This window comes from Tiliqua scincoides, chromosome 5 (genome assembly GCF_035046505.1).
Source record: "Tiliqua scincoides isolate rTilSci1 chromosome 5, rTilSci1.hap2, whole genome shotgun sequence".
NCBI classification, from domain to species: Eukaryota; Metazoa; Chordata; class Lepidosauria; order Squamata; family Scincidae; genus Tiliqua; species Tiliqua scincoides.
In genome coordinates, this window is record NC_089825.1 from 97,264,006 (window position 1) to 97,381,535 (window position 117,530).

Below are 117,530 nucleotides of genomic sequence, written 5' to 3' on the forward strand. Positions count from 1 at the left end.
CTACTTTGGGGTGAGTTGTAATCTTGCTGGGTGTGGCTGCAATCCTTTCCACACTTTCCTGGGAGTAAGCCCCATTGACTCAAATGGGGCTTACTTCTGAATAGACCTACATAGGCTTGGGGTCTGTGTCAGCTTAACCAAGGATCCTCGCCTTTCTCTTTTTCCTCCCCCTTCAAAAAAGAAAAAAAGCCACTCTTGTTGGCTTTGTCTCCAAAAATTGATTCAAAATAAAAATCCCCATTCCTTTTTAGCCATTCCCCTTTTCCCTCCTGCCTCCTTTTGGGGGCGGGCGGGGGTACTCTGTTGGCTGCTATTGTAAGACAAAAGGCATAATCCTAGCTAGGTCTACTCAGAAGTAAGTCCTATTGTGTTCAATATTGGGTTAGGATTCCAGTCAAACAGTCTGTAGGTCTCAGTTTGCACCAGTTTGCAATTAGCAGATGCACACAAAACAAAGTCTTCCCCTCCCCCAGCAAATTTATCACTTCCCCCCTCCCTTTCCAAAACCCTCCAGGTGTGCTGCTAACAAACTCAGGGCACAATCCTAACCAGGTCTACTCAGAAGTAAGTCCTATTTTGTTCAATGGGGCTTACTCTCAGGTAAGTGTGGTTAGGATTGCAGCCTCAGAGTGATGGCAGTTTCTAGTGTATAATTATATACACTAATTATAATTATCTAGTGTATAATTATAACACCTTCATCCCCATTTTGGGGGTAACTGAGGTGAGGTGTTGTAATGGGGAGCCATGGCCAATGGCTACAAGGATCAGCGAGCCAGAAAAGTTCAAGAACCACTGCTTTAGGGATCAGTTTGGCTTCCACTGCACTTGCTTTTGCCCTGCTTACAGCTGTGGTGCTTGGAACATTTATCAAACATCTGGACACACCCATTGTCAGAACCGACAATCAGGAACTCACCTACCTCCTGCTCATCTCCTGCTTGCTCTGTTTCCTTCGCCCCTTGATGTTTATTGGAAGACCAAGCAAGATGACTTGCCTCCTTCGACAAGTTGTTTTTGGCAATGCCTTTTCTTTGGCGCTTGCCTATATTTTGGCCAAAACCATCACTGTGGTTCTGGCATTCATGGCCACCAACCCAGGAAATAGGATGAGAAAGTGGCTGGGCAAAAGATTATCAATGTACATTATCCTCAGATTTTCTGTTATTCAGATTGGCCTATGTGCAGTCTGGGTTTGTATCTCTCCACCATTTCCTGACTTTGACAGGTTTTCACTGTCTGAGCAGATCATACTGGAATGTAATGAGGGTTCAGGTACCATGTTTGTACTACTATGTAGTCCTGGGCTACGTAGGCTTTCAGGCCAGTGTCAGCCTCACTGTTGCCTTTTTGGCTAGGAAACTTCCTGACACTTTCAATGAAGCCAAGTTTATCACCTTCAGCGTGTTGGACTTTTGCAGTGTCTGGGTCTTGTTTGTTCCAACCTATCTGAGCACCAAGGGCAAATACATAGTGACTGTGGAGATCTTCTCCATTTTGGCCTCCACTGCTGGGTTGCTAGTTTTCATTTTTGCCCCTAAAATGTACATTATTGTTCTGAAAGCAAACGTGAACACCAGGGACCACTTACTTAAGAAAAAGTACTCCATGCAATGACTTTTTCAGTGATATTTTTTGTTCTAAATGCAAGTATTACTAAAAACTAAAATTGTGTGGTGGGGGAGCAGGCTGCAGCGCTGCCCCTCCATGTCTGTTATCCAGGGCATTTGCACCCATTGCCCCCCTAGGTACTCCACAGGTTGTGACCCACCATTCAAGATACACTGTTTAATTCACATTTGGACATATAACTTATGGATAGTCACTATGTAAGTATAAATATTTGGACATTTGGAAGCCTTACCTAGAGATTTATGCATAGATTGCTTATTAATATATTTTGAAAACTTTATGTATTCTATTCATATTATGTATTTTTTTCCCTTTTTTCTCCATTGGTAGGTTTTTTTAAAATTATTATTTCCTTTTATTCCTTTTATTATTATTTCCTTTATATTTTTTTATTCACTAATAAACCTTCTGGAAGTTCCCTGATTCACTTCTGGAAGGCAGAGAACAGCACAGGTGATGCGCTCATGAAGTGGCAGCAATGGGAACAAAAGGGGAAGGTTAAGAAAGGACAGCAAGCAAGCAAAGGTGGGGGTGAAGGAAGACAGGGAATGGTGCCCAGTAGTGATATGAAAGGGGAGAAAGAGGAAACATATTCCAGCAACAGTGGGCATTGGCCGTTGTCCACCTCATCTCAGTTTCTCTAGGACATAGTCATGTGGTGCTCTTGTGTGTGGCCTGTGAAGTGTCATACATGGGTCACTTAGGGCTGCATGTTGACTAAAGCAGGAGCGGTGGTGACTCAGAGGATTGAGATCACTATAGTGCTTCTTTCATTCCTCCAAAGCACATGATCAGGACTATGTTCACTCAAAATAAACCGTTTGGTGGAATTCAATACTGTCAACTTCCCCCAATCAATTTCGTGCACCATTGACCCTCTGAGGAGATGACAGTGATTTTGGTATCTTTTAATCAGGGATGGGAACTTGAGGCAGGTGACTCAAGTCTGAGTAGTGATAATGTGTGTTTTTTGCTGACTTGTGCAGACTCAAGTCACATGTATGGAAGACTTGGGAAAACACTTGAGTCGGGTGCTTCGGACTTGTGAGTCGCCATGGGTTTGGGTGACTTGGGTCACCCACAAATGACTGGGGTTGTACTGCTTCTGTCTCACCCCAAAATCCTCTTGCATTGATCTGAAAGTCAGGCTTTGCATGGGCGAGCAGCAGTACCAGCAGCAGGGTATGTTATGTTCAGAGACAGGGGCTAAGAGGGTGGAGTGAAATGGTTAACTAACTTTCAAGGTCTAGTGATACAGAACTTATAACAACTCTTGCAAAAGTATCAATTTTTGCTGACTGGGTAGTCCATGTGAGGGTCCTGCACATGTACAGAACATTGGGGAGGGAGGCTCTTCTTATCCCCCGAACCATCCATGGGGCGGAGGATCTGTCTCTGGGAGAGGGAGGGGGAAAGGAGGAGCCATTTTTCAACATAGGGGCATGGGTTTTGCAAGGAGGAGGGACTGGTGAAGGCAAGGGGAAACCAGGGGGAGGTGGTTCCTGGAGCAACAGAAAAGCAGCCACCCTTGTCTTGTGTGGTCATTGCATTGCTCACTCCCACCCAGCAACAGTCTCCTCCTTCCTTGCCAAACTGGGATGCATCCTCCCTACCTCCCTGTAGGACTACCCATGCCTGTGATGTGAAGGGGGATGGGTTTTGTCACAGTTGGGGTGGGATCGTACGGAAGGAACCAATTGGCACGTTCTGCACTGCTACCTTCACAGCATGGCTTTTGTTTACTGGGATGGGCAGAGTCAGCAGGGGAGTGTTTAAAGAGAACTCTGAAACTCACATACAGCCTGGCAGCAGCCCCGTTTTTTTCCACGGAGTCGTGGCTGGCTTTTTAAAGGGAAAAACATGAGACTAGAGTCTTTTCAAGTTGCAAAACCACTCTGGGCAACCTGGAAGTTCTGCTTGTTAGGACTTGTTTTTGAGTCGAGTCTCAGGGGTGGAGACTTGCAACTCAACTTGAGTCAAGCCATGGCGGACTTGCTCATCCCTGCTTTTTATACACAATGAGTTTTCTTCACCAGTTGCACAATAGAGTGAGTGTCAGGGGAAACCAAAGACTTTGGAGAGGTTATTATGTCCCTCATAATCATAGTAAATACTATGATTTTGTCTTCTCCATGTGGAAAGCTCAGGGATGCCCAGAAGCCATTTCCAATGTCATAAACAGAATGAAACACACTTGCAAAACATGGCAAAGATTTCATAAGTCATACAGTTTCCTATAAATGCTCTTTGCACCACTGAAATATGCTATGATTCAGTACACTCAGCCTATCGGTCTTGTTTAGTGCAATATGATGTATGCTTCTAGTTACCACCACTGTGGGGTTTGACTTGCAATGCCTTAAGATGCTGTTCTTGCTACTGCTGCTGCTGTTCCTGCCTCAGGCCATCAGCAAGACCTTGCAAGGACCCTGCAGAGCAACAACTCACAGATATACAGATGATTATTTCAAGCCGGGAGACCTTGTGATTGGTGCAATAGCATCTTTGCGCACAGGAATATATCCAGAAGAAACCTTCAAGAACTTACCTTTGGGCATCAGTGATCATTTTTTTCAGTAAGTATATATCACATGTAGGTTGAACAAAGTGCAATCACCTGAATTCCGAGGTGTATTAACCCAGCATAGATGTCAAGTAATTTGTTAAGGAATAATATATTCACTCCCATGTGAATCACAGCCAAACAGGCAAACTATTACAGATAGTCTGTGCAACCATGGAACACAGGCATGTTGAGACTGTGGTGTCTTACAAAACGTTTAGTGGTGTCACCATATGCCCATTTTATAGATTAGCTTGTGTTTGCAACAATACAAAAGAGCTTTCTAGCCCACAATGTTTGTCATGTGTAAAGGGAATCAGGGCTGTTTTCATCTGAATCCTGTGATTTACCATCACCACCAACACTACCTTATTTCTTCACCAAAGCATCCCAAAATGTCCTTGTGGGCAGCATGAAAGGGATCAGTGGCAGAGATAGCCTGAAGATCTGAGGCTGCCAGTTCAAAATAGCCGGAAGTACCCGAGAACTGACGACACGCTGATATACTGATGAGCTGAGCCTCGGTGGCAGAGAGGAGTTGCCGTCAAGTGGAGCATGGGAGGCGAAGGGCCAGAGAGAGACCAGACTGGGAAGGAATCCAGCTGGAACGAGGAGTTTTATGAAAGACTAGAACTATTCAATTGTAAAAATCCCTACAGGGGCTTAGAACAGCCTGCCTATGTAAACCGCCTTGGATTAAAGTATGAGGACCAAAGAAAGTCGGTATATAAATACCTGTATAAATAAATAAATAAATAAATAAAATAGCTTGGGGTGCTTCAGGTCTTCCTGAGTCAGGATGGCTTGTTGAGGCTGTAGTGAGTTGTATAGGATGGACAGACCTTTCTGTTTCTGTTCCATTAGAACTTAACTTTCCCTTTCATTTATATTCTGTCTTCCACTTTAAAAAAAAGAGTGCATCAGGATGGCTTGGTGAACCTGCAGTGGGTTGTATAGGATGGACATAACTTTCTGTTTCTGTTCAGTGAGAACATAACTTTCCCCTTTGATTTCTATCCTGTCTTCCAATAAACGAACAAATAAAAGCCCACCACAGATTTCGTTAGCAAAGTCTGCATATTTTTCTGCAAGGAATCTATACTCATGTCTGTAACTCATTAAATCTGGGGAGCAAAAGAGGTTCTGGGAAATTCAGCAAAAGGGGAATCTGGTAGGCTTCATAGTTGTGGACTGTGTACACTGTGAAGCAATATGATAAGATACTTAATGGTGAATTTCACATACAGTGGTCACATCTCAATCCCTATGAGACTATCAAACTCTTTCATATTTGAAGTCCATGGAGATGTGTAAGCTTGGCTTCCATTACCCAACAAATAATCCATGTCAATCAGGAATGAGCAACAGAAGATGTTCCTAGTAGGTTTTCACCAATGATGTGGTGTAATACATTTTTGTTATACAAGTCATCAGACAGAAGTAATCTAAGTAAAAAGGTCTTCAACCCACTAGAGAAGAGGGAGGGCGTTTCTTTATTCCAAAGAGGAATTCAAAGAGCAAAGACATGCCACAAAGTATTGTCTTCAATTTATTGTTAAGTGTGTAGCTCACTTTTCCTGGAGATTTTCTACAAGGGGAATGTGATCAAGTGAAAGCAGCATGAGACAAGGATGGCAACGTTTTGGCAATAGTTAAGGAGCAAGCTGTTCCAATTTCCACTACTGTTCATCATTTTCCAGCAACCCACCCCAAACCACAGGATGTTCAGCAAGTGTTCTAAATGTAGAAAAAGACATCAAAATCTACTACTTTCATTGTAGGCCAGTGATAAAGAACTTCCAGCATTCCTTGGCCTTTGCATTTGCAGTTGATGAGATTAACAAGGATTCAGCCCTTCTGCCCAACATGACCCTGGGGTTCCAGATCTATGACAACTTCTTCCATCCAAGATTAAATTATGATATCGCCATGTCCCTCCTGTCTGCGCACAAAGAAAGCTTCCCCAATTTTAGGTGTGGAAGGCAACCCAAGATGCCAGCCATAGTTGGAGGGCTTCGCTCTGATGCGGCCATCCAGTTAGCCACCATGTTAAGTCTTTACAAATTCCCACAGGTAGGACTGTGTACAAAGTCAGCTTCCAAATTAACCCAGAGAATGTTTATCCTGCCTTTCAGTGCCTAGTCTCAACCATGTTAGCAAATCTCAGCGTGTTTGAGGGTTCCTGCCAGTAGTTTTGAGAGAATGATAAATCTTGCTTCTAGCACAAAACAAGAAGTTCACTATGTTCTTTCCTGGAAATGATGTGCATCTGGTTCTCCCGTCAAAATCCATGGAAACAAAACCCACTGGAGCTTTGCTCCACCAGATCCAGAGCCTTTGTGTAGGGCTCACCACCCAACATGGAGGCTCTTGATTCTCCACTGACCTTTGGGAGAATCAAGTAGCCCCATTGTGCTTTACCTGGGGGAAGGGCGTGAAAGTCCCCTTCTCCCGAGGATCCGGCGGTGGCTGCCTGAAGTGCACTGGATGCGGTGGCAGCCATTTTTGGCACCACTGCAGCCCTGTGCTCTGGGCATCTCAGGATTGGGCTGTGTATCAGTTGGGTGGTTTAGCCAGAATTGGGCTGTCAGGAGATTTTGAATTGCAGCCTTAACTGAACTCCCCCATCTGCAATATGAGGATGATAATATAGTCGATGATTACAATATTGCTTCAATACTGGTGATATGATACATCTGATGTACTTGGAATTCCTAGAAATCTTTTGTTTGTTATTTTTATCTTTTATCTTATTTTTACTTTTGATCTTTCGTCATTATATTCAGGCTGATACAGGTGGATTCCTTGAATGCACATCAGTATTTTGTCTATCCCAGAATTCTGACTGCCACAATGTCAGTGAGTCTTGCTGTCTTTTGTAAATCCATATTATGGAATCGCCCTCGGTCTGCAAGTATTCCAATCTTTTTCATAGCTCTAACCACATTGTTTTGTTCCTGTTCAGCTCAGTTATGCCTCTGTTCATCAAGGGCTGAGCGACAAAAGTAAGTTCCCTTTTTTCTACCAAATGGTGCCCAATGAAGCTTCTCAGTACGAAGGGATTGTCAAGTTGCTCAAACATTTCCGGTGGACGTGGATTGGTCTTGTCGCTTCCGATGATGACAGCGGGGAAGAGTTTGTACGCAGACTGGAACCCCTGCTCAGCAGCAGTGGCATCTGTGTTGCCTTCACAAAGAAGGCACCATTAGCCACACGTTCCTCGGGTCAAACTTCAAACATGATAACTTCAAAGGGAAATATCCTGATAGCTCTTGGTATGATGAAAGTCAATGTGTTGGTTGCATATGGGGACACTTACTCCTTGCAAAACTTACAAATACTGCTATACAGTTATGAGGTTTTTCTTAAGAAACACTATGCAAACAAACCCATAGAGAAGGTTTGGATCACAACAGCGCTGTGGGACATCACTTCAAAGATTTTTTGGGATGACTGGAATGTCAAATACTTCCACGGCTCCTTGTCTGTGTCAATCCACAAAAACAAAGTGCCAGGATTTCGACACTTTCTCCAGTCATATAATCCTTTTGAGCATCGAAACAGTTTCTTTATGCAACAATTATGGAAAATTGCATTTAGGTGTAAAAATCCCAAATCTCAGCACTGCATAGGAGGGGCAAAGCTGGAGAGTCTCCCCGGGACTGTGTTTGAAATGAGCATGTCTGGCCAGAGCTACGGTATCTACAATGGAGTCTATGCCTTGGCACATGCCTTACATGCCATTCACTCACAAGCACGGGCAGCTATGCCACGAACAGCAAGACTGGATCTTCAGACAATGCAGCCATGGAAGGTAATGTCAGAAGTTTACCGCCCAATCCTATCTTGCCAGTGGCAGGTCTCTACACTTTTCACAGTCTTCTGTTTTTGCAAAATGGCTGTCACTGGTGCATATAGCATTCTGTCAGCCATTTTCAGAGGACTCCCGAGCACTTTCTGAACACTGCTGAAAGTGCTCCAACCCTACTGAGGGACCCCACCATGCCTGCTGGAGAAAGTAAGGCAGACATGGGGGGAGGAAGATGAATCTGAGTGGGAAGACTTGTGAAAGCTAGTGCAGGCCCAAGGAGATTCATTGGGGAGTGAGAGGCTTGCAGTGGAGTAAGGGAAAATAATTCCACTTCCCCTTCAAAGCCTCCTAATCCGTTCTTCTCTGCTGGATTCAGAACACACCGTTTCGTGCGGCTGCATCGGTGGACATGGGACAATAGGGTTGGGCTCTTATCTCAATATATGTGCTGAACCTAAGGCATACACATGGAGATAGCATTTTGTTCTGTTCCACGTATGATTTTGTAAGTGCATATGGAAAAAATTGTACACCAATAAATTGATGACAATGTTATGTGTGACTTTTTTTTCTGTGTGTTGCGGAAGCACAAAACTCAGTCAGGATTCCGTTTGATTTTGTGTGTGCAAGAATCTTGTATGTTGGTTTCTCCCCATGCAGAATAACTTAGCAAGGAAAGCATGCAACCCTGGTACACTGAATATAGGAAGCTCTCTTTATCTGGCAATCTTTCCATGCCTTCCAGTTCTTTGTCATCTTTTTCCAGTCCTGACGTTTTGCCTTCCTTTCTAGCTTCACCCATTTCTGAGTAAAGTCCATTTCAACAACAGTGCTGGAGAAGAGGTGTTTTTTAATGAACATATGGAATTGTCCAGTGGATATGACATTCTTAACTTGATCAGTTTCCCAAATAAGTCTTTCATTCAACCAAGAGTTGGAAGGATTAATGCTCAATGTTCTTCAAACCAACAACTGATTATTAAGAACGATGACATCACATGGCCTAGAAGATTCAACCAGGTATGTATACCATATTTTAGATGGTTTGTTCATCTCTTTCCAGCAAACTACCAAACTAAACCCATATGTTATTATTTAAGATAGACTATTTCAGAGAGACACATTTCAAGCACTGGTGACTTGGGTTTTTTTAACGGAGCATTACTATATCAGCAAGTTTCCGATGAGGAATGCACCCTGACAAGGTAATGTCAGGGTAGTCAAGGTACCATGTACAACAGAGGGTCCACACAACCAGATGTTGCCAAATCCACCAATATTGGTTGGTAGTGGTGTTGGAATGATTTGGTTGAAAGACTTGTTCTGTTTCTGAGCCTGGCAGTCATCTACAAATGGAAGCATCTCCCAGATGCCTCTGCAGAGTTTACGAGGGGTTTCCTGTTTCCCACTGGGGAGAGTGAAGAAAACAGTCTTCATTCACAGTTGGTATTCTCTGATCCTCTCTGACATCATATCCCTGGGTCTATGACAATCGTATATCGAAGTTGCAATAGCTTGTAATATTTCTTAAGATATTTTCATCACTGATCTGTACTTGGATGTCAAGAGAAGTAATTGTTAATGGAAAGGTGAATGGGATTTTCGTTGTGAATACCATATATGAATCATGCTTGGACAGCAATGGTGCTGAGGTTTTTTTTCCTTGATTAAACTATGGAAAACATTTCTTAAGTCCCTATCCTAACTGGTCTTTGCAATGTCATAAAGGCATGTCTGACAGCATACGTGCATTTTTGACACTGCAGACCATGTGATGCCAGTGGCCATTTTGGTGACACCACCAGAAATGATGGCAGCGGCCCTGGCATGTTGCCACAGAGGGTGGCCTGCACTGAAGCAGGTAAGCTGTCGTGAAAGGCAGGCGATGGAATGGGTGGGGGGCAGAAAAGGGTGAGGATGGGAATGGAGGAGTTTCTTGATGGGGAGGGCAAAGCTGGATCACAGTGGCACCAGCATGCACCAGGATCTTATCCCTCTTCCATCCCCTCTCCCTTTTCCTCCTCGGTTCTGCACCAGCTAAATGTCATAAAAGACTGGGGTAAAAGAGACTGTTTGGGGTAAAAGAGACTTACCTGAAGGTAAGGGAACAAAAGTTATTATACCTTCAGGTGACCTCCAGAACTGCCCCCTCTGCGGGATGCAGCATGTGCTCCATTGCACAGCCACACTGGTGGTGGGGGGCTTAGTTAGGTTTGTGCTGTTAGTATCTTAGGTTCAGATATTTGCCAATTTTGGGGGACACACACACATAGATTAAAATATAGACATTCAGGGCAGGCTGTCTAGAAATGAATCAATTAAAAAGTACAATAAATATCATCCCCTTATATTTTTTTTTTCAGACTTTGCCTGAGTCTCTGTGCACTGAGAGATGCCACCCTGGATACAGCAGAAAAGCTAAAGAGGGAAAACCGTTTTGCTGCTTTGACTGTTCGCAATGCCCAGAAGGGACTATTTCAAACCAAACAGGTAGGTGATGCAGCCAGAGATTTTCATCAATAAGCCAGAATCCTGGTTACACTCAGTAAGTCTAGATTCAGGTCATGCTACGTTTGCTTAGGATGATACCAAGAGAAGCATCAAGCCCACAAATCTTTGAGTTAAATATTTCTCTTCCTTCCCCCATGCCCTTCTCTCTTCGGGACCAAACAAACCGCTACCTAGCACCTGCTGAGAACCCCCTTGAAACACCTTCCCTTGGGAAAGTGCTTTTCAGATCAATCCTATCCAGGACTGAGCCTCTGTGTGAAAATGGTTTTCAAGAGTGCAAATGAGTTGTAAAATGGACTTCAGTGCAGCATGCAGCATGCTCCACTGAAGTCCATTTTGAGCATGCTGCCACAATTGGCGGCAGGGCAGGAGGCCCACTGCCAGACCAGGAAGGGTGAGTTCGACAGTGATGGGGACAGAATGGGGCATGCGGGGAGAAGGATGAAGGAGTTGCCAGAGGGGGCAGAGGGCAGAGATGGAGGCAGACTGGGGGAGGGATTGGCAGTACTCATATGCGCCCATACCTAGTCCCTTTCCATCACCATTACACACATGGACTTATACCTGCAAAATAGCAGGTGTAGACTTGAGGAGTCCCATGGCAGTGGTGGAGACTTTCCCAAGGGTACATGAGTTCACTTACCACAAGAAGAGCTCTCCAACAGCCCCCCCTCCCCGATGCAGCACATTCTGTCTTGGTACAGCTGTATTGGAGTGGGGGGTGGATAATTCAGAAGGGCAAGTGGATAGGTAATCTTGGTCATTGGCTCCACTTTTGCACCTTCTGTGTCCTACAGGCAATCAAATACCGTCTTGTCTCATAATAATTATCAAATGGCAATTTCTTTGGGGTGGGCAACAAATCAATGGTAGGACAATCCTGCTAGAGCATCATAAACGCTCAGTGGACTGTGTTTGACCATTAAGGTTACAGATTGTATAGACATGTCAATAAGAAAACTGCTCTCTTTCAGATGCATCGCTGTGTGATGTGTGCCCAGCAGATGAGTATCCAGACAAGAACAACTACCAATGTATCCCTAAAGTTATATCTTTCCTAGCTGCTGATGAACTTTTAGGGGTCAGTTTGGCATCCACTGCACTTGCTTTTGCCCTGCTCACAGCCCTGGTGTTTGGAACTTTTGTCAAGTATCGAGACACTCCCATCGTCAGAGCCAACAACCGAGATTTCACCTACCTCCTGCTCATCTCCCTCTTGCTCTGCTTCCTTTGCTCCTTGATGTTCACTGGAAGACCCAACAGGATGACCTGCCTCCTTCAACAAGTTGCTTTTGGAAATGCCTTTTCTCTTGCACTGTCTTGTGTTTTGGCCAAAACATTCACTGTGGTTCTGGCATTCACAGCCACAAATCCAGGGAACAAGATGAGGAAATGGGTGGGGAAAAGGCTGTCAAACTGTGTTATCCTTTCTTGCTCTCTGATTCAAATTGGCATCTGTGCCAGCTGGCTAAGCACTTCTCCCCCATTTCCTGATCTTGATATGTTCTCACAACCAGAGCAGATCATAGTGAAATGCAATGAGGGCTCAAGTTCCATGTTTTACACTGTCTTGGGCTACATGGGCTTTCAGGCCATTGTCAGCTTCACTGTGGCCTTCTTAGCCAGAAAGCTCCCTGACACTTTCAATGAGGCCAAGTTCATCACCTTCAGCATGCTGGTCTTTTGCAGTGTTTGGGTCACCTTTGTTCCATCCTATCTGAGCACCACAGGCAAGTACATGGTGGCCGTGGAGATCTTCTCCATTTTGGCTTCTAGTGCTGGATTATTGGTTTGTATTTTTGCCCCTAAAATGTATATCATTTTGCTGAAGCCAAAGGTGAACACCAGGGAACAGTTCTTTAAGAAAAAGGGTTCTGTGCGGTAACTTCTTGTTCAGTGATATGCATTTCTTTGCATCTGATTGCAAAGGATTTCTAAGGAGTCAATAATATGATGTTCTGTCTTTGTAGAGCTCAGTGATTTCATTGTGAAAATAAAAGAGATACCTAAGAGTAAATCATTTTGAAAAATAAATCAGGTGATAGCATTGACATTTTATCCACACTGATGTAACTGTGTGTGTTTAAGCCCATTCTATTGGGCCTGTAAGCTGGTAGAATGAATGTTCAACCGGTATAGACCACAGTGGCAAACCTCCCCTGCCCTACACCCTGGGGCAAAGGTCCACGATGGCGCCCCCTGCAGAATGTAGCCAACCCCTGCACGCAAATCTGCTTCCCCGCTTACCTGGAGTGCACAATGCCTTGCGCAACTCCAGGACGTGTCGAGAAAGCCTCCTGAAGTTTCCCTGATGCTCTAAACTGTACTTCCAGCATTTGCCACATCAAGTAAATGCGAGGTCTGCCACTGGTAGACCGCCTTATGGCATTAGTGAAATGCACTCCAGCAGCACCCAAATAAATTGCTTTGCCTTATAGATGGACTGCACCTGCTTTGGGGGACACAAATTCTTCTTTCTAAATCCTCTCCTAGGAATCAATTATGATCCAGATTGGGTTGCGAATGTCATGTCTCTACTTATTCACTATGATGTGATGGGGGACCTTAGAGGAGGCCTGCAGGAAGCATTGCAGAAAGACACTGGGAACCATACAATGGTCCATGGGTTTTGCTCATGCTGGATGCTGTTCCTTTTTGCTGCAACTAGAAAGTGAATCCTGAGGCTTATTTATCCTTTGTCACAGGATTCTTCAGGTATCCCCTATCCCTGCAGAATGTAATTGCTGATATCCTTCTGATGAGGCAGCTGTAGGATCCTTTGAAAGCCTATTTCACAACCTTCTCTCTGATCATGGAAAATGGTAGAGTTTGGGTTGTCCATTGTTGGGAAGACAGTACTGGAATGTTTGAGTGGTCCATAATCTGGTCAAGGAGATAGAAATGGGTAGTGGAAGGGGTTTGTGTGCTATAGTGTTGCTTCAAGCATCAGGCCCCCTCCCCCCAACTTACTCGATACTATGACTCAGTACTGTGAGGGCCAGCTGCTGGCAGAACTTGCATCGTGCCAGCAGCAGCTGCTGACAGCATGTGCTGTCAGGCTACCAGTGGGGAGGCTGGAGGGACTTCCTATGTGCTGGCAGTTGGCCAAAGATCTACCAGTTAAGGTAGGCTGACAGGGGAGGGGGCAGGACAGAACAGGGGAGGGCTGGGCAGAATGGTGTGATGACAGGGACAGGAAGGAGGGTGAAGTGGGCACAAGAAGGTGCTGAGTTTGGCAGTAGTTCAAGTTGATGCATGGCAGCTGCTGGCACTTACCCCAGGGCAAGGAAACAAATGTTCCCTTACCCCATGGAGACATCAATACATGTCACTCCCCAGCAGGATACAGTGGAAGCTGTGTTGGCACCTCTGCATTGCCACAGGATTAGGCTCCCCCCCTCCCCAGTCCACTACTGGTTCATTAGTCTCCATTTTTGTGTTCCTCCAAAACCACAAACATCACCACCCAGCAAAGAAGTTTCCCAAAAGCTGTTATTGTGTTAATGGTTCTCAGGGATGAGGCTGAAGAACAGGGCTGTATTCACAACAAACACAGGCATAGCTACATACTGCTAGACTTACATCACAGTCCTTTGCATATCTAGTCAGAAGTAAATCACATTAGGTCAATGGAACTTACTTCTAGGTAAGTGTGTCTAGGATTGCAGCACAATGAAGTTAATTTATTGGGATGAGTTTACAGGATGCAGCACCTGACCCATTGGTGCAGTTGCATGCAGGGGGGGAGACTTATATTAGATCAGGCGGTAAATTTTGTTTTATAAATTTATTCCTATACTCCCACTGGCACTGGCCATTGGTGTGCCATTCTAGCCATTGGTGTGCCTTTTTTTCAAAACTTCTTAGATCCACCTCCAGTTGTTTCAGATTCTCCTGATAGAAAATCAGTGAACAGTGTTGCAATTGGGAGGCTGTGGTGTTCTGAGAGACCAATGCACAGCAACATGGGTCTTCCAGCATCCCCTCTGTGGTTCTCTCAGCTCCATTAAATGTTCTGGTGGTAGGAACTCAGGAATCTCATCACCTGTGTGATGGTGTTCTCTGCAAAAGACAGAGAGATAACTGGAGCAACAACATCCAGCTCTAAGAGGGCTCTTTTCTATCCATTTATTTGTATCCATGGATTAGCTCAGTTCTCTTGTATTAAGTTCAAATAAAATCATTTCAGAATAATGTACAGATAACATTACACAACTCCGAAGCTAGGATGCATAAATCTGTGTGGGAAGGATGTTGAAATTGCAAGTGTTCCTTCATATTTAGTGGATATGTCTCAAAGCAGATTTTTTTTTTTTTTTTTGGGGGGGGGGAAATGTTGGCATGATTGTTCTTGGAATATAAGATTCTAAACACTCCACATTTTCTCTCATTCAGATTGTCATATAGTTATGTGCTATATGAACCATCATTCGAATCTTTAACAAAACTAAGATTCTTGTAGGTCAGTGGTTCTCAAACTGGTGGGTCATGACCCACCAGTTCATGTAACGCTTCCCCTGTCCCTTTAAAGCATGGGGGAAGGGGGGAGGCAGTGAGGCAATCCCCAGGATCACTTAGCTAAGGGGTGTGTGATAGGGGGGCTTTACTTACTTTTAACTTACTATTTACTTACTTACACTTACTATTAACTAGGTAGGGCAGCTAGAGTCTGCAGGAAGTGTGGGGAGCCCTTTGCAGCCCTTCACAAGGCTCCCCAAGGCTTGGAATGTTCAGTAAAAGTGGGTGCAAAGTACCTCCTGCAAAATGTTCCTAGCTTTGGGGAGCCCTACAGAGGGCTGCGCTGGGATCCCCGCACCTCCTGCATCCTTCTGCAGTCCTACCTAGTTAAAAGTAAGTGAAAAGCACCCTCTTGTCCCCCCCCCAAGTGAAGCGATCCTGGGAATTGCATCGCTGCCCTAGCCCCTCCCCTGCAAACACTAACTGAGGGAGTAAAGTTCCCTCAAAGTTTGAGAAACGCTGTTGTAGGTAATAAATATACTAGATCCTCCCACTTTAAAATCTTGAGTTCTTAAAAACGGAAGAACTGAAGAAATATCCTAACTGGACTATGCATGGCACCGTTTCTAATTGCCTGATCTCCTTTTATGAACTTTTAAAAGAGATAATTTGACATTATAAGGTAATTTTGCTTTATATGAAAACATGTCGATTATAAAAAAGTCTTAATATTGACTTATTGTTTTCTCTATAATACAGTGCATTGCATAACTATAGTTTCATGTACTGAAACAAAGATTGTCAGTACCGATGCTGTGATGAGAGAGAGAGAAAGGGAACTGGAAGCTGAAACAATTCCTAATGGTTCTTTATAGGAGAGGAAGTGGATAACTCTGGGAAAGCACTGATCTCGTTCTTGGTTGCTATATTGATCATTAGGGCATTTCTCACAATGATCCATATCTAGAAGAAAAATAAAGCAGAATTGGAAAAGTTAACAATAAATGAATTATATGGGAAAACCAAATGTATTTATAATCTCTACCAAATGGAAGTGATGGAACAATAATTTTGCAGGGGGGAAAAAGAAGAGAAATATTATAATATAGATGCAACATTTTTTTTCCCCTTTTAAAGATTTTGCTCATGAATTTTGGGATTCATTGCTGCTAGCAGTGTGGAATTTTAACTTTGTGCTCAAGAGTTGTCTGTACTGGCAGACTGGAAGGAATGGGGACCCCCCCTAGATACTTTTCATAGGACTTGCTTCTTCGAGAGGATGAGAGGAAATCAGATCCCCATCAAAAGGTGGATTCACAGGAATTTATTAAGAAGAATATTATTATTAAGAATATTTTTATTCCACTTTTCAAGAAAAAAGTTCAAGTGGTTTAGAGAGAAAATCAATAACTAAGGGCCCAATCCTGTTCAACTTTCCAGCTCCGGTGTAGTCACAATGCAGCCCTGTGGTAATGGAACACATGTTCCCATACCTTGAGAAAGCCCCAGTGACTGCCCCTCCACCATAGGATTCAGTGCATACCCCACTGGTACAACTGCACCACCAGCACTGGAAAATTGGGTACAATTGGGCCCTAAATGGCTAAACTAATCAAACCATTAGTCTGGAATGGTTTCAGAAGCAGAAACCATGGTTCAGAAATGCCATGAAACTCTTCCAGAAACTGCTGGAAGAGCTTGGCTATTCTTACTACCAGTTACCCCTTTCTGACTGGCGGAAAGTGTGTTCTGCTTCTGCAACACTAGTGCCACTTGTGCTAGTGGCCCATAAGACTGATGTATTCACAATCCTATCTTGCGCTAGAACAGGCAGGCCAGGAGGCCTGCACTGTATCCAGCACAAGTTAGGGGCCCAAAGTGGCTCAGCCAGAGGTAAGGGAAAACTCCTCCCTTTACCCCCAGGTAAGCCATCACAGCCCCAATGGGTCTTCTTGCTTGCGCTACCTATGGAAGTGGTATAAATCAGAGGAGAGTGGAGTGGCTTGCAGCCTCTCCACACTGTTCAGGGAAAGGGGGTTGGGATCCAGCATAACTGCTGGATCCCAGCCCCACCTCCCACTCCCCGCCTGCCCACCCCTGGGACTGCCCTCTGCCTGCCCTTCCCCTACCTGGAACACCTCCCTCCCACCTCCTCCCTGCCCACCCCAGACCCTTGTGTTGGCCAAGCTTGGTCAACTCAACCCTCCCTGTCAGAGTCGGTGCGGAGGTTAGATACAGCTTCCACGGGCCAGTGTGCGTCCCTGTGCCAGCCCAGCCAACTTTAGAGGAGGCACAAATGTGCTTTATGGCACACTTAGGATTGCACCCTAAGTCATGTAGAAACTCTGCTAACTGGGCACCTTTTAAAGTGGTGTATTATATTTATAATATTTAGCAGGAGGAGAGTAACTGTCCTCTTTATCCGAGCATGGTGTCTTTTACAGTGGCTGCTGCTGGTGTCTCTTCTACACACTTTTTAGATTGTGAACCTTTGGGGACATTTACTGATTTATTTTGCTATGTAAACTTTTTTATGAACGACTTTTTGTTGAAAAATGTTATATTAATAATATTAACAACTATAATACAAATCTATTCAATCACTGCTTACCTGCCATGGTTGTGTCTCCTTCAAATCCAGACTGCCTCTTCTTCTGAACTTTCTGTACTGAGACCTATACGAGTACGTTTTCTCTAATGCATGTGCTACCATGTGAACTGCATTGTAGGTGCTATAGCTTGGGCCAGACATGCTCATTTCAAACACAGCTCCTGGGAGCAAATCCAACCGTTTCTCACCTCCACAGTTGCTTTCACTCTTCAAGGGGACAAGGTCAGAATAAAGAGCTCTGCACTGAAAGACTTTCCTGTTGAACTCCCGCATGAAACCATGATTATGGGAAGGCCAAAGATAAAAGTCCTGAAGATAATCCCGGAATTCTGGCACATCACTTGTGTGGCTTGTGAAAGAGAGAGCACCATGGAAGGGTTTCAGTAACCAGAGACCTCAAGAATCCACTGCAGTGAAATCCCACTGGACAGTCATGATCCAGACTTTTCCTATAAGAACCATTTGTCCAGCTTTGTGACTGAAATCCAGCCATACCGTTAAAGCCAAGAGGACATGGGAATCTCCATATACAACCACCACATTGCCTTTGCTCTGACAGAAAGTACTATTCACACTGACTATTTGATTCCACAAGTCTACATAAGGATCAGATATTGTTGTCACCATTGTTTGCATGAAAGCAACACAAAGGTCATGCTCAGTGAGCAATGCCGTAAGAGTCTGCACAAACTTTTCTCCATTGTCATCATCCGGGGCAATCAGGCCAATGCACTTCCATGTGAAATGCTGGAGTAAGTAGATGATTCCTTGATATTGTGAGGCTGCACTTGGGACCATGCCATACAAGAAAGGGAATTGGGATTTACAACTGAGGTGTGGCACCATAACTGAGCTCCATGGAAACAAATGGCAAACAAGAGGAATTATTCTGGAATTCTCATATTTGGGCCTCCCAGAAACTGTTAGCCATCTCCTATCTGGAGATTCTTCCGACTAAACTTAAAGAGACACTGAAGATCTGTTATGAGGTGTCTCATCTCATTGAATTGTATCCTAAAGAGTGCACACTGATATAATATAGAATTTTGCCCCTTTGCACAAACACATGAAGAAGAAACTGTGTAACTACACAACAATGAGGAGCTGACAGTGCCATGTGTGGCACTGTGTGCAACACATGCATAATACAAAAACCAAATAAGGATTCCTTTGGCAAGTCTGTGTGCAAGACCTTTGCACAATCTCTTCCTTGTTTGCAAGTCACCTTATTTAAACTGAAAGACAATGTGTGTGTGTGTGTGTGGGGGGGAATCTTATTTTTTTTATTTATTTTTGTCTAAAGTGCATCCATGCTTTTCCAAGTGAATCAAGTCATATGCTCTGCAGAGGGAGGATTTAACATTTTCCTGCCCCATGATTTTACTAGTATAAATCTGACCCCTTGCATTCGGCTATTTGCCGCGTAAGGGAGAATTTACAATTGACTGTTCTCTAATAGGAACAGCAGTTTAGTGGACAGAATGATTGAAACAGGGGCAAAAAGAATTAAGAAAATGGTTCCCGAACCCCAACATTGCTGCCTTGTTCCAGTTGCTCTCATTTCTGTCCCCAGGGAATACACATTGTAAAGTTTGGATTATAACTGGGCCAAGTTCATTGAACCAATGACAATTAAGGAACTCTGTAAACACTGTAGTGGATCCAAGCTCCAGACCCTCCAGCATCAGTCTTGGAATAGATGTCATGGTACTCTATATTCTCTCATTGAGTGTGTGCCCCCCCCCCCCACTCAAGGTTGTAGATGATTCCAAATTTGCTCTGTAATGGGACTGAGGAAGCAGAGTTGCCAGATAGTATTTGGAATCAGCTTTGGGATCCATGCCCAAATGTTGGGCATGAATGTTGGATTCAGGCAACATCCTCAAGCCAGGCAGCCTCTTACAGTCAATTTCGGGTTCCCCATTATTCTTTGTTTGCATTGCAGTGTGCACACCAAATACCTGCGCCTACACTCTACAGCTGCCAGTTAGGACCAACCTGTCTAATAGTGCCACACCCTAAGAACAGTCTGGGGTGGGCAAAATAAGAAAGGCGGTATGTAAATACCTGTATAAATAAAATAAATAAAATCACTTTTCACCAGAATCCAATCAGATGAAAAGGAGTCATTTCCACCTGGTTCCATATGGTGACAAGGAAACCTCTCACAATTCTGCCACATGGTCGATTGACAGGCTCAAGGCACAGTGCAGAGGTCTAGTCAAGATAGCTGATGGCCTGGGTCTACGCATTCCAGTGCAAAGACTCAGTGGAATACCAGAACTCTGACCTTGCTTTGTGTGAGAAAGTAACTGAGCAAAGACATGTTGGCCTTTAAGATGGCAGAAGAAAGTTAGTAGGTGAGGGTGGGGGTTTCTAGAATTTTTCTTGAAAAAGGAACGAGCTTAGGGCCCAATCCTATCCAACCTGAGCATCAGTGCTGGGCTCCTGCTCTGGTACTGGGTGTCATAAACATGTCGTAAGACACATCCACGGTACCCGGAGAGGAGGGACCACCGGTACAGGGCCGGCACCAGTCAGCGCTGAGCCTCAACGCTGCATGGAGGGCTGGCCCACACTCCTGCTATGCTGGGCAGTGGCAGGTATTTTTGGGGTGGGAGGGAATAAATGGCCCAGGAGGGGGGTAGGACTGACGGAGCTCTGCTTCTCTGTATCCAGCCTCCATGTCGGGCTGCCCAACACAGAGGCTTTCAAGTCTGCGCCAGCAAAATAGTCAGTTTGGAAAATGATTCTGTAATTATTCAGACAACAATCCAACAACAGTTGATTTTAAAATGTGCTTAATTTTCCAATCAGTGGTAACCTTTGTGTGTCATCATAGAAGAATGTTTGAAAATAAAAGTGGAGTGAGATTGCCATTCAAAGGATCACTTCCTCCGGGAAAAGGATACCTTCTCAAGGAGGAATTTCCCGTGGAGAAAGGGAAACTTTGGCTGCAGGCCACATCATTTTAGATATATCCATGGAGATACGGCTTGTCAAAGTTGTGCCACAGACATAGCAGAAACAAATCAAATATGAGGAAATAGAAAAAATAGAGCTAGAAATCGAGAATAATTTCCCAGAAACGCTCATGAAAAAATTTGTACATTTTCACCTTTTAAAAAATTCAATCACTATGAGGTAAGTAAAACTGTATTAAAAATAAATAAAAAGATATGCCAAGATAACACTAACATTCACCCAGAGCATTCATAAAAGTCTGGAAACTTATGTCCTTTCTATAGCCATTCTCTCCCAGTGTTCCTACCTGTGGTATCTTGTAGATGCTGACAAGGTTTAATATTTGGATGGAGTTTTCAGTGTCAAGTCCCCCAACAATGGCCAATACTTTTCTATTCCTTGTATCACAGTTGTAATTGGTGTTAATAATACCTCCTATGGTGAGCAACTGTAGTGTGCCAGAATAGGTCATCCTTTGTATACAGAAGTTGTCAATTATGCAAAAACCCAGAGTGATATTGGGTAAAAGTTCAGGATTATTGTTGATCTCAATAAAGGCAAACTCAAAGGCCAGGATGTGCTGGAAGTTCTTTGGTAAGATCCTGCAATGTGAATCGCATGGAAAGTTCTAAGATTTCATCTGAAATGTAAACCCATCTGCTTAGAGAGCGGGAAAAATGTGAGACTTGCTTTAAGAGCTGCTTCTTAACACAACAGGAAGAGATAACAAGAATGAAGAGCTTCCGTTTCCCAGAAACTTGCCAGTGATGTTCTCAAGTTCCTAATCCCAAATCTTGAGTCAAGTCTCAAGTTTGTACCCTCATGTTGAGATTCAAGTCCTTGCTCCAAATTCTTGAGTCAAGTCTTGAGGGGTAAGTTATATAACTATTCTCTATACATGCAAATCTATATAACAGTACATGTGTGCTGGTGGATGCATTTGCACCGTATACATTTTTATCCAAATATATCTGAAGGCCAAATCAAAAATAATCTGCATTGCTCACAGAACCAATAAATACTTACCGCATACTGGATATTTCAAGGTCCGCAGGTAACTCCTGAAAGGTTTGTAAGTCAAAGGAGACAAAACGCAGGGAAAAAATACCACCAATAAAATCATCCCCAATCCCAACATATTCACGGAGCAGAAAGTCTGTTTTTGATGCACAGTTAGGTGTCAGAGTTCTTTGGACGGTGTAAGGTGCTTCCCCGGGTGTCACCCCGGGCCTGCTGTGGGGCTTATGTGCCAACTTCAGTCTGCATTGCGCATCTTGTTATGAGGTGATGCTGTTTAAGGCTTATAGCCTGGTATTGCTCTTTGGGGCTGTCCGCCCTAGCGAGGTATTATCCGTTTCTAAAGTCACCCCCGGGGACAGGGCCTTGCGATGGGGCGATTGTCAGTTGGGTGTTAACCATGTTTCTCTGTTTTTAAGGTGTTCTAAGACCGACCAGTGAGGTAAGGGCCAGTGGGTCCACCTGAAAAGAGGTGCCGATGTGGATATCTGCCCGGTTCAGGCGGTTGTGGACTACCGCCACGTGGCGCCCTGGGGGGACGGGCCATTTTTTCAGCATCAGAATCCCTCCCCCCTGACAGTGTATCAGTTCAGGGAGGTTTTTAATGTAGCTTTGCAAAGGTTTGGAATGGCAGCCGAGCAGTTCGGCCTGCATTCCTTTAGAATCGGTGCCGCATTGACGGCAGCCAGGTTGGGCTTCCGTGCCGGAGCTATCCAGAGGATCGGGCAATGGCACTTGGGCGCCTTTAAATATTATGTTCGCTGAGGCCTGCCGGTTTGCCGGGCCTGAGTTTGTCAGGTTCCCCCAATGGTTGGGGGGGCATGTTGACTGGCATCACCAGCCTTGGTGTTAATATGGAGGGAGGGGTTGGAGTCCCTGGTTGTGTTGCCTAATGGCATCTTGTTGCGTTCCAGTGTTAGTGGCTTATGTTAATTTTTCTGTTGCAGGTCTTTGTTGGTCGACTCCTATGAGGGTCCTGATCTGCGGTCACTCAATTATCTTTTGGGCCCGGAAGAGGGCGATGGCCGGCAGCTTCGGCTCCCAGTTGGAACTGGGAGGCCTGGCCAGTGTCACCTGGGCTGCCAGAAGGGGCATGCGCTGGGAACAGTTCATGCCATTGCGGCTTAATTATCTGGCATGGCATCCCCATCCCAAGGTAATCATGGTACACTTAGGGGAGCATGACCTGGGCCAGAGGACTTCAATGTCGTTGAGGCTCCAGGCCCGCAGGGAGTTCTCATTGCTTAGAAGTTGGTTCCCGGGGATTGCTATCCTTCGTTCCAATCTCCTCCCCCGGCGTGTTTGGCGCAGGGCGCGGAGCGTCCAGAGAATAGATGTCACCAGGAAAAGAGTGAACGCTTACCTGGGGAGGGTAGTAGTTGAGCAGGGCGGGGCAGTGATCCAACACCCTGCTATTGGGTTCAGGCAGCCTGCCCTGTTCCACAGCAATGGGGTGCACCTGTCACCAGTCGGCAATGACTTGTTTTTATCCAACCTGCAGCAGGGCTTGAAGGATTTCATCCTTGTGGGGAGCGGGGAGGACAAGCGCATGGCTGTGCTCCCCTGTGGCAGGATACATGCGGAGCTGGGTAGGTAGGTATCTGGCTCAGTGTCCATCCAAGGCAGCAGGGGGAGGGGTGATTCTGAACCGCTCCCATGATGCCTGACCGGCTCCAGGAGGCAGGCAGGCAAGCCTCTTGCCTGAACTGTCAGGCCAGTGAGGCTCTGTCTACTGGTCTGAAGTCCGGCTGCCTTCCCCCCTTTGGGGGTGGCGTTGAAAGGCCTAGGCTGTCTATTGACAGCTGGGGCCTCGAGCCAGGCGGTACGCCCAATGGGATTGCAGGGGGAGGTAGACGGTTAGGACCGTTTCCCCCATATTGCCCTGCACGCTTATATGTTATTGTTATTGCCCCGCTGCAGTAAAGACTTAATAAAGTGGCCCATTATCATCCAAGCTGAAGTCTGGTCAATTTATTTGTGGGTATGGGGGTAAAGGGACAATTAAAAATGTGATATGCTGTGATGCAGCATTCATACTATATGGAAACATATATAGAGAAATGCAAAACAACCATCATCTTAGAATCCAATTTAATTACTTCTTTTCTCTGTTAGCAGCTGCTTGGAGTTGAGATCTGGTTTTAGAACAATTACATAGCATTTAGGGAGAAAAATACAAATCAGGAGGCCAGTGTTGGAGGCCAAGATGGCAAAGACCTCCACGGCCACCACATCTTTCCCTTTGGTGCTCAGGTAAGCAGGAATGAAGGAGATCCACACACTGCAGAAGACCAGCATGCTGAAGGTGATGAATTTGGCTTCATTGAAAGTATCTGGCAGTTTTCGGGCAAGGAAAGCGACTGTGAAGCTGGTGAGGGCCAGAAAACCAACATAGCCCAGGACAGAATAGAGCATGATGATCGACCCTTCATTACACTCCACTATGATGTGCTCAGTCTGGGAGTGCATGTCAACATCTGGAAAAGGAGGAGAGGTGGACAGCCATACAGTGCAGATCCCCACTTGAATGAGGGAACAGGAAAGGACAATCGAGTGGGCCACCTTTTTCCCCAGCCATTTCCTCATCCTGTTCCCTGGCTGGGTGGCCATGAAGGCCAGGACCACAGTGATGGTTTTTGCCAGAACAGAAGAAACAGCCACAGAGAAAATGATGCCAAAAGCCGATTGTCGGAGAAGGCAGGACACCTTGCTAGGTTTTCCGAGGAAGAGCAGGGAGGAAAGGTAGCAAAGCAGGATGGAGGTGAGAAGAATGCAGGTGAGGTTTTGATTGTTGGCTTTGACAATGGGAGTGTTCCAGTTCTTTAAAAAGATCAGTATCACCATAACTGTTATTGCTGTGAAGGAAAAAGCAATAGAAACCAAACCAATTCCTAAGGGTTCCTCGTAGTTTAGGAAGACTGTCTGTTTGGGGATACATTGATTTTGGTTCTTGTTTGGGTACTGGTCTTCTGGGCATTTGACACAATGAGCTGCATCTGAAAAGGACAAAGAGAGTGTCAGTAGCTGTATGAATCTAGAAGAATGATGGAAGTTTGAAAGCAAACATTGGATAAGAATTCCTCATTTTCCTGGTGAACAATGCTTAGTATCAGAGGAATGACAAAATGCAGCAAGTGACAGGCACCAGTGGAGTTAAGTGCACTAAACTGTTTAATGGACTGCCTCTGAAGTCTTTCATGAATCCTCCCATGTTAAAGTTGTAACCAGTTTCCCTTTAAGAATCCATGCATCATGATTTAAGTGTTTGGAGAAGAACAGACCATGCCTAGGAATATATTATGGTGTTAGGGTGGACAAATATTTGCAAATATTTCCTGGAAATTCAGGACACTGTCAATCACCTGTCTGGTTAGATATCATGTCATCTGGACACAAAGTACAATCATAGCAACAGATTGCTTTCCCTTCTCGAACCGTCTTGCTGTGTCCGACACGGCAGCTCTCAACACAGGTTGAACCAGGCGGATTCTAAGAAGAAAGAATGGGAAGAAACACTGAAGCAAACATTAGATGCCAACCACCACGACCATCCTTCTCTTTCAGTGCACTTCAGCTGATCAAGAACAGGAGATCAACTTGATCCTGACCAGCAACAGTGAACTCCCCTGTTGCCAGTGACCTGCTATAGACTCCTGTGGTATTTGACTTCAGGGAGAGTCGGTAGAGAGATTTGTTTTTCCTACTGGGATTCAAACCAGTTCAGAGCACAGTCCAAAGAAGTAGGAAATGCACCAGGATTTGGTTTTAATCCCAAAGTGCCTTTCTGCTAGCAGAAAACTCAGCGTGCTTTTATTTCATCAGGGAATTGGCAATTGCACTGGCATTCCTGGCCCCTGTGCTGCCCGGGGCCAGGATCACAGAATGTTGCCCCTTCCCCACCGGTTGCCACCCCTTACCATCGCATTCAGGCCGCACGTGGTCTCCTCTGGCCCTCTGGAAGTCTTATAAGGGCTTTTAAACATAATGACTTTTAGCTATCTAAAAGTCAAACCCCAGCTATCCATCTATTTATAAGGGCTTTTAAACATAATGACTTTTAGCTATGTAAAAGTCAAACCCCAGCTATCTATTTGATATTTTTCTCAATATAGGTCAGGAGTCGGCAGCCTACGCATGCGGCTCTTTCAGCTGTCTGCTGTGGCTCCTCCGGGTGAAAGTGGCAAAGGGGGTAACAGAAGGCCCGCATTGGTTTCCCCGCATTGGTTTCCCTTTTCAATTTTGCCTGCTCTGCAGGCTTAAGCTCCCTGCTTTTTCCTTCCCCAACTCTCCAGCAAGATGTCCTCCTCCTCAGCCATTGCGAACCCTTGCAGCCCGCCTTTCCCTGAGCAGGTCCCCACTCAGTGCAAGGAGAGGCTTTTCCTCCACAGCAGAGGAGACATCCTGTGTGTCTACTCAGTAGTAAGCCCCATTACGGCGGATGAAGCTTACTTCCAGGAAAGGGTGCCTGGGATGGCAGTCTTGGAGCCTGCTCCTATGCGTGTCTACTCAGTTGTAAGCCCCATTACAGCAGATGAAGCTTACTCCCAGGAAAGGGAGCCTGGGATGGCGGCCTTGGAGCCTGCTTATGGCCAAGCGCAAGGGCGGGTGAGTGGGAGCCCGCGCAGGTCTTTTTGAGAGTAAGCCCCGATGTAGTCCCTGGGTACTCCAAGGAAGGTGTGGAGGGCTGTAGCCTCAGCCTCCTCTTGTGCAGGTCTATTCACAAGTGAGCCCCACTGTAGTCAGTGGGGCTTCCTCCCAGGAAGGTGTGGAGAGCTGCAGCCTCAGCCCCCCTCCTATGCAGGTCTACTCACAAGTAGTCAGTGAGGCTTCCTCCCAGGAAAGTGTGGAGAGGACTGCAACCTGAGAGCTCCAACCAACTTGTCTGCTCAGAAGTCCCATTGTAGCCAATGGGGCTTACTCCCAGGATAGTGTGGAGAGGATTGCAGCCTGAGTGAGGGAGGGCAGGCAAGCAGGCAGGCAGGGCAGAAGCAGACCTGCCCCCCCTTCTTCTCTTCCCCACCTCTGGAGTCTATGTCCTTTTTTCCTTCCAGCAGAGTGCCTCTGGAAGGTGGAGGGAGTTCTTTTGTATCTATCTAAGAAAAGCAGGTGTCATAACCACCACATGTATTGAAATCCTGGAAGATCTGGTGAGGAGGTAGATGTGGTGTCAGCAGTGGCCCCTTTAAGGGTAAGGCCTGGGCATCCAGCAGAGTGTGCTGCACAGCTGCAGCCACTTGAAGGCAATAGGGCCCTCAGGGATATAACAGGCACCTGAGGAAGGGGGTGTGGGTTGTAGAAGGAGTGCAGGTTGGAGGTAGGAGAGGAGAATGACTGACTTGGCTTATTGACTTTGACTGACTTACTTTGGAATCTGATCTTGGACTGTGACTTTGCTTATTGACTTTGGACTCTGCCTGGGTACTCTGACTGACTTTGTGACTAATGGACTACTGGAGACACTGGAGTTTGAAGTGTGGCTGCTGAGCCCAAGACCTGCTGATGACCCAGGGTCTGCTGTAGTGGTGGGAGGCTGCTGGCAGGAGAGAGGACCTCTGCAGGTTGAACAGGCGAGCTACCCTGGAGGTGGGGTCCAGCAGGACTGCAGGGCAGAACCAGGGTCATTTGTTGGGGGGAAGAAGGGGAGCTAATTTGCTTAAAGTGGGCATAATTCTCCAGGCAGAGAATGGAATTGGAATCAGGCAAAACACCATAGAGGACCAGGCATCTGAAAACACAGGACAAGAATGTATGGCAAAACTAACTAAAAGCTACAGGAGGGGGCTACATTATAAAAATGGGACCTATTAGAGCATAAAGGTGAAAAAAAACCTATATGCAGTATTATCTTCATTTTAGATGTCAAAAGGGTTTTGTGGCTCCTGAGGTTTTTTTCCCTCCGGAAAAAGGGGCCAAATGGCTCTTCTAGTGCTTAAGGTTGCTGACCCCTGATATAGGTATATTGATTTACCACCTTTTCCTCAATATAGATATTTGAATAATCAGCATGATAGGCTACTTGCCTTGCAAATATGTTTAAAATGATTTTATTCTGTGTCTGTAGAGGACAGGAATGACCCAGTAGAAGTTTAGGATAAAGTGGATGAGGATATTTACTATAGGCATGTGTACTAATGGTGTAGTCATAGCAATCCTACAAACCCTGGATAATACCGATCTGTGACTCTAAGGCTGCAGTCTTATTCAGTGTTTCTCAAACTGTTGTTCAGGACCCATTCGGTGAGTCGCGAACCAATTTTGGATGGGTCCCCATTCATTTCAATGTGCATTTTATTTTTAATATATGAGACTTTATGCTACCATGGTATGTATGTTGTGGAAATGTTTCAGATCTGTACTTTTAACAGGCTACTATGTTTAAGAGGCTTTTAACAGTGATAGTCAATGGGTCTTACTCAAGGTAAGTGTGGATAGATTTACAGCTTCTGGGATGTTTGGGGACAATATAACAGTTAAAATTCATTTGGATATTAACTTTAGGTATATGTACAAATGGTTTGTTTCAGCATTCCTACAAGACTTGTACAATACCAACTGTGACTGTAAGGCTGCAATCCTATATACACTTTCCTGGCAGTAAGCCCAATTCAAACTAGTGAGACTTATTTCTGAGTAGTCAGGTATATGATTGCACTGCAGGAGTAAAATCCTTTGGTCGCCCTGCACTGCTAGGACTCACATTCCGGCATTGCAGGACACTTTCTGGCTGCCACAAATTGAGACTCAAGTAAGTTGTTGGCAGGGTTGGGTATTGGGCAGAGAGGAGGAGTAATAGGGCACTTCAGGGGAGGAACAGGGGTCAGTCAGGGAGGGGAGGGGTTGATCTGGTGGGAGTCATGCATGTCGAAACCTATCCCCTAGTTTTCAAGCTTCCCCACCCTCTGGCTCTCCTCGGGTTTATACCAGTTATAGAGCTGGCATAGGTACAAGGAGACCCCCACGCTGTCAGGGGGCCTATACTGAGGTCAGGGGAAAGTATGCTCCTTTACATCTCAAATGCCTCTCAATCCTGCCCCCACCATAGCATGCAGTGCATGCCTCCAGGAATGCTCTCATGTTCAGGAATGTTCCCAAGCAAATGAAGAGGTGACCTTGCTGAAGGATTTTAGCCCTACCTGCTGAAATCTGCTATTCCACACAATGGCCTCATCATGGATGGTAAACCCTTGACTTGGAGAAATCTTTCCAGCTCGGTTCTTAAGGAAGGATTGATTGGGGAAAGTGACCCAGTTGATGACATCAAGCCCAGAAGACAGTTCCTGATTGGCAAACCAGACTTCATGGCCAGCACCATTGTTAAAGTGGACATTCTTCAAAAAAGAGTGCATCTAGATTGGACAAAAATAGAAAACAGCTGATAGCTTCCATGTATATTGTGCACTGTATTACCAAACCCCTGGTCAGAAAAGACACCTGTAATCCTGAGATGTACAAGTTAAAATAACTTTTTCATTTATTAAAAACTATTAGAATAGGCTTGGCAGATCTTCCTCTCCTCTCAGCTCACCATCTTATCCAACATTTCCATATCTATGGGCCCAATCCAAACTTTGCAGCACTGATGCAACTAAGCCATTGGGGCATGCTCTGCATCCTGCAGTGTGGGGGTGTTCACAGAGGCCTTGTCAAGGTCAGGGAACAATTGTTCCTTCACTTGGGGCTACGGTGCAGCTCATTGGTGCTGGAAACGTGCCTGCTTACACTTGAGGAGCCTCTCCTTGCTTCTGCTTTCTTGGATTGAAAGAGAGCCGCCTCACATGTAAGCAGGCGGGTCAGCTGTGGTACTTTTCCAAGGGCTACAAAGGGGCGGTTCTGTCTCACCTGCGGCTTGAATCACACGTTCCTATATTCCGCTTTTCTTACATTTTGGAACTTAAGGCTTCAACCCTATGCGGTTTCCGAGGAGTCAACCCCATTGAACACAATGGACTTACATCAGAGTAGACATGCATAGGCTTGGGCTATAAAGCAATGTGCATGTGATATCCAAGAGGTCTGTCATCAAACTTCTGCAAGTTTCAGATCTGCTTAGCTTTAGCAATGTGCCCCCCCCATGTGCCTGGGAACAACACCACCTGTTCAATGCACAGCAAGTTTACATAAAAGTGATTTCCACTGTGCTCCAATTATCTTCCTAGTAAGTGTGCTTGGGATTGCATCATACATAACCGTTTCAATACAGTGAGGAATATACCTGCCAGGGTTCAATGTTCAAAGGTTTGCCTGCGTCTCTGTTCAGCATTGTTTTTGGCCTGGACGCATATATGGCATTTAAAGCATGTGCTACAGCATAGAGACCATTGTAAATACGGTAGCTCACATCACTCATCTCCATCTCAAATACAGTCTGAGGCAGACTCTCCAGTTTCTCCGCTCCTGTACAGTGTTTACAAGTTTTAATTTTCACATCACCGCAACACCTGAATGCCAATTTGTAAAAAAAGCAGAGAAATCGTGCAAGTGACTTTTTAGGCTTTAGAGTCTGAATGAAGTCCTGGAATCCTGGCACGGCCTTCATGGAGGTTGTGAAAGACAGAGTCCCATGGAATGTTTTTGCACAGAAGCCCTTAGTGTTAGCAATGCTGACAAAATCCCACTGAGGTGACGTGATCCAAACCTTCCCTATAAGACGTCTATGTTTAAATTCAGCTACGTATAAAATGGTTGCCAGTGGTTCCAGAGTTTGAGCGTCCCCGTCAACAATAACAACATTGGCAGTAGTGGATGAAAGTGTGGAGCGTATCCTGAGTATGTTTTGCAATATTGCATTTTGAGTGGGATCCCAATTAAGATCCTTGACAATGCCAGTCCTTTCTAAGAATGCAACACAAATGCTGTTCCGGGCCAGCAATGGGGTCAGCCTCTGCAGGAAGCCTTCTCCGCTATCATCCTCTGAAACAATGAGACCAATCCATGTCCATTGGAAATGCAGCAGTAGCTGGACTATGCCGGTGTGCAGAGTACCTTCCCTTATTGTCATCCAGTATAGAGAAGGGAAATTATTGTTTGTGACTGGTTTCTCATATGTACCATAAGTAATCTAATGGGGGAAAACATGACTCAGAACATCTTAGAAAATTAACCACCGTTTTCCAAACCAAAGTATTTATTACAATCCAGAATTTTGCTTATCAATGAGATGCTAAGTATACTGAACAATGTATTTTTAAATACATTCCCATCAATAAATTATAGTAAGTCTGCAATTGTATGCACACTTTCCTGGGAGGAAGCCCCATAGGCAGTGGCTTAGCTAAGGGGGTGCAGGGGGTAGCAGTTGCATCGGGCATCAAGCTGGGACAACAAGCTGAGGGACAACAAGCTGAGCTTGACACTAGTGACCAAAATTGTGAAAATATTGGTATGCATGAATAATAGCATCATGTTATATATCATTGGAAAGGTAATTTAATGCAGAATGCGATGAAACAAAACGGCATTGGAATATCTGTATTCTATCAAAAGTTGTGGCCAATTAACCAGAAAATAAAAACAACTTTGACCCGAGGTAGCAAATAGATGCTAGGGTGTCAGGATTTGTGTGGGGGCAAGGTGGTTGTCGTCCGTGGAGCTTTGTTCTCTGCCTCCCAGGCCTTCCCAGCAAGGGAGAGGAGGCCTAACGAAGGGTGGAGGGGAGTGCCTCTGGAGCCTCAGCTGGGTGACCAAAGGGAGGGGGTCACAGCACCCTTCTCCTCCTCGCTGTCTCTTGAGGGTGGTGTTCACCAGTGGGGCAGCAGGATCTGCTCTACACCTTGCCCTCCTCACCCTCATCACAGGCCTCCGTTATGAAGCCCTCTCTGCTCCACCCTTCCTCCCTCACCCTCCTCCCACTTCCTTACCGGGGCCTGGCACTCTGGTCCCTGCCTCCCTTCTTTCCCTTGAGTTTGGTGGAACAGGCAGCTGGGCAGGCGCACCCAGGGTCCAGGCAGCCTCTCCTCCTCCTCCTCCCGAGGCTTTTGCTGCCAGTGGGGTCTCCCTCCCCCTGCCTCTCCAGGTCAGTCGGGGTGGGAGGGAGGCAGTGACCCCGACAAACATTATTATTATTATTATTATTTAGAACTGAAGGTCTCTCTGCCCACATCTGGGTTACTGATCAGTCCTGTTATGTCCTCCTATACAACTTGAGATCTCAGGAACATTCTCAAATGGTTATTTCTTCTGAATAAACAGTTTACTTGTTGCATTGCATTACCCCTTTGCAATACTTTTCAAGCTAAAAAAAGGCATTCACTGATAAAGTCCCAAATAATATAATAAGTGAAGAGTGGTTTTATGCCACCCATTCATGCATCTGAACGTACTTTTACTTTTGCTGCCAGTGTGGGGTCCCTCCCCTGGCCTTTCCAGGTCAGTTGGGGTGGGAGGGAGGCAGCAACCCCTATTATTATTATTATTATTATTATTATTATTTATTTAGAGCTGGAGGTCTCTCTGCCCACATCTGGGTTACTAATCAGTCATGTTATGTCCTCCTATACAACTGAGATCTCAAGAACCTCCTCAAATGGTTATTTCTTTTGAATAAACGATTTAATTATTGCACTGCATTGCCCCTTTGCAATACTTTTCAAGCTAAAAAAAGGCATTCACTGATAAAGTGCCAAATAATATAAGAAGTGAAGAGCGGTTTTATGCCACCCATTCATGCATCCAAATGTACCTACCTGTGGAAACTTGTAGTGGCTAAGAATGTTGGCCATTTGGATGACATATTCTACCGTGAATCCCCCAATGACAGACAAGACATCACCTTTTTTATCACATTTGTAATTGGGTACATTCCTTTGTTGTTTGAAGAGTAGATCCAGGATGGACTTATATGTGGCCATTCCTTCAAAAAAGTTGTCATAGATTTTAAAGCCCAAGGTCACATTGTGCAAAAGGTTGGGATTCCTATTGATCTCATGAATGGCAAAAAGGAAGGCCAGGACATGCTGATAATGTTTGTACCCTATTCTGAAATGAGATTGACATTGAGGCAGAGATAAGGTCTAGCACATTGTCATGTGCACCACATATACATTTACAGTAGTACCACCCACAGTGGCATTTCCTTGAGCACTGTTTTGCTACAGTGTGGTTCATCCTGGGCATGACTGACAGCTATTGTCAATCAGAGCAGTGTATTCTGGCCAATCAGTGTCAGGTTCTTGTCCCGTCAAGAACAATGTCTTTTTTAGTGCTGGTTTGCACAGCACTCAATTTTAGGGGACAATGACACCCACACTATTGGATATATGCTTGTACAGTGAAAAACTCATCCCAAGTACAATGAGAAAAGGAAACAAAACTAAAGAGGTGTAAGGAAGAGGGGTGCAGCAATGGAGTTGTTCATCAGAGCAGAACAAACATAATTGTGTAAGGGAACATTTCTTTCTTTGCCCTGAAGTAAGTTTTAGCTGCTGCAATGGATCTACTGTGCCTGTGATTTTGCTGGTGCAAGTCCAAGTGGATATGTGTAGGTAGTTTGTGGCCAGAAAGGGAGATAGGATATAAACAGAGCTGCTTTCAAAGATATCCGCTCTCTTCCTGACCAATGCATTGCCCCAACCCCACCCTGTTCTTCCCAACAAGCTGCACCTGTTGAAATTCCACCCCAGTGCAGTTGTTTGCTCTCTAGACTTCATATTTCAATTAGTATGATGGATACCAAACAAGAAATAACTTACGAGAAATAGTTTTTCTTCATTGCTGGTAGTCTCTGAAAATTAATTGCATTGTGTACAGGATGTAAAAAAGAGAGGACCCCACCAATGACAGCATCTCCTAGCCTAGTATCCCCATAGCTTCCTTCAGTTTCACATTCACTGGGCACATTCTCCCAACAGACAAGAGACTGTAGAAGCAGCAGCAGAAAGAGCAAAAACAACCACAAATGCATGTCCAACCCAGCTGCATCTGAACTTCTGCATCCTGAACTACAATTCCAGCTACAATGATTTCTCTGTGGCTGGCATCCTGATGGAACCTCACAGGAACCTCACTCAGCAGCATGTGTGGTCACAGAGATTTCTCCCCAAAATGTTTTGAAGCAGAAATATTCGGTGATCTCTGTTCCTCCGTAAGGCACTGATACAGTTCAGAATAGATCCACCTCCTTTTGAAATATGGATGCATTTCTTACCAACTGCGCAAGGAAGGAAATAATAGTACTTTGGATAATTACAGAGTATCTAAACATCTCCCTGATCATCTTTGTGAAATGAAAAACATAAATGTTTACAAAGGTCAAACGGTATGCAATTTTGTGGAAGGGAGTCTGAACTGGGATCATTGTGAGATGTGGGCTGCCTTTGTTGTGATCCCCATTCAGATTTCACCTCTTTCCATAGATTAGTTGCTATATGTTAGATAAAGGAGTGTTAGGCAGATGGGCCAAATTTTATTATACTACATATGAAAAATGATCTGTTGGAATTTTTTTTAAAAAACAGTGGGGATAGTATTTAATGCAACAAAACAATGGTGGATGGTAGGGGGGTTTAGGACTTTAGGACATATGGTTACATTTCCAAACATGCTCCTCTGTGAAAATTTAAACAGAAAGAAGCACCAAATGGTTTGTCAATGCAAACATCGTTCTGTTTCAAATTGTGCAGCAGTTCCCAAACTGTGAGTCCGAAACCCACCAGTGGGACTTGACCCCATTTTTGTTTGGTTGTGAAACTGACAGGGCAGACTGTGCATCAAGGGTACAACAAGCTGCTAATCGTGAGGGGGGGGGAGCACTCCTGCCCAATCACCATTATAGCCACATTCCTTGGCATTTAGAAGTCAGGCTGCAGCCTCTAGGGCCTCTAAAAAGTTTGCAAACCACTGGAATATTTTATAGTGGTGAGATCAGGAGTGGAACCAAAGCAAAATCCTAACGATCTGCAGGCACATCCTCAAACTTCTGCTCCATTTGTCAGGTCCTCCAACTGCTGTTTGTCTTTTAAAAAAATAAAAAAGAAGGCAAAGCAGCCATCCCATGCTATGAATTTATTGTTATATATTATTTACTCTGGCGCTGACTCGGGTCTGAGGCCACTGACTCGGAAAGGAGTCCCCACGCAGGCAGAATCAAGTCTGTCTCTGTCTGGGTGTAGTAGTTGGCAACCTTCAGTCTTGAAAGACTCTGGTATCGCGCTCTGAATGGTGGTTCTGGAACAGTGTCTAGTGTGGCTGAAGAGGCCGATTCGGGAGTGACAATCCCTTCCACACTGGGAGCAAGTGCAGTCTGTCCCTGGTCTGTCTCCCTGGCTATGGGCCTTCCTTCTTTGCCTCTTTGCCTCAGCCTGTTGGCTAAGTGTCTCTTCAAACTGGGAAAGGCCAAGCTGCACAGCCTGCCTCCAAGCGGGCCGCTCAGAGGCCAGGGTTTCCCACCTGTTGAGGTCCACTCCTAAGGCCTTCAGATCCCTCTTGCAATGTCCTTGTCAGCTTCTTGTTGGACCAGACTCTCCAACAGAGAGTCTGGTCTGGGTGTGCTTGCTTACTTTTTCTGAGGTGTGAAAGGCATTGTGGGGCCATCATTCAGACCAGGCAAGCAGCAGGGCATTTCCAGCCGGGAGGCAGGGAAGACTTAATGTTTTGGTTTTGCATTGAGAAGGAGGAGGGGGAGGCAGGTGGGCTCTCTTGTCCATCTCTAATGGAACCAGTGATAATTGGAAGAAAGTTTTTTTCCCTGGACGAGTGAGGGAAGAAGGCGGCGGGGGTGGTGGTAATTCATAGCCATCCAGGAGTAATGGCATGGTTTCAGCAGGCTCATTGAATGACTGGTCACAATGAAACTACTTATGAGTAGAGCTGCAAAGGAGTGGGTCATACTGGTAAGCCTGCCCGCTGCTGCATATGACCCTCCTCCCTTGTGCCACTTCTCTCTGCGTCCTCACAGTTTGTTCCACCCCCTCCCACCTTGTTTACAGATATGATGGGGACATCAGGGGAGTATTAAATGAGAACTCCGACATACACATAAACATACACACTGGTAGCAGCTCCGTTTTTGTCCACAGAGCTGCAGTTTCCTTTTTTACCTAAAAAGTCAGGACTTGAGTCTTTTAGAGTCCCCAGAATGCTCTAGGCAACTCGGAAAGTCAGCTTGTTTGGGCTCCTTTTCGAGTCAAGTTAAAGGGGGTGGAGACTCACAACTTAAGTCAAGCTGCACTGGTTTTGCCCATCTCTGCATTTGAACACATTATTGGTTGCCTGCTGTGTCACAATAACACATCATTGGTTCTTGGAACAATCAGTGTTATTGGTGAGTTTTGAGTTCAGCAAATTCACTTTTTGTTACATAAGGCAGTTGTGTTTTCTTTTTGGGGGTTAAGTGGCCCAATGTGTGATAGAATACAGATAATTCAACATGGTTTGTTTCATTTATGTTCTGCATGCAATCACTATTCCCATATATAACATTCAAATCCCATATAACATGATACTATTATTCATACACGTGAAGAGTCTAAAAGGTTTCCAAAATGTCAGCCACTAGTGGTTCCATCCCCCTGAGGGTGTCAGCTGATGCAGTACGCACCTTCCACACCCCTTCATGATACCACAGAAGGCATATTGCAATTTCTCTCTTTCCGACCCAGTGACTCCACCAGTGCCGCAGTGTTGTTGCTTATTCTGGTCTAATGCATCAACCTAGAGCTCATTATGACTGTGTGGCTGAGATCTAGATGATGAACATTGAAAGAAAAGGGCCCATTCTAAGTGTACTGTAAGTGTACTGTGGTAAAAGTACTGAGAAGCAGCACTTTACCCAGCACCCCCCAATAAAGACAGGTAAGGGTATATGGTACAAAGGGCCACTTTATTAACTATTTAAATATACGTACTTCAGATTGCAACAGGGCCTAAAAAATAAGTCATGCGGGTTCTACATGGGGGAAATGGAGCTGCCCGTCTACTTCCCCCTATAGTGATTTGGGCGACCACACCAGACTCTGGGCAGCATCAGTACAAGCCTGCCGCCCCCTTCATTGTCACCCCGAAGGGGCAGGGTGGCAGGCTAGCTCAGGCCACCCGAGTGAACCCGCGGTGCGCCTTTACCACCAGGCCAAGGTTCATCAAGCCTGCCTCACCCAGCCGGGAATGCCAGCATGACCAAGCGTGGAGTCCACCCAGCCCTTGCCACCCTGCGGTGTACACCGAGATGACCTTACCTACCCAAAACCCGCACGACACCTGCCTAAAGTGACCAAGAAGACCTATGGAAAACCCCCATTCCGCCCCTAACTCCGCAGTCCGGGGTAGGCAAAAAACCACCAACCGATGTGCCAATTAGGCTGATGGCAAAAATTCCTACCCGGCCCCAGAAGGTGACCAGCTAGTCTCGGACTGCCAAAGGGTGGGCGACCGCTGCCTGGTCCCGACTGCGCAGGCTTCTCTGAGCAGCCTGCACGTGGCCCCAGACCAATTAGCCCCCAGCCAATCGGCTGCGAGGCTGGCCCCTCCTGTGCCTCGAGTGGGGGCAGGGTAAATGCCAGTGGCGTGCTAATACACGTGCCACCAGAATTACCCAGCACCCCCCAATAAAGACACAGGCAAGGGTATATGGTACAAAGGGCCACTTTATTATTTAAATATACGTACTTCAGATTGCAACAGGGCCTAACAAATAAGTCATGCGGGTTCTACATGGGGGAAACGGAGTTGCCCGTCTACTTCCCCCTATAGTGATTTGGACGACCACACCAGACTCTGGGCAGCGTCAGTACAAGCCTGCTGCCCCCTTCATTGTCACCCTGAAGGGGCAGGGTGGCAGGCTAGCTCAGGCCACCCGAGCGAACCCGTGGTGCGCCTTTACCACCAGGCTGATGTTCATCCGGCCTGCGTCCATCATCTGAAATGATTTCAGATTTGCACATTCCAAACCAAAGAATCTGGACTGAGATAAAAATGTGATATGCTGTGATCCAGTATTCATACTGTATGGAAACATAGAGAGAGAAAAACATGCAAAACAACTATCATCTTAGAATCCAATTTAATTACTTCTTTTCTCTGTTAGCAGCTGCTTGGAGTTGAGATCTGGTTTTAGAACAATAACATAGCATTTAGGGAGAAAAATGCCAATCAGGAGGCCAGTGTTGGAGGCCAAGATGGCAAAGACCTCCACAGCCACCACGTCTTTCCCCTTGGTGCTCAGGTAAGCAGGAATGAAGGAGATCCACACACTGCAGAACACCAGCATGCTGAAGGTGATGAATTTGGCTTCATTGAAAGTATCTGGTAGTTTTCGGGCAAGGAAAGTGACTGTGAAGCTGATGAGGGCCAGAAAACCAACGTAGCCCAGGACAGAATAGAGCATGATGATCGACCCTTCATTACACTCCACTATGATGTGCTCAGTCTGGGAGTGCATGTCAACATCTGGAAAAGGAGGAGAGGTGGACAGCCATACAGTGCAGATCCCCACTTGAATGAGGGAACAGGAAAGGACAATGGAGTGGGCCACTTTTTTCCCCAGCCATTTCCTCATCCTGTTCCCTGGCTGGGTGGCCATGAAGGCCAAGACCACAGTGATGGTTTTTGCCAAAACAGAAGAAACAGCCACAGAGAAAATGATGCCAAAAGCCGATTGTCGGAGAAGGCAGGACACCTTGCTAGGTTTGCCAAGGAAGAGCAGGGAGGGAAGATAGCAAAGCAGAATGGAGCTGAGAAGAATGCAGGTGAGGTTTTGATTGTTGGCTTTGACAATGGGAGTGTCCCAGTTCCTTATAAAGATCAGTATCACCAAAACTGTCACAGCTGTAAAGGACAAAGCGATGGAAACCGAACCGATTCCTAAGGGCTCATTGTAGTGTAAGAAGGCCATGCGTTTGGGGATACATTGATCTTGGTTCTTGTTTGGGTACTGATCTTCTGGGCATATGACACAATGAACTGCATCTGAAGAGGACAAAGAGAGTGTCAGTAACTCTATTAAGTCATAAGAATGATGGGAGGTTGGAAGCAAATATTGGAGAATTCTTCATTTTCCTTTTTTGAACTTCATTGCTTACAGACGGGGGGATGACCAAATGCAGCAAGGAGTAGGCTTTTTGGGGATTAATGTGACAGAATGCCTCTGAAGTCTTTCAAGGTGCCTCCCTTGTTGCAGCTGTAATCAGTGTTCCCTTTAAGAATCAGTGCATCATAAATTAAGTGTGTGGAGAAGAGCAGGCCAATACAAAGGCATATGTTATGGTTTTAGGGTGGACTAATATTTGCAAATGTTTCCTGGAAAATCTGTGCACTGCCACTTACCTGTCTGGTTAGACATCATATCATCGGGACACAGAGTACAATCATAGCAACAGATTGCTTCCCTCTCTCGAACCGCCTTGCTGTGTCCAACATGGCAGCTCTCAACACAGGTTGAACAAGGCAGATTTTAAGAAGAAAGAATGGGGGAAAACGAGGAAGCAAACATTGGATGCCCACCAGCACGACCATCCTTCCCTTTCAGTGCACTTCACCTTATCGAGAGTGGCTCACCTGACCAGCAACAGATTATTCCCCTGCTGCGAGTGACCTCTTGAAGACTCCTGCTCTATTGGATTTCAGAAAGAGTTCTATTCTCACATTTCGTTAGAGAGATTTCTTTTTCCTATCGAGGCTCAAAAGAGCTCAGGGCAGAGCCAAATGAAACAGGAAATACGTCAGTATTTGGTTTTATTCCCAAAGGGCCCTTTGCTAGCAGAAAACTTAGCATGCGTTTATTTCATCAGGGAACTGGCCCATTGCACTGGCATTCCTGGCCTCTGTGCTGCCCCAGGCCAGGACTACAGAATGCTGCCCGCCCCAGTGGTTGCTACCTCTTACCATCACATCCAGGAGGCACGTGGCCTCCTCTGGCCTTCAAGTGCTTTTAAACATCACTTGCAGTTTTTGTCAGAAAACCAGAAGTGACAGTTTTGGTTTTTTTCATATAAATTTTATTGAGATTTTCACAATACATTATATCTATAGTAGATCCAAAACATCAAGTTTCAATTCACTCATTACATTTCTACATATTTTTCTTTACTTCAATATAAATTTCATTTCCACTCCCCCCTCCCTCCCCCCGAACTTCCCCCAGCATTTTAACCATTTATAATTTTATTCTTTTATCAAGATAAACTTTTGTTCATTATATAATTCTTATTAACATTCTAATAACCAAAATGAACCCTTAACCTTTCAATTTTTCTCCAAGTAGGCTTTAAATTTATACCATTCCAAATGAAATTTCTCTAACATCTCTTCATTCAAACTTCTCGTAATTTTATCCATTTCCATCATATATATCATCTTTTGTAGCCATTCGTCTATATCAGGCACGTTTTCTTGCTTCCATATATCATCCTTGCTGCTGTCACCGTATACCATAGTAAAGTTCTATCATTAACTACTATTTCCTCTAAGTTTAAACCTAGCAAAAACAATTCTGGACTCTTATGAATTGTGTATCTTAATACCCTTGGTATTAATGGTGATTTAATGGTGATTTTCCATTAATGGAAAATGGTGATTGGGAGATGTGGATGGTGGTGGGGTGCGAATGGCAGCTAAGTTTGGTTCAGGATTGATTAGGTCGGTCAGGTGTGTCGCCATTCACTTCACTTCATTTTAAGCATATTAAACCTGATGCTACCATGGTATGCATGTTGGGAAATGTGGCAGATCTGACATGTGCAACCTCCACAGCCCCCAGAATGCCTCCGGAGGTCAGCCAAAAGCAGTGGTGAGGGGGCATGGATGGCAGCAGGGGTGAGGGTGGTGGCATGGGGCTGGCAGGCTCTGAGGGGTGGCGCCCCATTGGCATTTTACCTCCTCCCCAGGTCTGCCAGTGCCCAATAGCAATTAGATTCTGAAGGGGTAACGTCTAAGAATAAAAAAATAGGGACATAAGTAGAAGCTCTTTTAATGTCCCCCACTATGGCCATCCTTCTTTCTCCAGTAGGCTTCAACTTGTTAAAACTTGTACATGGGACACAAACTTGAAGTCGGACCCACCTCAAAACCCAGCTATCTATTTGTTATTTATCTCAATGTTTATCTCAATATAGGTATTTGGTTAATCAACATGACATGCTATGTGCCTTGCAAATATATCTAAAATAGTTTTATTCTGTGTTTTATTTATTTTAGCCCCGAGACCCACTTTTTAGAGTGACAATCTATTGGGACCCACAAGAAGTGATGTCATTAACCTGGAAGTGATTTTATGGCTTCTAGTGACATCATCAAGCAGGAACATTTTTAACTCCCCCATGCAACAAAATTAGAGTAAATAAGTACATTAAAAGACTACAGATTGACTTAAAATAAAGAACAACCCTCCCAAGCAGTTGCCAATCTGTTTTTAAAAAATGCCCCAAACACCGCAAAGGTTGCAATCCTATTCACACTTACCTGGGTGTTATCCCCATTGACTATCATTGTTAAAGGCATATCCATAATAGCCTGTTAAAAGTGCAGATCGGTAACATTTCCACAAATGCAGTCACATGCATCTAATATATTAAAAATAAAATACACCTTGAAATGAATGGAAGCCCATCTGAAATTGGCTCGTGACCCACCTCGTGGGTCTTGACCCACAGTTTGAGGATTCAGTTCAGCACAGTGAGACTTACTTCTGAGTAGGCAGGCATAGGATTGCTCTGTAAGGGTACAATCCTGTAGTCACCCTGCACTGCCAGAACTCACATTCCAGCATTGCAGGACACTTTCTGACAGCACAAAAGCCGGGACACTGTTGTGTGCTGTCAGGCCATTGCCACAAATGGTGAGCAGCGCAGACGGCACAGCTGTGGCTTCAGGAGTATCTACCAACCCAAGTAAGTTGTTTCCAGGGGTGGGCCATGGGCAGAGAGGAAGAGTAATGGGGTGCTTCAGGGGAGGAACCAGGGTGTGACAGGGAAGGAAAGGGTTGATCTGATGGCAGTCATGCATTTCGGATCCAATCCCCTATTTTTCAACCTGCCCCACCCTTCGGATCTCCTTGGGCTTTTACCAATTATGTAGCTGGTATAGGTACGAGGAGACCCATAAGCTGGCAGGGGGCCTAAGCAGAGGTAAGGGGACAATATATTCTCTTACATCTCAAGGGCCTCTCAATCATTCCCCCACCATAGCATGCCCCCACCATAGCATAGTGTCCAGGAACACTCAGGTGCTCAGGAATGCTTGGGTGGTGTAGGTAAAATCATGTTCCCAGGCAAATGAGGCGGTCACCTTGCTGAAGAATTTTAGCCCTACCTGCTGAAATCTGCTATTCCACACAATGGCATCATCATGGATGGTAAACTCTAGACTTGGAGACATCTTTCCAACTTGAATCTTAAGGAAGGATTGATTAGGGAAAGTGACCCAGTTGATGACATCAAGTCCAGATGACAATTCCTCCTGGGCAAACCACACTTCATAGCCAGCTGCATTGTTAAAGCGGACATTTTTCTGAAAAGACTGCATCTAGATTGGACAAAAATAGAAAACAGTTGATAGCTTCATATTGTACACTGTATTACCAAACCCCTCGTCAAAAAAAGGTACCTGTAAGTACCTGTAAGGTACCAATACTGAGCAAGTTTCTTCCTAGTAGCAGTATCATACATAACCATATCAATACAGTGAGGAATATACCTGCCAGGGTTCAATGTTCAACAGTTTGGATGTGAATCTGTTCAGCATTGTTTTTGGTCTGGGCGTATATGTGGCATTTAAAGCATGCGCTACAGCACAGAGAGCATTGTAAATGCGGTAGCTCTGATAACTCATCTCCATCTCAAACCAAGACTGAGGCAGACTCTCCAGTTTCTCCTCTCTGGTACAGCATTTACAAGTTTCAAATTCCCCATCATGGCAACACCTGAATGCATATTTGTAGAAAAAGCAGAGAAAACGTGTGAGTGACTTATCAGGCTTTAGAGTCTGAAGGAAGTCCTGGAATCCTGGCATGGGCCTTGTGGAGGTTGTGAAAGACAAAGTCCCATGGAATGTTTTTGCACAGAGGCCCTCAATGTCAATAGCACTGGTGATATCCCATTGAGGTGGTGTGATCCAAACCTTCCCTATATGAGATCTAAGTTTAAATTCAGCCAGATACAATACGTAGCCCAGCGCTCCCAGAGTCTCACAGTCCCCATTGACAATAACAATGTTGGCTGTAGTGGATAAAAGTGTGGAGCATATACTTAACATATTTTTCAAGAATGCATTTTGAGTGTAAGCCAAAATAAGATCCTTGGCAACGACAGTCCTTTCTAAGAAGTCAAAACAAATGCTGTTCTGGGCCAGCATTGTGGTCAGCCTCTGCAGGAAGCCTTCTCCAGTATCACCCTCTGAAACAATGAGACCAATCCATGTCCATTGGAAATGCAGCAGTAGCTGGACTATGCCGGTGTGCAGAGTACCTTCCCTTATTGCCATCCAGTATATAAAAGGAAAATTATTTCTTGTGACTGGTATCTCATATGTTCCATAGGTAATCTAACAGGGGGAAACATGGCTCATAACAGGTTTGAAAATTAACCTCAGTTTTCCATACCAAAGTGTTTATTACAATCCAGACTTTGCTTTATTGATGATACTCTAAGTCAGTGGTTCTCACACATTTAACACCGGGACCCACTTTTTAGAATGAGAATCTGTCAGGACCCACCGGAAGTGATGTCATGATCGGATGTGACATCATCAAGCAGGAAATTTTTTAACAATCCTAGGCTGCAATCCTACCCACACTTATAAGTAAGTCCCATTTACAATCATTGTTAAAAGATTATACATAGTAGCTTGTGAAAAGCTTGTTAAAAGGTCCCCAAATGCGGTCACATACCATAGTAGCATCGTCTAATATATTACAAATGAGATATTGAAATGAATGGGGACCCACCTGAAATGGGCTCGCAACCCACCTATTGGGTCCTGACCCACAGTTTGAGAAACACTGTTCTAAGTATACTGAACAATGTATCTTTGTAGACATTCCCATCAATAAATTATAGTAAGTCTGCAATCCTATACACACTTTCCTGGGAGGAAGCCCCAACGAACTCAATGAGACTTACTTCTGAGAAGTCATGCATAGGGTTGTGCTCCAAATGAGTTACAACACATTTCCTTTCACCTTGTCCACAAGCCATCACTTAATGTCCTGAAATGGGTAACGTCTTTGATTCAGACCAAGCTATTCTTTTGCCGAGCTTCAAGTTTCCATTTTTTGAAAGATTAAAATCACCTCTTTGGTTTGCATCCCCAGAATATGAGACATGACTAAGCAGTATTGAAATCAGTGCGATCAGATTGGCGTGCTTAAGCTGAAGAACAGTGTATATAATGGGCTGCATTTATGACACATTTTCTTGGGAAACAAACCTGGGTGCTATACCCTGAAAAGCATGTTTAGGGCAGGAGGTCTGGCTCAGTGGTAGAGCTGCTGCCTTGTATGCCTGAAGATCTGTGGACACCAGTTCGGAACAACCAGAAGTATCTGAGAGCTTTCGACATGCTGATAACGAGTTGACCATTAGTGGCAGGAAGCAGTTGCTGTCAAGTTGCATTGGAGGCGAAGCAGCCAGAGGGAGGCCAGACTGGGAAGGAATTCAGCTGGAATGAGGCTTTCTATGAAAGATTAGAACTATTCTATTATAAAGGTTACTACAGGGTTTGGAAAACCTTGCTATGCAAACCACCTTGAATTAAAGTCTGAGGAGAAATCTGATGTCCAAGAAAGGCGGTATATAAACACTATTATTATTATTATTATTATTATTATTATTATTATTATTATTATTATTATTATATTCACATCAAAATGACAACACAGCTGATGATCTTATACACAAAAAAACCACAACATTTATCAGCTCGTAAATCCTCATCCAGATGGACATCTGCCTGACATCTAGATGTAGATGAGGTACCGACCAAAGATGGATGGTGTGCCAATCATGGCGGTCTTCTGTAATACGACTGGTGCTATTGCCGGGGTGTCCAGTTGTGCAAAGTACTCGTTAAATTGTGTTGTTGATGATGATGATGATGATGATGATGATTCTTGCATTGGTACAGCAGTTCCAACAAACTACCCAGTTCCACAAGAATCAGCGATTGTTCTACAAACCGCTCCAAAAAGGAAGTGTAGTGCAGAACAACGAGGGTCCAAATAATGAAGAGACTTTATAATTCTGGAAAGACATCTGGGAGAACCCGGTTAAACAAAAGAAAGATGCTTCCTGGATTAAGGATGTTAACAACAACAACAGCGAGAGACAAATGGATACTGTAATTACAGAGCAAATGGCAAAACAACATGCAAAGACTGTTAAAAACTGGAGCGCACCTGGACCAGATGAAGGACATGGGTTCTGGCTGGAATACTTGAGGAGTCTCCATCACCGCATTGCAGTGCAATTCAATCACGTGCTCCAAAATGCAACTACTGAAGACTGGATGACAAAAGGGCAAACTTTTTGATCCTGAAAGATGTGGAAAGAGGCAATGTGCCCAGCAACTATCGCCCTATTACCTGCCTTCCAACTACCTTCAGCTTCTCACAAAAATCATTGCAACTTCGAGATACAACCACCTGATGCTACATTCTCTCTACCGGACCAAGCAAAAAGGCAACTTTAAGAAATCCAGAGGCACAAAAGACCAACTGCTGATAGATAAAATGATCTTGAAAAACTGTAAACGACGACAAACGAACTCCAGCATGGCCTGGATTGACTACAAGAAGGCCTTTGACTCCTTGCCTCACGGCTGGATCAACACCTGCCGGGAAAAATACGGAATCAGTGAAAACATCCGAGAGTTCATAAAACAGAGTATGAAAAAGTGGACTACTATTTTATTGGCTAATGGAGAAGAAATAGGCCAAGTCAACATCAAGAGAGGAATTTTTCAGGGTGATTCATTGTCACCCCTGTTGTTTAACATTGCTCTTATTCCTCTGACAGATATTTTGAACCAAACAGGACTGGGCCATAACATGTCAGTGCAGGCAGGCAAAATAAGTCACCTTCTGTATATGGATGACTTGAAATTATACGCCAGAAGCCCTGTTGAACTCGAGTCCTTGTTGAATACAGTGCAGATCTTCAGTACAGACATACAGATGAATTTTGGACTTGATAAATATGCAATATTGTCATTGCAACATGGGAAAGTACAACAGCTGGAAGGTATCGAACTTGCCAATGGTGACATAATAAAAGTTCTTGCGCATGATGGCCAGTACAAATATCTTGGCATACTTGAATGAGACAATATACTGCACTTAAGAGTAAAAAATGTGACCCAACAAGAGTACTTAAGGAGAATACAAAAAGTGCTTAAATCAAAACTGAACGCTGGGAACATCATAAAGGCAATAAACACGTGGGCCATTCCAGTGCTTAGGTATTCAGCTGGGATGGTTGAATGGACCCAAAATGAACTTGAGACTCTTGACCAAAAAACCCGTAAACTGATGAACATTTACCACTCGCTGCATCCTAGAAGTGACGTTCACCAACTGTATCTACCGAGGAAGTTTGGAGGCCAAGGGCTTTTGCAAGTACAACAAACAGTAGAAGAGGAAAAGCGAGGACTGAATGACTATATCATGAGAAGCTTGGGAAAGTTGAGAAATGCAGTTCAGTTGGAAAATCTGATGAAAGTTACAGAAAGCAAAGAGGAGTACAAAAAGCAAGAATATGAAAAATGCGTCAATAGCTGGAGAGAAAAGCCATTACACTGACAATTCATTAAAGGTATAGAAGACAAGAGCAATAACAGCTTGAGTTGGGCATGGTTAAGAACAGGTAGCATAAATGTTGAATTAATCATAGCATCAATGATAAATGTTGTGTTTTTTGAGTGTATACGATCATTATCAGCTGATTTGTCATTTTGATCTGAATAAAATAAATTATTATTATTATTATTATTATTATTATTATTATTATTATTATTATTATTAAGAGCTCGAGGTCTGTCTGCCCACATCTGGGTTGCTGGTTAGTCATTTTTGGTCCTCCTATACAACTGAGATCTCAAGGACCTCCTCAAATGGTCATCTCTTCTGAATAAGTGAAGTGCAGTTTTATGCCATCCATTCATGCATCTGAATATACATACTTGTGGAAACTTGTAGTGGCTACGAATGTTGGCCATTTGGATGACAAACTCTACTGTGAATCCCCCAATGACAGACAAGACATCACCTTTCTTATCACACTTGTAATTGGGTACATTCCTTTGTTGTTTGAAGAGTAGATCCAGGATGGACTTATATGTGGCCATTCCTTCAAAAAAGTTGTCATAGATTTTAAAGCCCAAGGTCATATTGGGCAAGAGGTTGGGATTCCTATTGATCTCATGAATGGCAAAAAGGAAGGCCAGGGCATGCTGATAATGCTTATATTCCATTCTGAAATTAGATTGACATTGAGGCAGAGATAAGGCCTAGCTGATTGCCATGTGCACCACATAAACATTTATTTATTTTAGAGATTTATATCCCGCCTTTTTATTCAATGAAGAACACTCAAGACAGTTCACAATTAAGAACACATTAAAAAAAATAAAATATACATATATAAAAGACATTAAAAACCATAAAATACAATAAAAACCTGGATCCCAAATTAAAATCCATTTTACAAGTGCCATACCCCCTGGTGTCAGCATAAAAGGCCTCCCTAAATAAAAAGGTCTTAAGCCCCCGCTGAAAGGACTCTAAAGAGGGAGGTGTTCTCAATTCCAGGGTTTTGCAGTAGTACCACCCACAGTGGCATTTCCTTCAGCACTGTTTTGCTACAGTGTTGTTCATCCTGCGCATGACTGACAGCTATTGTCCATCAGAGCAGTGTATTCTGGCCAGTCATTGTCAGGTTCTTGTCCCATCAAGAACAATGTCTTTTTTAGTGCTGGTTGACACAGCACTCAATTTTAGAGGACAAAGACACCCACACTATTGGATATATGCTTGTACAGCGAAAAACTCATCCCAAGTACAATGAGAAAAGGAAACAAAACTAAAGAGGTGTAAGGAAGAGGGCTGCAGCAGTGGAGTTGTTCATCTGACCAGAACAAAAATGATTATGTAAGGGAACATTTCTTCCTCTGTGCTGAAGTAAGTCTTAGCTGCTGCAATGGATCTACTCAGACCTGTGCCAATGATTTTGCTGGTGCAAGTCCAAGTGGCTATATGCACTTAGTGTGTGGCCAGGAAAGGGGCTAGGATATAAACAGAGCTGCTTTCAATGCTCTCCGCTCCCTTCCTGGCCATGGCACAGCCCCATCCCCAAACTGTTCTTCCCAACAAGCTGCACCTGTTGAAATGCCACCCCAGTACAGTCTTTTGTTCCATAGTCTTCATGTTTCAAGTAGAATGATAGCCACCAAACACAAAATAACTTACGTGAAGTTGACTCCCTCCATTGCTGGTAGTGTCTGAAAATTGATTGCAGTGTGTATAGGATGTAAAAGAGAGAGGACCCCGCCAATGACAGCATCTCCTAGCCTAGTATCCGCATAGCTTCCTTCAAATTCACATTTACTGGGCACATTCTCCCAACAGACAAGAAAAGGGAGAAGAAGCAACAAGAAGAGCAAAAACAACCACAGGTCCATCTCCTTTAGAAATATGGTTGTTTTTCTTACCGACTACCCAAGGAAGGAAATTACAGGATAATCAAGGAAGGAAATTACTGGATAATTACAGAATACCTAAACACCTCCTGATTGTCCTTGTGAAATGAATAACATACATGTTTACGAAGATCAAACAGTATGTAATTTTGGGAAGGGCAGTCTGAACTGGGATCATGGTGAGATGTGAGATGTGTGTTGCCTTTGCTGCGATTCCAGTTCTGATTTCACCCCTCATTACAGAACAGCTACGCTATGGTAAATATAACTGATAAGGGAATGCTACGCAGGTGGGCCAAATCATATTATACTACAAATAAAACATGGCCTGTTGGTATTTTAATAGCAGTGGGAACAACATTTAATAAACAGAACAATGGTGGATGGGGGGGGGCTTTGGGACTTTAGGGCTTATAGTTACACTTCCAATCATGCCCCTGTGTGAACACTTAAGTGGAAAGAAAGCTCCCAAAAGCTGTCAATGCAAACATTGTTCTTTTTAAAATCGTGCAGCAGTTCCCAAACTGTGAGTCTGAAACCCACCAGTGGGGCATGACCCAATTTTTGATTGGTTGCAAAACTGACAGGGCAGATTGTGCATCAAGGGTTAAACACGCTGCTAATTGGGGGGGGGGCACTGCTGCCCATCCACCATTATAGCCACACAGCTTAGTGTTTGTGAATCAGACAGCAGCCTCTCGGACCTGTAAAAAGTTTGCAAACCACTGGAATATTGTGTAGTGGTGAGATCAGGAGTAGAACCACAGCAAAGTCCTGAAGAACTGCGGCCACATCCTCCAAGATCTGCTCCATTTGCCAGGCCCTCCAACTTCTCTTTCACATAGAACAGTGCTTCCCAACCTTTAAGAGACCACAGACCACTGAGGCCAAAGTTGGAATTGTCAGGGTCCACATGCAACCCCTCCGCCCCAGGACACTAAAAAAACATTTAAATTTGTAATACAGGCGGCCCGTATTATCCACAGGGGTTCTATTCTTGGAACCCCCACAGGTAATGAAATGGCATTTCCCCCCCCCCCAACTCAAACTCCCAGAGGCTCTTCTGAAGCCTGCAGTGGACGTGTACATCTGCCCTCAGCCTCTGCAGGCTTCCATATGAAACCTGAACTCGTTTAAAGGGGTCTTCTGGTTTTCACCAAAAACCAGAAATCACTTTAAATGATTCTGGGCTTCATTCTGAAGCTCACAGAGGCCATGGGCAGATGCATATATCCTCTAAGGGCTCCAGAAGAGCCTCCAGAGGCAAGAGGAACACAGCTTCCTTCACTTCCGGGGCCTCCAGGTTCACCAGCAGCAGAGGTACGGAATTAGAAAAGATTTGTAATTAGAAATGCCCTTGGTGCCAATTTGGTGCCAGCGGCCGATTACCCCCCTGCCCGCCTCGTGCTTCAAGGCTGAGGCTTCTGCCACGATTGGTTATCACGGCTGGGGGAGGCGGGGCCGGAGCACCTGCCTGGAGCACGCGCTCCAGCCGGGCTCAGTGCGCTCCAGGCTGGCAACGAGGGCAGGCGCGTCCTCAGTGGGAGCAAACTTGGCTGGCTCGCGGCCCCACCAAGAGGCTAGGCATGCCTCTCGACAAGGCGAGGGCGAGCAGGAGCAGGCAGGCACGAGGCTGCGGAACTTTCATCCACCGTCAACGGGCTGCAGCAGTGCATTCCGGGCGGCCTGAGCGGCGAGGCTGAGGCGGTGTGGCGGGCAGCAGTCCTGCTGCGGAGGGCGTCATCGCGTGAGGCGTGCGAGCATGGAGGAAGCCTTGCCGGTCCTCCATCCACCTGAGGGTCCAGAGGAGTGAAGCAGGCATTGTGGGAGCATCTGGGAGCGGGGCTTGTGCCTCCTCCCCTGCTTTCTGTGCTTTCGGGCACTTGTATCCACCAGTGAATTCTAGCACACAGGGTGGGGGGACATTTCTCTTTCAGACTCACTATGGGTAAGAGAAGCCAAAGAGGGGCGGGAAAGCCCCCAAGAGACCTGCACCCCCTCCTTCCCCTCCAGTTTCTTCTTCAGAAGGGGAGGAGGATTACAACGAGCTGAGGGCGCTGTTTGCGGGCTTTGAGGCTAGAGAGAAGGAGAAAGTCCTTCGTGGTGCGGGGAAAGGTGATGGGGTGGGGTATCCGGTACAGTTACCTCGCTACGTAGGTCAACTAGGAAAGGGCGCAGTACCCGTCTCAGAGAGCTTTTGTCTTCTAGGAAGCATGTGAGGGGCCAAGGGGATGTTGATGTTCCAGAACCCTCCGCCCAAAGGGACCACATGTCCAAAGTAGAGATCACAAGTGCCACGCAGCTAGCGCAGAAGGCTGCACAGCCAAGCGCTTCAGGTGAGACGGCACTAGATGCAGGTGGCAGTTTAGGAGCGGTATGGGATGAACAGGAGGGCTTCGCAGTTCCCTCTGTCACCCTTGGTGTGCAGTGGTGGCCCTGGTCTCAGTGGGGGGGCGCCCAACCCATATTTCCCAGCAGGGAGCCCAGGGCGATCTGGCACAGGCTGCAGTGGCGCTGGTTGGTGTGGCCACTCCCCCACTCCCTGTCTGGGCCTCTGGGGCACTGGGCTTGGCAGCTTTTCCCCACTTGGGGAACTTAATGGCCCCTGTGGACACCCCTGGGGCGCCATTGGGAGGTTGTGTGGAGCAAGTTGAGCATCCCTGGGTCTCCTAGAGGTATGTGGCTCTCCCCTTGGGTGGTCACTTGGCTCTAGCAGTCAAAGAAAAGATCTGGAGGGGCGAATATGTGGACATGTTCAGCCTTCTGCAGATCGAGCCAGAACCCATCCTGAAGTTGGGTGAGCCGGTTCAGGACCAGGAGATGGTGTGGAAGCAGAAGATTGACAAGAACTGGGCTAATTGTTTAAAGGTTTTGTCATTTACACATCCGTGCTGCTCCAGATGTATCCCAACCGAGCCCTTGCTCTGCTCAAGTATTTGGACATTGTGCACAGGGTGTTCAGGGACTATACAGGCATGACCTGGATGACTTATGACCACCATTTTAGGTTGCATGCCACGCATGATCCGGCGTTGGATTGGCATGTTCCACAATGGGAGTTGTGGACACAGTTGGTCATCCCTTCCAGGCTGGCGTGGGATGACCGCTCTGACAGTGGCCATCTTATTGCCAGGAATAAATCTGAACCAAGCAAGGCAGCCCCACTGCTTGATCTAACGATGTGTACCTAATGGTACACAGATCACTGGGCATCCCATTGTTCACGGAGCTGCCCTCCAGGAAGGAGAGATGATGAATTAGCCAGAACTCCCCTGGGGATTTCTTAGGCACTACCCCCAAAGGAGAAACCTGCAGGTTACGAATAGGCGGGGTCGGAAAAGTCCAACCACCCTGCCTGCTTCTACCTCTTTAGCAATCTTTTTCCTAACAACATGCTCCAACCCTTTAACTGAACGCAAATTCTTGGCCAGCACGGTCTCAACGGGCCTTTCCACTGGAATTCGAAAACCCCAAGAAAACCCCTCCACCAAACACGCCGCAGAAAATTTGACGGGATAAGAACCCAACCATAAACATAACTGGGGCAACTTAATTGGTGTTGGCCCCCTTGCTATTGGGGGGAGGGAAAGAGGGAGTGCCGACCCTGCGGCTACGCCCTGCCTGCTGTCCAGCGCCCTGCTTGTGCCCACCCAGCTTAGGGCAGGAGGACACCGGGTGCTCGGCCCTGCACAAGCCGCATGCGTGCAGGAAAGTGCAGTTGTTCCTTCCACACTTTCCTGATGCATTGAATTTAAAACACCTTCATGGGTTTTGAAGTGGCGTGGGCGCGCTAATGGCGAAGGCGGACGTAGTGTCCGCATTCGCCTGCTACCTGTCCATCCAGATGATTTCTGCCACCTGGGCTTTTGTTTCAAAGGCGCCAATTATGTTGGCAGAGCGTAGCTATGGGATATGCTATTTTGTGTGCCCATTTCGAGTGTTTCAATACCTTCTTGGAGTGGGCTGTCCAGTTTCAGACGGGGCGGGTCATTTCCGCTCACTATCTCGAAAGTTTTCTTTTCATAGGACCAGCTGGAACTGGAACATGCGAAATGCTGCTCTCGACTTGTATTGCTCTGTGTGAGCAGCTGGGAGTCCCCCTGGCGCACAACAAGACTGAGGGTCCTGCCACTCGGTTGACGTACCTTGGCATCAAGCTGCATACTGTTAACCAGTGTAGTAGGCTCTCAGAAGCCAAGCTGCAGCGACTGGCTGATTTGCTAGGCAGGCCCTGGCTGCCAAGAAAATGACACTGAGGGAGCTTCAGGTGCTAGTTGGGCCCCTCAACTTTGCCTGCCGGGTTGTGGCACCAGGGCGGGCCTTTTTGTGGTGCATGTGTGACTTGATGGCAGGACTGCGCAGGACTTCCCACTGCATATGGGTTACTATGAGGCAAAATGGCCGTGTGGCTCCGGTTTCTCAAACAACTTAATAGGGTTTCGTTTTGGAGAACGTGGAGGTTGGTGGAGGCCGAGTTGCAGGTGCAATCTGATGCAGGAGAGGGTCATGGGTTCGGAGTCTATTTTAGAGGTAGCTGCCCGCTGGCCAAGTGACTGGGTGCAGGAGGGCTTCACAAGGGATTTGACCTTTCTCGAGTTTTTTCCCATCCTGGTGGCTGTGCACTTATGGGCCCCCAAGTTTGCCAATTCTTCCGTTCGCTTCTGGTGTGACAATCAGGCAGTGGTGAGAATCATCAACAAGCAAACGTCTAAATCGCCCAGGATTATGTGCTTGGTGAGAGCTTTCGTTCTCCAGTGCCTATCAGTTAATGTCCTCTTTTCTGCACAGCACGTGGCTGGGTTTCAAAACAGCATTGCTGACGCTCTCTCTCATTTTCAGGAGGAGCGTTTCCGGCAGCTGGCTCCGGAGGCTCACTTGGACTCAGAACCCATGCCCCTATGGCTTTGGAGCCTTGGCTCAGCACTGCCCAAAACATGATCTGGGCTTCCCTAGCGGCCGCTACCAGGGACAGTTATAGGAAGAAGGTTCAGGAGTTTTTGGTTTTTCGAAGGCAGCAGCATCTGGTGGAGGCATGGCCTCTGCCAGTGAGTCAACTGATGAAGTTTGTGATTGCCATTTGGAGCAGGAGGTTGTTGGCAGGCTCAATCTCGGTGTACTTGGCAGCTCTGTCTTTCCAGTCCAAGGCCTTGGGTTGGGTTGACAACACATCAGACTTTTGGGTCAGGCGGATGCTGGAAGGGATTATGAGGAACTGTCCCATGCTCCCAGATGCCCGGAAGCCGGTCACCCCAGGCCTGCTGCGGGGCTTATGTGCCAACTTCGGTCTGCATTGCGCATCGGGTTATGAGGAGATGCTGTTTAAGGCTTGTAGCCTGATATTGTTCTTAGGAGCCTTCCGCCCTAGCGAGGTATTATCCGTTTCTAAAGTTGCCCCCGGGGACAGGGCCTTGCGATGGGGCAATTGTCAGTTGGGTGTTAACCGTGTTTCTGTTTTTAAGGTGTTCTAAGATAGACAAGCAAGGTAAGGGCCATTGGGACCACCTGAAAAGAGCTGCCGATGTGGATATCTGCCCGGTTCAGGCGGTTGTGGACTACCACCGCATAGCGCCCCGGGGGGACGGGCCATTTTTTGGCATCAGAATTCCTCCCCCCTGACAGTGTATCAGTTCAGGGTGGTTTTTAATGCCGCTCTGCAGAGGCTTGGAATGGCAGCCGGGCAGTTCAACCTGCATTCCTTTAGAATCGGTGTCGCATCGACGGCAGCCAGGTTGGGCTTCCGTGCCAGAGCTATCCAGGGGATCCAGAGGGATTTAGCCCAGGGAATCCCACTAGAGGATCCAGTGTTAGTGGCTTATGTTACTTTTTCTGTTGCAGGTCTTTGTAGGTCGACTCCCGTGAGGGTCCTGATCTGCGGTCACTCAATTATCTTTTGGGCCTGGAAGAGGGCATTGGCTGGCAGCTTTGGCTCCCAGTTGGGACTGGGAGGCCTGGCCATTGTCACCTGGGCTGCCAAAAGGGCATGCACTGGGAACAGTTCATGCCATTGCTGCTTAATTATCTGGCACGGCATCCCCATCCCCAGGTAATCATGGTACACTTAGGGGAGAACGACCTGGGCCAGAAGACTACAATGTCGTTGAGACTCCAGGCCCATAGGGAGTTGTCATTGCTTAGAAGTTGGTTCCCAGGGATTGCTATCCTTTGGTCCAATCTCTTCCCTGGCGTGTTTGGCGCGGGGCACAGAGTGTCCACAGAATAGACATCACCAGGAAAAGAGTGAACGCTTACCTGGGGAGGGTAGTAGTTGAGCAGGGCGGGGCAGTGATCCAACACCCTGCTATTGGGTTCAGGCAGCCTGCCCTGTTCCACAGCAATGGGGTGCATCTGTCACCAGTTGGCAATGACTTGTTTTTTTCTGAGCTGCAGCAGGGCTTGAAGGATTTCATCCTTGTTGGGGAGCGGGGACGACAAGCACCAGGCTGTCTTCCCCTGTGGCAGGATACGTGCGGGGCTGGGTAGGTAGGTATCTGGCTCAGTGTCCATCCAAGGCAGCAGGGGGAGGGGTGAGTCTGAACCACTCCTATGATGTGTGACCGGCTCTAGGAGGCAGGCAGGCGAGCCCCTTGCCAGGACTGTCAGGCCGGTGAGGCTCTGTCAGCTGGTCTGAATTCCGGCTGCCTTCCCCCCTTTGGGGGTGGCGTTGAAAGGCCTAGGCTGGCTATTGACAGCTGGGGCCTCGAGCCTGGCGGTATGCCCAATGAGTTTGCAGGGAGAGGCAGACGGCTAGGACCATTTCCCCCATATTGCCCCACACGCTTGTATGTTATTGTTATTGCCCTGCTGCAGTTAAGACTTAAGTAAGTGGCCCATTTTCATCAAAGCCAAAGTCTGGTCTCTTTATTTGTGGGTATGGGGGTAAAGGGTTTATTAGAGATTTTTTATTTATAAATAATAAATAAGTGGCTCAGTAAGAAACTGGAAGTGATCAAAATCATTTTTTTTTCTTGTGATGTTGCGGACCACTTCTCAGGGTCTCACGGACCACCTGTGGTCCCCGGACCATAGGTTGGGAACCAGTGCCTTATATAAAAATTAAAAAAGAAGGCAAAACAGCCATCCCATTCTATGAATTAAGGCTGCAATCCTAACCACACTTTCCTGAAAGTCAGTCCCATTGAACAAAACAGGACTTACTTCTGAGTAGACCTGGTTAGGATTCTGCCCTTAGTGTTGTATATTATATACTCTTGCACTGTCTCGAATACAGGTCACTGACTCGGAAATGAGTCTCCACACATGCAGACATGAGTCTGTCTCTGTCTGGGTGTGCTGGCTTACTTTTTCTGAGGCATGAAAGACATTATGGGGCCATCCTTCAGACAGGGCAAGCAGCAGGGAAATTCCAGCCAGGAGACAGGGAAGGGTTAATGTTTGGGTTTTGCACTGAGAAGGGGGGGAGGTGGGAGCATATCTGAAGGAACTGAGAATCATTGGATGGTTTTTTTCCCTAACAAGTGTGGGAAGAAGGTGTTGGCCAAGGGTAGTGGTGGTTCTTAGTCATCCAGAAGAAATGGCATGGTTTCAGCAGGCTCAGTGAATGACTGGCCACAGTGGAATTACTTCTGAGTCAAGCTGCAGAGGAGTGGGTCATACTGGTAAACCTGCCAGCTGCTGCATGTGGCCCTCCTGCCTCTCACTGCTTCTGTCCCCACTCTCACGCAGTTTGTTCCACCCCTCCCACCTTGTTTACAGATGGGATGGGGATACCAGGGGAGTATCAAATGAGAACCCCAACACACACACACACACACACCCTGCAGCAGCTCCGTTTTTGTCCACAGAGCCACAGCTGACTTCTTTGCTGAAAAACTTGGGACTGGAGTCTTTTAAAGTCCCCAAAATGCTCTCGGCAACTCAGAAAGTCTGCTTGTTAGCAGTGGTGTAGCTAGTGAGCAGCAGTGGTCCACCCCAAGTACCAGCCTTGGGGGCTGACACCTCATATGACCTGTGAGTGGTGCCCCAAAATGGGGTCTCTTGGGGTCACCCAGCAGGGTGCTGAGGGTCAGCTGGATGGTCTCTTGGGACCCCTGGGTGGGGTGTCCACCTCCCTGGGTTTCCTTGCAGGGGAAGCCTCAGACCAAGCCAGGGGGAGGGGGTTCACAACACCCTTGTCCTCCTCCCTGGAGGCAGGACCTAAGGCCCTTGGTTTTCAGGCAGGGGCTCCTGCCTTACCTCTCCAGAACTGCCTGTCATCACAGGCTTCCCTGCTTTTATCCTCCCCAGCCACAACCTCGATTGCTCCCCTTCCTCCCTCTCTTTGCTTAAAGGGGCCCTGACCCTAGCCTGCTGCCCTCCTCTTTGGTGGTTAATGGTGACCCTGCCCTGCTCACTGCTCTGGTCAGCTGAGCTCTGTGGGACAGTCTCTCCCATCCAGCTGGCCTGTGTCTTGCCTGGTCAGCTGGAGAGGCAGTGGTGGCTCTGTGGCTAGGAAATTCTGCCCCTGGCCTGCAGCCAGGTAAGGCAGGGGTCGGACAAGGGCTCGACCCCTGTCATGACCCAACATTGCTAACATCGCAGAGGTGAGGAATGACCGCATCATGCTACTTACCGTTGGATGCCGAATTTCTCGCTGAATGCAGATGAAAAAAGGGTAAGGTATCTCCTTTCCATCCAATTTTATGGCCAAAAAACAGGAAACCCAAAAATGCAAGTAGCCCTATGGAAAGAGAAAGTGAACCATATTGCATGTTTACTTGTGAGTAGGTGAACGGGCCTTAGTCCTTTTGAAAGGGCAGACTGAGAGGAAGTCAAAGACACCAGAATGGTTGCTATCCAATGAAAGCAGCCCCCAAAAACACCTAAGAAGGAAGTCCCTCCCTCCAAGCAGACAAATGTATTGAGCCCTATACAGAGCAAAAGGAAGCCACATGTCATGTTTACTCACAAGTAAACAACGGTGCCTCGGCTGCTGGTCAAGTCAGGCAAAGGGGAATGCAAGGCTAGCTACATGGTCCCAATCCAATGAAAGCGGAGCTCAACAAATGCTCCAGAAGGCAGCACCCCCCCCAAAGAATAGAACAGAGGCTTGAGCTGGTAAGGTCAATTTTTCTTTGTTTTTAGACTTGTAAAGCTGGGTGGGTCCTGATAGTGATATGCTTGAAGTATAAAAACTTACACTGAACTGGGCACTGGGGAGGGCTGGAAATCTCACTATTGCGGGGGGTGTTATAGCAGACAGGCTACAGAGAAAAGTCACTTGACGAAACTGGGCTGGCTACCCCTTATTTAATTATTTGTTTTTCTTTAATTTATTTTTTTAATTATTAATTTTATTTTGCTTGATGATGTCCCTTCCAGTCATGACATCACTTCTGGTGGGTCCTGGACGCATTGCCATTCTAAAAAGTGGGTCTCAGTGGTAAAAGTTTGAGAACCACTGCCTTAACTCAAAACAGGTCAATGAGACATCCTCGGGGGAGTGGGGGGTGGGTGACACCCTAGTGACCAAAATTCTAGAAATCATGACTTTTAGGAATAATACCATCATGTTATATACCATTTGATGCAGAATTTCATGCGTTGCTTGTGGGGAAATATTCACTGCATTTATTTTCTGGCCATTATTATTATTCATTTCATGTCATGAACATTACTATCTCTCAGTCTCACCTACCTCACAGGGTTGTGAGGACAAAATAAGGAGAGGAACCATGCACACCACCCTAAGCTGCTTAGAGGAAAAGTGGTATAAAAATGTGAAAGAATGAATGAATGATATTTTATGGGGTGACAACAATTGATGGGCCCTGGGTGTCAAATGTCCTGCTTGTTAGGGCTCCTTTTTGTGTCAGGTTAAAGGGGGTGCAGACTCATAACTTGACTCAAGTCAAGCTGTGCTTGACTTGCCCATCTCTGCATATGAACGCCTTATTGGTTGCCTGCTGAATCACAATAACACCTCAGAGGCTCTTGGAACAATTAGTCTCATTGATCAGTTTTGAGTTTAGTAAAACCACTTTTTGTTACATAAGGCAGTTGTGTTCTCTTTTTCAGATTAATTGGCCATAATGTATCACAGAATACAGATAATTCAATGTGGCTTGTTTCATTACGTTCTTCATGAAATTATTATTCCAATGATATATAACATTGTGCTTTTATTCAGAAATACACAATTTCCCAAAGTTTTCCAAAATATTGGCCACTAGTGGTGCCATGCCCCTGAGGGTGTCATCCGGTCTGGTACACACCTTCCACACACACACCTGCGATGCCACTGAAGGTGTATCGAGATCTTTCTCTTTCTGACCCAGCGACCCCACCAGCGCAGCAGAGTTGGGTGCATATTCTGATCTGATGCACCAGCCTAGAGCTCGTTATGACTAAGTGGCCGAGAACTAGATGATGAAAGTTGAAAGAAAAGGACCAGTTCTAAGTAACATGACTGAGAAGCAGTGCTTCATAATGCTCAGAAGAAGCTGGGTTATTGCATCATGACCACAAATATCCATGACTGGGGGGAAAAAAGTAGATACTGCATACAAATTTCCAATAGTCAAGTAGGCTATAAAGGTCCCTACTTGGAAAAAGTGTTCCTCTTGTGAAGGAAGGAATTCTTGGAGGACAATTCTTCTCTTAGAGCAGGGGTGTCCAAACTTTTTGACAGGAGGGCCACATAATCTCTCTGACATATGCATTGGGGGCCAGGAAAAAAAGAATTCCTTTACATTTAAAATTTGAATAAAGGTTTTACATAAATGAATATATTGGAGATGGAACTTATCTGAATAAATGAAGGTTTCATGATAGCTCAAGGCCTATAAAAGACATTGCACAAAGCCAGACTGGCCTTTGCTGCTGTTTCACAGATATAAAACAGCAAGCAGCGGAAGAAGCCCTTGGCCTGCAACTCACGCAAGGTGTCAAACAGAAGGCCCTTCCACTGAGAGTAATCACGTTGGGCCAGCACAGGCTCCAACAAGTCTCTGTTGGGCCAGAGGCTCATTGGAGACTGAGGACTCTCCATGGGCTGGATTGGGGGTCCCCAAGGGCCACAAATGGCCTCCAGGCCGGGGTTTGGGCAACCCTGTTCTAGAGTATGGAAACCATTGGGTTCTTTTGGTCACCTGTGCTGCCTTAGCATCATGCCTTTAATATGAACTTTGTATTTCCTTGTTTCCACATTTTGATTTCTGGGTTGTATCTTGCATTATTAACATTATCCGGGGATAGCTACACGGGAGGTGCAATTATTGCTTCTGAAATGATTTCTCACCCCACCTTGTGGATTCTAAAGAATCAGGATGATTAAAAATGTGATATGCTGTGATCCAGTATTCATACTGTATGGAAACATATAGAGAGAGAAAAATGCAAAACAACTATCATCTTAGAATCAGATTTAATTACTTTTTTAAGCAGCTGTTAGCAGCTGCTTGCAGTTGAGATCTGGTTTTAGAACAATAACATAGCATTTAGGGAGAAAAATGCCAATCAGGAGGCCAGTGTTGGAGGCCAAGATGGCAAAGACCTCCACGGCCACCACGTCTTTCCCCTTGGTGCTCAGGTAAGCAGGAATGAAGGAGATCCACACACTAAAGAAGACCAGCATGCTGAAGGTGATGAATTTGGCTTCATTGAAAGTATCTGGCAGTTTTCGGGCTAGAAAAGCAACTGTGAAGCTGGTGAGGGCCAGAAAACCAACGTAGCCCAGGACAGAATAGAGCATGATGATCGACCCTTCATTACACTCCACTATGATGTGCTCAGTCTGCGAGTGCATGTCAACATCTGGAAAAGGAGGAGAGGTGGACAGCCATACAGTGCAAATCCCCACTTGAATGAGGGAACAGGAAAGGACAATGGAGTGGGCCACTTTTTTCCCCAGCCATTTCCTCATCCTGTTCCCTGGCTGGGTGGCCATGAAGGCCAGGACCACAGTGATGGTTTTTGCCAAAACACAAGAAACAGCCACAGAGAAAATGATGCCAAAAGCCGATTGTCGGAGAAGGCAGAACACCTTGCTAGGTTTGCCGAGGAAGAGCAGGGAGGAAAGGTAGCAAAGCAGGATGGAGGTGAGAAGAATGCAGGTGAGGTTTTGATTGTTGGCTTTGACAATGGGAGTGTTCCAGTTCTTTAAAAAGATCAGTATCACCATAACTGTTATTGCTGTAAAGGAAAAAGCAATAGAAACCAAACCAATTCCTAAGGGTTCCTCGTACTTTAGGAAGACTGTCTGTTTGGGGATACATTGATTTTGGTTCTTGTTTGGGTACTGGTCTTCTGGGCATTTGACGCAATGAGCTGCATCTGAAAAGGACAAAGAGAGTGTCAGTAGCTCTATGAATCCAGAAGAATGATGGAAGGTTGAAAGCAAACGTTGGACAAGAATTCCTCACTTTCCTGGTGAAAAATGCTTAGTATCAGGGGAGTGACAAAATGCAGCAAGTGACAGGCACCAGTGGAGTTAAGTGCACTAAACTGTTTAATGGACTGCCTCTGAAGTCTTTCATGGATCCTCCCTTGTTAAAGTTGTAACCAGTTTCACTTTAAGAATCCGTGCATCATGATTATGTGTTTGGAGAAGAAGAGACCATACCTAGGCATATGTTATGGTGTTAGGCTCGACAAATTTGCAAATATTTCCTGGAAATTCAGGGCACTGTCAATCACCTATCTGGTTAGATATCATGTCATCTGGACACGAAGAACAATCATAGCAACAGATTGCTTTCCCTTCTCGAACCGTCTTGCTGTGTCCGACACGGCAGCTCTCAACACAGGTTGAACCAGGCGGATTCTAAGAAGAAAGAATGGGAAGAAAGGCTGAAGCAAACATTGGATGCCCATCACCACGATCATCCTTCTCTTTCAGTGCACTTCAGCTGATCAAGAATAGGAGATCAACTTGATCCTGACCAGCAACAGAGAACTCTCCTGTTGCCAACGACCTGCTGTAGACTCCTGTAGTATTTGACTTCAGGGAGAGTCGGTAGAGAGATCTGTTTTTCCTACTGGGATTCAAAACAGTTCAGAGCACAGTCCAAAAGAAGCAGGAAATGCACCAGGATTTGGTTTTAGTCCCAAAGTGCCTTTCTGCTAGCAGAAAACTCAGTGTGCTCTTATTTTGTCAGGGAATTGGCAATTGAACTGGCATTCCTGGCCCCTGTGCTGCCGGGGGCCAGGATCAAAGAATACTGCCCCCCCCACCGGTTGCCACCTCTTACCATAGTTTCCAGGCCACACATGGTCTCCTCTGGCCGTCTGCAGGTCTTATAAGGGCTTTTAAACATAAGGGCTTTTAAAAGCCTTCCAGAGGATTCAGAAGGCCTCCGGAGGGCAGGAGGTGGCCATATGCAACTTCCCCGGCCCCCAGAAGGTCTCTGAAGGGCAGCTGAAAGTGGTGAAAGTGGTGGTTGGGAGGCATGGATGCTGGCTGGGGGGCAGAGGGGTGGAATCCTGGGACGTCTGTCCCCCTTTACCCTTCATGGTACACAAGTGCCCAGTAGCAATTAGATTCTGAATGGGGTAGCATCTAAGAATAAAAAGAATGGAACATAAGAGGAAGCTGTCTTTTAATACTCAACACTAGGGACATCCTCCTTTTTTCTGTGTGTTTCATCTTGTTAAAAGGTGAGGCCCACCTTTGAGTGGGGCCCAACTCAAACCCCAGCTATCTCTTTGATTTATTTCTCAATATAGGTAGATTTATTTACCATCTTTTCCTCAATATAGATATTTGATTAATCAACATGAGAGGCTACGTGCCTTGCAAATATGTTTAAAATGATTTTATTCTGTGTCTGTAGAGGACAGGAATGACCCAGTACAAGTTTAGGTTAAAGTGGATGAGGATATTTACTTTAGGCATGTGCACTAATAGTGCAGTCGTAGCAATCCTACGAACCCTGGATAATACCGATCTGTGACTCTAAGGCTGCAGTCTTATTCAGTGTTTCTCAAACTGTTGTTCAGGACCCATTTGGTGAGTCGCAAACCAATTTTGGATGGGTCCCCATTAATTTCAATGTGCATTTTATTTTTAATATATTTGACTTTATGCTACTATGGTATGTATGTTGGGGAAATGTTTCAGATCTGTACTTTTAACAAGATACTATGTATATGCTTTTAACAGTGATAGTCAATGGGTCTTACTCAAGGTAAGTGTGGATAGGTTTACAGCTTCTTGAATGTTTGGGGAAAATAGAACAGTTAAAATTCATTTGGATATTAACTTTAGGTATATGTACTAATGGTTTGTTTCAGCATTCCTACAAGACTTGTACAATACCAACTGTGACTGTAAGGCTGCAATCCTATATACACTTTCCTGACAGTAAGCCCAATTCAACATAGTGAGACTTATTTCTGAGTAGTCAGGTATACGATTGCGCTGCAGGGGCAAAATCATTTGGTCACCCTGCACTGCTAGGACTCACATTCCAGCATTGCAGGACACCTTCTGGCTGCCACAATTGGAGACTCAAGTAAATTGTTGGCAGGGTTGGGTATTGGGCAGCGATGAGGAGTAATACGGCACTTCAGGGGAGGAACAAGGGTCGGTCAGGGAGGGGAGGGGTTGACTGGTGGGAGTCATGCATGTTGAATCCTATCCCCTCGTTTTCAAGCTTCTCCATCCTCTGGCTCTCCTCGGGCTTATACCAGTTATAGAGCTGGCTTAGGTACAAGGAGACCCCTAGACTGTCAGGGGGCCTATACAGAGGTCAGGGGAAAGTATGTTCCTTTACATCTCAAAGGCCTCTCAATCCTGCCCCCACCATAGCATGCAGTGCCTTTCATGTTCAGGAATGTTCCAAAGCAAATGAAGAGGTGACCTTGCTGAAGGATTTTAGCCCTACCTGCTGAAATCTGCTATTCCACACAATGGCCTCATCATGGATGGTAAACCCTTGACTTGGAGAAATCTTTCCAGCTTGGATCTTAAGGAAGGATTGATTGGGGAAAGTGACCCAGTTGATGACATCAAGTCCAGAAGACAGTTCCTGATTGGCAAACCAGATTTCATGGCCAGCACCATTGTTAAAGTGGATATTCTTCAAAAAAGAGTGCATCTAGATTGGACAAAAATAGAAAACAGCTGATAGCTTCCATGTATATTGCGCACTGTGTTACCAAACCCCTGGTCAGAAAAGGCACCTGTAATCCTGAGATGTACAAGTTAAAATAACTTTTTCATTTATTAAAAACTATTAGAATATGCTTTGCTGATCTTCCTCATTTTCCTCTCCTCTCAGCTCACCATCTTATCCAACTTGTCCACACCTATGGGCCCAATCCAAACTTTGCAGCACTGATGCAACTATGCCAATGGGACATGCTCTGCATCCTGCATTGTGAGGGTAGTCACAGAGGCCTTGTCAAGGTCAGGGAACAATTGTTCCTTTACTTGGGGCTATGGTGCAGGTCATTGGTGCTGTAAACTTGCCTGCTTACACCTGAGGAGCCTCTCCTTGCTTCTGCTTTCTCAGATGTAAAGAGAGCCTCCTCAGGTGTAAGCAGGCAGGACAGCTGTGGTTCTTTTCCAAGGGCTACATTTCTCACCTGCGGCTTGAATCACATGTTCCTGTTATATTCCGCATTTCTTACATTTTGGAACTTAAGGCTTCAACCCTATGTGGTTTCCTAGGAGTCAACCCCATTGAACACAATGGACTTACATCTGAGTAGATATGCATAGGCTTGGGCTATAAAGCAATGTGCCTGGGATATCCAAGAGCTCTGTCATCAAAGTCCTGCAAGGTTCAGATCTTCTTAGCTTTAGAAATGTGCCCCCCCCCCCATATGCCTGGGAACATGATTTCACCCACACCATCCATTCAATCCACAGCAAGTTTACATAAAAGTGATTTCCACTGTGCTCCAATTATCTTTCTAGTAAGTGTGCTTGGAATTGCACCATACATAACCGTTTCAATACAGTGAGGAATGTACCTGCCAGGGTTCAATGTTCAAAGGTTTGCCTGTGTCTCTGTTCAGCATTCTTTTCGGCCTGGACGTATATATGGCATTTAAAGCATGTGCTACAGCATAGAGACCATTGTAAATACGGTAGCTCACATCACTCATCTCCATCTCAAATGCAGTCTGAGGCAGGTTCTCCAGTTTCTCCTCTCCGGTACAGTGTTTACAAGTTTCAATTTTCTCATCACCGCAACACCCGAATGCAGATTTGTAGAAAATGCAGAGAAAATGTGCAAGTGACTTTTTAGGCTTTATTGTCTGAAGGAAGTCTTGGAATCCTGGCACGGCCTTCACGGAGGTTGTGAAAGACAAAGTCCCATGGAATGTTTTTGCACAGAAGCCCTCAGTGTAAACAGTGCTGACGAAATCCCACTGAGGTGATGTGATCCAAACCTTCCCTATAAGACGTTTATGTGTAAATTCAGCTACATATAAAATGAGTGACAATGGTTCCAGAGTCTGAGAGTCCCCGTCAACAATAACAACATTGGCTGTAGTGGATGAAAGTGTGGAGTGTATTCTCAATATATTTTGCACGAATGTATTTTGAGTGGGATCTAAATTAAGATCCTTGACGCCAGTTTTTTGTAAGAAGGCAACACAAATGCTGTTCTGGGCCAGCAACGGGGTCAGCCTCTGCAGGAAGCCTTCTCCACTATCATCCTCTGAAACAATGAGGCCAATCCATGTCCATTGGAAATGCAGCAGTAGCTGGACTATGCCGGTGTGCAGAGTACCTTCCCTTATTGCCATCCAGTATAGAGAAGGGAAATTATTTTTTGTGACTGGTTTCTCATACGTACCATAAGTAATCTAATGGGGGAAAACATGGCTCAGAACAGGTTTGAAAATTAACCACTGTTTTCCAAACCAAAGTATTTATTACAATCCAGAATTTTGCTTATCAATGAGATGCTAGGTATACTGAACAATGTATCTTTGTATACATTCCCATCAATAAATTATAGTAAGTCTGCAATTGTATGCACACTTTCCTGGGAGGAAGCCCCATAGACAGTGGTTTAGCTAAGGGGGTATCAGTTGCACCGGGCATCAAGCTTTATCGGGACAACAAGCTGAGCTTCACACTAGTGACCAAAATTGTGAAAATATTGGTATGTATGAGTAATACCATCATGTTATATATCGTTGGAAAGGTAATTTAATGCAGAATGCAATGAAAAAAATGGCATTGGAATATCTGTATTCTATCAAACGTTGTGGCCAATTAACCAGAAAATAAAAACAACTTTGACCCCAGGTAGCAAATAGATGCCTTAGCTATGCCACTGAGTCAGCAGAGCAAGTGGGTGGTGAGCTGCTGGGAGGAGCAGGTGTGTTCTTCCCAGTTTTTACGTTTTTTTAAAGCTCGGGTGTGACGTCACTTCCGGTTGTCACCTCACTTCCGGGGCAACATTTTGAGCTTAGCAGCGGGCTACACAATCATTAGCTATGCCACTGCCCATAGAACACAATGAGACTTACTTCTGAGTAGTCATGCATAGGGTTGTGCTCCAAATGAGTTATAACACATTTCTTTTCACCTTGTCCACAAGCCATCACTTAATGTCCTGAAAAGGGTAACGTATTTGATTCAGACCAAGCTATTGTTTTGCCAAGCTTCAAGTTTCCATTTTTTAAAAGATTAAAATCATTTATATGGTTTGTATCCCATGAATATGATACATGACTAAGCAGTATTGAAATCAGTGCTATGGGATTGGCTTGCTTAAGCTTAAGAACTGTGTATATAAGTGGCTGCATTTATGACACATTTTCTTGGGATACAAACCTGGGTGCTATACACACTGAAAAGTATGTTTAGGGCAGGAGGTCTGGCTCAGTGGTGGAGCTGCTGCCTTGTATGCCTGAAGATCTGGGGACACCAGTTCGAAACAACCAGAAGTATTCATGTCCATTGGAAATGCTGCAGTAGCTGGACTATGCCAGTGTGCAGAGTACCTTCCCTTATTGCCATCCAGTATAGAGAAGGGAAATTATTTCTTCTGACTGGTATCTCATATGTTCCATAGGTAATCTAACTGGGGGAAACATGGCTCATAACAGGTTTGAAAATTAACCACTGTTTTCCATACCAAAGTATTTATTACAATCCAGAGTTTTGCTTATCGATGATAATCTATGTCCGTGGTTCTCACACATTTAACACCGGGACCCACTTTTTAGAATGAGAATCTGTCAGGACCCACCGGAAGTGATGTCATGATAGTTCATAACATCATCAAGCAGGAAATCCTAGGCTGCAATCCTACCCATGCTTATAAGTAAGTCCCATTTACAATCATAGTTAAAAGATTATACATAGTAGCTTGTGAAAAGCTTGTTAAAAGGTCCCCAAATGCAGTCACATACCATAGTAGCATCAAGTCTAATATATTAAAAATGAGATATTGAAATGAATGGGGACCCACCTGAAATGGGCTCGCAACCCACATATTGGGTCCCAACCCACAGTTTGAGAAACACTGTTCTAAGTATACTGAACAATGTATCTTTGTAGACATTCCCATCAATAAATTATAGTAAGTCTGCAATCCTATACACACTTTCCTGGGAGGAAGCCCCATCGATCTCAATGAGACTTACTTCTGAGTAGTCATGCATAGGGTTGTGCTCCAAATGAGTTATCACACATTTCCTTTCACCGTGTCCACAAGCCATCACTTAATGTCCTGAAATGGGTAACTTATTTGATTCAGACTAAGCTATTGTTTTGCTGAGCTTCAAATTTCCATTTTTTGAAAGATTAAAATCACCACTTTGGTTTGCATCCCCAGAATATGAGACATGACTAAGCAGTATTGAAATCAGTGCGATCAGATTGGCATGCTTTAGCTTAAGAACAGTGTATATAACTGGCTGCATTTATGACACATTTTCTGGGAAGACAAACCTGGGTGCTATACACTGAAAAGCATGTTTAGGGCAGGAGGTCTGGCTCAGTGGTAGAGCTGCTGCCTTATATGCCTGAAGATCTGGGGACACCAGTTCGGAACAACCAGAAGTATCTCAGAGCAGCCTCTCCTCCTCCTCCCGAGGCTTTTGCTGCCAGTGTGGGGTCCCTCTCCCGGCCTCTCCAGGTAAGTCGTGGTGGGAGGGAGGCAGCGACCCCAACTATTATTATTATTATTATTATTATTATTATTATTATTATTATTATTATTATTATTATTATTATTATTTAGAGCTGGCGGTCTCTCTGCCCACATCTGGGTTACAGATCAGTCATGTTATGTCCTCCTATACAACTGAGATCTCAGGAACCTCCTCGAATGGTTATTTCTGCTGAATAAACAATTTACTTGTTGCATTGCATTACCCCTTTGCAACTCTTTTCAAGCTAAAAAAAGGCACTCACTGATAAAGTCCCAAATAATATAAGAAGTGAAGAGCAGTTTTATGCCACCCATACATGCATCTGAATGTACATACCTGTGGAAACTTGTAGTGGCTAAGAATGTTGGCCATTTGGATGACATACTCTACTGTGAATCCCCCAATGACAGACAAGACATCACCTTTCTTATCACACTTGTAATTGGGCACATTCCTTTGTTGTTTGAAGAGTAGATCCAGGATGGACTTATATGTGACCATTCCTTCAAAAAAGTTGTCATAGATTTTAAAGCCCAAGGTCACATTGGGCAAGAGGTTGGGATTCCTATTGATCTCATGAATGGCAAAAAGGAAGGCCAGGACATGCTGATAATGTTTGTACCCTATTCTGAAATGAGATTGACATTGAGGCAGAGATAAGGTCTAGCACATTGTCATGTGCACCACATATACATTTACAGTAGTACCACCCACAATGGCATTTCCTTGAGCACTGTTTTGCTACAGTGTTCTTCATCCTGGGCATGACTGACAGCTATTGTCAATCAGAGCAGTGTATTCTGGCCAGTCAGTGTCAGGTTCTTGTCCCATCAAGAACAATGTCTTTTTTAGTGCTGGTTTGCACAGCACTCAATTTTAGGGGACAATGACACCCACGCTATTGGATATATGCTTGTACAGTGAAAAACTCATCCCAAGTACAATGAGAAAAGGAAACAAAACTAAAGAGGTGTAAGGAAGAGGGGTGCAGCAATGGAGTTATTCATCTGACCAGAACAAACATAATTGTGTAAGGGAACATTTCTTTCTTTGCCCTGAAGTAAGTCTTAGCTGCTGCAATGGATCTACTGTGCCTGTGATTTTGCTGCTGCAAGTCCAAGTGGCTATATGTAGGTATTTTGTGGCCAGAAAGGGAGATAGGATATAAACGAAGGTGCTTTCAAAGATATCCGCTCTCTTCCTGAGCATGGCATTGCCCCAACCCCACCCTGTTCAAGCTGCACCTTGAAATTCCACCCCAGTGCAGTTGTTTGATCTCTAGTCTTCATATTTCAAATAGCATGATGGGTACCAAACAAGAAATAACTTACATGAAATTGACTTCCTTCTTTGCTGGTAGTCTCTGAAAATTGATTGCAGAGTGTATAGGACGAATAAGAGAGAGGACCCCACCAATGACAGCATCTCCTAGCCTAGTATCCCCATAGCTTCCTTCAAATTCACATTTACTGGGCACATTCTCCCAACAGACAAGAGAATGGAGAAGCAGCAGCAAGAAGAGCAAAAACAACCACTGGGCTGCAAATGCATGTCTAACCCAGCTGCATCTGAACTTCTGCATCCTGAACTACAGTTCCAGCTACAATTGTGGCTGGCATCCTGATGGAACCTCACAGGAACCTCACTCAGGAAGTGGGGTGCAGGAATGGAGTTGTTCATCTGACCAGAACAAAAATGATTACATAAGGGAACATTTCTTCCTCTGTCCTGAAGTAAGTCTTAGCTGCTGCAATGGATCTACTCAGACCTGTGCCAATGATTTTGCTAGTGCAAGTCCAAGTGGATATATGCACTTAGTCTGTGGCCAGGAAAGGGGTAGGAAATAAACAGAGCTGCTTTCAATGCTCTCTGCTCCCTTCCTGGCCATGGCACAGCCCCATCCCCAAACTGTTCTTCTCAACAAGCTGCACCTGTTGAAATGCCACCCCAGTGCAGTCTTTTGTTCCCTAGTCTTCATGTTTCAAGTAGAGTGATGGCCACCAAACACAAAATAACTTACGAGAACTTGACTTCCTGCATTGCTGGTAGTCTCTGAAAATTGATTGCAGTGTGTATAGTACAAATAAGAGAGAGGACCCCACCAATGACAGCATCTCCTAGCCTAGTATCCCCATAGCTCCCTTCCAATTCACATTCACTGGGCACATCCTCCCAACAGACAAGAGAAGGGAGAAGAAGCAACAAGAAGAGCAGAAACAACCACAGGGCTGCAAAAGCAGGTCTAACCCAATTGCATCTGAACTTCTGCATCCTGAACTACAGTTCCAGCTACAATGATATCTCTATGGCAGGTGCCTTGATAGAACCTCACTCTGGAGCCACATGGAAGCAGCATATGTGGTCACAGAGTTTCCTTCTGAAATGTTTGGCTGGTGTGGCGAGCTAAAGAAGAGATGCCTGAACAATCTTTGTTCCACCATTGAGTACTGACACAGTTCAGAATAAATCCATCTCCTTTAGAAATATGGATGTTTTTCTTACCGACTACCCAAGGAAGGAAATTACAGTACTGGATAATTACAGAGTACCTAAACACCTCCCTGATTGTCCTTGTGAAATGAATAACATACATGTTTACGAAGATCAAACAGTATGTAATTTTGGGAAGGGCAGTCTGAACTGGGATCATGGTGAGATGTGAGATGTGTGTTGCCTTTGCTGTGATTCCAGTTCTGATTTCACCCCTCATTCCAGAACAGCTACGCTATGGTCAAGGGAATGCTACGCAGGTGGGCCAAATCATATTATACTACATATAAAACATGGCCAGTTGGTATTTTTTTCCAATTGCAGTGGGAACAACATTTAATAAACAGAACAATGGTGGATGGGGGGGGCTTTAAGACTATAGGGCTTATAGTTACACTTCCAATCATGCCCCTGTGTGAACACTTAAGTGGAAAGAAAGCTCCCAAAAGCTGTCAATGCAAACATTGTTCTTTTTAAAATCGTGCAGCAGTTCCCAAACTGTGAGTCTGAAACCCACCAGTGGGGCATGACCCAATTTTTGATTGGTTGCAAAACTGACAGGGCAGATTGTGCATCAAGGGTTAAACAAGCTGCTAATTGGGGGGGGGGGGCACTGCTGCCCATCCACCATTATAGCCACACAGCTTAGTGTTTGTGAATCAGACAGCAGCCTCTAGGACCTGTAAAAAGTTTGCAAACCACTGGAATATTGTGTAGTGGTGAGATCAGGAGTAGAACCACAGCAAAGTCCTAAAGAACTGCGGCCACATCCCCAAAGATCTGCTCCATTTGCCAGGCCCTCCAACCTCTTTCACATATAACAGTGCTTCCCAACCTTTAGGAGACCACAGACCACTGAGGCAAAAGTTGGAATTGTCAGGGTCCACATGCAACCCCTCCACCCCAGTACACTAAAAATTCATTTAAATTTCTAATACAGGCGGCCTGTATTATCCACAGGGATTCTGTTCTTGGAACCCCCACAGGTAATGAAATGGCGGTCGTCCCCCCCAAACTCCCTGAGGCTCTTCTGAAGCCTGCAGAGGACGTGTACATCTGCCCTCAGCCTCTGCAGGCTTCCATATGAAACCTGAACTCGTTTAAAGGGGTCTTCTGGTTTTCACCAAAAACCAGAAATCACTTCAAATGATTCTAGGCTTCATTCTGAAGCTCGCGGAGGCCATGGACAGAAACATTTATCCTCTATGGGCTTCGGAAGAACCTCCAGAGGCAAGAGGAACACAGCTTCCTTCACTTCCGGGGCCTCCAGGTTCACCAGCAACAGAGGTTCGAAATTAGAAAAGATTTGTAATTAAATATGCCCTTGATGCCAATTTGGTGCCAGCGGCCGATTACCCCCCTGCCTGCCTTGTGCTTCCTGGCTGAGGCTTCTGCCGCAATTGGTTATTGCGGCTCGGGGAGGCGGGTCAGAGCGCCTGCCTGGAGCACGCGCTCCAGCCGGGCTCAGTGCGCTCCAGGCCGGCAACGAGGGCAGGTGCGTCCTCGGTGGGAGCGAACTGGGCTGGCTTGCAGCCCCGCCAAGAGGCTAGGCGCACCTCTTGGCAAGGCAAGGGTGAGCAGGAGCAGGCAGGCACGAGGCTGCGGAGCTTTCATCCACTGTTGACGGGCTGCAGCGGTGCATTCCGGGCAGCCTGAGCGACGAGTCTGAGGCGGTGTGGCGGGCAGCGGTCCCGCTGTGGAGGGCGTCGTTGCGTGAGGCGTGCGAGCATGGAGGAAGCTTTGCTGGTCCTCCATACACCTGAGGGTCCAGAGAAGCGAAGCAGGTGGCGTGGGAGCGTCTGGGAGCGGGGCTTGTGCCTCCTCCCCTGCATGCAGTGCTTTCAGGCACTTGTATCCTCCAGTGAATTCTAGCATACGGGGTGGGGGGACATTTCTCTTTCAGGCTCACTATGGGTAAGAGAAGCCAAAGAGGGGCGGGAAAGCCCCCAAGAGACCTGCACCCCCTCCATCCCTTCCAGTTTCTTCTTCGGAAGGGGAGGAGGATTACAACGAGCTGAGGGCGCTGTTGGCGTGCTTTGAGGCTAGAGCAGGAGAATGCCCTTCGTGGTGCGGGGAAAGGTGATGGGGTGGGGTATCTGGTACGGTCACCCCAATACGTAGGTCTACTAGGAAAGGGCGCGGTACCCGTCTCAGTGAGCTTTTGTCTTCTAGGAAGCATGTGAGGGGCCAAGGGGTTGTTCCAGAACCCTCCGCCGAAAGGGACCACACACCCGAAGTAGAGCACAGGTGCCACGCAGGTAGCACAGAAGGGCGCACAGCTGGCACTGAGCACTTCAGGTGAGACGGCACTAGTTGCAGGTGGCAGTTTAGGAGCGGTATGGGATGAGCGGGAGGGCTTTGCAGTTCCCTCCGCCCCCTTGGGGCGCAGCGGTGGCGCTGGTCTAAGTGGGGGGCGCCCAACCCATATTTCCTGGGGGGTTTATACCAGCAGGGAGCCCAGGGCGGTCTGGCACAGGCTACAGTGGCGCCGGTTGGTGTGGCCACTCCCCCACCCCCTGTCTGGGCCCCTGGGGCACTGGTCTTGGCAGCTTTCCCCCCTTGGGGAACTTGATGGCCCCTTTGGACACCCCTGGGGTGCCATTGGGCGGTTGTGTGGAGCAGGTTGAGTGTCTCCAGGTCTCCTATGGGGACGTGGCTCTCCCCTTGGGTGGTCACTTGGCTCTAGCAGTCAAAGAAAAGATCTGGAGGGGCGAATATGTGGACATGTTCAGCCTTCTGCAGATCGAGCCAGAACCCATCCCGACATTGGGTGAGCCAGTTCGGGACCAGGAGATGGTGAGGAAGCAGAAGATTGACAAGAACTGGGCTAATTGGTTGAACGGTTTTGTCATTTACGCATCCGTGCTGCTCCAGATGTATCCCAACCAAGTCCCTGCTCTGCTCAAATATTTGGACATTGTGCTCAGGGCATTCAGGGACTATACGGGCACGGTCTGTATGGCTTATGTCCACCATTTTAGGTTGCGCGCCGTGCATGATCCGGCATTGGATTGGCGTGTTCAACAATGGGAATTGTGGACACAGTTGGTCATCCTTTCCAGGCTGGCGTAGGGTGACCGCTCTGACAGCGGCCATCTTATTGCCAGGAATAAATCTGAACCAAGCAAGGCACCCAATGGTGCCACGTGGGTTCAAAACCCGTGAACGTGTTTTGAATTCAATGCCTCAGGAAAGTGTGGAAGGAACGACTGCACTTTCCTGCACGCATACGGCTTGTGCAGGACCGAGCACCCGGTGTCCTCTAGCCCTAAGCTGGGTGGGCCCATGCAGGGCGCTGGACAGCAGGCAGGGAGTAGCCGCAGGGGCGGCACTCCCTCTTTCTCTCCCCCCAATAGCAAGGGGGCCGACACCGATTAAGTTGCCCCAGTTATGTTTATGGTTGGGATCTTACCCTGACAAAGTTGCTGTGGCGCATTTGGTGGAGGTGTTTTCTTGGGGTTTTCGAATTCCAGTGGCAAGGCCTGTTGAGCCCATGCTGGCCAAGAATTTGCGTTCAGTTAAAGGGTTGGAGCATGTTGTTAGGAAAAAGATTGCTAAAGAGGTAGAAGCGGGCAGGGTGGTTGGACCTATTCCAACCCCGCCTATTCGTAACCTGCGGTTACCCTTTGAGGGTAGTGCCTAAAAAATCCCCAGGGGAATTCTGGCTAATTCATCATCTCTCCTTCCTGGAGGGCGGCTCTGCGATCGATGCGATCCCTAGTGATCTGTGTTCCATTAGGTGCACTATTGCGGCTGTGGTCATGCGGCATGGGCGCGCTAATGGCGAAGGCGGACATAGAGTCCGCATTCCGCCTGCTGCCTGTCCATCCAGATGATTTCTGCCACCTTGGCTTTCATTTCGAAGGCGCCTATTATGTTGACAGAGTGTTGCTGTGGGATGTGCTATTTTGTGTGCCCATTTCGAGTGTTTCAGTACCTTCTTGGAGTGGGCTGTCCAGTTTCAGACGGGGCGGGTCATTTCTGCTCACTATCTCGATGGTTTTCTTTTCATGGGACCAGCTGGAACTGGAACATGCGAAATGCTGCTCTCGACTTGTATTGCTCTGTGTGAGCAGCTGGGAGTCCCCCTGGTGCAAGACAAGACTGAGGGTCCTGCCACTCGGTTGACGTACCTTGGCATCAAGCTTGACACTGTTAACCAGTGTAGTAGGCTCCCAGAAGCCAAGCTGCAGCAACTGGCTGGTTTGCTTAAGGAGGCCCTGGCTGCCTAGAAAATGACACCGAGGGAGCTTCAGGTGCTAGTTGGGCACCTCAACTTTGCCTGCTGGGTCATGGCACCGGGGTGGGCCTTTTTGAGGTGCATGTGTGACTTGATGGCAGGACTGCGCAGGCCTTCTCACTGCATACGGGTCACTGCGGGGCGACGTTGCCATGTGGCTCCGGTTTCTCAAACAATTTAATGGGGTTTCGTTTTGGAGAACATGGAGGTTGGTGGAGGCCGAGCTGTAGGTGCAATTTGAGCAGCAGGGGGTCATGGGTTTGGAGTCTATTTTAGGGGTAGCTGGTGTGCTGCCTGCTGGCGAGGTGACTGGGTGCAGGAGGGCATCACAAGGGATTTGACCTTTCTCAAGTTTTTTCCCATCCTGGTGGCAGTGCACTTATGGGCCCCCGAGTTTGCCAATTCTTCCGTTCGCTTCTGGTGTGACAACCAGGCGGTGGTTAGAAAGGCAGCTAGCTTGCCTGTATGGCACACTAGCAATGATTGCCAGGCTTGACCCCCTATCAGCCGGCAGCAGGGCTTTGCTGCCAGCTGATTGGCTGGCTGGCCTGAGGGGGCGGGACAACTGAGCTTGATCTAGCGCGCAGGCGCTAGACCTGGCTCAGTTCCGTTCCTGGAAGCGATCAGGTAGGACGCTTCTTCAGGAGCGGAGGAAGAGGCTGCTTCACGACGGGGCTTGGTGCGCGGTTGCCGCACTGGCTAACTCCCATCAACACAGCAGTGGGCAGCCTCTCCTGCGGGGGGTGTCTTTCGCTACGCACTCTGTGGCTGCGATCCGGGGCGACGGTCTTGTGCGCTTTGCGGGCATCGGCGAGGGTTGCTCCCCCTGTTGGGTGCTCTGCCCGCTGGGCATCAGGGGCGACAGGCTCATGCACCCGCGCGCGGCGGTGGGGGTTGCCCCTTCGGCTCTTTGGGGTATGGCATATTCGCGCGCCCCATGAGTGACAGCCGTTGGGTCCCCCCGGGGGTCTGCTTGGTATGGCTGACGCCCGTGTTGGGCACCTTGCCCACGGCCCTGCCCAGGGGAACCGGATGGGGCTGCATTACGGCGCTCAGTGGGGGGGTGCCTCGTGGCTGCGCACCATTTTGGGGCTCTTGCCTCATGGTCTTTCCAATTCAATGCCACAGGGAAATGCAGTAGGCAGGGATGCTTGTATGCCCATGGCTGCAGCATGAGTGAGGCATTTCCCACCCAGTCACGAAATGCCCACGTCTCAGTGGTCCGAGGCAGGGTTTTTGCCCCTTACAGGGCAAAAGGTCTGGTGGTGGCCCCGCAACTGGTGTTAGCGAGGGGTCCATCCCCAATTAAGATTTCCTCCTTGGTTTACTGGCTGCAATTTTATACTGATTGTTCAGCAGCCAGACTGTTGCTGGAGGGTTTCCAGTTTGGGCTTTAAGATTCGGGTCCCGCCACCGTGTTAGTCCCACGTTCTCTGGTCAGTTGCTGATGACAGAGTGGAGGTTGTGAGCGGTAAAATAGCTTAGGTGGTTGAGGCTGGTAGAATAGTTGGACCGTTTGCTGTTCCTCCGATGAGGAATCTGCTGGTGTCCCCTCTGGGTTTGGGGCCTAAAAAGCCCCAGGCCAGTTCAGGCTGATTCACCACCTGTCCTTTCCAGAGGGTTCCTCTGTAAATGACGGGATACCGCCCCAACTCAGTACGACACACTTCTTTAGACGGGGCTGTTGCCCACCTCAGGAGGTGTGGCCCTGGGGCTTTGATGGCGAAGGCAGATATTTAATCTGCCTTTAGACTACTTCCAGTGCACCCCTAGGATTGCAATCCATTGCCCACTACCTTCATCTCCTTTTGAGGGGCCGTCTGGGTATGATGATGGAAGGGATCACTAGGGACCTAACAATTTTGGAGCTCTTCCTGATTGCCGTGGCGACTATCGGGCCATGATCCACATAATAAACATGCAGACCTCCGCCCAGGTTATGAATTTGGTTAGAGTCTTTGCCAAGCAGTGCCTTGCTATCAACACTGTTTTCTCAGCCAGACATCTACCTGGGATTGAAAATAGCATAGCTGATGCCCTCTCTCGAGTTCAGAAGGAACGCATTCGGTAGCTAGCCCCCGAAGTCAATTAGGATCCCAAGCCCGAGGCCCTAGAAGCCATCAGGGCATCGCTGGCTTCATCTACCCATGGCCAGCTACTTGAGTAAGATCTGACCATTTGTGCCCCATACTCTTATGCAGTCCATTTTGGACTGCATAACGGGGACATCCGGTGGATCTGTGTTCATCTATCTGGCTGCCATTTCTTTTCAGTCACAGGCCCAGGGAATTCAGGATCTTACCAAGGAGTTTAGGGTGTGGAAAATGGTGGTTGGCTTTGGAGGGTGATGACCTGCAGGCCCAGGCAGGTGCCTACCTATTACACCCACCATTTTGCATGGACTGAGCATGGAGTTTATTGCCATATGTTTCTCAACCTTTGAGTCCCTGCTGTTTCGGGCAGTGACGCTGACAAAGTTCTATGGGGCTTTTTGCCCGGGGTTTGGTCACAGTTTGACCCCACTGACAGAGTCCTTCAGTGGGGTGACTGTGTTTTAAGGCCCAGGATGTCCATGAATTTTTGGGCTTCATGCCGCTCTAGTGCCTTTCACTATTATGATCGGCTGTGAGGGCTCCATGTACAGTGCCATGTTGGCGGGTTGTGTAGGTGCCATGAAGGCTCCATGTGCAGTGCCAGGTGGGCGTGTGCAGCGCCATGTTGGTGTGATGTGTAGGCACTGGTAGGGCTGGACCAGATTCACTAACCGTGACTGGCCATTTGGGGTATTAGCACAAGGTTAGAGGAGTCATTCCTCTTTACTATTGTATTATTTTGGGCCTGTTGGTGAGCTTACCTCATGATGTGCTTCTTTTTCCAACAGGTCCGTGAGGGAGGTGCCCAGCCAGGGTCTTGACCTGTGGATACTCCATAGTTTGAGTGGGGTATGTGTTGGGGTCAATTTTTCCTGGCCTTTTTGGAATTCATTGGTCTCAATCCCCTGCCGCAGGTAATTGTGCTCTACTTGGGCGAGAATGACTTGGGTCAGAGGACGTCCATGTCCTTGAGGCTCCAGGCCCGCAGGGACTTTACTTTGTTGGATAGTCAGTTCCCCAGGATCACTATGGTGTCCAATCTAAGTCAGCAAGGACAGGGGTGAACCAGAACCGCTCTCAAGATGCTTGACCGGCTCAGGGTGGCAGGCTGGCTAGCCCCTGGTCTGAACTTGGGGGCCTTGCAGTGGTGACCTGAAGGCATAGAAGTTAGGCTGGCTTACCCTCTTCAGGCGACGGTGAAAGGCGGGCTTAATAACAATTGAGCTACGCCTGGAGTTGAGTGGACACCCTATGAGATTGGGGGGCATAGACGGCTAGGGCCGTTTCCCCCACTTAGAACCCCACACTTGGGATGGGTATTGTTTACCCTATTTTGCCTTGTTGCTCTTGTTGTAATTCAATAAAGTGGCCCATTTTAATTCCATACCTGTTGTCGGCTGTATTTATTGGGGAATGCATGGTAATCATCAACAAGCAAACGTCTAAATCGCCCAGGGTTATGCGCTTGGTGAGAGCTTTCGTTCTCCAGTGCCGATCGGTTAATTTCCTCTTTTCTGCACGGCACATGGCCGGGGTTCAAAACAGCATTGCCGACACGCTCTTTCGTTTTCAGGAGGAGCGTTTCAGGCAGCCGGCTCCAGACGCTCGTCGTGACCCAGAACCCATGCCCCTATGGCTATGGGAACTTGCGTCAGCACCGACCAAAACATGAACTGGGTTTCCCTAGCAGTCACTACCAGGGACAGTTATAGGAAGAAGGTTTTGGTTTTTCGCAGGCAGCAGTGTCTGGTGGATGCATGGCCTCTGCTTTATTTGCAATAAGGAAGGCAAAAATAAGGAAGGCCAAGTGGCAAAAATTTGCAACTCAAAGCAGCCAGGCACTAAGGAGCAGCACCTAAGCTCCACCCAAGGCAAAGGGAAGGGTCAGAGAGAGAAACAAAAGAGAAACAAAAGATAAGTTTCAGAGTCTACGTGAAAGTATGAATCTGCTGGACTTGGGCATCTGGAGTTGAGAAGGGGTGTTGGAGTTGGTACAACTCCGTCTGCTTCCACAGGTGGCAGGATACTGTCCGTTGAAAGGGTTAAGCCATAGCCCAGTGACCCTAGCTGTCCCCTTTGGATGACCTATGTGGGGGCATGGCCCAGACACAATAAGTATCCCTTCTTCTCCGAGCACACCCTCTCTTCCTCACGACCACTGACCAGACAAGATTGCCGCTCCCAGCAGGGCTCTGCTGGTGATGCCATCTTGACCACATGGCACGCAGGACAAGACAGCTTCAGGACCTTGTTATCTCTTAAGTTAGTGTACCTCTGATCTCAATCAGATGCTGTAACCTTACTTCCAATGAATCGTGAGTAAATGAATCTCTAAGCTGCTACTCTTGTAGCTATTCCTTCATCTTTCATGTCCTGTTGTTCTGTTTGTTTCCCATGTAAATACTTGCTCTGTTATTTAATGGTCTTCCTGGTCACCTGTTGGTGGCAACAGCTCCCTACAGAGCCGCCTCTTGGTTGCCATTTTTATTTTCCATTTTGCCTGAGATGCCATCTAATGTACATGCCTTGAAAGCCTGGGATGTGCATCAGGCAATGCATCTCACTAGAGGGCGTCTCTTCTTCAGGAGTGCTGCGTCCACTGAGTGTCCTAAAGAGCACTTCCCTTAAAGCCTACAGGAGCGACCCTAGAAAGGGGACACTTCCAGATCTCTGTCTAATGAAGGGGAGAAATCCAAAATTCAGTCTAACCTCATGAAACTACTTCTTGTGCATGTAAGGCAAATTCATCTCCTTCTCTGTCTCCGGAGCTCAAAGCAGAGGGGAAGTACTCACTGAGTAAAATGGGAAGCTGACCTTCTGCGAGAGGATTTACCTTGCCCCCCCATATTCCTAGACCTTAAATGAAAAATTTTAGAATGGATAAAGAGGAATGGTTTTAATTTGAGTGCAGATTAGAGTGGGGCAGATAATTTTTAAAGTTAGCAAAAATGATCCAGATCAATTTTTTTTTTACTGGTAGCAGTTTAGAGATGAGCCTTTTCCAATCTCCTGTTTTTAGAAGTGTATTATGGTGGCATCAAACAGAAAAGGGGGCAGAAGTTAATAGTTTTAGTGGACGTAGAGCCCAGTGCTGAACTCTGCATGCCAGTTGACCTCTGGCACGCATTGTCATCAATGTGCTGTAAGGCACATTTGCAGAGCTTAATGCTGGCCCAGCACTGGAGTTAGCCCAGTGTGAGCCGGCGCTGGGCTACCGCAGGTGAAAACCCAGTGCTCAGTCACTCGGCGCTTGCCCAAACCACCAGGCAGCGGAGAGGTAGGTGGGGGTGTGGGGGAGGCAGAGTGGAGCTGTTCAAGGGTGGGGGGAGGCGGGAGTGGGCGATAGGTGGGGAGGAGGCATGCGGGGGGGGAGCAGGGTGGGAGGAGAGCAGGACCCGTAGAGTTCAGCTCCACCAGATCCAGCTCCATGTTGGGCTGCGCAGCCAGAGCTGCTGCAGAATTGAGTAGCCCCATTATGGGACTACTATCCTTACCTGGGGGAATGTCCCCTTCCCCCGAGGAGCTGCTAGAAGCTGTCCAGTTGCGCTCAGGATGCTGCAGCAGCCATTTTTGACACATGGCAGCCCCGTGCTCTGGGCAACTCAGAATTGGGCTGAAAATCACTGTAATTTGGCCCATTCATAAATCCCCCCCAAATGAAGTAAGAATGAGAACTTTGGCATTTTTTAAGCCCAAGGACTTGCCTTCATGAGTCAATGCAATTGAAACCTTTCTGTGGAATATTAACCCCTGTTGATGTTCATGGTGTCAAAATGCACTTGTAGGCCATTCCCATTGTCAGCAAGGTCCATCTGCTTCACAGATTAGCACAGTGATTTTCAACCTTTTCCATCTCGAGGCACACTGGCAAGGCACTAAAATGGTCAAGGCACACCATCAGTTTTTTGACAATTGACAAGGCACACTGTGCTGTCAATGGGGGCTCACATCCCCCAATGGCCCTATTGATAAATGACCCTCTTCCAAATTCCCGCGGCACACCTGGGGACCATTCGCGGCACACCAGTGTGCCACGGCACAGTGGTTGAAAATGGCTGCATTAGCATTTTGCACCCTAACTTTTGCAGAGCTAGTTTAATTACTCTAGCCCAGTGATATCAAACTCATTCAATACAGCTGACCCAATGGCATTCAGGGCGCCTGCTGAGGACCAGAAGCAATGCCATTAAGCAGGAAGTTATGTTAAGCATGTGATAACCAAAGTGAGCAGTTTTTTCTCAATTAGAACTAATTAGCTGCAGATGACAAAAGAGAAAGTACTCTAATTCTGATATTTTCAAGATATGGGAGAGTCCAATTATCACACAGGACACCCTTTCAGTAGCTCTGCTTTTGCATCTCAGTAGCTGAGAGGTGCTCTGCAAAGTGATGCGTCAGCAGCAGTGCAGCTAAAAGGATGGCCTGCATTATAGCTGGGCTCTCCCAGTCCCTTAGCAGCACCTATCTTCTCCCTTTCTCACCCTTCTTAGTCTGCCACTTCCCCCATACCATTCTGCACTTTCTGAGGCTTTCTTCCATCTCTCCCTTCCAGCACCGTGGCAGAAGTGGCAGTGCTGAAAAGCTGGTGCTGGGAGAATCCGAATATCCTACAGACCGCTCTTGCAGCTGTGACATTTCAGCAGAAGTGGCACTGCTGAAAGGGTAGCCTGTATGATAAGTGGGCTCTCCCAGCACAACCCTTTCGAGTTTCTGCAGACCACAGATCTTATGTTTGACATCCCTGCTCTAGCTGATATATAATAAGAAGAGGCTAAAGAATCTTTTGTCCTCTGATCCAGGGGTCGCCAAACGTTTTGGCCAGAGGGCCACATCAAATATCTAGTGCAGTGTTGAGGGCCAGAAAAAAATTTAAATATAACATTTAAGTACATATATTAGAGATGGAACTTAGATGAATAGATAAATTAATGAACGGACTCATTCATTCAACCTCTCGGGCCCTCAGAACACCCTCCAGACGCAGCTAGAGCACAGCTCCAGTCGTGTTTGGTTGAGTGGGCCAAAGGCTTTCACAGGACAAGAGGTTGACTGTGGGCTGGATAGAGGCTCACTGCAGGCCACTTCTGGCCCCCAGGCTGGGGTTTGGAGACCCCTGCTCTAATCCAATCACAGTCGATTCCAATTTGAATGAGCCAGGCAAGCCCTGACTTTAAGCCAGGCAAGCCTTAAAAAGTTGCTAATTGTTCTCAACAACTGTATGTGTGGGGGAAAGAAAGGTTTGTTTTTTTAAAGAATCCTGCCTCTGCTAATAATGGATGATTCAAACTCTTATTAGCCATACCATCATCACAGCTCAGCCAGCTCTCTGCAAATCCAGAGAAAAGAGCCTAGAAAAAAAATTCTTAACATGTGGCTTTTGCTACTGTTTCCACTGCTTGCCACAGTCAAAGAAAAGCACAGCTCTGTGCATTTGTGATTTTACAGAAGTTTTCTTTGCACGTGTGGATATTTCTGCTGCCTGGCAACGCCATGGCATTTCCATGCGGAGGGAAGCTGAGATACTGCGATTATTCCGTTCCTACTCAGAGCAAGCTGCATTGCCAACAAATAACAGTAAGTTGATAGGCCTCAAATTGGCTGGGGAATTGGGGTCACCTTTTTTAAAGATTGGGACAATGGTCACAGTTAGCCAGTCTTGAGGGATAAGTCCCACTCTGTTAATTTCAGAGAAGAGAGGGGCTGAGAGTTGTGCCCACCAGTCGGGATTGCTATAGGACAATTGGGAGGGTATTGCATCTGATCCAGGGGCCTTCCCACCTTTTAGATGTTCAGTTAGCTGCCTGACCTCTCTACCTCCACCGGGGACCAGATGGGGAGCTCAGGATCTAAGAAATCTGCACAATTTTCCAGGGGAAGATGTCTGTCCAGGACAATCCTCTCAAAGTGTTGTACCCAGACAGAAAAGGGAATTTGGGCTGAGTCGCCCCCTTCAAATCTTTGTGAGCCTGTTACAATAGTCCAGAAAGCCCTACAAGCACCTTTGAGTTCAATGGGATAACTATAAGGTGGGTCTGTTTGCGGCTTGGGGTGATTCTATTGCAGCCTGAGGCTTAAGGTGATTAAATTCTACAGTGTTCTCTCATAGAGTGGATATCTCTGTTTCTTTCAGATGTGAATCAGTGTGATGAGTGTCCTAAAGATCAGCATCCAAACCAGCATCAAAATCAATGCATCCCTAAAGGCATCACTTTTCTAGCCTATGATGAACCTTTGGGCATGGGTTTGGCTACCGCTGCACTTTCATTTTCTCTGCTCACAGCTTTGGTGCTTGGAATCTTTATGAAATATCAAGACACTCCCATCATCCGGGCCAACAATCGGGATCTGACCTACCTTCTCCTGATCTCCCTCGTGCTCTGTTTCCTTTGCTCCTTCATGTTCATTGGACGACCCGGCAGGATGACCTGCCTCCTTCGACAAGTCATTTTTGCCAATGCCTTTTCTCTTGCTCTTTCTTGTGTATTTGCTAAAACCATCACTGTGGTTCTGGCATTCATGGCCACACATCCAGGGAGCAAGATGAGGAAATGGGTGGGAAAGAGCCTGTCCAAATGGGTGATCCTTTTTTGCTCTCTAATTCAACTTGGAATATGTGGCAGTTGGCTAGTGGCATCTCCTCCTTTCCCAAATCTTGATATGTTCTCCCTACCTGGGCAGATCATAGTGGAATGTAATGAGAGCTCGGGCGCCATGTTTTACAATGTCTTGGGTTACATGGTTTTTCAGGCCATTGCCAGCTTCACTGTGGCCTTCTTAGCCAGGAAGCTGCCTGACACTTTCAATGAAGCCAAGTTCATCTCCTTCAGCATGTTGGTCTTCTGCAGTGTCTGGGTGTCCTTTGTCCCAAGCTACCTGAGCACCAAGGGGAAGTACATGGTGGCCGTGGAGATCTTCTCCATTTTGGCCTCCACTGCTGGGTTACTGGGTTGTAATTTTGCCCCTAAAATATACATTATTCTGCTGAGGCCAGATGTGAATACCAAGAAACTCTTCTTGAAGAAAAGGAATTCTGTCAACTAGCCACGCATACTTTCTAATTATGTAAATTTTTCCTGCGTATTATCTACAAAGATCACAGTCCTATGTGTCCTATGAGTGATATATACAATCCTGCATATATGCATAACCCCAGTGATGTCGCTAGGGAGGTGCGGACGGTGTGGACTGCAATGGGTGATGCGCACAGGGGGTGACATGCTAAAATTGCAGTGGTTAGGAGTAACCGCATCATATTATATACTGTTAGATTCGGAATTTTGAGCGGAATGCAATACAAAAAACCAGAGTGAAATATCTCCTTTCTGTCAAAAGTTATGGCCAAAACACTGGAGAACAGAAAATGCATGGATCCCTATGGAAAGTGAAAGTGAGCCGTATCGTACTTATACTCATGAGTAGGCAAACCTGCCTTAGTCCTTCGGAAAGGGCAGGCTGACAGGAATCCAAGGACAACAGAATGGTCCTGATCCAATTAATGCAGCCCCCAAAAACACCTGAGAAGGAAGTCCCTGCCTCCAAGCAGATGAATGTATTCACCCCTATGGAAAGCGAAACTAAGCCTCATGGTCACATTTACTCACGAATAAGCAAACATGCCTTGGCAGGTGTAGAATATCAGGTGAAGGAGAGTGCAAGGCTACCAGAATGGTCCTGATCCTATGCACCTGGAGCTCAACAAGTGCTCCAGAAGGCAGCCCCCCCCCCAGTAAAAAGGATCAAAAGAGACTAAAAGGATCAAAAGGAAATTCACTTGGTAGACCAGGGCTGGATTCTGCTTATTTAATTATTTGTTTAATTATTTATACTTATTTATTTTAATTTGCCTGATGATGTCACTTCCACCATGACATCGCTTCTGGTGGGTCTTGGACAGATTGCCATTCTAAAAAGTGGGTCCCAGTGCTAAAAGTTTGAGAACCGCTGCAATAAGGTGTTAGTAATTTGACACCCGGGGTGTGTGTGTGTGTGTGACACCACTAGTGACCAAAATCACAGTTTGGAGGAATAATACCATCATGTTATATATCAATCAATGCATAGTTTCATGCAGAATGTGTTCTATCTTTGTTCTGTCAAAAGGTACAGCCAAAAAAACCAGTGGGGGCGGAGTGATGGTACATCACCATGCCCACCACCTGGGGTGTTGCCCCGCCCACTGCATGGGGGGGGTGACACGCTGGCATCCTGCACCGAGTGATGCGAACCCCAATGACAACACTGCATAACCCCACTATTATTGTGGTAAGCAAGTTGTGCATCTGAAGTGGAGCTCTGTAGGATAAAGTAGATGATCATGTACAATTACTGAAATTTCAATAAAAAGGTGAAGCTACCCATTGAAATGTGTTCTTTACACATTTTGCTGCCTCCACTGAGACTTGGGATCAAACCCTTGGCAGTGTTGCATAGATCAGAGGTTCCCACGTTGAGTTCAGGTTTAGGTTCTGCCCGGTGCACAAAAGAAAAGACACTAGAGTCCGTGAAAAGAAAAAGAAGAAAACAAACTTTATCATGATAAAGGATGCCAGTAGGTGCACACCAAGAAGCATCACACCAGGTCAGTTCTTGTTACAATTTTATACACTCCTGGGGTACACATCACACATTCCTTTTCTATGTGATCTATGCTCTGCTAGAATTGGGCTCATCATTCATCTATAGCTTGTTATTTTATTCACTATTAGAGTTGATTTAGGAAGCTTTTGTATTGCTTTCATTCAGGACAAGTTTACACTTTTTACTTTGTTTCCCACTCTCAAAAAACTTTCCACTACTAGAAAAACTTGCTTTCCCTATCTTGGTTTTTGACAACACTCCTCAAACATTTTTTTTTTTCCTGTTATTGTTTGCAGTACTTGGATTTCCTTTGTTCCAACCAATCCGAGCACTAAGGGCAAATAGAAGGTGACTGTGGGGAGCGCCATGTTGGCTTCCTGTGCTGGGTTGTTAAGGGTGAAATCCTATCCTGCGCTGGAACAGGCAAGCCAAGAGAGCCCTGGTGGCAGCCCACCACCCACCCTCTCCCCACCCAGGAACACCTCCCTCCCACCTTCTCCCTGCCTACCCAAGAGCCTTATTTCAGCGCAGCCAGGCCGACACAAGGCTCTCTCCCTCTGTCGGCATGAAGGCTAATGCTAGCATCCACAGGCCAGTGCACCTCTGTGCGCTGGCCTTGCCGACTCTTGAGGAGGCGCAAATGTGCCTTATGGCACATTTGCGACCGCCTGGGCCGACATGAGGGTCTTATGTCCATGTGCAGCTCAGGATTGCACTTCACGTTGCATTTTTGCCCCTACTTTGTACATAAGGCCACAAGTGAGCACCAAGGACCTGTTCTTTAAGAAGGAGAAATAAAGTAACACATAAGAACCCCGACCTATGCTATATTAGAGCACTGCAGTGGGTTATGGGAAAGGGGAAACTAGTGATGGAAATATTTTAGGATTCGTTCTCTGAGTCAAATGCTAAACAGGACACAAGCTCTTTTGAAAGCTTAGAGAGGCTTTTTATTTACAGGTTATTTACAGATTAGAAACAGATTTCAAATTCAGGTTGGATACAGAAAATATATTCTGTATATTCTGTTCCCCTCGCTGGTTCCTTTGTTTCTCCGAGAACCACACCCAAAACTTCTCAGTTATACCTTGCAACAAACAAAGTACCCATGTGACACCCATGTGACTTCCACTTCCTTATTGGGCATACTGGTGCATGGTTCCAGCCCTAACTGGGAAGTCTGTTACCCATTTATGGAGAAGTTTATGTTCCATAACTTTGGTTACACAAAACCCTGGAATTTCCCTTTTGGGAAAACTATGACGTGCATGTTCTTTGGGCAGGTCAACTTGACATAACTTTTCTATCCTGTTTCTAACAGAAACACTAGTCACTGCTTTGGCTCCTAATTTTGGTTGTTTTCCTCATCTGAGAGAAGTTAGGTTAACCCTTTAAAATCTCCATCAACAGAAATAAGGAAGGATGGCAAAGTTTATGAGGAAAGTCATGAATGGTTAATACGGATCGAGGTCCATGAAGATAGGCCTATGCAGAACATTATTATTGTTCCAATTCTAGGAAGAACTCAAAAGGGTAGATGTGTGAGATCACATGAGAAGTACACACAATTTTCTAATGCTTAGCTGCACCATAAATAGCAGAAACGCATGTTCCAAGATGACAAAGGCCTCTTTGATCTCACCTGTTGACCCATCAGAGTTGAGTGTGCCTCTGGGGACTCTATACATAAACATTGGCTCTGGATACTCAACCATACAGACAACCTAACGTGGAGCCTGTGAGTTTGGAATGATCATTATCTATAATTATATTGTGATTGAGTGTTCTCTGCAAGGAAGCCCCAGGAGATGTTCAGAAGTAACTTTCAAATTCATAAACAACAGAAAAGGGGGGGGGGGAGACAGAGAAAGCAATGGATTGGAGACTTTGTCAAACTTGCATAAGTCACAAAGCCTGCTATAAAAGAAGATGTTTTTGCTACTGAGAGCTGTGCAAATTCAGAAGACAGCTCAGCTCCTTCACAGTGAAGAGGAACAGTATCTCAGATCCAACACCAGGGCAAGAATAAGCACACTTACAATATTTAGCATTTAAAAAGTGTATTGAATGTTGTTAGCGATCTATGAAGATCCCAAATTTGAAAGGCAATGCGATGGTCTCCTCAAAGATCCTGCTCCTCTTCCTTCTCCTCCTGTTCCTGCCTCAGTCTGTGAGCAAGCCCTTGGAAGGACTCTGCAGAGCAACAACTCCGAGATATGGATTTGATTATTTTAGGCCAGGAAACCATGTGGTTGGTGGAATTCTGTCCATGAATGTGGGTCTGTTACAAAAGGAGTCCTTCAAGACTGTCCCTCTGAATGTCAATAGTAATGTAGTGGTCTAGTAAGTGTGTGTGTGGTTTAAATCCAGTAAAGTATAATGGGCACTATTTAGCAAGGTTTGTGCAGGTTTGCCTTTAAGTTTCTTTACAGATAGAGGGTTTCTGTTTATTACACCTAACAAAAATCTTTCCTCACCACAGTATCCTTCAAATCATCAGATTCTATTTTTTTAAAAAAAGGTCTGACTTGATTTTGATAAGGTTGCTAGTCTGGTATGTTTGTTAAATTGACATAAGAACATAAGAACATAAGAACATCCCCACTGGATCAGGCCATAGGCCCATCTAGTCCAGCTTCCTGTATCTCACAGCGGCCCACCAAATGCCCCAGACAAAATGACAATGCCTCTTTACTGTTGAAATTCTAAAATCAACTCAGATTTTCTGGGGGTTTCTTTAAAAAAAATTGGTCTGATTCTGGTAAGGGTAATTTGTTCAAGGTCTAACTTATTTCATAATAAAATGCAGTCGTAATATTCATAAGCAAGTTGTACTTTAATCAGATCAATACAGAGGAACTTCAGGACTGTGAACTCTGACATTTATTGCTGTGAAAAGGAGCCTACTGCAAACCATGTATGAAATGATTATTCAGCATTAGGGATACTCCTCAATTATTCTGCTGTCAGTGCTTTTGAATGGGGCACACAATGTTTTATAGTTGCTCATCTACAACAGTATGCAACTATGATTTCCAGTGTTTTTGTCAGGATTACCAAGTCGCAGTTGCGGTTAAATCAATTCTCTTCAAATCAAACTCTGTGCAGAAACAGTAGCACCATGAAGCATAATGTCTTTGAGGGCTCCCCATAACCTTGCACTGTCTGTAGTTCTCTGAAATCTGACTTTTTTTAAAAAGCAGCCCTGGACAACTTGCAAATCTGAATGGGACTACAGGGCTGATCTTACTGCACAGATCTTACTCCAAACACCTCTGGATGGTAGAAGTCAGTAATATTTGTCATGCTAACTGTAGAATTGGTTATTATAATTTTTGTTTTACATTTTTAGCAGGCTTGGAACATGGTGCTAACTCCAAGCCACTAAAAGGCTGGAGTGCAATGAATGAAAATGAATGCATACAAAATTTAAAAAAATAAAATAAAAACTCACTTTGTTTTGTAGTTTTATGAAAAAGAACAACCAGCATTCCTTGGCCTTCATTTTTGCCATTGATGAGATCAACAAGAATCCAAACCTGTTACCCAATGCCACTCTTGGCTTCCAAATCTATGATGACCTCTGCCAAAAGATAATATATGATATCACCCTTTCCCTGCTATCTGAACGCAATAAAAACTTCCCTAATTTCCGGTGCGGAGATAAATATAAGATGGCTGCAGTTGTTGGAGGTCTGCAGTCAGACACTTCCTTCCGAATGGCCACGGTCTTAGGACTATACAAGATCCCACAGGTAGGGGGTGGTACAAGGGAATTGGGGATCTCATTCACAAATTTGCTATGCAGACAACAAACTCTCTCTATTGTACCACACTTGGAGTCCAACCCTATCCCCCGCCAGCTCAGATCATGCAGCTGGAGTGGAACAAGACAGCCCAGGAGGAGTCAGTAAATTTTCTTTTTACTTTTTTCTTTGTAGCCTGCCCAGTCTCTAGAGGGACTCCTTAGATCTAAGCCAGCTCTTTTGCTGACATAAGCCTGAGGAAACTCCTCAGGGGAGGTCCAGGCTAGGAAAGGAGGATAAGAGCGTAGACAAATGCCACCATGATCTTCCCTCTCATGCTCCCCAAATGCCCCTGGCACAGCTCGATCCCAACCCGGATCCCTACCTGTACTGTCCCTGATCATCCCCCAAACAGTCACCACTGCTAAATGACCAGTAATGAATGGTACTGCCTGAGCCAATGGTGCCTTCCACATTAGGAAAATTTTTCCATTGCCCCAGAGTGAGTCCCAGCAGCCGCCATGGGTCAACTGGGACCTGCAGCTATTCTTTCTGGTTCTCCTACTCCAAACCAATATTAAAAATTATGAGCTAAGCAAAGAGATCCGAAGAGAGAATTTAAAAAGGAACACGGCAGATGACATTTCCTTTCCCATCTCCGTATGATTCTTCATGCTTCTGTCTTCAGAGAAGAAATGAGAAATGACACTCCACTCTAAGTGCTTTCACATAGTGAGTGGATTAGGTGCCTAAACTGCCATTTAGCATGGCTTTTAAAAAATCTCCCTCTTCTTACTCCTTAGCTCAGTTACGGACCTCTTCACACAGTACTGAAGGACAGAACTCAGTTCCCTACTTTATACCAAATGGTTCCAAATGAAGCCTCTAAATATGAAGAGATTGTGCATTTGATCAAATATTTTGGGTGGACTTGGATTGGCCTCATTTTTTCACATGATGACAGTGGAGAAGATTTTGGGGAAAGGTTGACAACTATGTTCAGTAAGAATGGGATCTGTATTGCCTTTGCAGAAAGGGTGCCATTTGTTACTATAGATATGGAAAACAAGAAAAGCATATTCGCTACACAAAACATTCTGGTCGCTCTTAATGCAACAAAAGCCAATGTGATTGTTACGTATGGGAACACACTCTATATGCTACGTCTAAAAGTGCTGCTAAATACATATGAACCACCGGCAACCAAATCCATGGAGAAGGTTTGGATCACAGCAGGCCACTGGGATTTTACCTCAACACCTTATCAAAATGCTTCCTATATCAGACACTTCCATGGTTCTTTATCCATAGCAGTCCACAAAAATGAGGTGCCAGGATTTTCCACCTTTCTCCAGACATTTAACCCTCACAACCACCAAAATTATATTTTTCTCCAACAATTCTGGTCTTTGGCATTTGGGTGCTTAACATCAATCCCAAATCCCTTGGAGTCTAGGCTGAATCTCAAGAACTGTACAGGGGTAGAAAAGCTGGAGAATCTTCCGGGGACACAGTTTGAAATGAGGATGTCTGCTGAGAGCTACAGTATCTACAATGCAGTCTCTGCCTTGGCACATGCTTTACATGCTAGGTGCTCATCCAGGCACATGACAAGGGTACGAGGACTCAAATTGGGGCTTCAGATGACACAGCCCTGGGAGGTAATGTAAGACCTTTTTCAACATACAACAAACCTTTATTAGGCATATAGTTTTACAACTAATATCTCCAAACAGTCATGTATGAAGGTATATATTAAAAGAGAGATAGGAAATAAGAGTTAAAACACACCAGTTTGCTTACACAGTTATTCCAAGTTGCTTAGAACCAGCAACTTAGCCCGCTTCAAGTTGCTCAAATGTAGAAATTTAGCAACTGGAAGGGTCACAGATTCAAATTCACCTGCCAGCAAAAGTTGTAAAGAAGAGACTTTTTTTGTTTCCTGATAATGAGGGGAGATACTTGTCTCTGAGCACCTGATTAAAAGCACAATGCAGAACAATGTGTGGAAGAGAGTCTACCTCTCTGAGGCCACAATTGCAAAATCGTTCTTCCTTTGGGGCTTTTCTAAACCTACCAAGTAGGTCATTAGAAGGCAACACATTGCATTAGGCTAATGTAAAAGCCCTCCTTTCAAAGGGGCACTCTAAGAAGGACAGGTATTTTGGTTGTAGACCAAAGGTATTGTTAAGATGGAAATTTAGGACTGAACATTTTTTTTGTGCTGCAGCCAAAATCTCTTGCCTTTCTATGTCTATTAGTCTTGTTATCAAGAGCCTGATAGAAGGTAAGACCTTTTTCTTTCAGTACTGTTGTAAGGGGATGGTTACTGCATGAAGCAGAACATGAAACAAAACATGCTAATTCTTTTCTGTAGGTTTTATCCCCATTCCTTCTCAAACACCAGGGGGTCCCCTCATCTTATCTATCAGGATTGCTTTTCCATCCCCCCATTTTTGGATAGGCTTCCAGACCAGTCCCATCTAAATTCCTCCCCCGGCCAATGCAACTGCACCATGTACTGCATCCTTCGGGGGGAGGTCACTGTGATCCCCTCCAGGTAAGGAATAGTTCTTCCTTTGCCCTGGGCTAAGCCTCTGCTGTCCTGGTGGGATGACTCATACCTCCATCAGCAATTTTGCTGGTGCAAGTCTGAGTGATCCCAGATAGATGGATAGGATATTGGCAGAACTGCTGGTGCTGATAACTGTTTTTCCTGCCCTGCCTGCTAGAAGAAATGAAAGCTTTCCCCATGGAGAGACTATTCACACAGTTTCACATGCTAGGGTTCCGACATTCCAAATCCAGGAAACAGGGACGGGGCAGGTGCTATAAAAGCTTCAACAGGGATCATGACTCGCTCACAGAATGTGCAGTTTCATTACATCAGAAATGCCATTGTGAGAAAAGTCTACCTAAATGATATTCAGAAACTTCCAATGCCTATAATAATGCCATTAAGGGAGAGAGAGAGAGAGAGAGAGAGAGAGAGAGAGAGAGAGAGTTTACAATTTTTTCAGTGGAAATCCCTACATCCCTGCAAACCTGTGAACTGTTTTGTCAGTCTTGAGCTTTTCTCTTTCTCTACAGCTCCATTCGTTTTTGAGAATACTCCAGTTCAACAACAGTGCTGGGGATGAGGTCTTCTTCAAGACGGAATTTAGGATACAGTGGGGGAGGCCTCTGCCATTCCCAGTCCTCCCAGGCCTGTCCCAGCCCCTTCCATCCTCCCCCATCCCAAAACACCCCTGCATTCAAAATGCCCTCCTACCAATGCCCCCCTGTCCCTATGCTAAACACATCTCTGGGGATGCCCTGTGCAATCTGTGTCCTATTTTGTCAATGCTGAGGTTATATTATCACTCTCCATGGTTAAATATTCTCCATGACCATATTAGCAAGTTACACTATCAATCCTCCCAGAACTCTGCTGCATTACTCTTCCCAAAAAGAACATTTATCTGAAGAAACAAATGCTTTCCTCAAACAATATTCAAAGATTTCCAATTCCTATAGTCGTGCCTTTCATGTGAGAAGGGGAAGGGGGAGTTACAGTTTTCTACGTGAAAATCCCTATATTCCAGCAAACCTGTGTCCTGTTTTCTTAATCTTGAGGTTTCCTCTTCCTCTACAGCTCCATCCATTCTTGAGAACACTCCGGTTCAACAACAGTGCTGGGGACGAGGTCTTCTTCAATGAACACATGGAATTGTCCAATGGATACGACATTGTGAACTGGGTGGTTTTCCCAAATAAATCATTCGTCCAAAGAAGAGTTGGAACGATGGGTTCACAGGCTTCCTCAGGTCAAAAATTTATGATTAAAGAAGGTGACATTACATGGCCCAGAAAATACAATCAGGTTGGCTTTCCATATGTTCATGTTTAGGACTTGGCTGTTTCCTTTCTAACTCCTTTTGCATTAAACCTACAAATATATATCTTACATATTTAGAGCAGTTATGATAACCTCCATAATTCTGACACATAGCAGGTGACCGTGTTTGCCTCCTGATCCAATAATACATTGCCAGAATGCTCTGATGGGTTCAATAAACCTAGAACAACAAACATCTCCAACATAATTAGCTAACATAGTTTCAGTATCAGTAAGACCTTTATTGGCATAAAATACAGAGAAAGAACAAAACAAAACAAAAATATACAAAGACATCAGTCTTTTCCTCACATACTGCCCAGAGTTCCAGAGCTCTGCCTGGCAATTACCCCAGATAAAAAGGCAGTGACCCTATCAAGGGTCTCAGAGTCAGGTGTGGAAAGGAGAGACTGAAGCATGATTGAGTCCTCCCAGCCCTGCATCCTAGTTAGCAAAGGGCCTAGGTATTTCTTGCGTGAGACGTCATGAAGTGGGCAGTAGAAAAGGGTATGTGTTATGGTCTCAATACAATCCCTACCACACTTGCATTTCCTCTCCAAGTAGGGAATACCACTGAACCTGCCCGATAACATGGCTGATGGAAAAGCATTACATCTTGCAAGTGTGAATGCTCTCCGAGCCTGTGGGCACTCCAGGTGATAAAAGAAGGAGGCCGGTTTCCCAAAACTGATTGGAACATGGAGACAGAGTGGAGAGCATGTGGTTCTGATGGCACTAAACAGCTCTTGTTGTCAACTTCCATTACAGGCTCACTTGGGCTTTTCATCGTAAGGCAGTGCAGAACGCATCCAAACTGGCGTCCTCAGCTATTTCCCGTTTCTTTTTTACCTGTGGCAATGGTTATGTTCCAGCCACTCTGGAGGCGTTTAAGGGAAAGATTCTTTCCCTGGTCCTTTATGGCTCTCCCATCTGGTATAAGGCTATTAACTAACCATTAGAACGCATTCAAGCCTCCTTTCTGTGGAAGATTTTGGGTTTACCCAGGTGCGTTCCCTACTCGGTTCTGTGTCTCGAGGTGGGGTTAATTCGGCTAAAGACGACTGCTTGGCTAAGATTACTGAAATTTTGGTTTAGGATTTTATTTAACCCTACCTCCTCTGGTCTAATGCTCCAATTACTGTCGGATTCAGTCCTGCCATTAGAGATCACTGATCTTCTAACCAAACTCAAGTCAATAGGGCTGGACACTGCAGAGCTAGGCATGATTGGTTGTGATGCTGCTTACAGAATCGTCAAAGAAAGAATTCTTGACATTGAACAACAAGAGCTGTTTAGCTAACATAATTCAAACTCCTGAACTTCATGCAGGAATATTTTTGGGTTTGCTGAGATGCAGACTGTCTTCTTGCCATCCATACCGCTCAAGTTGAGGCTGAGCTCAACAAGTCTCAGTGACAGTAATTGGGATTTGCTCTCATCATTCCACCTACCCTGGCGTTGGAGCAAATCCTCTCTTCAGCAGAGGTCCTGAGTGTCCTTTGGTGCTGAAGAATAGAAGACTCTCCAAGGGTTTCTAGCCTAGGCCAATCCCGCTGAATCAAAGAAGTTTTCAAAGAGAAACATATTTGTCTATTAGCTGATACCAAAGGGTCCTGATTGTTCACTTAACTCATGTCCCTCATTGTTTATGGCCAGCTGAACAACAATGAACTTTAAATTGTCTCTCCTTCAGCTAGGCAGGTGTAGCCTCCCTCCCCCACAATCCTGGAAAAAATACTAAAATCCAATAGGTGATTCACTTACCCCTATGATTTCCTGAGAATGGATACTGCTTTCAAGTAAAGAATGTCAGCGTTGGGTGATCCTGGAATTCTGATACCCACGGGAATTCTCCTGCTGTGCACTATTGGTGATGCACTATTATGAGAGTATGTATGCATTCCAATTGAATCCCTCATTATGATACAGCCTAGAAGTTTGTCATCTTCATCTTGCCTTTCCTCAGCTGGTAGCAAGACTACACCTACACCCATTTGCAGGGAAAGAATATTGAAATGAAATTCCAATAGTAATTGAGTCAGTTTCAGGAATCCACTGGATATCTTTCAGATTTCTCAAAGGAAAAAAGAAAAGAAAAAAGATAAACTAAGGAACACACCTTGGTGCAAAAATTCTAGGTTCTGCTAGGAAGCCAGTATCTGTGAAGTATCATATCCCTAAATCCATAATAATATATTAATTATGGATTTAACATAGTCATAGTATATGGAATGGTCATGTTATTAACACTGTGATTGGATGGAGGGTTGTTTCCAAAGGGAAAGCCAGTAAATATTTGACTTTATTGTATTTCACATTCATTACTGTGCAAATGTTAAAATAAAATAAAATATGAATAAAATTATAGGTAGCAAAAAAAAAGAATCAATACATTAGTGTGCAATCCCAACCCATTTTCCAGCACTGAGGTAAGGGAAATGCAGGTCCGAGGTAAGGGAACAAATTCTCCCTTACTTTGAGGAGACCTCCATGAGTGCCACCCAACTGCAGGATGCAGCACATGTCCCATTGGCGCAGCAATGCCAGTGCTGGAAAGTTGGTTAGGATTGGGGCCTAAATCACAGCCATTTAAATCTCCTACTCTGTTATCTCTGGGTAGACGTTGCCCCATTCTATCTGCACAGAGAGATGCCAGCCTGGCTATCACAAAAAGGTTTGTGAAGGGGACCCGTCTTGCTGCTATGATTGTTTTCAGTGCCCAGAGGGGACCATTTCTAATCAAACAGGTATGTGATTCCACAGATGCTATCCAAGCGTTCTCAAAGATGGACTATGTGGAGAAAAATAAAAATGTTTCCCTTTTGCCAATTCCAGCCCTTTTCTGTTTCACATGAGGTACATATTACGCTTTCTGCATTTGTTTTCATTAATTTACAGCCCATTCCTAACCTCCAGAACCATGTCAGCCCTGCCACCCTGGCAGCCCTTCTGCCGGTGGCTGCAGCATAGATGCTTGTGCAGCAGGGGGAAAGCCGCAGCCCATTAGCAGGGTGGTACAGACTGGCTGTTGACAGGACTGAGACAGAAGGGTAGATATTGGGATAGGATTGGGTGAGTCGTAGTGGACACACACCCAACACTTTCCCTATGCAACAGTTTCCTATTTATGCCACCAACAAGGCTGGCACAGATCTGAGAAGTCCTACCAGGGATCATGTGGTGGGCAACAACCTGCTAAGTATTTTACCTTCCCACCAGTCTTGCTTGGCCTCCCCCCACCCCAGGATGGTGCATTGGGTGCAGCCGCCAGCGTGCCAGCAGCCCTTCATCCTGTGCAAGATCCCTAGATAGGGTGGGCCATAAGCCTCCATACATTTAGTTGTTTTTCCATTTCTCTCTGTTCTTTTCATGACTCCCTATTTGTCATTTTGTGTTCTTTTCTCTCTGCAAAACTGCCTTGTGATTGCCATTTTTAATATCCCACTATATCCTGGATGACATGCTTTCCCAGGGTACTGTTGGAGGAAGATATCAGTTCTTCCAAAACCACGATGGCTCTCAGTGTATCTGGGTATCTTAAAAAAAAATATCAAATGGCAGCCAGCATGGCAGCTGCAACAAATAACACCTTCGGTTCCAGAGAAGATAACACTTCTCTCACTTCTCTTACCCCTGGGGGCTGGGGATAAGAATAGGCCCTCAGTTTGGCTGTACTTGTCGTAAGAGGCGACTAAACAGCCACCGGGTAGATGGGACTCGTCAGCCTGGGAAGGCAGCTCATCTGAGAGAAGGAAAACTCTGATCCCAAACCTCCACTGCCTTGTGGCTACATCCAGTTATGGAAAAGGCTTCAGGAGTCAACCTCCAGGCAAAATCCGGAGCCGGAGTCCCTGAGGCAGTTCATGGCTGAACACAGTCACGTTCTGGCAACTCCTGCGACGCCGCTGGAACCAACTGTATTGGCCTCTGCCTTTCCATTGGACCATTTCAGCGACGTGGAGAGGGGGGATTTGCTGCATGGGTAACAGCCTATCCTCCATACTTACTTTACCCAGGCTTCGCGCACTGGAGAGGACACTCTGTTCCAGAACCACCATTCAGAGCATGACACCATAGTCTTCCGAGACTGAAGGATGCCAACAACAACACTTCTCTCTCTGCACAGCCTTGCTTGGTGCCAGCAGATTGTGTCTTTGCCACCAGCAACTGTGCTGGCAGCCTCATTTCTCATGCCTGCCATGTGCCAGCACTTTTGCATGGATTCTGCAACCTCTACCAGCAGAACATAAGCTCCTCCAGTGAGCATTTTTAATAGGATTAGTCTGCTAGAGGGTTAGATGTTCCACACTCTTTCAGTGCACTGAACATTTCTCCTTCTTCCAGATATGGATCAGTGTGAAGAATGCCCAGAGGACCAGCATCCAAACCAACATCAAACTCAATGCACCCCAAAAGACATCACTTTTCTAGCCTAAAATGAAACTTTGGGCATAAGTTTGGTTTCCACCACAGTTTCTTTTTCTCTGCTCACTGCTTTGGTGCTTGGAATCTTTATGAAATATCAAGACACTCCCATCGTCAGGGCCAACAATCGGGATCTGACCTACCTTCTCCTGATCTCCCTCTTGCTCTGTTTCCTTTGCTCCTTCATGTTCGTCGGACGACCCGGCAGGTTGACCTGCCTCCTCCGACAAGCTGCTTTTGGAAATGCCTTTTCTCTTGCACTGTCTTGTGTTTTGGCCAAAACCATCACTGTGGTTCTGGCATTCATGGCCACCAACCCAAGGAGCAAGATGAGGAAATGGGTGGGGAAAAGACTCGCATTATGCTATCTTTTTTTGCTCCCTAATTCAACTTGGAATATGTACCAGCTGGCTCACTACTTCTCCTCCTTTCCCAGATCTTGATATGTTCTCACTACCTGGGCAGATCATAGTGGAATATAATGAGGGTTCAGGTGCTATGTTTTACCTTGTCCTGGGCTACATGGGCTTTCAGGCCAGTGTCAGCTTCACTGTTGCTTTCCTGGCCAGGAAACTGCCTGACTCTTTCAATGAGGCCAAGTTTATCACCTTCAGCATGTTGGTCTTTTGCAGTGTCTGGGTCTCCTTTGTTCCAACTTATCTGAGCACCAAGGGCAAGTACATGGTGGCTGTGGAGATTTTCTCCATTTTGGCCTCCACTGCTGGGTTACTAGGTTGCATTTTCCCCCTTAAATTGTTCATTATTTTATTGTGGCCCGAAATGAACACAAAAAATGTTGTTTTGAAGAAGAAAAATTCTACATGCTAAAGATGATATTTTGTAACTATGTATATGCCTTCCTTGTTCTGAATTGCAAGGAAGGGAGTCAAGGATTGATAGTGTGAGCCATATTTTATTTCCTCATTATCACTATGGCAAGCAAGCTGTACAACTGAAGAGAAGCAATGTAGAACAAATTATATGATAACTACCCAGCTAGAATGTGATTTGGGAGCCTTCCAAGGATCCAGAATTTTATGCACCATAGAGACCTTAGCTTGACACAATGCAGACAGGAATTGTTGCTTCACATTCGAGTAACAGGTTGCTGATCAAAATCTCCCCCCGATTAAGGGTTTTTTGACCTACTGCTGCTGTGTAGCCGGAGGGATAGATATGTATTATTTATTTATTTTTCACATATTTATACTGCCCTTCCTCCAAGGAGCTCATGGTGGAATATTTCCTTCTTTCTTTCGTCCTCATGATGTAGATGCCCTCTGAGGTAGATGAAGCTGAGAGGTAGTGACTGGCCCAAGGTCACCAAGGAAGCTTCATGGCTGAGCAGGGATTAGAACCTGGATCTTCCAGCTCTTTTTCATTCATTCATTCATTCATTCATTCATTCATTCATTCCTTTCTTTCTTTCTTTCTTTCTTTCTTTCTTTCTTTCTTTCTTTCTTTCTTTCTTTCTTTCTTTATAATTAACACACAGACATACAAACATATAACATACATTTAGGAGTGCTAAATACCATATACCATTACTAATTAATCATACTATATCTCCTAATCTACTTACTCATCTATTTCTACCTCTTATTGATTTATCCATTTATTTATATAATATACAATAAATTTTCCCTAATGCCCTATACTATATTTTCTAAATATTCACTTTCTACCAAGCATAAACTAACTTCAATTGCTCATTAATATTAAAACAAAATAATCTAATTACCAAAATTATCACCTCAGCTATATCAACTCCAATCTAATTCTCCAATCTAATTACACTTTTTTCTTTGACATAATAAGCACATATAAAACAATTCTTCCACATGTTTACATTTCCAGCTATATTTTTTTAAACATTTTTCCCATATTTTTTTTAATACATTCTAATTAATATTTATCAATTTCATACGTATTCTTTTTTTTTTTTCTTCAAATAAATTTGGGCTAATAAATATTAGCTGAATAAATTCTCCAATTTTCTTTAACCCTCAAATTACCCTTCAGGGTTCTTTAATAATTTATCTCTATAACAGAATCTGCTAGATCCACACTTTCTTATATAGGGTGTGTTCATTCTTCCACTTAACTGGGATATATTTTCTCCTTCTTGTTCCAACAAATCTGTGCACTCCTGTTACTCTGTCCATCGTATCTTTATTGATCTTCATCAGCACCTCTTCTTCATCCTGTTGATCATCCTGTTGATTTTCCTCCTTGTCCGCTTTTTCACTCCCTTGTTTATCTTCTGCTTGTTTCTTCACATCTTCCAATTGTTCCTTGCACATATCTATCTGTTGGGAAAGAGTCTCCAGACTGGCTTCAATCTGCGAGGACCAACTCAGCTGTTGTCGCTCCATAACAAGCAATCTCTCCATATTAATCAAGATTTTCTGTATCCACATTTCTGGAACAGAATCCATTTTGCAATTTCGCTCTAGTCCACTAGATGTCCACAATGTATTATTCTCCTTACTTCCACCGCGTCATTACTACTCTGCCATCCGCATTCCTTCCATACCTCTTGCAGATAACAGTCCAGTTGACAGAGAGAGAAACTAAAGGAAAGAAAACAGTCTCACCGTCTCTGGTGCAGAGAAAACAAAGCTCTTTCAAATCTAATGAGAATTATATTTATATCCAATTATGTCCAAGAATAATTCTGGATTTTAGTTCACACCCAAGTTATACTGTTGGCAACCTTCAGCCTCGAAAGACTTTGGTATCGCGCTCTGAATGGTGGTTCTGGAACAGCATTCTGCATTTGGAGCGAGGTATTATCCGTTTCTAAAGTCACCCCCGGGGACAGGGCCTTGCGATGGGGCGATTGTCAGTTGGGTGTTAACCGTGTTTCTGTTTTTAAGGTGTTCTAAGACCGACCAGCGAGGTAAGGGCCAGTGGGACCACCTGAAAAGAGCTGCCGATGTGGATATCTGCCCGGTTCAGGCGGTTGTGGACTACCGCCGTGTGGCACGCCGGAGGGACGGGCGGTTTTTTCGGCATCAGAATTCCTCCCCCTGACAGTGTATCAGTTCAGGGTGGTTTTTAATGCCACTTTGCAGAGGCTTGGAATGGCAGCCGGGCAGTTTGGCCTGCATTCCTTTAGAATCGGTGCCGCATTAACAGCAGCCAGGTTGGGCTTCTGTGCCGGAGCTATCCAGAGGATTGGGCGATGGCACTCAGGTGCCTTTCAATATTACATTCGCTGAGGCCCACCGGTTGCAGGGCCTGAGTTTGTCGGGCTCCCCCAGTGGTTGGGGAGGCGTGTTGACTGACATCGCCAGCCTTGGTGTTAATGTGCAGGGATGGAGGGAGGGGGTTGGAGTCCCTGGTTGTGTTGCCTAATGGCATCTTCTTGCGTTCCAGTGTTAGTGGCTTATGTTACTTTTCCTGTTGCAGGTCTTTGTTGGTCGACTCCCGTGAGGGTCCTGATCTGCGGTCACTCAATTAGCTTTTGGACCCGGAAGAGGGCGTTGGCCGGCAGCTTCGGCTACCAGTTGGAACTGGGAGGGCTGGCCAGTGTCACCTGGGCTGCCAGAAGGGGCATGTGCCGGGGTCAGTTCATGCCATTGCTGCTTAATTATCTGGCACGGCATCCCCCTCCCCAGGTAATCGTGGTGCACTTATAGGAAAACGACCTGGGCCAGAGGACTTTGATGTCGTTGAGGCTCCAGGCCCTTAGGGACCATAGGTTGGGAACCAGTGCCTTATATAAAAATAAAAAAGAAGGCAAAGCAGCCATCCCATGCTATGAATTAAGGCTGCAATCCTAACCACACTTTCCTGAAAGTCAGCCCCATTGAACACAATAGGACTTACTTCTGAGTAGACCTGGTTAGGATTCTGCCCTTAGTGTTGTATATTATATACTCTTGCGCTGTCTCGAATACAGGTCACTCACTCGGAAATGAGTCCCACACATGCAGACATGAGTCTGTCTCTCTCTGGGTGTGCTGGCTTACTTTTTCTGAGGCATGAAAGACATTATGGAGCCATCCTTCAGACAGGGCAAGCAGCAGGGAAATTCCAGCCAGGAGACAGGGAAGGGTTAATGTTTGGGTTTTGCACTGAGAAGGGGGGGTGGGAGGGGAGGTGGGAGCATCTCTGAAGGAACTGAGAATCATTGTATGGTTGTTTCCCTAACAAGTGTGGGAAGAAGGTGTTGGCCAAGGGTAGTGGTGGTTCTTAGTCATCTAGAAAAAATGGCATGGCTTCAGCAGGCTCAGTGAATGACTGGCCACAGTGGAATTACTTCTGAGTCAAGCTGCAGAGGAGTGGGTCATACTGGTAAACCTGCCAGCTGCTGCATGTGACCCTCCTGCCTCTCACCGCTTCTGTCCCCACTCTCACACAGTTTGTTCCACCCCCTCCCACCTTGTTTACAGATGGGATGGGGATCCCAGGGGAGTATCAAATGAGAACTCCAACATACACACACACACACACACACCCTGGCAGCAGCTGAAGTTTTTGCCGAAAAACTTGGGACTGGAATCTTTTAAAGACCCCACAATGCTCTCAGCAACTCATAAACTCTGCTTGTTAGCAGCTGTGTAGCTAGTGAGGAGCATGGGGGTGGTCCACCCCAAGTACCAGCCTTGGGGGGATGACACCACATATGACCTGTGAGGGGTGTCCCAAAAAGGGGGTCTCTTAGGGTCAACCGGCAGGGTGCCGAGGGTCAGCTGGATGGTCTCTTGGGACCCCTGGGTGGGGTGTCCACCTCCCTGGGATTACCTGCAGGGGAAGCCTCAGACCAAGCCAGGGGGAGGGGGTTCACAACACCCTTGTCTTCCTCCCTGGAGGCAGGCCCTTGGTCTTCAGGCAGGAGCTCTTGCCTTCCCTCTCCAGAACTGCCTGTCATCACAGGCTTCTCTGATTTTATCCTCCCCAGTCACACCCTCGGCTCCTCCCCTTCCTCCCTCTCTAGGTTTAAAGGGGCCCTGACCCTAGCCAGCTGCCCTCCTCTTTGGTGGTTAATGGTAACCCTGCTCTGCTCAATGCTCTGGTCAGGTGAGCTCTGGGGGGCAATCTCTCCCACCCAGCTGAGTCTTGCCTGGTCAGCTGGAGAGGCAGTGGTGGCTCTGTGGCTAGGCAGTTCAGCCCCTGGCCTGCAGCCAGATAAGGCAGGGGTCGGACAAGGGACAAACCCAACATTGCTAACATTGCAGAGGTTAGGAATAACCCCATCATGCTACATATCGGTGGATGCCAAATTTCTAGCTGAATGCAATGGGGAAAAAAACAAGGTAAGGTATCTCCTTTCCATCAAATGTTATGGCCAAAAGACAGGAAACCCAAAAATGCATGGAGCCATATTGCACGTTTACTCGTGAGTAGGTGAACTTGCCTTAGTCCTTTCGAAAGGGCAGACTGAGAGGAAGCCAAAGACACCAGAATGGTTGCTATGCAATGAAAGCAGCCCCCCAAAAACACCTAAGAAGGAAGTCCCTCCCTGCAAGCAGACAAATGTATTGAGCTCTAGGCAGAGCGAATGTAAGCCACATGTCATGTTTACTCACAAGTAAGCAACGGTGCCTTGGCTGCTGGTCAAGTCAGGCAAAGGGGAATGCAAGGCTAGCTACATGGTCCCAATCCAATGAAAGCGGAGCTCAACAAATGCTCCAGAAGGCAGCCCCCCCTCCAAAAGAATAGAACAGTGGCTTGAGTGGTAAGGTCAATTTTTCTTTGTTTTTAGACTTGTAAAGCCAGGTGGGTCCTGATAGTGATATGCTTGAAATATAAAAACTTACACTGAACTGGGCACTGGGAAGGGCTGGAAATCTCACTATTGGGGGGAGGGGATGTTATAGCAGACAGGCTACAGAGAATATTCACTTGGTGAAACAGGGCTGGCTTCCCCTTATTTAATTATTTGTTTTTCTTTAATTTTATTTTCAATTATTTATTTTATTTTGCTTGATGATGTCCCTTCCAGTCATGACATCACTTCTGGTGGGTCCTGGACTCATTGCCATTCTAAAAAGTGGGTCTCAGTGGTAAAAGTTTGAGAACCACTGCCTTAACTCAAAACAGGTCAATGAGACATCCTCGGGGGAGTGGCGGGTGGGTGACACCCTAGTGACCAAAATTCTAGTAATCATGACTTTGAGGAATAATACCATCATGTTATACACCATTTGATGCAGAACTTCATGCGTTGCTTGTGGGAAAATATTCACTGCATTTATTTTCTGGCCATTATTATTATTCATTTCATGTCATGACCATTATTGTCTCTCAGTCTCACCTACCTCACAGGGTTGTGAGGACAAAATAAGGGGAGGAACCATGCACACCACCCTGATCTGCTTAGAGGAAAAGTGGTATAAAAATGTGAAGGAAGGAAGGAATGAATGAATGAATGAATGAATGATGTTTTATGGGGTGACAACAATTGATGGGCCCTGGGTGTCAAATGACCTGCTTGTTAGGGCTCCTTTTTGTGTCAGGTTAAAGGGGGTGCAGACTCATAACTTGACTCAAGTCAAGCTGTGCTTGACTTGCCCATCTCTGCATATGAACACCTTATTGATTGCCTGCTGAGTCACAATAACACCTCATAGGCTCTTGGAACAATTAGTCTCATTGATCAGTTTTGAGTTTAGTAAAACCACTTTTTGCTACATAAGGCAGTTGTGTTCTCTTTTTCAGATTAATTGGCCATAATGTATGAAAAAATACAGATAATTCAACATGGTTAGTTTCATTACGTTCTTAATGAAATTATTATTCCATTAATATATAACATTGTGCTTTTATTCATAAAAGCACATTTTCCCAAAACTTTCCAAAATGTTGACCATTAGTGGTGCCATGCCTCTAAGGGTGTCATCTGGTCTGGTACACACCTTCCACACACACACCCCTGTGATGCCATTGAAGGTGTATCGAGATCTTTCTCTTTCTGACCTAGCGAACCCACCAGTGCAGCAGAGTTGGGTGCCTATTCTGATCTGATGCACCAGCCTAGAGCTCATTATGACTAAGTGGCCGAGAACTAGATGATGAAAGTTGAAAGAAAAGGACCAATTCTAAGTAACATGACTGAGAAGCAGTGCTTCATAATGCTCAGAAGAAACTGGGTTATTGCATCATGACCAGAAATATCCATGACTGGGAAAAAAGTAGATACTGCATACAAATTTCCAATAGTCAAGTAGGCTATAAAGGTCCCTACTTGGAAAAAGTGTTCCTCTTGTGAAGGAAGGACTTCTTGGAGGACGATTCTTCTCTTAGAGCAGGGGTATCCAAACTTTTTGACAGGAGGGCCACATAATCTCTCTGACATATGCATTGGGGGCCAGGAAAAAAAGAATTCCTTTACATTTAAAATTTGAATAAAGGTTTTACATAAATGAATATATTGGAGATGGAACTTACATGAATAAATGAAGCTTTCGTGATAAATCAAGGCCTATAAAAGACATTGCACAAAGCAAGGCTGGCCTTTGCTGCTGCTTCACAGATGTAAAACAGCAAGTAGCAGAGGAAGCCCTTGGCCTGCAACTCACGCAAGAGGTCAAACAGTAGACCCTTCCACTGAGAGTAGTCACATTGGACCAGCACAGGCTCCAACAAGTCTCTGGAGGGCCAGAGGCTCATTGGAGACTGAGGACTCTCCGTGGACTGGATTGGGGGTCCCCGAGGGACAGAAATGGCCTCCAGGCTGGGGTTTGGGCAACCCTGTTTTAGAGGATGGAAACCATTGGGTTCTTTTGGTCACCTGTGCTGCCTTAACATCATGCCTTTAATATGAACTTGGTATTTCCTTGTTTCATCATTTTGACTTCTGGGTTGTATCTTGCATTATTAACATTATCTGTAGATAGCTGCCCAGGAGATGCAATTATTGCTTCTGAAATGATTTCTCACCCCACCTTGTGTATTCTAAAGAATCAGGATGATTAAAAATGTGATATGCTGTGATCCAGTACTCATACTGTATGGAAACAAAAAAGGGAAAAACTTGCAAAACAACTATCATCTTAGAATCTGACTTAATTACTTCTTTTCTCTGTTAGCAGCTGCTTGGAGTTGAGATCTGGTTTTAGAACAATTACATAGCATTTAGGGAGAAAAATGCAAGTCAGGAGGCCAGTGTTGGAGGCCAAGATGGCAAAGACTTCCACGGCCACCATGTCTTTCCCCTTGGTGCTCAGGTAAGCAGGAATGAAGGAGATCCACACACTAAAGAAGACCAGCATGCTGAAGGTGATGAATTTGGCTTCATTGAAAATATCTGGCAGTTTTCGGGCAAGGAAAGCGACTGTAAAGCTGGTGAGGGCCAGAAAACCAACATAGCCCAGGACAGAATAGAGCATGATGATCGACCCTTCATTACACTCCACTATGATGTGCTCAGTCTGGGAGTGCATGTCAACATCTGGAAACGGAGGAGAGGTGGACAGCCATACAGTGCAGATCCCCACTTGAATGAGGGAACAGGAAAGAACAATGGAGTGGGCCACCTTTTTCCCCAGCCATTTCCTCATCCTGTTCCCTGGCTGGGTGGCCATGAAGGCCAGGACTACAGTGGCGGTTTTTGCCAAAACACAAGAAACAGCCACAGAGAAAATGATGCCAAAAGCCGATTGTCGGAGAAGGCAGAACACCTTGCTAGGTTTGCCAAGGAAGAGAAGGGAGGAAAGGTAGCAAAGCAGGATGGAGCTGAGAAGAATGCAGGTGAGGTTTTGATTGTTGGCTTTGACAATGGGAGTGTTCCAGTTCTTTAAAAAGATCAGTATCACCATAACTGTTATTGCTGTAAAGGAAAAAGCAATAGAAACCAAACCAATTCCTAAGGGTTCCTCGTACTTTAGGAAGACTGTCTGTTTGGGGATACATTGATCTTGGTTCTTGTTTGGGTACTGATCTTCTGGGCATTTGATGCAATGAGCTGCATCTGAAAAGGACAAAGAGAGTGTCAGTAGCTCTATGAATCCAGAAGAATGATGGAAGTTTGAAAGCAAACGTTGGACAAGAATTCCTCATTTTCCTGGTGAACAATGCTTAGTATCAGGGGAATGACAAAATGCAGCAAGTGACAGACAGCAGTGGCGTAAAGTGCACTGAACTGTATAATGGACTGCCTCTGAAGTCTTTCAAGCATCCTCCCTTGTTCAAGATGTAACCAGTTTCCCTTTATGAATCTGTGCATCATGATTTAAGTGTTTGGAGAAGAACAGACCATACCTAGGCATATGTTATGGTGTTAGGGTGGACAAATATTTGCAAATATTTCCTGGAAATTCAGGGCACTGTCAATCACCTGTCTGGTTAGATATCATGTCATCTGGACACGGAGTACAATCGTAGCAACAGATTGCTTTCCCTTCTCGAACCGTCTTGCTGTGTCCGACATGGCAGCTCTCAACACAGGTTGAACCAGGCAGATTCTAAGAAGAAAGAATGGGCAGAAACGGTGAAGCAAACATTGGATGCCCATCACCACGACCATCCTTCTCTTTCAGTGCACTTCAGCTGATCAAGAACAGGAGACCAACTTGATCCTGACCAGCAACAGAGAACTCCCCTGTTGCCAGCGACCTGCTGTGGACTCCTGTGGTATTTGACTTCAGGGAGAGTTGGTAGAGAGATTTGTTTTTCCTACTGGGCTTCAAACCAGTTCAGAGCACAGTCCAAAAGAAGTAGGAAATACACCAGGATTTGGTTTTAATCCCAAAGTGCCTTTCTGCTAGCAGAGAACTCAGCGTGTTTTTATTTCATCAAAGAATTGGCAATTGCACTGGCATTCCTGGACCCTGTGCTGCTTGGGACCAGGATCACAGAATATTGCCCCCGCCCCCACCGGTTGCGACCCCTTACCATCACATCCAGGTCGCACGTGGTCTCCTCTGGCCCTCTGCAGGTCTTATAAGGGCTTTTAAACATAACGGCTTTCAAAAGCCTTCCAGAGGTTTCAGAAGGCCTCTGGAGAGCAGGAGGAGGCCATATACAACTTCCCCGGCCCCCAGAAGGTCTCTGAAGGGCAGCTGAAAGTGGTGAAAGTGGTGGTTGGGAGGCATGGATGGAGGCATGGAGGCTGGCAGGGGGGCAGAGGTGTGGAACCCTGGGACGTCTGTCCCCCTTTACCCTCCATGGTACACGAGTGCCCAGTAGCAATTAGATTCTGAATGGGGTCGCATCTAAGAATCAAAAGAATGGGACATAAGAGGAAGCTGTCTTTTAATACTCAACACTATGGACATCCTCCTTTTTTCTGTGAGTTTCATCTTGTTAAAAGGTTGGGCCCAGCTTTGAGTGAGGCCCAACTCAAACCTCAGCTATCTATTTGATATTTTTCTCAGTATAGGTATATTTATTTACCATCTTTTCCTCAATATAGATATTTGAATAATCAGCATGAGAGGCTATGTGCCTTGCAAATATGTTTAAAATGATTTTATTCTGTGTCTGTAGAGGACAGGAATGACCCAGTACAAGTTTAGGTTAAAGTGGATGAGGATATTTACTTTAGGCAGGTGTACTAATGGTGTAGTCGTAACAATCCTACAAATCCTGGATGGGTGGGCATAATTCTGACATCTTTCATCAACTTTGGGACTTACCTACTGACATTATATTGCCAGAGACCTATCTCTTCGAAAGGCAATCGAAGGATAGAACAATTAATGCTGCGGGGCTGCTTCTAGCCAAATTTTGTATTACTTATGGCCTCACTTGGCTAAACGGCTTAGATGCAATGGGAGATAATGGAGAATTCACTTACATCTCATCTAGAGGTGCAAGTGTCATTGATTATATCTTGGTTCCTCCTCAACTCCTTCCCCAGATAGCAAACTTTTGTGTTGGATACCCTCAGTCTAGTGACCATCTTCCTCTGCTGTGTGATTTAGACTATCTCCCAAATCATTATCATAACACTAACACCCAGGTGGAAGAAGGTTACCCAAACATAACAAAAAGAATTAAATGGGACCCAGACTCTAAGGACTCATTTCCCTCAGTTGTCCACTCTGGATCATCCAGGGATTGTCCACTTTTTGGGGGATTTAATATCTACTCTCTTGAAAGTATTAGGTAAGATCCCCTCATCCCGAAGAGCTGAGGGTGGGCGAGATTACTCTAAGATTGATCAGATCTGCTTATCTTTGAAAACTGCTGTTCGCAGCACTTACAAAAAATTTAGAGACACTAACAGTAAAACACTTCTACACCAATATTTCAAGCTGACTGTCCACCTGAAGGAAGCTGTCAGAGTCTCGATCCATCGTACTGCAGAAGCAAGATGGTAACTGCTAATCAGTGCTGTTAGATCAAAAAATGCTAAGAGTTTTTGGCAAATTATATCAGGCAGTTTTCATAAAGTGTCAATTGGTACTACCACAATCCCTGCCAAATTGTGGGAATCGCACTTTAAATCAATTTTCTTTGATGAATCCAAATCAACCTCTGCTATTCAGGCATCCTTCCCGCCAGACCTCCCAGACTGGCCTGCTGTCTCAGAGGATGAGATCATTTCAATTATTAACCAGCTAAAACAGGGTAAAGCAGCTGACCCAGAAGCAATTCCCTCAGATATCTATAAAGCAGCGCCAGACTGGTGGGCACCAATCATCGCGGAACTATTCACAAGAATCAATAAATTTGGAGTAATTCCAGAATCCTGGACCAGATCAATCTTGGTCCCTATTTTCAAAAAAGGAAATAAGAACCTTCCCTCTAGCTACAGGCCAATAAGCCTTTTGGATGTCGCAGGGAAAATGTACGCATCCCACTTATTGGAAAAACTTTCTTCCTGGATATCTGAGTATAACATCATAGGACCAGAGCAAGCAGGTTTTAGACCAAACAAGTCCACAGTCAGCCACTGTGTGATATTGTCCCACTGTGATATTTTCAAACAGGTGATTCAAAAGAAATCGCGACTCTATGTGGCATTCCTGGATTTAAAGTCTGCCTTTGACTCTATTGATAGGGATAGACTCTGGGAAAAACTTGAGAAGACGGGACTTGACAAAAGACTATTAGAATTAATTCGTGTCCTCCACCTAAACACTTCCTGTCAAGTGAAATTATCCCCACAGGGTGACCTTTCAGCTCCAATCCCAATCAACAAGGGGGTCAAGCAGGGTTGTGTGCTGGCACCCACTTTGTTCATCCTTTTCATCAATGATTTGGCCCCCTTCTTAAAAAAGCTTGACTCGCATTGCCCCAAACAGGGATCGGTGGATGTCCCTTTACTTTATATGCTGACGACATGGCTCTGATCTCACGTACAAAAATAGGCTTACAGAGACTGGTCAAAGCCTGCATTGAATATTTTACAACAAATTCTTTGCAGTTAAATTATGAAAAGTCTAAAATTGTGGTATTTGGGAATTATTGGAAACCACAATCTTGGCTTTTCGGTGGAAAATTAAAACAGCAGGTCAAAGAATTCCAGTACCTTGGTCTTCGATTTCATTACAAGCATTCCTGGTCCTCTCATCGATCAATTGCAAATAATTCATCTAAACCAGTGGTTCAAGCCATAACTTGCTTTTCTTCTCCTGGGGCAACCGGTTTGTACCAGCTGCTTTATACCACAAATTTTATATGGCATCCCAGTATGGATGCCAGCATTAAATAACACAATTGAAAGGGTCCAATCCAAATTTCTTTACAAAATTCTAGGCTTACCGCATTGCGTTCCCTATGCGGCACTCTGCCTGGAATCAGAGAGTTCTCACCTATCAAATGTTTATGCCAAATAAAGGTTTTGTTGACTGTTTGTTGACTGACAAACCCTGGATAATACTGATCTGTGATTCTAAGGCCGCAGTCTTATTCAGTGTTTCTCAAACTGTTGGTCAGGACCCATTCGGTGAGTCGCAAACCAATTTTGGATGGATCCCTATTCATTTCAATGTGCATTTTATTTTTAATATATGAGACTTTATGCTACCATGGTATGTATGTTGTGGAAATGTTTCAGATCTGTACTTTTAACAGGCTACTATGTATATGCTTTTAACAGTGATAGTCAATGGGTCTTACTCGAGGTAAGTGTGGATAGATTTACAGCTTCTTGGATGTTTGGGGAAAATAGAACAGTTAAAATTCATTTGGATATTAACTTTAGGTATATGTACTAATGGTTTGTTTCAGCATTCCTACAAGACTTGTACAATACCAACTGTGACTGTAAGGCTGCAATCCTATATACACTTTCCTGGCAACAAGTCCAATTCAACATAGTGAGACTTATTTCTGAGTAGTCAGGTATATGATTGTGCTGCAGGGGTAAAATCCTTTGGTCACCCTGCACTGCTACGACTCACATTCCAGCATTGCAGGACACTCTCTGGCTGCCACAAATGGAGACTCAAGTAAGTTGTTGGCAGGGTTGGGTATTGGGCAGAGAGGAGGAGTAATAGGGCACTTCAGGGGAGGAACAGGGGTCGGTCAGGGAGGGGAGGGGTTGATCTGGTGGGAGTCATGCATGTCAAATCCTATCCCCTAGTTTACAAGCTTCCCCACCCTCTGGCTCTCCTTGGGCTTATACCAGTTATAGAACTGGCATAGGTACAAGGAGACCCCTAGGCTGTCAGGGGGCCTATACTGAGGTCAGGGGAAAGTATGCTCCTTTACATCTCAAAGGCCTCTCAATCCTGCCCCCACCACAGCATGCAGTGCATGCCTCCAGGAGTGCTCTAATGTTCAGGAATGTTCCCAAGCAAATGAAGAGGTCACCATGCTGAAGGATTTTAGCCCTACCTGCTGAAATCTGCTATTCCACACAATGGCCTCATCATGGATGGTAAGCTCTTGACTTGGAGGCATCTTTCCAGCTTGGATCTTAAGGAAGGATTGATTGGGGAAAGTGACCCAGCTGATGACATCAAGTCCAGAAGACAGTTCCTGATTGGCAAACCAGACTTCATGGCCAGCACCATTGTTAAAGTGGACATTCTTCAAAAAAGAGTGCATCTAGATTGGACAAAAATAGAAAACAGCTGATAGCTTCAATGTATATTGTGCACTGTATTAACAATCCCCTGGTCAGAAAAGGCACCTGTAATCCTGAGATGTACAAGTTAAAATAACTTTTTCATTTATTAAAAACTATTAGAATACGCTTGGCAGTTCTTCCTCATCTTCCTCTCCTCTCAGCTCACCATCTTATCCAACATTTCCACATCTATGGGCTCAATCCAAACTTTGCAGCACTGATGCATCTATGCCAATGGGGCCTGCTCTGCATCCTGCAGTGTGAGGGTAGTCACAGAGGCCTTGTCAAGGTAAGGGAACAATTGTTCCTTTACTTGGGGCTATGGTGCAGCTCATTGGTGCTGGAAACTTGCCTGCTTACACCTGAGGAGCCTCTCCTTGCATCTGCTTTCTCGGGTGTAAAGAGAGCCTCCTCAGGTGTAAGCAGGCGGGACAGCTGTGGCACTTTTCCAAGGGCTACAAAGGGGCGGTTATGTCTCACCTTGACAGCATAAGTTCCTATTATATTCCGCTTTTCTTACATTTTGGAACTTAAGGCTTCAACCCTATTCGGTTTCCTAGGAGTCAACCCCATTGAACCCAATGGACTTACATCTGAGTAGACATGCATAGGATTGGGCTATAAAGCAATGTGCATGGGATATCCAAGAGGTCTGTCATCAAAGTCCTGCAAGCTTCAGATCTGCTTAACTTTAGCAATATGCCCCCCCCCCATGTGCCTGGGAACATGATTTCACCCACACCACCCACTCAATCCACAGCAAGTTTACATAGAAGTGATTTCCACTGTGCTCCAATTATCTTCCTAGTAAGTGTGCTTGGGATTGCATCATACATAACCTTTTCAATACAGCGAGGAATATACCTGCCAGGGTTCAATGTTCAAAGGTTTGCCTGTATTCAGCATTGTTTTTGGCCTGGACGTATATATGGCATTTAAAGCATGTGCTACAGCATAGAGACAATTGTAAATACGGTAGCTCACATCACTCATCTCCATCTCAAATACAGTCTGAGGCAGACTCTCCAGTTTCTCCTCTCCGGTACAGTGTTTCTGGCCACACCAGAATGCAGATTTGTAGAAAAGGCAGAGAAAACGTGTGAGTGACTTATCAGGCTTTAGAGTCTGAAGGAAGTCCTGGAATCCTGGCACGGCCTTCATGGAGGTTGTGAAAGACAAAGTCCCATGGAATGTTTTTGCACAGAAGCCATAAGTGCCAGCAGTGCTGACGAAATCCCACTGAGGTGACGTGATCCAAACCTTCCCTATAAGACATCTTTTTATACATTCAGCTACGTATAAAATAACTGCCAATGGTTCCAGAGTCTTAGAGTCCCCGTCAACAATAACAACGTTGGCTGTCGTGGTTAAAAGTATGGAGAATATCCTGAATATATTTTGCTTGAATGTATTATGAGTGGGATCTGAATTAAGATCCTTGATGTCAGTTTTTTCTAAGAAGGCAACACAAATGCTGTTCCGGGCCAGCAATGGTGTCAGCCTCTGCAGAAAGCCTTCTCCACTATCATTCTCTGAAACAATGAGGCCAATCCATGTCCATTGGAAATGCAGCAGTAGCTGGACTATGCCAGTGTGCAGAGTACCTTCCCTTATTGCCATCCAGTATAGAGAAGGGAAATTATTGTTTGTGACTGGTTTCTCATACGTACCATAAGTAATCTAATGGGGGAAAACATGGCTCAGAACAGCTTAGAAAATTAACCACCGTTTTCCAAACCAAAGTATTTATTACAATCCAGAATTTTGCTTATCAATGAAATGCTAAGTATACTGGACAATGTATCTTTGTATACATTCCCATCAATAAATTATAGTAAGTCTACAATTGTATGCACACTTTCCTGGGAGGAAGCCCCGTAGACAGTGGCTTAGCTAAGGGGGTACAGGGGGTAGCAGTTGCACTGGGCATCAAGTTTTAGCAGGACAACAAGCTGAGCTTGACACTAGTGACCACAATTGTGAAAATATTGGTATGTATGAATAATATCATCATGTTATATATCATTGGAAAGGTAATTTAATGCTGAGTGCAATGAAAAAAATGGCATTGGAATATCTGTATTCTATCAAAAGTTGTGGCCAATTAACCAGAAAATAAAAACAACTTTGACCCCAGGTAGCAAACAGATGCCTTAGCTATGCCACTGAGGCAGCAGAGCAAGTGGGTGGTGAGCTGCTGGAGGAGGAGGTGTGTTCTTCCCAGTTTTCACTTTTTTTAAAGCCCGGGTGTGACGTCACTTCCGGTTCTCACATCACTTCCGGGGCAACATTTTGAGCTTAGCAGCGGGCTACACATTCATTACCTATGCCACTGCCCATAGAACACAATGAGACTTACTTCTGAGTAGTCATGCATAGGGTTGTGCTCCAAATGAGTTACAACACATTTCCTTTCACCTTGTCCACAAGCCATCACTTAATGTCCTGAAATAGGTAACTTATTTGATTCAGACTAAACTATTGTTTTGCCAAGCTTCAAGTTTCTATTTTTTAAAAGATTAAAATCACCTCTATGGTTTGTATCCCCGGAATATGAGACATGACTAAGCAGTATTGAAATCAGTGCGATAGGATTGGCGTGCTTAAGCTTAAGAAAAGTATATATAACTGGCTGCATTTATGACACATTTTCTTGGGATACAAACCTGGGTGCTATACACTGAAAAGCATGTTTGGGGCAGGAGGTGTGGCTCAGTGGTAGAGCTGCTGCCTTGTATGCCTGAAGATCTGGGAACACCAGTTTGAAACAACCAGAAGTATCTGGGAGCTGTCGTCATGCTGATAAGCGTGGATGATCAGTGGCAGGGAGGAGTTGCTGTCAAGTCGCATGGGAGGCAAAGCAGCCAGAGGGAGGCCAGACTGGGAAGGAATTCAGCTGTAAGGAGGCTTTGTATGAAAGATCAGAACTATTCTATTATAAAGGTTCCTGCAGGGTTTGGAAAACCTTGCTATGCAAACCACCTTGAATTAAAGTCTGAGGAGAAATCTGATGCCCAAGAAAGGCGGTATATAAATACCAACATTAGTATTGTCTGGTGACCAAATAGTATTGTCAGGCTTCGCGTGGGTGCGAGGTGGTTGTCGTCCTTGGAGCTCGGTTCCCTGCCTCCCAGGCCTTCCCAGCAAGGGAGAGGAGGCCTAACGAAGGGCTCCTCCTCCTCCCGAGGCTTTTGCTGCCAGTGTAGGGTCCCTCTCCTGGCCTCTCCAGGTAAGTCATGGTGGGAGGGGGGCAGCGACCCCGACTATTACTATTATTATTATTATTATTATTATTATTATTATTATTATTATTATTATTATTATTATTATTATTATTATTATTATTATGAGCTGGAGGTCTCTCTGCCCACATCTGGGTTGCTGATCAGTCATGTTATGTCCTCCTATACAACTGAGATTTCAAGAACCTCCTCAAATGGTTATTTCTTCTGAATAAACAATTTAATTATTACACTGCATTGCCCCTTTGCAATACTTTTCAAGCTACAAAAAGGCATTCACTGATAAAGTCCCAAATAATATAAGAAGTGAAGAGCGGTTTTATGCCACCCATTCATGCATCTGAATGTACCTACCTGTGGAAACTTGTAGTGGCTAAGAATGTTGGCCATTTGGATGACATACTCTACCGTGAATCCCCCAATGACAGACAAGACATTACCTTTCTTACCACACATGTAATTGGGTACATTCCTTTGTTGTTTGAAGAGTAGATCCAGGATGGACTTATATGTGGCCATTCCTTCAAAAAAGTTGTCATAGATTTTAAAGCCCAAGGTCACATTGGGCAAAAGGTTGGGATTCCTGTTGATCTCATGAATGGCAAAAAGGAAGGCCAGGACATGCTGATAATGTTTGTACCCTATTCTGAAATGAGATTGACATTGAGGCAGAGATAAGGTCTAGCACATTGTCATGTGCACCACATATACATTTACAGTAGTACCACCCACAATGGCATTTCCTTGAGCACTGTTTTGCTACAGTGTTCTTCATCCTGGGCATAACTGACAGCTATTGTAAATCAGAGCAGTGTATTCTGGCCAGTCATTCTCAGGTTCTTGTTCCATCAAGAACAATGTCTTTTTTAGTGCTGGTTTGCACAGCACTCAATTTTAGGGGACAATGACACCCACACTATTGGATATACGCTTGTACAGTGAAAAACTCATCCCAAGTACAATGAGAAAAGGAAACAAAACTAAAGAGGTGTAAGGAAGAGGGGTGCAGGAATGGAATTATTCATCTGAGCAGAACAAAAATAATTGTGTAAGGGAACATTTCTTCCTTTGTCCTGAAGTAAGTCTTAGCTGCTGCAATGGATCTACTGTGCCTGTGATTTTGCTGGTGCAAGTCCAAGTGAATATGTGTAGGTAGTTTGTGGCCAGAAAGGGAGATAGGATATAAACGGAGGTGCTTTCAAAGATATCTGCTCTCTTCCTGACCATGGCATTGCCCCAACCCCACCCTGTTCTTCCCAACAAGCTACACCTGTTGAAATTCCACCCCAGTGCAGTTGTTTGACCTCTAGTCTTCATATTTCAAATAGCATGATGGGTACCAAACAAAAAATAACTTACGAGAAATTGCCTTTCTTCATTGCTGGTAGTGTCTGAAAATTAATTGCAGTGTGTACAGGATGTAAAAGAGAGAGAACCCCACCAATGACAGCATCTCCTAGCCCACATAACTTCCTTCAAATTCATCCCCATAGCTTCCTTCAAATTCACTTTTACTGGGCACATTCTCCCAACAGACAAGAGAATGGAGAAGCAGCAGCAAGAAGTGCAAAAACAACCACTGGGCTGCAAATGCATGTCTAAGCCAGCTGCAGCAGAACTTCTGCATCTTGAACTACAGTTCCAGCTACAATGATATCACTGTGGCTGGCATCCTGATGGAACCTCACAGGAACCTCACTCAGGAAGTGGGGTGCAGGAATGGAGTTGTTCATCTGACCAGAACAAAAATGATTACATAAGGGAACATTTCTTCCTCTGTCCTGAAGTAAGTCTTAGCTGCTGCAATGGTTCTACTCAGACCTGTGCCAATGATTTTGCTGGTGCAGGTCCAAGTGGATATATGCACTTAGTGTGTGGCCAGGAAAGGGGCTAGGATATAAATAGAGCTGCTTTCAATGCTCTCTGCTCCCTTCTTGGCCATGGCACAGCCCCATCCCCAAACTGTTCTTCCCAACAAGCTGCACCTGTTGAAATGCCACCCTAGTGTAGTCTTTTGTTCCCTAGTCTTCATGTTTTAAATAGAGTGATGGCTAACAAACACATAATAACTTACGAGAAATTGCCGACCTCCATTGCTGGTAGTCTCTGAAAATTGATTGCAGTGTGTATAGTACAAATAAGAGAGAGGACCCCACCAATGACAGCATCTCCTAGCCTAGTATCCCCATAGCTTCCTTCAATTTCACATTTACTGGGCACATCCTCCCAACAGACAAGAGAAGGGAGAAGCAGCAGCATCAAGAGCAAAAACAACCACAGGGCTGCAAAAGCAGGTCTAACCCAATTGCATCTGAACTTCTGCATCCTGAACTACAGTTCCAGCTACAATGATATCTCTATGGCAGCTGCCTTGATAGAACCTCACTCAGGAGTCACATGGAAGCAGCATGTGTGGTCACAGAGTTTCCTCCTGAAATGTTTGGCTGGTGTGGTGAGCTAAAGAAGAGATGCCTGATCAATCTTTGTTCCACCATTGAGTATTTACACAGTTCAGAATAAATCCATCTCCTTTAGAAATATGGATGTATTTCTTACCGACTACCCAAGGAAGGAAATTACAGTACTGGGTAATTACAGAGTAGCTAAACACCTCCCTGATTGTCCTTGTGAAATGAATAACATACATATTTACGAAGATCAAACAGTATGTAATTTTGGGAAGGGCAGTCTGAACTGGGATCATGGTGAGATGTGAGATGTGTGTTGCCTTTGCTGTGATTCCAGTTCAGATTTCACCCCTCATTACAGAACAGCTACGCTATGGTCAATAAAACTGATAAGGGAATGCTACGCAGGTGGGCCAAATCATATTATACTACATATAAAACATGGCCAGTTGGTATTTTTTTCCAATTGCAGTGGGAACAACATTTAATAAACAGAACAATGGTGGATGGTGGGGGGCTTTAGGACTTTAGGGCTTATAGTTACACTTCCAATCATGCCCCTGTGTGAACATTTAAACGGAAAGAAAGCTCCCAATAGCTGTCAATGCAAACACTCTTCAGCTTAAAATAGTGCAGTAGTTCCCAAACTGTGAGTCTGAAACCCACCAGCGGGGCATGACCCAATTTTTGATTGGTTGCAAAATTGACAGGGCAGATTGTGCATCTAGGGTTAAAAAAAGTTGCTAATTGGGGGGGGCACTGCTGCCCAACCACCATGATCGACACACAGCTTAGTGTTTGTGAATCAAACAGCAGCCTTTAGGACCTATAAAAAGTTTGCAAACCACTGGAATATTGTGTAGTGGTGAGATCAGGAGTAGAACCACAGCAAAGTCCTAAAGAACTGCGGCCACATCCTCCAAGATCTGCTCCATTTGCCAGGCCCTCCAACTTCTCTTTCACATATAACAGTGCTTCCCAACCTTTAAGAGACCACAGACCACTGAGGCCAAAGTTGGAATTGTCAGGGTCCACATGCAACCCCTCCACCCCAGTACACTAAAAATTCATTTAAATTTCTAATACAGGCGGCCTGTATTATCCACAGGGATTCAGTTCTTGGAACCCCCACAGGTAATGAAATGGTGTTTCCCCCCCCCAAACTCCCAGAGGCTCTTCTGAAGCCTGCAGAGGACGTGTACATCTGCCCTCAGCCTC

At 45.6% G+C, this 117,530-nt stretch overlaps 5 protein-coding genes and 1 pseudogene across 5 annotated transcripts; 2 read left to right on the plus strand and 4 right to left on the minus strand.

The window, feature by feature from the left end:
• Nucleotides 1-6,061: 6,061 nt before the first annotated feature.
• On the plus strand, nucleotides 6,062-83,106 carry LOC136652475 (vomeronasal type-2 receptor 26-like). Its single transcript, XM_066629418.1, has 4 exons — nucleotides 6,062-6,268; nucleotides 7,161-7,334; nucleotides 10,370-10,496; nucleotides 82,196-83,106. The coding sequence occupies exons 1-4, from the start codon at nucleotides 6,062-6,064 to the stop codon at nucleotides 83,104-83,106; spliced, it is 1,419 nt and encodes a 472-aa protein (XP_066485515.1).
• Nucleotides 22,555-25,550, minus strand: LOC136651180 (vomeronasal type-2 receptor 26-like). The gene is made up of 4 exons (XM_066627370.1): nucleotides 25,485-25,550; nucleotides 24,930-25,056; nucleotides 23,667-24,563; nucleotides 22,555-22,646 (listed from the first exon to the last, which is right to left on the minus strand). Exons 1-4 carry the CDS (start codon nucleotides 25,548-25,550, stop codon nucleotides 22,555-22,557), a joined length of 1,182 nt encoding a protein of 393 aa, XP_066483467.1.
• LOC136651182 (vomeronasal type-2 receptor 26-like) lies at nucleotides 37,577-44,937 on the minus strand (the record flags this gene model as incomplete). Its single annotated transcript, XM_066627372.1, has 3 exons — nucleotides 44,885-44,937; nucleotides 38,821-38,918; nucleotides 37,577-38,463 (listed from the first exon to the last, which is right to left on the minus strand). Coding segments are annotated over exons 1-3 (1,038 nt in total), but the record flags the coding sequence as incomplete, so codon positions are not given.
• On the minus strand, nucleotides 59,555-61,388 carry LOC136651183 (vomeronasal type-2 receptor 26-like). Its single transcript, XM_066627373.1, has 3 exons — nucleotides 61,368-61,388; nucleotides 60,814-60,940; nucleotides 59,555-60,450 (listed from the first exon to the last, which is right to left on the minus strand). Exons 1-3 carry the CDS (start codon nucleotides 61,386-61,388, stop codon nucleotides 59,555-59,557), a joined length of 1,044 nt encoding a protein of 347 aa, XP_066483470.1.
• Nucleotides 83,107-88,316: 5,210 nt separating the features above from the next.
• LOC136652476 (vomeronasal type-2 receptor 26-like) lies at nucleotides 88,317-97,518 on the plus strand (annotated as a pseudogene).
• Nucleotides 97,519-104,705: 7,187 nt separating this feature from the next.
• Nucleotides 104,706-106,599, minus strand: LOC136652477 (vomeronasal type-2 receptor 26-like). The gene is made up of 3 exons (XM_066629419.1): nucleotides 106,534-106,599; nucleotides 105,977-106,103; nucleotides 104,706-105,610 (listed from the first exon to the last, which is right to left on the minus strand). The coding sequence occupies exons 1-3, from the start codon at nucleotides 106,597-106,599 to the stop codon at nucleotides 104,706-104,708; spliced, it is 1,098 nt and encodes a 365-aa protein (XP_066485516.1).
• Nucleotides 106,600-117,530: the final 10,931 nt, after the last annotated feature.

Excerpts from the sequence above, each read along its gene's own strand:
- LOC136652475 (XM_066629418.1), top strand. The coding sequence starts at position 6,062 with ATGACCCTGGGGTTCCAGATCTATGACAACTTCTTCCATCCAAGATTA. Across the intron at positions 7,335-10,369 it reads ATGACAGCGGGGAAGAGTTT|ACTTTGCCTGAGTCTCTGTG; the intron begins GTACGCAGACTG and ends TTTTTTTTTCAG. Across the intron at positions 10,497-82,195 it reads GACTATTTCAAACCAAACAG|ATGTGAATCAGTGTGATGAG; the intron begins GTAGGTGATGCA and ends TGTTTCTTTCAG.
- LOC136651180 (XM_066627370.1), bottom strand. The coding sequence starts at position 25,550 with ATGTTTAAAAGCCCTTATAAGACTTCCAGAGGGCCAGAGGAGACCACG. Across the intron at positions 24,564-24,929 it reads CATGATATCTAACCAGACAG|ATGCAGCTCATTGTGTCAAA; the intron begins GTGATTGACAGT and ends TGTCCTTTTCAG. Across the intron at positions 22,647-23,666 it reads GCTGCTAACAGAGAAAAGAA|CCCAGGTGACACTGGCCAGG; the intron begins GTAATTAAATTG and ends CCCTTCTGGCAG.
- LOC136651183 (XM_066627373.1), bottom strand. The coding sequence starts at position 61,388 with ATGTGTGGCCTGGAAACTATG. Across the intron at positions 60,941-61,367 it reads TGTGTGGCCTGGAAACTATG|AATCCGCCTGGTTCAACCTG; the intron begins GTAAGAGGTGGC and ends CTTTCTTCTTAG. Across the intron at positions 60,451-60,813 it reads CATGATATCTAACCAGATAG|ATGCAGCTCATTGCGTCAAA; the intron begins GTGATTGACAGT and ends TGTCCTTTTCAG.
- LOC136652477 (XM_066629419.1), bottom strand. The coding sequence starts at position 106,599 with ATGTTTAAAAGCCCTTATAAGACCTGCAGAGGGCCAGAGGAGACCACG. Across the intron at positions 106,104-106,533 it reads CGTGCGACCTGGATGTGATG|AATCTGCCTGGTTCAACCTG; the intron begins GTAAGGGGTCGC and ends CTTTCTTCTTAG. Across the intron at positions 105,611-105,976 it reads CATGATATCTAACCAGACAG|ATGCAGCTCATTGCATCAAA; the intron begins GTGATTGACAGT and ends TGTCCTTTTCAG.